This window comes from Leopardus geoffroyi, chromosome C2 (assembly GCF_018350155.1).
Source record: "Leopardus geoffroyi isolate Oge1 chromosome C2, O.geoffroyi_Oge1_pat1.0, whole genome shotgun sequence".
Lineage (NCBI taxonomy): Eukaryota > Metazoa > Chordata > Mammalia > Carnivora > Felidae > Leopardus > Leopardus geoffroyi.
The window spans coordinates 111,456,837-111,601,015 of NC_059333.1; the positions used below are offsets into that span (position 1 = coordinate 111,456,837).

The 144,179-nt window shown below is 37.9% G+C and overlaps 1 long non-coding RNA gene across 1 annotated transcript; it reads left to right on the plus strand.

Moving 5' to 3' along the window:
• Positions 1-54,415: 54,415 nt before the first annotated feature.
• Positions 54,416-77,629, plus strand: LOC123576165. Its single transcript, XR_006701199.1, has 3 exons — positions 54,416-54,505; positions 63,617-63,759; positions 77,579-77,629. It is a non-coding gene; the product is annotated as an uncharacterized LOC123576165 (long non-coding RNA).
• The last annotated feature ends 66,550 nt before the right edge of the window (positions 77,630-144,179 follow it).

A 144,179-nucleotide genomic window follows, 5' to 3' on the forward strand; every position in this document is an offset into this window, starting at 1 on the left:
TGGGAATCAGGGTAGAAATGAAACTGTTTTTAACAGTGACTGTGCAGCTACCCAGCATGAATTCACTAGGCTGCTAAATTTGGGTTACGTGAATTTGTGAAGATGCCAGTTTGGCTTTTTTTTTTCTTTCTTTTTTAAGAAGGATCGTAATAACTCCTCTTAAGTCTGTCCGATCAGGTTCTGTTAAGATTCCTGAGGGCTCTGTATCAATACATACAAATAAACAATTATAAAATCACCAAGTATCTCCCATATGCCAACCTTAGTGAAAATACACACAAAAACCACTGACTTATGTGATTAAATGTTTCATTACTAATGGGAAATTAAATGAACTCAATAAAACTGCCTTACCTACGTAGTCTCTTGAGTTTTTCTTTCTATTGTGTCCTAAATTAAAATCAAACCTTGAGTACCTAAGCTCAGAAAATGATTCATTTTGAGTAGTGGAATATATGTCTAGAAAATGTTATACTTGTATAGGGTGTTCTGTCACAATAAGAAAAACAGTTATTATTTTCATTAGATAAGCGAGATAGATATATATATATAGATAGATAGATGTAGTTCTTATATACATCCTAATACATGTTCTTATATATCTATATCTCTATATCTATATATTCGTATGTAATGAATTTGGAATGTATAAAAGAGCAGAAGGAATAAAGTAAAAATAACAAATTGCTGCCCCCCAAGCCCCTCATGTTTTATTACAGTTTTCTTGTGTTTATTATAGAATTATTTAAAATATGGAAAACGAGTTCTAGTTTTCTCGTGGCTCCTTTAACTTAAAGCTCAATGTAGGCTTCTGGTGTTCTATAGATAAGAAATGAAAAGTTGAATGAGACAAATATCTTAAGTATTTATTTCTCAAAGAATTCTTTTTACTTAGTGGGTTTTGATGGGAATTTTTGTTTCTCATGTGTGAAGTCCCTTTCTTGACAAAGTTCCTGAGGACAGCCTGGATTGGGGTTATTTGCCTGTTTGTCCAGAAGGTGGGATGAAGCATGTTCAGGTTCATGACCTCTGGGCGGCAGAACACAGCAGCCTGTGTGCACAATTAACTAGTGAATCAAGGGCTTCGGCTGTATTCTCCCAAATGGTTTTGTCCCTATCCTGAAATGATCTTCCTCTTTGTGGCAAACAGTGCCCTTTGATGTGTCAGCACCATTCAAAGCCTGCAGTGACTTCTGCATCATTAACACATTTGTGCTGTCTTTGTCACTTTGCACCCAGGCTTCCGTCTCTTTTGCCCTAAGTTTCCCCTGGGGCTTATAAGAGATCTGCCCCTGACTCTTTCCATGTCTCCTACTGTGTTTGGGAAAGGAATTATTCTCAAGGCTGCAAACTCTTTATCAGGAAAAAAAAAAAAAAAGATACTTTTGCTGACATGGTTTTAGGCTAAAATTTTCTCTAAACTCTTCTCAGCATTTGATTGAATAGAATACCAGGCATAAGCAACATTTAAAATTGTATATTCATTGTAATAATGGAATAGGAATTTCTGAAAATTACATGTCTGATAAATCGACTTTCTCATTAAACCTCATATGGAGTAAAAGGCCCTATCTTGAATAACACGTTTTGTATAGGCTGACCCAGGGGCTTAATACTGGGTGGCTGGAAGATAGAAATAATGTCCACAGATACCACTGTATTTCCTCTGGGTAAGCTGAATAATTTTGTAAAACAGAATAGTTTTGTTATCCTTGGTGAGCCTGTGGTTCTGGAAAGATCCTTCATTAAATGTAAATTAAAATGGAGTGAAGAGGTTGGGTTGGACAAGCAAGACTATCTTTGACTTTCCATGTGTTACTTGTGCTCTGTAAGCAACAGGTGACCTCTAGGATGCTTTGGGACTGTGCTATGTACTTACCCAAATATTAAATAGCCTATTTTTATTATGTTTAATTCAGATACACTTTATTAGTGTATAAAGCTACAAGTTAAATGAGGCCAACTTTATGTGACTTTTATTCTTCTTTTTTTCAAGAATTATAGCTTGAACCTAAGGTGTGTGCAAGCCAGGAGAGGAAGGTCCAGGACAGTAAATCAGGCCAGTGAATGCACTTCTCTGAAGTAAGAGAAGAGATGGTTGAGGCTCATAAATACGATTCAAGGACAGCAGAAATCATCAGAAAGGGAGATGTCTGGCCAATAGAATGTCTACCTCTCAGGTTACCTTTTGGGATTGCCCTGATGAGACTCCCTAGGGGAAAGTGACTGCAATAGAATAGCAAAGTCTCTGGACCACTAAGATGGTAAAGTGCCAGCAGCATTTGGCCCACGGCTTCTGCAACATTTGACGCCAGGGCTTGCAGTTTTGGTGGCTACGGCAGCTGCAGAGGGTCCTGGGATGGACCTCTATGGCAGCGTGTATCCTCAGTGGATACCAGCAGAAAAAAGCAGTCACTTTGGGCATCGGCAGCTGCAGCTGCAGCAAAGACTTCAATATAGTGAGCTAACACAGAAGCAAAGGAAATGGTCCAACCCACAGAGCAGTCAGGGAAAGGGCATGAGAGATACCCCTAGAAGTTTACAGCACTATCTGCAAAGAATTAACTTCCCACACTGTTGTTAGAATCTAAGGAAAAATAATAATTATAAGATACATCATTGTGGTTGTCCTACCCCTCGGCTGGTATAATGTAGGAATTTAGGTTACATGGCAAATTGTTTAGAACTAAGTTTTCTTAACAAGCCACAAAACTTTTCTAACCCCCCCTCCTTCCCTCAGGATTTGCTGATTTTATTTTTAATGTCTTCTAAAGTTGCCTCACACTGAAAGAATTAGAAATACTTATGGCTGCACTTAACTGGAAACCCAACTAAGGGATGAAGAGGCTAAACAAATAAAAGTTTATTTCTCACATAACAAGAAGTCTGGAATTGGAGTTCTTCCGGATTTGGTTCAATAGTTCAGTAAGGAGAAATGAGACACAGAGATCAAGTCTGCTTTTGTGGCAGGAAGAAGGTGGAGCTGGGAGGGCGGGGCCAAGGATGTACAAGGAGGACCTTCTGTTTTATTAAGAAACAAAAGCATCAAGAGACTTCCATTTAAATTTCCTTGGCCAGTACTGCATTGAATGCTCTCTTAGCTGCAAAGGAGCCTGGAAAATTTCTCATTTAACTTTTCCACCTTTTACAGTGATGGAGACAAGAGAGAAATAAATAGAGAATGGCGTTGGGTAAGTCAGCCTACAGCGTTTACCCCAAACATCAGATCGGTCTTCAGAAACTGAGGATTTTTCAGGCAATTGAATTTGCACATCATTTTTTCATGCCTGTTCAATAAATACTTGGTGAGAGATAAGTACAATCCCTTATCTTTTCAGTGCAAATCACATTTACAAAGCCTATTGGTTTTCAAGTCTGGTCGTGTATATGATACAACATTTTGGGTAACCCAACTTTACACAAAAATCTGCAAAAACAAAACAAAACAATTAGACTCCTGATGTTCAACAACTCCTATAAAATAGAAAGAGCATTAGAATTTTAGTCTGACATATGTATTTTCACAATCTGGTTCAGTCACTTTCTAGATGTGAAACTGGATAATTAATTTCTGTGGTGGCTGGTCTCCAGAATGGTTCCCACTATTCCCACCTTCTGGCATTCATACCCTTGAATAGTCACTCCCCTTGCCCAGTGTTTCAGTGTTGATCTGTATGACCAATAGACCATGATAGAAGTTCAAAGGTTAAGTTATCTTCTAAGATTAAGTTATAAAAGACTGCAGTTTCTGGCTTGGGTTCTCTTTTGGGTTTCTCAATCTAGAAGAAGTCAGCTGCCACATCTTCGGGACATCCAGACAACCCTATGGAGAGGCCTGTGGGACTAGGAACTGAGGTCCTCACTCCAACTGCTATGAGTAACTGAGGCCTGCCAGTAACTCAGAAAGTGAACTTGGAAGTAAACATCCTCTTCCAGCATTCAGATGACCGCTACCCCAGCCAACAGCTTGACTGCAACCTCAGGACGGACCATGAGCCAGAACCATTCAGCTAAACTGCTCCCAGAGTCCAGACCCTCAGAAACTGTGAGATCATGAAAGTTCCTTATTTTAAGCTGGTAAATTTGGGGGTAATCTCTGGTATAGCAAAAGGTAGCTAATACAACTTCTTTAGACTTTAATGGCATCATCTGTAAACTGGGGATATATCTGCCCAGTGCAGTTCCTGCAGCATAAGAACATAGAAAACTTAACAAATATTATTTGTTTGTAGCCATTTTCACATGGTCACCCTTCTCAGAACTCCTTTTTATTTTTAGATGAGCACAATTTTTAAAAATTCTTCTGCCTTTTGTTTCTCCCTCGTGCCAGCATGGAATACATGTTGTGGAACACAGCAGTGCCCTAGCACTCTACTGCACCGGGGACGGTTTTGTTAGTTAAGTGTTTAATAATGAATGTCTTTTCCAGAATGCTAACCTGTAGTGGCTGATATATCTTCAGTGGCTACCAACTAACTAAAATATTGCTGTAAATAGATCCTGTCTTCCACTAGCAGCCTTCTGGTGATTTTAACATCACTCAGAGAATACACTCTCAACCATGGATATAAGGGTACATGATAAAAGTGCCCACTCACCACACACTCTGCAGAGTCATCCGGCCTTACTTTTCTTTGTCCCCAGTCCTCGCCCCTTTGCCCTCCTCCATCCATTTCTAATCACGGACGCCAGGATCACAGCACAGCTGCTGCCAACTTTGCCACACAGCCTCAGGTCATCTCTGCTGTTTTTCCTCTTCCTTTTAAAAAAATTACTTTCTTGGGGCGCCTGAGTATCTCCGTTGCTTAAGCTGAAGACTCTTGATTTTGGCTCAGGTCATGGTCTCCCAGTTTGTGAGACGGAGCTCCACAGAGGGCTCCATGCTGACAGTGCACAGAGCCTGGTTCTGATTCTCTCTCTCCCTCACTCTCTCTGCCCCTCCATCGCTTGGGCTTACTCTCTCTCAAAATAAATAAACTTAAAAAAATTCTAAAAAATTGCTTTCTTATTTTTTGTCTATGCTACATCTATACCTTAGTTTGTTTATGCCATAAAAAGTATATATGGGAATTATAAAAATGTATATATCACCCATATATGTGTATACATATAAATATGTGTGTGTGTGTGTGTGTGTGTGTGTGTGTGTGTGTGTGTCTGCGTATAATTAGAATACTCTATTTTTTGGCCAACATAGCATGCTGGCAATAATTTTTGTTTTGTCAAAATAACTTCACTGTCATCTGTTGCTAGATGCTCAGGACCTGCTTCTTTACCCCAAAGCAGGGTTTTATTGTTGTTGCTGTTGCTTTGGATTGAAGTTTGCTCTGCCTCTGCAGTAGTTCTGAAAGTCTGAGGGTTCTGGGATGCCTGGGTGGCTCCATTGGTTAAGCATCTGACTTCGGCTCAGGTCCCGATCTCATGGCTCATGAGTTCAAACCCTGTGTTGGGCTCTAGGCGACAGCTCAGAGCCTGGAGCCTGCTTCGGATTTTGTCTCTCTCTCTCTCTCTCTGCCCTTCCCCTGCTCATGCTCTGTCTCTCTCTCAAAAATAAAATAAAAACATTTTTAAAAATTTGTGAAAAAATAAAAAAAAAATAAAAGTCTGAGGGTTCTGAAATACTGGTTTCTAGAGAGCAGAGATTTTCCTGTGGTATTATTTATAGGTCCCAGTCTCTCACCCTGTAATTACCAATACGCCCAGCCTCTCATTTGCTGGTCTCTTTGCTCCCTGTCTTGCTCTTCCCCTCATGCCAAACAATCTTGTGTAATCTAGTAGATAGAGCTCAGTAGAAATGTAACTGAGAAAATGAATGAATCACAATATTACGATTCTTTACCACAAAATGTTGAGTGAAAAAAGCCAGACACAACCAAATACCCAACTATTTACAAAATGTTCATAAAAAATTAAAGTATTTTGTTCATTCTTGTGTAAACAGGAAATAAACTATATAAAGAAAATAAAAACTAATGGTTAGCCCTGGGGGGGGGGGGCGGGAAACCATACATTTGAATGTGTTGCCAAATGAGGGGTTGGGGACAGGAAAGGCTTCTTAAGTTGTGGGACCAAGTGCGAATGCGGACGTGGGGTCTTTTGTTCAAAATTATTAAGAATTTCAAGATACAACAGTAGAGCGTTCAGACAAGCGAGGGACCCTGCTTAGTGCCAAACCTGATGCCACCACTCATTCATGTTGTACCCCCATGAAGCCAGCCCTGACTCTGGAATTTCAGGATTCTGCACTAATGCTTTATTTTTTTCCCCTTGGTAGGAGAAGAGTCACTTATATAAGAATTTGTTTCAGAAAAAGCCAGATGCCAAACATTTATAAGGTATGTACTTTTCTGTAAGTTTATTCCATTTTACAACTTTTTAAGACCGTGAAAAACAAAAACAAATCCGAACTGATGGGAGCACTTCCTGCCCCCAAACCTATAGGTGGTTTCCCGTGGATGGGAATGGCTGTGGCCGGATGCTTTCCCCTGTATCCTCATTGTTGTCAGCCCAGCTCACATGCCAGCTCATCTATGAAACATCCTCAATTTCTTTCTTCAAAATTAACCATTTCCTTCCTTCTGCTCCCTGTACACTTTCTCCCTTTAGTATAGCATTTAACTTCTCTGCTTCAAGGTTGAGCTCTTTGAGACTGTTTTTTGTAATGGACCTGAAATCTCGGGAAAATATTTCATTCGTCCTCATCTTCATATTTCAGACCCTACGGGGAGTAAGACAAGTGATTGTTGAATTTAATTAAAATTATATCTAAAGATTGTCATAATCCATTGTAAAACCTAAAACACTCAAATTCCCACACAATGCCACATCCTTAACTATTCAATGATACAGGTTAACAAAGGTAAAGGTTCTGCAAACTAAGATATGTTTATTCACCTGGTGAAAATTTGAAATAGGTACCAAGTGTTTAATGATCTCATCCAACATTTTTCTATTTCACATCTGAGATGAATCTCTTAGCCATCTTTTTTAGCACTGTTTTAACATCATAAATTTGATATTGTGAAGTACTTTGTATGTAACAGACACCCTAGATACCATTTTCACCAGAAATACATTTTAAAAACTACTGCCCACTAATTTCTTTGATATTTGATGTTGTTGTTCTTGGCATGTTTTAGCTCTCACTAACACTTTGGGCTCTCTTGATAAACATGTGACTTGGAAATTTTCTTACAACAGACAGATGGGTGTGTTCACTTGGTATTATTTCTAAAATGAAGAAAATGTTCCCCTTTACCAGCATCTGGGTAAGATTTGGAGTTCTGTCACGGATTTAAAATATAGACAGAAATAATCATCTCTCTTCCACATAAGGTGTCTCTGCAAGTAATTTTTTCTTTCTTTTCTTTTTCTATGCCAGCTTTGAAATCACAAATGAAATATGGCTTCAGAAAAAAAACACTATATAAAACAGTATTTGGACATTTCTTTTCATCATTCACTTTTATGGATGTTCTCCAATCGTACTATCCAGATGGCCAGGTTACAAGTCTGCGGTAACATAAAAGCCTTTTATATATACGTAAAACACTGATGAATAGACTTCTAAATGCATATACAACTAACTATATTTTATTCATCTTTGTACATAATCTCATTGTACAAAGCCTACCCAACTGAATTATAACATTTGGCTGGCAAACATATGGTTATGAACTCAATGACATAGACGTACAGTAAAAACATTCAATGAAAAATGTCTACCATTTCTACAGGATAATTCAATTTAATTGACATGCAGATTTTGAATGATTCTCCTTTTACTCTGCCAAGTAATCATAAACAAAAGAAAAAAAATCAACTCATCATTCTTTGCCAGAGATGATCACAGAGAATGTGAAATTTCATTAAATTTCATGGTTATTTATGCCATCCCTTTGACAACATTTATCAACAAATGACTGGAGATCAATACCCACAGGTGCAATAAGACATCTATTTTTAGGTTGTTTTTTTTTTGTTGTTGTTGTTGTTGTTGTTGTTGTTGTTGTTGTTGTTGTTTTTTTGCTTAAATGTTTCATTCCTTAATAAACCCCAAAGTACAACATGGGGATTCTGGGCTTTCACTGCTTGGGGTTTTTCATTTGCTATTTCCTCTGCCCAGGATACTCTCCTTCCAGCTCTTCCCACAGCTGGTTTCCTCTCATCCACTGAGATGTCACCTTTTCAGAGAAGCCATACCTAGCTCTACCTAAGTTAATTGTTTCCCTTCTCCCTGAATCACATAGTCAAGAGTTTACACAAAGGGCATGCCAATCCATTTAGGCTACTCTAACAAAGTAGCACAGGCTGGGTGGCTTCTAAAAAACAGAAACTTATCTCTCACATTCTGGAGGCTGGAAGTCCAAGATCAGGGTGCTAACAGGGTTGGGTTCTGGAGAAGACCCTCTTCCAGCTTGTACACTGCTGACTTCTCTCTGTGTCTGCACATGTTGGAATGGGCTAGGGAGATCTGTGTGGGCTAGGGAGCTGTCTTTAATGAGGTACTAATCCCATTCATGAGGGTGGACCTAAGCACCCCCTAAAGACCCTACTTCCGAATACCATCACATTAGGCATTAGGATTTCAATGCATGAGTTTTGGGTGGAAACAAAACATTCAGACCATAGCAAGGCATGTTTACAGGCCAAATCTGACCCTCCAGTTGACGTTGTATACTTCACCAAGCTAAGAAAGGTTTTAACCCTTTTTAAATAGTTCATAGTTCAATAAGTGCTATTTATCATATGTGAAAATTATAAGAAATTCACATTTTAGGGTCTATTAATAAAGTTTTATTGGAACACCGCCAAGCTGTCCATATATAGGGTTTATGGCTATGTTTAGGTTATAAGGGAAGAGTAGAATAGATGCTACAGAGACCATATAGTCCACCCACTGTCTACGTGGCTCTTCACAGGAATAGTTTGTCACCTTTTCAGGTAGGCCGTTTCAACATCCAGCATGTTAATTTAATCAGCCTGTTTATTCAATCTGTAATTATGATTTTTAATTTATTAATTCACTTATTTATTTATAAGCCTATTGAGGACAAAGACATTGTCTATCTCCATTATGCCCAGATCACTAAGCAAGTATACTAAGAGAAGTATAATAAATATTTGTTGACTATAAATCAAAGGGACTATAGCCTCTAGGACAAAGCGCCTTATTTTATTTCCATATTGCTCTATATAGGTGAGGCAGAATGGGGGGGGGCATTTCTTATTATAATCAAAAGAAGCCATTTATAATATTTTAAACACCTTACAAAGGTATCTTCATAGAACAGGAACAGCACTATTTATGGACATTAAATTTTACTTTGAGTTCTCTAATTTCTGGAAGGCTTCCAGAGTATGATGCATGCTAGAACCATATAGAAGGTGGGTGATTCCACTGTGGTTTCAGTTGTGGATCGAATGTAAGCTCCCAGAGAATAGAGATCTTCTCAGTTTCCATGTCCAAGAAAATTCCTTCCCGGCTAGCAGTGCCTTTCACTGAGTATACTCTTTTTGCTCATTTAGAGGCCTGACTCCCACACCTTCCGTATTATTTGGAGCTGATCTGTTTCCTAGCAATGTCAGAGGTCTTGAGTTCTTACTCATTAGCAATTTAACCTTAGAAATTAGCCAGAGTCAGTAGCACAGACATGTGTCTTTTAATCTGGATTAAGAGTCAAGAGATTTCCTGCATAGACCTAAGTTTCCAGAGGCCCTTTTTTCCAACATTAAGTGGGGAATATACTGTCCCATGTGCTAATGAGACTATGCTCAGATGTCTTTCCATTACCCACACTCAGGCTCCACTCTGCCCTGCCCTTTATGAAACCCATAGAGTCTAGGGAGTACAGTGACCTTGATGCCAAGGAAACATTGCTATTTAGGATCACAAAATAGTGTCTCAGCATCATAGTTGGGAGTCACTATTTTGGGAGGCAATTTCATGAAGAGGAAAACTATACTCTCACTTAAATAATGTCATGAATATGGACTTGATCCTATTCCTGTGAAACCTGACTAATGGGTTGTACTCTGTTGTGGAGCTGTGTTGGGAAGCAGGTCATGCTAAAGGAAGGCTAAAGCCTCATCTACCTAGGTGATTTTTATTTATATTCACTTAAACATATGGAATATTAGCTGCTCTACCTGGTGCTGTTAGGTGACTCACCGGCCATGGTTTAATAAAATGTATCCCTGAGGCTTCTGTTGAGCTTTGCTGCATGTTCATAAAACCGTGGGTTGTTTTGTCTGTGCCTAGACCTTTTTAATGCAAAGAGCATGTCTATCTCCAGTGTTCAGTGGGGAAGCAGTGGGGGAAGCTTCACCCAGAGCCTTTGCAAGAAGGTGACTGGCTATAAATTTGAATAATTCTTAGGACCCCTAAAGTGAATTTCATGTATGCATATAATAGAAACCAGACCATCCCACATATACTCTCCAAGTTTCATAAAAGCAATCTGGCCAGTCATTTTTGAATGATGGGTAACTGAGAAAAATCTTTGATTTGTTTACACACATTTCATGGCCTTAGAATTTTAGAAGCTAAAATGCATAAGAAAGACATATATGTGCACTCAGGGGTAGGGTGATTGCCTGTACCCTCACTTCAGATGTTCACACTTCAGCTGAGTGTACAACTTGTGAGATGTACAGTACTGAGAAGTCTGGGTTTGATTTTAGGGAGGAGAAGAGGGTTGGTGACATTGTACACGGTAACTTCTCCTTGAGCAATTGGTACCTTTTCTCCTTGTGGACAGTGTGAATCATGTTTCTCCTTTTTCTTTGGCCTCAAGGAGATAAATTCAAAACTCAACTTTAATTCTGAATTCTTAAATTGTTTAAAACCTGAGGGGCTGTCTCTCTGGGCTCTGACTTTTCCACTTGAATATCCTGGAAAGTGAGCGTATCACTCAGCCTTACTAGATCTCACAGTTCTCCTTTAGTAAAATAAAAGCATCAGGAAACATTAGTGGTTTTCAAGTCATTTTGGAAAAGTGTTCTTCCCATGGCCTCCTCCAAAAGGAGAAGCTTTGGGACCAAGGATGGAACTCGGGTTCTTCCTTTTCAGTTTGAAAGCATTGCCAATGTTGCTAGTTTACACTCTCAGTAAAGACTTTCTTGGAACAAAACATAAGTAGAATTTGAGAAGTCTCGTGCCCCGTAAGTTTTGAGTCCTCTTTCAGCGTTAAAAACTTTGAGTCTGAGATTAGGAATCAAAAGACTGGAATTCTAATTCAGGATCTTCCACTAACTCCCTGTGTCATTTAGGCAAGTTACTCTTCCTCTTTGGGACCTTGATGTTTCTCATCTAGAAATGTAGTGAACCGAATACAGTGATTTTGAAGGTTGCTTCAGCTTTAAGGTGCTTTAACTATTCTCTCTTATCTGATTGCCCCAAGTAACTGCTCCTGTGGAAAGTGGTCTCAGGGAGGGGCGCGTGGTGGCTCAATCAGTTGAGCGTCCCACTTCAGCTCAGGTCACACTCTCAAGGTTCGTGGGTTCTGGCCCCGCGTCAGGCTCTGTGCTGGCAGCTCACAGCCTGGAACCTGCTTCAGATTCTGTGTCTCCCTCTCTCTCTTCCCCTCCCCTGCTCATGCTCTGTCGCTCTCTCTCTCAAAAATAAATAAACATTAAAAAAAAATTAAACAAAAAAAAGAAAGTGGTCTCAGGTAGAGGGATGGGTGGACCTCAATAGAGGAAGACTACACAGTTTCCTCCCTTATTTTCTTTTCTGTCACTTTGTATTATAACTGGATCCATTTCAAGGAAAGTAAATAAAGGAAAGGATAAGAAGAGGATTAGATGAGCAGAGACGTAACATTTAAATATGGCATTATTGTGAAACTATTTTATTTGCTCAATGGGAGATTAATGAAAACGGCCTGTGAGGTTCTGATAGAAGTGAGTCAGACCAGGATTACCTCACAACATTGCAATCTTACTTGTTTATAGCCAAACTGACTGCTGACCTGATGGAACACGTTGGGGTTTTCCTCCCTGCTGGCTTCCGCCTTGGTAAGGCTTGGTCATGGTTTCCCTAACCATCCTGGGTTTCTGTCACACACCACACTGTGTGTCACAGGGAGTGGGCAGGGCAGTTTCACCTGAGCTCTTTGTAAGAATTTCCTTTAACAAGCTTCATACACTGTATCCTTGGGGCAACATTCTAGTAAGTTATGAATGACATGGTACCAGAAGGTTATCCCAAATTATGTGTATCCCTTCCCTCACTTGCCCCTGTGTCAACGGAGGAAGGAGGGAAATATTTTGGCCTGAATGTAGAACTTATGAAGGAAAAGCTATTGCCTCAGGGGATCTCAAGAGAGCTCTAAAAGTGACCCCAAAATAGGTACTGGCTCAGGAAAGGCAGGAAGACCTTTACAGTTGTTCTTATTTGTTATGACATAATCTGCTCACGTGCCCACACCCACTGACTATTGGGGTTAGATTTCAGGACCTCTGAGGTTCTTTCTAAAGGTGTCTAACCCCGACTTTCTCTAATCACTTCCTTTTTGCATCAGGATATGTCCCTTAAAGATTTTTCTCTGACGAAGAGTTAGCTTTATCTACATTTCCTCTCTCTCCTTTAGTACCGTCTGTGCTTTCTCTTTTGCCTAGGACTTTGACCTCCATCTCCTTGCCACCTATGAGATATCAGATCTCGCCACTTTTTCGTTAGTTCTGTGATCATACAAGAGAATCCCTTCCTGATATTGATGAATGTTAGACTACTACAGTCAGATTCATCCCATGGCAAATGGGGAGGGGGTGCTTTTCATAAACATCAGGTATTTACAGGCTGGGCAGTAATTACAGAGGCAAGCATTGGAAGAGAAGTAGTTCAATAGAGCTTGTAAGCATTAATCACTAAGTCAAAGAAATAGAATAATTTCTTCTCCTTCTACACATGTACAGGCTCTGAATGATCATGTTAAGTTTTTGTGACATTTTCTTTCCTTCCAAGTTGTTCTTGAAGATGTTCATTTCACCTATTGTTCGACCAAGTCCAATCTAGCTATTTAACTAAGATGTTCATTGAACCTAAGTTTAATTTAAAAAGAGGAAACTATCAGATTGATTTACTTGCAAACCCTTACTTCATTACATTAGCTTGGGATACTCGTGATTTATTAAAAAATCTAGATTTGGTATTGCGTCTACTTTATGGCATCAATTTGACCTGCACTATTTCTAGACCATCCCAAGAATAAATTTGGAAGTTAGAGAGTTCTGTGTAAAACAATTACAAAGAATCAAGTCTGCTTTAATTTTGTTTTAATAGGGGCAAGTTTTCTACTGAAAAAGTAGTATTTAGAAGAAATGTTATCATTATAAAGAAGAAGCAGTCCAAAGGAGAAACAAAAAATACTTTGTGCTTTTATTTACAAAATATTTTCCCTTAACTGTTTATACAATATGCTAATAGTCTGCTGAAATACTCCATTTTTTTAAAATGTTTATTTATTTTGAAAGAGAGAGAGAGAGAGCGCACACATGTGTGTGATTGGGGGAGGGACAGCGAGAGAAGGAGAGAGAATCCCAAGCAGGCTCTGTGCAGTCAGCACAAAGCCTGATGCAGGGCTTAATCTCACAAACCGTGAGATCATGATCTGAGCTGAAATCAAGAGTCAGATGCTTAAGCAGTGGAGCCACCCAGGTGCCCTGATAGCTGGAATACTCTAATCCATATATATTCAATATGAAAACCACTTAAACCATTATTTTGAAATGGGTCATTGTATTTTTCTATTAGCTTACAAGAAGGGGACCCTAAAGTTTCCTTATTAGGATATCTTTGTCCATAGTAGACCAATCGACATTAACCAGTCCTGCTTTAGCTAGCAGGTTAGCCAGAGGACAGTTTCTAGTAGTACTCCCAAATAGTATGTTTCAGATTGAAAGGCAGAGCTTGCTTAGACAACACACATGGAAGACAGTTCTGAGAAGACAAGATGCTAAATCAACACAATACTATAGCGCTTAAGCAATCCTATGATGCGGTCAACAAAAATTTATTAAGCAGATATTGACCAATATATGAACTGGCTGGCTCACTGGGACTGGTGCGCTCTATGGATCCTTGAATCATTAAATTCTGCCCACAGTAGTTCTCTTTTTACTAATTTGTCTTTCCAATAGATCTTCAACTCCTCTGCCTCCCTAATCCATATTATCACCAATTACTTTCCTAAACAGGTTTCTCTCCCTCATTTCTCTCAACTGTTCTTGATTTTTATCTCTCTCTAGATGTACCCACCAGCCCAATTCTTCCCTCCTCAGATTTTATTATAGCTACAAGGTAAGGGGGTGGGCAAGCAGGTCAGTGGGCATTAAAACCAGGGAAAGATACAGCATTAAAAAGTTGTAAAGGCAGTTTTTAAACATATTAGTTTTTTCTACTTAGATAGACTCCACATAGTCTGGTCAGGGTTATCTTTTACAGGAAAATTTCCTGAAATTAATTTATTATTCAATAAAATTGGTATTTAAATGAGACTAAAACACTTTTGTAGATGAGATCAAGACAAACCAACTAAAATATGATCATCTCAACTATGGGAATAGAGTTCAGGCTAGAAGTTCACATTTGGGGATAGGATTGCCTGAGAGGGGCTCAAGGAAATTTTCTGAGTGTTGGATGTGTCCTGTATCTTGATCTGGGGGTGATAGTTACATATGAATATACCTATGTAAAACCCACCACACTTTACATTTAAGAACAGGGGCTTTGCCATAAAAAAGCTATATCACAATAAAAAGTGTACAAAAATATAATCAATGTAAAATGAGCTATGAAACAGAATCCTAACCCATTGTGACTGTCGTCTGACAGAGCAATGATTGGTATAATAATGACACCAATAACAGGGGGGAAGTATACACCCTAGAATCTTGGAAAAACAGCCTGAGACCCATAATTTGGTAGCATGTCCCAGGCCATTTCTAAGATGGAGAAATGGTCTCTGAGGGTCCCCAAAATCCAGAAGTAGAAAAGAGAGTCAGTCTACCAAGCTCTGTTCAGAGATCTTTTTTTTTTTTTAAATTGCACACCCAACATTTTAACTAATTCTAATTCTAACCCTATTCTAAACTAATAAGTTACTTTCCTAGTAGATATGCCTCTGTTGAGTCTGAATGGCTTCATGAGCAGATTTTTCTGACTCTGCTTCTTACTTCATGTACAACCTTCATAGATGTGGTGTTACCAGGATAAGTATATTTCCTGGACTCATAATGGCCCCACCAACCTGAGGGCTCCATTTTCCTATTAGTTTACCTATCTTAAATGTTACAGGTAGAAATCCTCCAGCTGAGGATTTGGGCAGAATCGGAAGGGGAAGTAGACTATATGGAATGCCGTGTCTTCTAATCTTACAAGGGGGCAAAAAGGATGAAGCTAATTAAATTGGTGTTAAAAATGCAATTCTCTAAATTCACTTTTTCCCTTGTAAAGTAATATTGCTAAAGACACTAAATATGTTCCAAAACACTTATTGTACAACAGTTGGTAGGTTGGTATTGCCCATTAAAAGGAATATAAAGAAAAGCCTCTGGAAACACGTAAGGATGGACTTCATTTCAAATATGTTTAAAATACAATGGTTACCAGATGTCAGTTTTAAGGGAATTTTGAAAGTAGTATCTTTTATAGGACTGTGAGTTCAGTCAATATTTTCTTTTCTAAAATTTTTTCTGATCAATTTTCTGCAATTATTTCATTTATGGAGTTAATGAAGAAATATATTTTAAGCATATATCTAATGCCAAAAAATAATACAAAACCTCCTACAACAAAACAAAACAAAACAAAACAAAAATAAAATAAGAAGCCTCCAATAGGAGGCCTCAAAAAATAATTTAAAGTACAGAATTAGAGGCATCTGGGTGGCTCAGTCAGGCGTCCAACTCTTGATTTTGGCTCAGGTCATGATCTCACTGGTTTGTGAGTTCCAGCCTGTCCCTGTTGCATTCTGTGCACTGACCAGCTGGGAGCCTGCTATGGATTCTCTCTCTCTTTCTCTTTCTGTCTCTCTCTCCCTCTCTCTCTTCCTCCCCTGCTCACACTCTCTGCCTCTCTCAAAATAAATAAATAAACTTAAAAATAAATAAAAGTACAGATTTACATTTACTCCAAATCCCAGTAGACCAAACCTAAACAGAAAGAGAGTGGAAATTACCCAAGGTCCTTCTGCTTAAACATCCCTATATTTTAATTTATTCAATGTGGTAAAATCAATGCAAAATTACACTCTCTCCTGCTGACATGTTTTGTTCATTGCCAGACATGCTTCTTTATTAGCAATGACAATATTTTAGACCTCTTCCGTCTGTGTCTCATAAAATCGCCCCAATTTCATTCATTTTGTTGGTCAATACAGACCTGTAACATTTTTAAGAAAATGTCAAGAGAAAAGTGTTCTAGTCATTTACTTCCTAGGAAATAGTTTATGTATAGATACCCTTACACATTTGCTGACTGGCTGAAAGGGAAATTCATTTCTGAATGATATGCTGACATGCCCAGGAAATGGAAAACACTCAGCCATACGTGGTCTAGGCAGTCATTTATGTGTAAGGAGGTGAAAGGGATTTGGGAGAATAATTCTCTCAAATTTCATAGCCTCTAGAGAAGGCCATATGCCACAACTGTGAAAAACAGATACTTGTCATTTAAACTGTCTTCTTTGCTATTCTCTTTTGGGAAAAAATAATGCTGAAAAATATATGAGAAGCTAATAAAAACTGAGCAAAAAGAAAATAATTTATATTTTATAACTTGCATCTTAAATGTAAAAAAGAAACAAAAGTTAAAAAATATTCTTTCTAGCACATTTCAATAACTTTGTTAAATTGTAATAATGCAGATGTCTTTGTTATCATGCAATCTCAGGAAAATATATGTGAGACAGAAAAAATAGTAAAGAACTTTTCAGTGCTGCCTGCAATCACAGGAAAGCTAGAGCTCAGGTAAAACTGAAATAAAATGGTTTGCTCCGTTTTAACTATGTTACAGCTTTATGTCTGCTAAAATTCACCAGTGATGTCACAGGACAAAAACAGGCTGGTCCAGCCCTGAGGCTCTATTTCTGGACTGTGATTGGGCCTGGAGGTCTCTCTTGGCTCCTTCCCTTATCAGTCTAGGGAACCAAATGAATTTTTCAAGCATTTATTAGCTACAGTTTGGTGCCCCCCAGGACTGTGCAATGGGAACTGCTAAAAAGGAAGTCAAAGCAATGTAAGTCCCAACCACAAGAGGCTTACAGGCAAGGCAAAGACCCCAGGTGCGGAACTAGAAACTTGGCTTCTTGTAACTTCCTTGTAATTGAGGTTTGGGGGAAGCCTCCAAAAAATTTGGTGGGTACTCATTTTGAGGTACATAGCTCTTCCTTATCAAAGAGGCAGAATATACTGTGCCCCCATTTACAGCACACTCCCATTGAAGGTACTAATAGAGAGCTAGGTCATAAGAAGATTGTGAAATCCTGGACTGACACCCATGGTCTAACAAGAGGAGAGCAAACCTTGTCATTCCCAAAGGTTTTTTAACAAAACATTTTTTGCATGTGTCGAAAGAGTCCAAACTTTTCTTCAGAAAACAAAAAATCTAGAGGTCTTCAAAATAAATTGACTATATTTCAGTTGGGCCTGAGGAAGTATTCATTTTAAGACTTTAAGAACAGGCGAGCTTGTTAGAGTTGTTTCCACCCAAACTTCCCAGTGGGAAAATAAAATCGAATCAAGAGCTCCTTATAAACAGGCATTTAACTTTATATAAATGTTTTAAAGGAAGTTTATGACCTAAACTAAATTTTTAGCCCAGACATTTCAATAACTTGTTAAAAAAATTTTCCATCGTTCAACAGCACATCATTTCTTGACACTGAACCCTTGAAAGAATGCTATGTTGGCTGGGTGATCTTATTGTTTTTATACAAACACATGAATATTATACTTGTGTATGATCTATACATGAGATTTATATAATAAACAGTACATTGATATGATAAATATTTTATCTACAAAAGAAATATATTTGTATATTACATAAGCATATATATTTATAACATAACTATAAGTTTTAGAAAGTTCCACAGAGACTGAAGCTCAACACTCAGAAGGTGGAAGTGACTTGGTGAGGCTTTTTTGATTCAAATTTTTTAGATTCTCTTTTGGAATTGAGCACACCATCTCCTAACTAGTGGGTAATTTCCGCTGGAATCTTCTCTACTGTATTTCTAAGATTAGAAAGAAAGCTGTCTCATTCATAGGAATTCAATGATTGAAGACCATATCAAATAAATACTGTGAAAATAGAAATGGTATTCTGGTTCAGGAAGTAAGAAGATAGTAAGTTCTTTGACTAAATACAGAGTAATGGAGCTTCACCTACCATGCTGGTGGTTTGTTACTCTGAACTAGGGTGTGACCAGATAGTCTTGCTAACGAAAAGTCAATATTTGACCAACATTTTGGCTCAATGCCCTGGTAAATTAGCGTGAGTCGCACTTCAGGGAAGGAACATGGCAGAAGACAGGCTGCTGAGAACATTTCCTCCAGCTCCTTTTCTTTATCCACTTCCAGCGTCACTCTATACCACTCCTTAATTATCCATTTTAGGCTCACCAACTACATGCCCTTTATTTCCTCTGGACATGTTTTCTAGTCATTGATTTTCAAATAGGGCAACTGATTATAATAGTCAAGAAGCTAATCCATTTAATGTAAAAACCCTGGCTGAAACTGGAAACAATCAACAGCAAAGGAAGAAAGCTGATGAACTGAGTAATTACTCATATCCTGTGGTTAAAAAGTTACACACAGCTCTTGGAAATGACAGCATCGTATCAATACATATTACAACATCATGGTGTGTTGTGAGGGAGTCAAGGTGCATAGTAAATTGATCTTCTCAGATTGGTGTGGACAAATGAGATATAATACACATCCTATCTCCCATTGGGTTTGATTAAAACTACCCATATTATTTATACTCAAAGTCTGTGGTCTTTTCTGGGCATTTCTTTAACTGCTTTTCATGTTTCCTGGGCTGAAGTAAAGTACATTAAACACTAAGACAGGCCATGTTGCATAGAGAAAAGAATCTGAGCCAGATTCCTGTAGTTTTGACTTTGCAACTAACTAACTCGGGCAAGTTAAAATCCCTCAGTATCTCATTTTATCAGTCAAATGAGGATAATAGTGCCTACCCTGCCCACTGCCTCACAGGGTGATGATGAAAACCAAGAGAGATAAGAGATACCAAAAGATTTTGAAGTTAAAAGTGCTGTGTAAATGCAAGTGATTATTATGAAAAAAAAAAAAAAAAAAAAAGCTGTGGTAGGTAACTCAGCTGGAAAAACTGTAGGCTGGTTAAGTCTGTAAGGAACCTGAGAAATTGAGTCCAGCCCCCTAATTCTGCAAATGGAAAAACTTTGACCCAAAGAATAGTGAAATACACAGATAATTTCCATTATTTTTTATTTTACTTTAATATTTACTTGTTTTTGAGAGAGAGCAAGCGGGGGAGGGGTGGAGAGAGGAGGACAGAGGATCCAAAGCAGGCTCTGTTCTGACAGGCTGACAGCAGCAAGCCGGATGTGTGGCTGGAACTCACGAACCATGAGATCATGACCTGAGCTGAAGTTCAATGCTCAACCGACTGAGCCATCCAGGGGTCCCTCCGTAATTTTATGTAATAAAAATAATAATTAGGGCTTACTCTGGACCAGCCAGTGTGCTAAGTGCTTTACATACATTATTTCATTTCATCTTTTCCATTTCCCCATTAGTGAGGTACATGATTAGTAACTGGTAGGTCCGTGATTCCAAGTTTTTGCTGCCAAAAGCAATGCTCTTAACCAGCTTGCCATATTGTCATAGCTGTGAGCTTTTTCTTCCCGGTGGCTAATAAGCATGATAAAGGAACTTCTCTCAAGAAGCTGTTCAGCCAATAGACAGAAAGCTAGCAGTGCCCACGTATGGTAAATTACACATATAGGACAAGGGATATATTCTATTAATTAAGCATTGGTTATCCTTCCTTTGGCATTCTAAAACTACTGCGTAGGTATCATTAACAGATGCTGTAGCACACAAGCCACACTAGTTTACTTAGTTACAATCTATAAGTCTCTTAACATAAAACATAAGCAACTGAAAATGGTAAGCTTTCATAAGAGTTTTCTATGCTTTGCCATTTGCCAAGGTAGTAGCCAACATCCCACACCAAATAGGTCGAACCTCTGTAACCAACAGGATATTGCAGAAATAATGGAGTGTTCAATGTATGCGGAAATTTCAAATTCAGTGTATATGGAAATTTCCAGTTCCAATATTGGCCTCTTTTCAGAACTATAATGGACCAGTTATCCCTTTTGTGCCTCCAGTTTTCCCCCTTTTCCAAGGGGAGTGTTCTTTGTTCTACCATTGTTTGCTAGGTATGGGAGGGAGGGGGCAGATAACTTGTTTCAGGGCCTTCAGATCGTGGGCTTTAACTTTCGACATTAGATCATGAAAGTCATTGCAGTTTCCGCTTTGCTTCCTATTGGTTTACTTGCTCAGAGGGAAGCCAGCAGTCGTGTCAGGAAGACGCCTCATCCACTCTCTGTGGAGGTCCATATGGGGAGGCACTAAGGCTTCCCACCAACAATAAGCCTTTAATTTGCCAGCAGCCATCTTTGAGAAGGATACTGTAGGTACAGGCAAACCTTCAGATGACCACAGCCTCAGCCAACATTTTATTACAACCTTATGACAAACACTGAGCCAGAACCATCCAGTTAAGCAATTCCTGAATTCCTGACTCTATATGAGATAACAACTTTTTACTGTTGTTTTAAGCAGCTGAGTTTTGGAGGTTACAGAGAAATAGGTCAGAATATTCAAACATGCTTACCTCAACCATTTAACTCATCTTAGAGATTATTTTTCAGCCGTAATTTTAGGACTGAGGAAGTTAAAAGGGCAGGTTGAAATATTCATTTCAAGTGTAGTTGTGTGTGTGTGTGTACGTGTGTATGTAAACTACTATAAATCATTATGGGCCCAGATGCCCTTAGGTTTGCCTTTTTTTAAAAAAAATATATGAAATTTATTGTCAAACTGGTTTCCATACAACACCCAGTGCTCATCCCAAAAGATGCCCTCTGCAATACCCATCACCCACCCTTCCCTCCCTCCCACCCCCCATCAGCCCTCAGTTTGTTCTCAGTTTTTAAAAGTCTCTTATACTTTGAGGTTTGCCTTTATTTTATTGTTACCAATTTTTTCTGAGGTGGCCTTGAGGATGACCAGTTACCTAACTATAAAAACTCACCAATGGTAATTGTAACAAATAGGACCATAACAGTGATGAGATTAAAAATAATTTCTGTAACTAAATTCATTCAGAGGTTTCTGAACAAAAATTACCTCTTTTTACTCTTCTTGATAGAGGTGATTAAGGGAATGTCATCTTCCCTCAGAATTTTTAGAGGCAAAATTAAATATGGTATAGCCAATAATTAAAATGTAGCATGGGCTTTTTCTCTCAGGGCTTGCCTCTCTCCCATCCCTTCATTTTATAAAACTTTGGAACATTATCCTCTCCCTAGAAATCACAAATTTAAAAAATCTCCTGTTTTTGTTTTTTGCTATTCCTTTTTTAAAAGGCCTTATTGTCTCTGTGAACAAGATTCTAAAATCTTTTAGAGAAGATTGTTGACATTGGCATGGCAGGATTCATTTTGTTTTGGGTTAGAAGATCACTCAATTCATAAAATATGCTCAACACATTTCAGAAACTGTAAATTCCCCAAATCCATGTGGAAAAAAAGGAACAAGGTCTATGAATCAAAATAAGAGGTGATGAGAATTGTTTTAAACAACCAGAAATACTTAAAGGGGATTTATGATGATTTTTTTTTCTCAGACATTTCAAAAAATTTCCCATAGGTGATAACTTTTTTCCTAGCTTATGCCTAATTTACTTTCTATATTAAAAAAAAAAAAATAAACAGAAAAGCAAAAAGAAAACAACTCATTGGGCTCTTTCTAAGCCCTAAACCTTTTGATTTACACACAGCCTAGATTCTCCTAATACTCCTAGCTCAGAAAGCAGAGTTAGAGTCCTGAAGGTTTTGCTCTGTGGTTCAGCTTCAGCTTTGTCCTTTTTAAAGAAAGGGCAAATGACCGCCCTTACTGAGAAAAGAGAATAGCTTTTCTGTTGCTGAAGAGTGAGTGTGGACAACAAAAAGGTGGATAGAAGAGGCTAAGAAATGCAGGCTATGATACTGTACAGAATAAATATCTAATTTGTCCCCAAATGAGAGTTGAACAAAAGAAGAAAACTGATTTCACTTTAACAGATATTACTTTACTATCGGTTAATAAATTTCTATCCAAACATAACATAGACTTTCCGTCAATTATTTATTGGTATTAAGTAAGAACTGACTATTGAGTCAGAATAATATGTCCCTGTAATACACTTGTGTCTGATGTTCATCAAAGCTTACAGTTTTTTTGTTAAATTTTGGCCATGATACATCATGACTCACACGTGTGCACACACACACACACTCACACACACACACACACACACACACACACAAAGGCTTGGGCAAAACACTAAGCTGTTACTGAGTATTTTATTTTTAACTTTTCTCATCCCTGGGAATAACACAAAATGGACCTCTTTTGGAAATGTGATAAGGATATAGCTGGTGCATTTTTCTTCTACAATATTCAAAATAGATTTCCTGCATCAGCAGTGACAGTGTTCTCCACACCAAGCAAGTATATATATATATATATATATATATATATATATATATATATATATAAAGGGCACTGGCCCTACCTGTATAGCTAGATGAATTGTACATAGGATTCCACCTATGCAACTACCACCCTGAAGATAGTAAGAATCCCTCGGCTCCTTTCCTGTCAGCAACTAGCCACCTTCACCCCCAGGTAATAACTATTCTTGCTATAATCACCAAAGATTGGGTTTCTGTGGTGACTTTTCAAGATACAATAAATATTAACACCTCATAAATAATGTATTTGTTGTTTCATGGCTAATATTATTGGAAGAGATCACTATAAAGCTTCTGAAGAAACATTTACTGTAACATCTCCTTGTAGGATGATGCTTCCTTGTCATTCTGAGGTTGCAGGGAGAGCAATGGAAACTATTCAAAGTTCATACTTGTCTGTGGGGAGAAGTGAAAATGCACATTTTGTATGGTGTACAAGAAACTTTACCCTTGTCCCGTGGGTGATACTTGGACCTTGTAAGTAGGTAGAATCTTGTTGTTCAAGGTCATGATGAGTAAAAGTAGAGCCACACTGCACATTACCAAGTGGTTGTGCATTTCTTTTTAACAACAACAAGAAATCTAAAACCCAGACATGCAAACTTTCCAGAGAAACAGACAGAGACAGAGAGAGACCAACATTTTTCAAAAAATCTAAACACTATTAAGAATTTTTTGTTGTTTTGAAATCACTTCACATAGCTTACCCTTTATATATTGAGGTTGATTAACCCTGCGTGCGTTATGTTCAGAATGTACTTTGGCTGATACTTGCTTGGTTGAGAGAACACTGTCATTGCTGATGCAGGAAGTCTATTTTGAATATTGCAGAAGAAAAATGCACCAGCTATATCCTTATCACATTTCCAAAAGAGGTCCATTTTGTGTTATTCCTAGGGAAGAGAAAAGTTAAAAATAAAATACCCAGTAAAAGCATAGTGTTTCACCTAAGCCTTTGTAAATAGCCTGCAATTTAGAGACAGTGAATTAAGAATTCCATGTTGAATTAGAAATTAAAAATAGATGCAGTAGTGAGAAATGTATTTAAGGCCCTGCCTACACTGCAGTAAAAATTGTGTTTGCAAAAATTAGGATGATTCTTGCTAGCATGCTGTTAACACAATTTCTCTGGCCAGGGAAGATAAAAATATAAGAGATTTTTTTTGGTATATTATTTAAAAACCTTATCGATTTTCTTACTGTTGTAAATGCTAATGCATGTATTTTTTTTTATCATGCACTTATATTTTTGTCTGTTTTATAATGAATTAGATTGAAGGGAGTATGAATTAGTGACATTTAAAATACATGTGATATTTCATAGAGTATAGCCTTATATCAATAGGTTCGAGTTCAATTCTCATGATCAGTTTTACATGTAGAGTCCTGAAGTGCAACTCCAGTGAAATCATTAATAGAGGCGTGTTGAAATTATGATGCCATTGTCCAGAAAGAACGTGGCATGATCCTTCTGCTCATACACACACATATAAGCAGGTATAAACTTTGGAATATATTATCAAATAATAAAGGAGACTACTTCTATAAGAACACATAACTGAGAATTATATACCCCCTAATATCCTATTTCATAAGAGTAAACAGTGCTCACAAATTAAAGCATGACAGTGTTTTGCCAATAGATCTCAGAAAACTATCACTTGCCTGAATAGATGTAGTTAATATCTCAATATATTCTAGAGTGGGAAATTCCTTGACACCATTGAAAGAAGTTTAAGTAAACACATTTATAATTTTTGTCCCCTAAATTTCAGGAAGGATATTTGAGTCTTTATTAGCTCCAATGGCAATCTCTTGATAATTAATTCACAGCATAAGGTTTTTCTACATTAACAACCCTATCTTCTAAACTTACCATTTATATATTTTATTGGATGGGTCCCCCACCTCTCATCCCCCAAACTGTGAGATGCTCATCATCCAGTCATTTGAAAAGTTGTTGTTTTGTTCTGTTTTGTTTTCACACTGATTCTTTCTTCCCACTTAGGTGGGCCAGGCACATTTTGTGGTCTCCCTCTTTCCTATCTCCCACCTTTCAGAGCTCAGTTAACTCCACTTTAGCTGGTGTTTGCTATGTACACAACATCCTCTTTAATCACATTCCTCTCTCAGCTTTATTCCAGCTCTTTCTCTTTTACCTCAGGAAAAAACCTCTTACCATGTTTTTCTCTCTCAGATTCTCCCCTTCCCTTTGTAATATCAAAGACTATGTTCATCATGGACACTAAACCCCACACTCTTACAGGGGAAAGTCATGAGTTTTAAAGTAAGAGTAAAGATGACTAAGAACTATTCCTTTGCCCTTTCAAGCTCTTGAAAGTATTGAGAAGTTCCCAACAACCATTTTATAAATCTCTACCTAATTCCAAATCTCTTAATGAAGCCAGCTTTTAATAATAAACCGTATTAAGCGGTATTATTTTCTGTTTTATTTCATACTTCATTACCATTATAGAAATAGTGCTTCTTTATTTTTCACTGTAAGTTAAATAGCTCCATATATATACTATATATATTAATATTATATTATATAATATATTATATATTGTATTATATTATATATTATATAATCATATAATATTATATTATATATTTAATATATATTTATATAATATAATATAATATAATATAAATTATAGAACATATATAATATATATTATAGAACATATATAATATATATTATATAATATAATATATATTTATTATATATTATATTATATAATATTATATATTATTGTAATATTATTATATAATATAATATTATATATTATTGTAATATTATTATATATTATAATAATATTATATATTATAATATATAATATTATATTTATATATTATATATAATATATTATATTATTATTATATATTAATATAATATATATTATAACATATAATATATTATATATATTATATATTATATGTTGTATATATATTATATTATATATATTATATATATCATATTATATATACTCTATTATATAATATATGCTATATATTATATAATAGAGTATATATAATATATAATTTATGTATAATATATAGTATATATATTTATATACATTGTATTATAATATATATTATATATGTAATATATATAGTATATATTTATATACATTATATATACTATATATTATACACATAATATAAATATATATATATAAATACATACTTTTTTTTGAGAGAGAGAGAGAGAGAGAGTGCACACAGGTGCACGAGTGGGGGAGGGGCAGAGGGTGAGGAAAAGATAGAATCTTAGGCAGCCTCCATGCCCAGTGGGGAGCCCAGATGAGAGGCTCTATCTCATGACCTTGAGATCATGACCTTGAAATCAAGACTCAGGCACTCAACAGACTGAGCCACCCAGGTTCCCCGTATTATGGTTTAAGAAGGCATTCGTGGGCTGGCCTTGACTCTTACTATGAATTCATTTCTAATCTTTTACCTGGAAGTGTACAATGGCATACAACTTAGCTGTTCTCCCTATACCTGTCTTTGCTTTTCCTGCTATTTTTTTTACCCAGCAAAGTGATTATTTAAAAGTGTCAACAGAATCTGCTGCTCCCATGACCTCAAACCTCCAAAGGTATCGTATTTTGAATAAAATCCAAAGGCTTCATAAAATATATAGCCCATCAGATGCCAAATAATGTGGCCCTGTATTACTGCTCCAATCTTACGCCTTTCCATTCTCCTTTCTCACCACACTTACAACAAATGGAACTATTTGCTGTTCTTCCAAAAACACCAATTTTGTTCACTTTCTCTAGAAGTCTCCCTCTAGATTTCCTATAGATAGCTCATATGTCACTTGAGACTGGCTAAAATTTCAGGTAATTCTTGAATAGCCAGGTAGTGAAGGACTGGATGATGAGATCGGGGCCTGACCAAAGAAAGAAAAATCTGGAAATAACACATAGATAGCTCCAAGACAGAGTTTGTCTCACTGTCTAAGAGAAATCATGTGAGAGAGTGCAGACAGGGAAACTGTCTTGGGAATGGCCTACAGTTAAGGGACTTGGGAGACAGTGAAGGAAAGAAGGAAGCAGAAAGTAGGAAGTAAAAGAATCCAAAATTGCTATGTCGTTGAATATCTATGATGTGGGAATTGGAAAAAAAAAAAACAAGGAAGAAGAATAGTAGATAATAAGTCAAGTATAACAAAGTTTAGGAAGTGTGGAGATCAAGGAAAAAGCCATTGAATTTACTGATTTATTGCATTGTTTGAGTTTGGAAAATATCTTTTGTACTTAAAATATTTGTCTTAACTAGTGAATTTTTTGGCAACTTTTCGAAATGTCCCGTATATTTATGGAGCAAACTTTCTATATGCCTAACACTAATCTTATTTTGAGGATGCTTATTTGTTTTTGATCATATGCACAGTAGTAAGAAAGTCTGTCCATAATCCCATTGTCCCTTGAAGGTTTCTATGAAATTGTTGCTTGTAAAAGATAGGAGCCAAGATATGTAAAGGATTTGGGGTTATCAAGAGATAGTCACAGGATAAGACTCAAATCAGAAAGAAAATATAGTTGTTTATTTTAAGTTCAAAATATCTTGTATGTGTTGGTTGACAAGTCTATAGAGCTAGGATAAAGTCATCTAAAACATTACCACAAAACCCCTCCTGGGATGTCATAGACTAAATCAGCACACCTATTAGTAAAAGAACCATTTTTTTTTATCTACTGTATTATGGAAGTCCTATACTCAAGCAAAGTTATAATTATATGTAATTAACTTTTCCATTTTCAACTAATTAAATTTAAAAAAGACCTGAAAACCCATCATCCCTGTGTAACAGAGTGTACTGAAGCTTGAATGTTTGAACATTTCATCAAAAAAAGCATATCAATTTTGGCTTCTTCTTATCCCTCTTGTTAACAAAAATACTCCACTGGCTCTAGAATAGAAATGCCATGCTTTGAAATTAGCTGGTGTTAGGCTGAGTATAAATTTGCTGTCATACTTTTGACATGCATTTTTAAATTCAGATCTCAAAAGAACTAAGATGGTGTAATTTGTAAATTGAAAACAACATAATTAATACAAAACTATTCAAAGAATCAAAACAAAACAGAAGATAAATCCTCTGTATAATAACATCTAAACAAAGACACGTGAAGAGATATCACATCCTTACTAGTTGACAAATGTACTCTCGTGCGTATAGTCATTTAATTTACTCATTCTTATGTCTACTAAGAACCAGATTGCCTATCAAATGTTACTAATGTTAGAATTTTGGACAACAAATTCTGTGTTACAGATAGGGAAACATGAGAATACCTTATATTTTAACGTGATACAACCCCAAATATATAGAAAGAGCATAACTTTCCCATCAAGATGGACTTTATTTACAAAATATAAATTAAAATTAATCATGCAAGAATACCTAATATGGTAGAAGGGAAGAATTATTGTTGCAGAAAAGGACTTTTTGATATGGAAATATTCTAAGTGAAAAAGTCTACAAATATAATAAAGAATGATATTTTGTGTGTATGGATGCAAAAAAGGGCATATGTTTACTAAAGAATGAAATGATGCATACCAAAATGCAATATATTGGGATTGCAGATTAATTTTTTTCTTATTTGCATTTTATGAATATTCTGCAACTTACCTGTATTACTTTGGCATTCATTTTATAATCTTTTATGAAACTATGTGCCTGGCACTGTGTAAGACAGTGTATTGAAAAGTAAACCCAACAGACACAATCCCTGCCTATATAGTGTTGATATTTATAGCATATGGTTTATTTTAGAATTTTTACTTCCTACTGATTAAGAGGATAGACTTCAGAGACCAATTTCTTGTATTCAAATCCCAGCTTTGCCACTTACTTGGTAGTGACTTCGGACAAGTTTTAACCCATTCCATGCTTCAGAGACCTCATAAATAATAGAGGAATAATAATACAGATCTGACAGAATGTGTTGAGAAATAAGTGAGTTGATACCTGCAAAGCACTTAAATCGGTGTTAGCATCTGGTAAACCTTTTGCAAGTGTAAGCTGTTATTATTATTACCATTACTATTATTACTATTAATTGTACTCTTAAATCCCTGATAATACACGGATGAAGAGTTTCATTTCTCCTTTCTTTAAAAGGAGAAAGATGCACAGGCAAAATCAAAGCATTCATTCTATAAAATCTATAAAGTACAATGGAATATAAGGCGTGGTAGTTTTATTGAGAAAAGAGAACTTTAACCTAATCCAAACCTTATTATGAGGAGTGTGTTAAAGTTTTACGGTTAATCATTGCAGATACGTTATTGCACTGATGTTCCCATTTCTGGTTTACACCAGAGTCAGCACAAATCTGGCCTATCGGGAAAATAAGGAAAATTTTTCCTGCCCATATTCAATAGGGGAGGAATAATTTTACTTAATGGACTTTATATGAAAAGTCCATTGAACAAATGGACAAAATGTGAGGAACTTACAAAATGTGAGGAAGAAAGGATGCTTTGAAGATAAAATGTAATTATTATTTTAAAAATAGGTATAAATTCTGTGTCCCTATTATCAGGTTTAATTGATTACTGTGCTTACCATACTCTCTGATATGCCGTTTAGAGCCGTGAAAATTGCCTGTTACTTTTTTTCAAATTGCTTCTTGGGGTTTTCAAATTTTATCCCAGTGGGAATAAACAGGGTTGGTGGAATGGTATGAAGGATGGGATAATAACCCTAGTGAGTATTTTGCCTTTAAGTTCAAAATAGCACATTTTATTTTTTGAATTAAAAAAAAAAAAAGAAAAGGGGGAAAAAAGAGGACAATTTCTCAGTCATGTGTTTGCAAATGAAAACTAACCTGAAAAACTGAGCCTGAGGGTTACATACTATTTCTTATGGTTATTTATTATTCAATCATTTATCATTAACTACCTATGCTAGAGTGTACACGAGAGTACTATCCAGTGCTTTGTTCGGCCACTCCTTTTTTTTTTTTTTTTTAATGTTTATTCATTTTTGATAGACACAGAGAGAGACAGGGCCTGAGGGGGAAGGGGCAGAGAGGGAGGGAGACACAGAATCCAAAGCAGGCTCCAGGCTCTGAGCTGTCAGCCCAGAGCCCGATGTGGGGCTTGAACTCACAAACCGTGAGATCATGACCTGAGCTGAAGTCAAATGCTTAACCTACTGAGCCACCCAGGTGCCCCCTGTTCAGCCATTCTTATTGGGAACTTCTTTTTGTGTAAGCAGTGTACTAAAGCTAGCTTCTCTGTCAACAAAGATCAATAAAGTCTAGCTCCTGCCCTCAAGAAGTTTACAGTCTAGAAGCAAAGCAGACATGTAAAGAAGTCATTCCTGTTCAGTACATAATTACTAGAGAAGAGTTTAAAAGAAGCCATGCATTTCTTCCTGCAATGAATATGTGAGAGATGTTCACGGCACCATTTGTTATCATAAAACTTCTGGAGAACCTCCACATTTCTATGCATATTAGCACTGGTTTCTATAATGCATGTGTGATCCAGACAAGTAATCAAGGTCTAACACAAGGATTGAATGGGAGGATCATATAATGGGGTCTGTAAAAAGACAGTTATCCCTAGGCAGGGCATTTGTTTGGTAAAACATATAGTACCGGTACTCATATCTTCATGTGCTGTGCTCATTTCTTGATGGATTTTTAGAGCCTTCTCCCCTACTTCCACTGTCCTCTGTGTGACCCCTCCTACCACAGGGTGTAAAACTTACTCTTACTGCAAATGAATCAGTCAAAACAGAAACATTAATTTTTTAAGCAAAACTGTATCAATAAAGATGTAAAGTTGTTGGAACTTCAAAACAGGGTATACGACCTCTACAAAAAGAGACCGTTGTGAATAGGATAATGATCTCTCTTTAAGCCGGTTTATGGGGCACAAACTTCCTAATTACGTCATTGATCAAAGTTTTATCCCACTAAAAATATGATAAACATAGACTTTCATTGTTCACAGTCTAATCACCTCTTCTATACTTAAAAACTGAGTGTTAGCTTTGTGATAAACTATTTCGTATAAACTGACACATGTACCAAGCAATGATTTCTTTTATCCAAATTATCTTATTCAAAAAATCCCACCAGAATATGTAAAAGAACAGTCTATGATAATTTTATTTTGAGCGTAACGTCAATTCTCATTCTTGATTTAAAGAGAAATAAGAGAGTCAATACTTTTGATCTGCGTTTTGATGTCAACTTGGCCATTTCTCCCACTTTATGCAAGTTTAAAGATTAAATACTTTTTAATTAGCAAAATCACAAGCAAAATGAATACAGAACAACAAATGGACCACCCAGAGTTAAGCAAAAATGTCTCACAAATTTCTTCACATGGAAGGAATAAGAAATTGTTAGGAGTTCAATATGTAAATATATATACAAAAAGAGAATGAGTGCTTCTGTTCAAGAATTCTGCTTTATGGTTTTATTACATGAAATGTGAGTTTAAAGAGTTTTTAAATGTTTCTAGTAATTCTAGAGTGAAGACTGCCCAGAAAGAAACTGGAATAAGATCCTTTAATTATATAATGGAAGGAAGAAATATCTATTAATCTTTCCCAAAATGACTGTATTACCTATCTTTCTCCATCATCCCCCCACACACTTCCCACTCATAAAGCTGATAATTCCTGGTTGTATGGGCACAAATATTGGGATCTAGGTAGAACAGTCACATTGAAGAAAATGTTCAAGTCACTATGGTCAGATCAGTCCTGAGAAACATTAGGATATTTGTTATGCATGAGGATGTTTTTCCATAGTATTTTTAATAGAACATGATTGTTTTTGACATTTGCTCCTGTTGTGATGGTCAGTTTTATGTGTCAGCTTGGTTGGGCCAAGGAACCCAGATATGTGGTCAAACATTCTAGATGTTTCTGTGAGGGTGTTTTTGAATGAAATTAACTTTTAAATTGATGGACTTCAAGTAGAGCTTTTTGCCTTCCATAATCTAGATAGGTCCCATTCAATCAGTTGGAGGCCTAAATACAACAAAAAACTGACCTTCCTTGCTCAAAAGGGACTTTAGATGATCTTCCAACCTGAGCTACCACACTGGCTCTTCCCTCGTTTTCCAGCCTCATGGCCCACCCTCCAGATGGTGGACTTGCCAGCCTCCATAATCACGTTAGCCACTTTCTTAAAATAAAATCTCTCTCTGTATACGTATACATCCTATTGTACATATCCTCATCTGTTTCTCTGGAGAATCTTAATACCATTGTCTAGATAAAATTCTGATATTGAATGCTGGAAAATGAGAGACTTGACATATATAGTGGCACCAGAGTGAGACAATGTCAGAAATTCCTTTAAAGTGTATCAGAGAAGTAGGTGAACAAATTACTGTTTGGTCAATCCCCTTTTAGTATGGAGTATAGTGAGTGCAGAGGCTGGGAAACTCAAACACCTTCAGGTGGCATGACCAGCATGGAGCAGGTAGAAGGTCCCCACTTAAGACAATAGTGTGTCCTGTGGTGTGTGGTAAGCATCTACTGGATCTAGTCTCGCTTCCCTTTTCTTCCTCTTCATTCTCATTTTTGTTCTTCATAAGTTAATACTGTACTAGTCAAATATGCAAAAAAGACATTTGGAGACCACATTAGGTTATTAAATTTTTGACTCCAAATAAAGTTGAACTTGAAATGTCAAAGGAGCTGGATCTCACAGATATTGACATAAGACTGATACAGGACGGGGGTGCCTGGGTGGCTCAGTCGGTTAAGTGTCTGACTTCGGCTCAGGTCATGATCTCACGGTCCGTGAGTTCGAGCCCCGCGATGGGCTCTGTGCTGACAGCTCAAAGCCTGGAGCCTGCTTTGGATTCTGGATCTCCCTCTCCCTCTGACCTCCCCCATTCATGCTCTGTCTCTCTCTGTCTCAAAAATAAATAAACGTTAAAAAAAAAAAAAAGACTGATACAGGACAATATAAGGGCATACTTTGTGAAGAAGTAGCAAATCTAATAAACTGCAGGGAAAATAGCATTGTAGATGGGTCTGTGAGGGCAGAGGCATTAGAAAGACCAGAAAGAATGAGGGGGAGACACAAAAAAAGTTACACAGAAGTGATATTATTAGAACCCCAGTGCTTGAATTGGAAGGTTCTATAAATCCAAATCCTCCAAAAGCTAGTGACTTTCCAAAGTTCACAGCCAGCTCTGTGTAAGGATATTAGGAAATAGGAGAGTCAACAAGGACAGATGCAGAGTTTAGTTTGCTCTAAGGAAAGAATTAGGTAAAAGTTCAGCCCTATTAAACCATAAGTCCCCTGAGAGCTTGTGTATGTACAAGTAACAGCTTTATCGCAGTGCCTTGTACAAAGTAGATGCTTGATAAACACCAGTTGTTTAAAATAGAGCTTAATAATAAATAAGTAGTCAGCTTGCTTGCAAAGGCCTTGTCAGTCTAAGAGTAGAGGAAGGGAACTTCCTGTAAGACACAGGGATAGCTTTGGGGCAGTGAGCCCAGAGGCATATGACTGCACGTGGCTCCAGGCCAGGACTTGTCTCAAAAATATCCCTCCTTTAGCACTCTGAGCTTTTTGTTTTTTTTATTTTTATACAACATTCCAAATTGCCCCACCTGGAGCTTCCACATTGTTAGGGCAACCCCCCCCCTTAAAAATCAATCCACATTTTTAGGGGTAATGTGACATGAGTCAGATGAAGATAAAGAGATTGAAATTAGGTAGCTATCTCTTACACATTAGCTGAAATCTTTATTTGTAGAGATGGGGGATTTTTGGTTAATTTGGGAGTAGGAAATATTTTAAGAGGAGAGACAACAGGATGTCACAGTAAATTGGGAGAACGATCAATAAGGGGGGGGGGTTGGGCAGAGGGATTGCAAGTACAGATGTCTCATGACTCATTATGGTAATCTAAGATCTTGTCATTCAAAGTATGGTTTGAGGACCCCACTCTGGCATCACCCAGAAGCTTGTTAGAAAAGCCGAATCTCAGGCTCCACCCTGGGCCTCCTAAAGCAGAGGGTGTGTTTTAACAAAACCCTCAGGTGCTTTTATGCTCATTAAAGTTGGAGAACCCCTGCTCTAAAAAACTGTTTTTTATTATTTCCAAATATTACCTAAGGGAGTCTCTGTGACTAGGAAAGTCAGAATTTGCTTCTAATCTTCCTTCTGTTCCAAATGACTTCCTTCCAGAAGCCAGGACTCATGCCTGTGCTGTTACTAATGTATTTGAATTACCTTGTGGGTTAGGTAGGTTTTGAAACTGGCCTAAGAGTGACACTAAGGCATGCAATATAGCACCCCTAGGGAAATGTGTTCTGATTTGGATAGCTAACTACAGTAGGCTATCAGAACATGACTCCTTTATACACTTGAGTTGCCTTTGTCACCCACAGGAAAGTCATATTAGTTCAGGGACAAAACTAAATTTTCATGCACCAGTTCATAAATAGCAGAAATAGCAACATTAAAATTTCCATATTCAGATGTCTGTGACAGTGAGACAAAATCAAATATCTAAACAAAAAAAATCCCTCAATAGCATAAATTTATGTATGATATGTATTATAAATCATGCTAAAAAACTTAAAAATCTCCATTGAATGAAGAAATAAAAGAAAGAAAACAACAACCAATGAGTGAGGAGGTAAGATTTTTTTTCTAGATGGCTCCTGTCTTAGAGACAGAGCGAAATCTTATCTATCCCTAATATCCAGAAATGTGCGTGGAACAAAGAAAAGTCTCATTAGTTGTGAATGAATTAATAAATGAGTAAACCAATACCTAGTACAATGCCATATTCAAGTAGATTCTGGGGTGCCTGGATGGCTCAGTGGGTTAAGCGTCTGACTCTTGATTTCTGCTCAGGTTATGATCTCATGGTTTGTGAGTTTGAACCCTGCATAGGGCTCTCTACTGTCAGCACAGAGAAGGCTTAGGATCCTCTGTTTCCCTCCCTCTCTGCCCCTCCTCTGTTTGCACTCCATCTCTCTAAATAAATAAATAAAAATAAATATTTTAAAAAATAAAGTAGATTCTAAGAAAATGTTTGTGAAATCAACAAAAATGTACAAGAGTACACTAAATCAAAAGAATTTTCCAGTAAAGAGAAGAAGGTGAGTCAGGGTGACTAGCACATATATACTAAATCAGAATGGCATGTTTTATGCCAGGAGGATAGAAAGTGGAAAAATAAGATTTTTTTTTTAAACTGCACATTTTTGTTTAGACGTAATGAAATAGTCTCTCAGCAATGGAGGCAAAATTTGTAAAGGATTACCAAATGCATTGATTTTCTTTGCAGATAATCTCTCTTGTGGAGTGCTGCCATCCATGTTCATTGTCAAATTTTTAACATCTAAAAATATAGAAGAATAAAAACCAACTTGCTGATTAATGTGCATTTTGAATATTTTGTTCTAAGTTGTATCTTCCAATATGTAAGTGTGGAATTAAAGAATTATAACAAAGTTAACCCAGGAGTTCTAGATCCTAACCTAGTCTTTTTAAGACTTCTACCACATTAGTCTCCCATGGCAAATCAATTAAATACCTGAAATGTGAAAATTTTCATAAGCCTTTACCTTTAATCCAATTCAGATCAACTCAGAAATTTGACAAACTAGTCAGTTTTATGAATGGAGTGAAAACTTAATAGACTATCACTGTCACCAGTAGCCAAGGACGAGGCTGCTCTTCATGTTGATTTTTCCCAAAACTGAATTCAGGATTGGAGTTTGCCTCTCGCTGGTCTGTGTACAGTAAGCATTTCTTTCCAAACAGGAATCCAGCACCTAAATCATTCTGGTGTTTACCCTCAACAGCAGCACAGTTGATCACAAGGGCTCTATCTCCAAGAAACTAAGCACTTGAATCTATGTACTTGGACTGTCTTTTGAGTAGAAGTAGTCATCGCTTTTGTTTATTGGTCGTTATTTTTGTCTTAAAACTACCTCTGTTAAGAAGTGCCCCTCTTAAGCCTAATGCACTGCAATTGTGTGAACGGTGTCCAGAGTCCATGTTCACACTAAGCACACTTTATTTTTTTATTATTATTTTTTTGTTTATTTATTCTTCAGGGAAAGAGAGAGAGAGAGAGAGAGAGACAGAGTGTGAGTGGGGGAGGGGCAGAGAGAGAGGGAGCCACAGAATCTGAAGCAGACTCCAGGCTCTGAGCTGTCAGCGCAGAGCCTGACTCGGGTCTCGAACTCACAAACCACGAGATCATGACCTGAGCTGAAGTTGGACACTTAACAGACTAAACCACCCAGGCTGCCCCTCACACTAAGCACACTTTAAATATGCAAAGTGTCCTTTCTGCCACTGAATGCCTTTTACCTTTCCAGAATAGATTGCCATACATTTGTGTCTACATCAATACCCTGACTAAAAGATGTTGGATGAGTGTCCACTGTGAGGTGGGCACTTTGGGACCTGGGATATAGCCATGAACAAGACAGGCTAGGTCCTGGCTCTCAGGGAACACACCTTCTAGAGGGGCTAGAGTGGGCAGAAAAGAGACACAAGAAAACCCAAGCAAATAAACTCTTCAGCAAAACCAAAACAAAACACAAATAAGGAAATACTAGTTAAGGAGAAGTGCTATGATAACAATAAAATAGACTGATATATGGTACCAGGTGGGTAACTTTAGACTGTGTTCTCAGAAGAGGTTCATCTCAGGAGATTACATTTAAACTGAAATGCAGAGAAGATGTCAGGCAGGCAAGCCTCTGGGGAAAGGAAGTTCCAGGCAGAGGGAGAATATCTAATGAAAAAGCCTTGCAATGAAGGGACAGAAGCTGGTCTTGCTTACAAAAGACAAGGAAGTGGGTGTGGAAGACAGTGATTGGAAAATGAGGTCTGCGGGGTAGGCAGGAGTGAGATCGCAGGGGGCTTTACAGACAAGGTAAAGGACCTGATTTTTTTTTTTTTTTTCTAATTGAAAATAGGAAATCTTTGCTCTAGTTTAAATACAGGAATGATATGATCAGACTTAGGACTTAAAAAGATGACCCCGCTATTCTGTGAAGGATGGACTGTAGAAGGGCAAGGTTGTCCAGACAGGAGACAATAGGGCTTTGGACAGGGTGGTGGGAGTAGACAGGGAGTGACGTGGGTGTATTTTAAAAAAGGATTTGGAGGTAGAGACAATAGAGGCCTCTACAAAATGCAAAGATTTTGTAGCTTTTCACAAGAGTATGTTGTTCTATTCCTAATACCACGATTAATATTATTAGAATTCTGTTGACATTTGTGGACCAGGCTGGTTCATAGCATCAATGCCTTCATAGAAAAGTCTATGTAGACTTCTAAGTTTCCTTCCCCTTATAGCTCTGGGCAATGAGAAACCTCATAACTCACCACCTTTTTGAGCAGTTTGGGATAATTTTACAAAAATGCATGATTTACTGTTTACCTCTGAGCTCTTTGAGAGCAGGGACTGTGAAAAGTTTATTTATCACCTAGGCTCAGCACAGAATGCACTATAGATGCCTCATAAATACATATGCAGTAAATGAATAAATGCTGACATATTAAATTTCATTCAAAATTTCATTTCATTTCTACTTATATAAACTTTACATGGGCTCCTTAAAATGTATCCCATTTGCTGTTCTGTCACTCAGGTAAGATTCCTTTTTTTTTTTTTTTTCCCCAGGAGAATTCATGTTTATGTCTACTTTGGGATTGTTTGATAATGCAGTATTTTATTTTTAAAATATTGAATTAAATTGATGTCCAATATATGGATAACTGTGTTTTCAGTTTCTATCTCTTTGCTAGAGCTGCCATAACAAATACTACAAACTGAGTGGCCCAAACAACAGAAATTTATTTCCTCACATTTCTGGAGGCTGGAAGTTGAAGATCGGTGTCGGCAGGTTGGGTTTCCACTGAGGCCTCTCTTTTTGGCTTGTGGGTGGCCACATTCTCACTGTGTCCTCACACGGCCTTTCCTCTGTGTGCACGTATGCCCCTGGTATCTCTCTGTGGGTCCAGATTTCCTCTTTGTTTAAGGACACCAATCAGTTTGGATTAGGGTCCACCCCAAAGGCCTCACTTTAATCTAATCACCTCTTTAAAGGCCCTATCTCTAAACTCAGTCACCTTCTGGGGTCCTGGGGTTAAAGCTTCTACACAATTTGGGAGGAACACAACTTAACCTATATTTCTTTGTTACAAATGCTAATTCATTAACAATAAGAAACTAGACACATTTTTCAGTGATGACTATATGCCTGTCATTAGAATACACACGTGTGTGCATACACATATGCGTGTGCACTAGCCCCATAAGGTAAATAGTATTATTTACTAATGAAGAATCTGAGGCCCAGAGAAAACAAATTGGTAAAGATCCCAGAGAGATAATATGGGGGCTGGGATTTAAACCCAGATCTTCGTGATTCCAAGGCCTGTTTTTTTAACAACTGTAGAGTGCTGCCATCCCTAATAGAATGATTGGGAATGTATCCAATAAAATAGTGCATGTAAAGTACTTGGCACATGGCCTGACACATAATGACTGGACGAATGTCAGGTTACTGCCCCTAACACTACAGGCTTAAAGGACAATAGCATTTAAATCGCCTCTTTCTGGCTCTCCTAGCTTTTCTGAAATGCGAATTTGGAATACACTTTTTTAAAAAGACTGGCCGTAATGGTTATTTCTCTCGACTCAGTGTCAAAGCCTGTTCGCTATTTCAGTAGATGCCTCTGTGTACATAGGAATTCATAGGAGCTAGATAATGAAAATGCTTTTAAATATAAAAATAGTTTTCACAATTCTAATGCTTAGCAACTAGCATTAAAAAGGGAAAGAAAAGCACAGTAACATTCCTTTTCCTTTAAAGACCATTCTGTTTATAAAACCATCTCTAGCTGTGAGTGCTTTAAATCAGCAGGAATTAAGGCAAAATATAATAAACTCCAAGTTTAACATATAAGTAAATTAACTATTCAAGCCCCTACCATGCATATATACACCAATTTATAGAGGTAAAGGTTGATGGTAAAATGAAATGTATATGCTGAAAAGAAAATCAACTCAGAACTAGAAAACACCCAACAGCTTTAGAAATGCAAAGAGAATTCGAAACAGAATTTCTCCTTTTGTGATTTCACTGGTTACTGCTTTCCCTGCGATCTCAAAATGCCTAATAATAATAATCAAGGCTTGTTTATGAAATCTGTAATCTATTTTAAAATGTTCCAGCATAGATGCTATAATAGCATATATGTGTCCATTGGTTTCAGCTTTAACCCGAAGGGCAGTCAGTTGCCTTAATAGAGATTCCAGAGACAGGAGGCAAGCGATTTATCAGAAAATGCCACTTTTCAGAGCGAACTGGTACAAGTGCTTTAGCTATCTGCATCTCAACACCTGAGACTTGGCTAATTAGCATACTAAATGTCAGAAGTGGTTTTTATCTGGGAAATTCATGGTTTATTTATAGGTATCATGAATGTTAGAAATGGGCCATCATTGGTGATGTTAAAGGTATTTATGGATCGCTGAAGAATTTTAGAAACACTTTTCTACTTTTGTATGAATCTGGTGAATCCCAAAAATTGTTCCAGAATGAAGGGGCCCAAGGCTGGACTCCTAGATGATCTTGTGTCCATTCAGGGTTCTGCAGTTTACTGGCTGTCCCTAGCTAGGACAGAATCCTGCCCGTGCGTTTTTGGTATTGTTTTTGTTTTTTATCTATCCAGAGTAAACTTCCAAGCCGAATACCTAAAGAATTCCGCTGGCACATCCTCAAGCTTTAGAAGCTGCTAGTTATTAAGTATTTGTTAAATGATTGTCTACATGTATGGTAAAACTGGGTCTGAGATTTATTTTTCATTATAAAGTGGTAGCCAGTTTGTTGGGGAGGGGTCAGCCCTTTCCCACTCAAAGTCTTTTGGGGTCAAATAGAATTCAAGATATATATGGGTATAATCCAAATGGCTTGGGTCACTCAGAGCAGCATGTTAGGTGGTACTTTTTATTTCATTAAAAAAAAAAAAGTTTACTTTGGTGTTATTTATTTTTGAGAGAGAGAGAGACAGAGCAAAAACAAGGGAGTGGGGTCAGAGAGAGAGGGGGACATAGAATCTGAAGTAGGCTCTGTGAGCACAGAGCCTGATGTGGGGTTCAAACCCATGAACTGCTAGATCATGACCTGAGCCAAAATCAGACACTTAACTGACTGAGTCACCCAGGCGCCCCTTTTTATTTGATTTTAATCTTTAATTTTCTCTGGGAATGTTGAGATGACTCATAAAAAATAAACTATATTAATCTTATTAAGTATGTGATTCTAAATAGACCCTTAATGATACTAAACATGAAACCACTTGAATGAATATTTTCCTTATTTCTTAGTTTTCAATTAACATTCTTTTACATCTTTCCAGATAATAGGGAAAAAAAACAACAAAAAGTTGCTTTGAGAATTTAGATATTATACACCAAGAAAAGCTTTGTCCTCAAGGCAAAGAATTGAGAGAGAAAAAAGCAGGAACTAGTGCTTTAACCTTAGTTAAATTTCATAAACCATTTTGTCCTGGATTTGGCAGAACACAAAATGCTTTTGCCAAAATTTTCCCTCATTATTTAAAGCCACATGTTCTACGAAGGGAATTTAATGCATATGTTACAAATGTTTTTATAAATATGTTTTACTAGTAGAGATTACTAAGCTTAGGTAACCATGCCTAAACATTAGCCCATTATAACACAAGCCATGGGATTGTTTTAATTAATCAATCCCTTTCCTAAAGTATGATGGAATGGAGTTTACATACAGAGGAAATGGGTTTTAGTTGAACCATGAGGAACTGAGGTTGAATATACTTATCACCAGTGAGATTTATTAAGCCTTACAATATATAGAAGGCTTAGGAATGTAGATTCACTAGACAAATAAAAATTCAGAGTTGGAAGGGAATTTTGGCAACTTGCAACCTCATTTGGCCTCAGTTTCTGCTTCTGTAAAATTTAAGAGTTGCTGTATGCTGTTGAATCCCAACCTATTAATATTAAGGACCACCTTTATTATTCACTCGCTCGCCATGGGCCCTATATTTTGAAAATTTTGCTAACCAAGTTGCATCTAATGACTAATAAATCCTTTCTCAGATTTTTATTAATGAAACATATTAATCACTGGTTCTGATCAGTAGAAGATATCCAGGATTACCACACTGGGTGGGTATACTGTTGGCCAAAGGCAAAGAAATTTGATACTTTAGTTAACCTGTGCAGGTTGACTGTGGTAAAATTTATTGTTTCCGTTAGACATTTTAAAACATAGGCAGTGCTGATTATACAAGGATAATTGATTCCAGAAAAAGGCCATTTACAGTGAGTCCATGTAAATCAGAGGTCATTCTACCTTGAAAGTTGAAGTTTATAATTATGAAAATGAGTTTATTTATTTCAGTTATACTTGTAGTTAAGGGTATATGTGTACTTGCATACATCAAAGAATAATAGAGTGACAAGAATGTTGTTTTATTTTGATGTTCCGACAAGCCTTCACCTCACATTTAATTTTGAAGTTTGCAAGAAGGGTCATTTTGAATGGGGGAGGGGTGGTGTGAGGCATAGTGGGTGCAAAATAATCAAGGCCCAAAGACTTCCTTAATCCTTTGGTCCTTAATCAAATTGTTCTCTTTAGTTCCCCCTGATCATCTTTGTCCCCAGTCTTTGACTTCAGTTTGCACTTGATCTTTGCATTGTATTTGCATTGTGTGGTTGAAAGATTACAAGCATCAAGTAACTGTCAAAGAGAACAGAGACAGTGAAGCCAAAGGCAAGGCTAGATCTAGTGGTAGCATGGGAATAGAGGGAGCTATATATATATATATATATATATATATATATATATATATATTTAAGTTGTTCATTATGAGTGATGTTTTCCTTGTTACATCTACTTTCTTTCCTTTGCAAATTTGTAACCTTGTACCCCTTCCAGGGGTCTCTGGAGGAACTCCTATAAGGGAAATATCTCATTGTCATCTATTGAAAAGCATCATTCACCTGGCTGGCCCAGGAACCCTAGATTGGGGATCAATCAATCTTTATTGTAGTCCTCTGGTCTCTGATATTCTACACATTTGGTTATACATTCTTTTTTCCTGGTGTGGAAATTGAGAGGCTGAGGGGTTATTATTTGCTATAGGTCACATGGCTACCAGTGGTCAAAGCAGGTCTAGAATCTGGGCTCCTGACTTTTTTTTTTTGGACACTTAAACATAATAGTTGTGGTTGCAAGTGTTTGTGATTTTATTAATTCAAATCATGCCTTGTCTTTAAACTCTAAGATATTATAATTCAGTTAACTAGAAATGCTGAATGTCAAGAACAATAACTATCTCTTCTTCAAGAAACCTCATGGGTTGTAAAAGAATATCTCTAAAAAATACATTATATTATGTTAATTTTAATCTTTTAATCACATTTTTCTTGTCTGGAGATCAAAATTAAGCTACAATTTCAGACATTGGCACTCCAGCACAGCATATTTGATACAACTCAGCCAAGGGAATTTCATTTGTTAAAATGTTTTGAAGAGATAGTGTCATGTGGTCTAGGTGGTAACAACACCCTACATGCTGAACCTTCAAGATGGGTACCTGGAGTGGGAGGGAAGGAGACAGTCTTCAGGCTCCCACAGTGGAACCAGGGGAAAAGGGATGAGTTTGAGTATTAAAATCTGGGGTGAAATTCAGTATTATTGGTCTTCAACCTTTTAAAACTTACCCAGAGTTTGGATTCACCTTAAATTAAATTATGGAACATGTCCTGTATAAGTTGATTGATGTGACATGTTTTTTTCATGGATATCTTCAATGGAAAATCCCAAATAGCAAACACATTATTATTTTTACTAATCTTCCTCTCTGAGGAACTATACTTATTTATTTATTTTTAGAGAGGAAGAGAAACGTGTGGTAGGGAGAGAGGCAGAGGGAGAGAGAGAGAGAATCTTAAGCAGGTTCCCCACACTCAGTGTGGAGCCCAACACGGGACTTGATCCCATGACCCTGGGATCATGATCTGAGCCTAAATCAAGAGTCAGATGCTCAATCAATTGAGACACCCAGGTGCCCTAGAGCTTTTTTTTTTTTTTTTTTTAACAGAAAAATGGAAGAACAAAACCTTATTCTGCCATAAGTCATATCTGAATAATATCACAGGAGAGTTGTATACATGTTCTAATTAGCCTTGGTCAAGTTTTGATAACCTCACTTGAAGAGTATTAGGATTTTTTTCTTTCCTTTTGTTTCCCTAAATTCATGGAGACCTTAGCTTTTCACTAGCCATTAATCCATCTATCTATCATATGATAAATGGAAGTGGAGCCCTTCTTGATTTACAGTGGTGGAATGGGTAGTCAGGAAGAGTCAGGAGATTTAAAAATATTTGAGTTACTTCTTGCTTCATGGTGAGACTGTTTAAATTTAGAATATACTTATAGTGTAATTGTTGAACATCTCTGGAAATTCAGAAAGGTTTTAAAATTCAAAAATATCACTAATAGGTACACTAAGAGCTTCAACCTTTCCAGGTCCCAGTAGAAAAGAGAGTGGTTAGGTGCCTGGATTTGAAACTGGACAGGCTGGACCCCATCACTCACCAGCTGGGTGACCTGAGGCAAGCTTCTTAACCTCAGTGGGCCTCAGTTTCTCTCTTTTTAGGATGGGGATGATAATAGTACTTACTTCAGTGGGTTGTTGAGAGGATATAAATGAGCTAACATATATGGAGCTCTTAGAACCATGTAAACATGGCACATGTTAACTTCCATAGTAGTGTTCATGTTACTGTTACCATTTTCTCTGCCTAAATCCCTGATAGACACATAGATGAATAACTTCACAGATGCTATTTTAGAATTACACTAAGAAATAACTAATAGTATGTAAAGGATCAAGGCTAATCTGTAGCTTTGTATCTGCAGAAACTGGTGTCATTAAAAAAAAAAAAAAAAGAAGAAGAAGAAAAGACATGACCAGACACTTTTCATGTGAGAAATATAAACACCAAATGTGAAAAAGGATTTGGTGAGATTGGTGGAGAAAAGTTCAGAGTTGATTAATGGTTAAGAAATCAGTGTCACAGTAATTTGGGAGATTTCATAAAATGCATCCACTTTCTTGATAGTCTAATGGGAAAGAGCAGTGGTTCTTAAAGCTGGGTCTCCAGTCCAGCAGCATCAGCATCACTGGGAGCTAGTTCGGAATGCATTTTCTTAGGCCCGACCCCAAACCTAGTGAACCAGAAACTCTGAGGGGTGGGCCCAGCAATCTATCTTTTTAGAGAGAGCACACTGAAGTCAGTGAGCACTGGAATAGAGAGATCACATAAAGATTGAAAAACCGCCTCTTGTGATTCTCATTCTGACATATATTTGCATCAACTGCCCTAAGTCAAGAACCACTGCATGGATGGAAATCACCTGTAAATTAAAGAAAAAGAAAATTCATTTTGAAAAGAAATTTTATCAGTGAGGCAAGAGGGTTTTAAAATTATTTATGTACTTATTTATGTATGGACAAAAGGCCCTTATTGTACTAATAAATTAAATCTGAATTCAAAGGCACCCAGTTCTGCCTTAGAAGAGACCAAAGTGGTTGAAAAATCTCTGAAGGGTTTTTGTCTCTATAATTCTACTTTCTGAGCTGAATTGGATGTGTTTGCTTAACTACCAGCCTGCAAGGTCCATAGCAGTTTCCATGTCTTAGACATCTCTCTATATATATTTTTAAAGTATTTATTTTTGAGAGAGAGAGAGAGACAAAGATGGGGAGGGGTAGAGAGAGAGGGAGACACAGTATCTGAAGTAGGCTCCAGGCTCTGAGCTGTTAACGCAGAGCCTGATGCAGGGCTTGAACTCATGAACTGTGAGATCATGACCTGAGCCAAAGTTGGATGCTTAACTGACTGAGCCACCCAGGCACCCCAGACATCTCTATACTTTTGATGCTGACCTAATGTAAGCACTGATAAATGTTTCTCAAAATAACTAATTAATTAATTGAACCAGATGCCTGTTACTTAAGGAAGATTCGTGGCTGAATTAATAAAGAGATGGCAGAAATGGCATTTTAATTTTCATGTACAATTTAAAAAGCAATTGTATAAAGCTGCAAAAGGAATTATGTTTTTTTTTTAGCAGGCACATTGTTTTAAAATAGGTGAAGAAATTAAAGTGTCTGATTAAAGCAATATTATCAGATTTTTGTTTTTAAAGTGACAGTTGAAATTGACTACTTTCCAAGTATAAATATCATAATTCTTAGCAGAACTTGTTGATATTTCCATCATGTGACATAGCAAATCACATGGAAAAAAATATGTATGTATATATATTTTACCTTCAATCTGCTGGTAAGACAAATTGAAAATGTTTTCTATAATTAAAAGGAAATTTTGTGTTTGTATTGATAGGTGGAACTATAATTGTAAAGGCTAGGTGAAAGAACAGTGAGGAAAAAATAAGTTTAGATTCAGTTGAGTCACTGGGCAAGAATCTGCGAGATATGCTGAGCTCACAGCCTTCCAGGGAAAAGACTGGTGTGCGCATGTGCATGCGTGGGTTCTCAGCCGTGCGCACAGCCGATGGCCAGATGGTGACAGTTTGGGGAGAGGCAGGGCTGTCAGCACTGAGAACGTTCAGGTTGCATACAGATGTTCTATGTGGGCTGCGACAGAGGGAAGCCTTGCCTGAACAAAGATAGACCCTTGGTTAAATAATTGTTTAGGAGCAAGCAATTCAACCTAAATTATGGAGAAAATAGAAAAAATGTTTTATAATATTTAATGTATTAGTAGCTATAATATACAGGAAACCACATCTGAGATCTTTGAGGTCATAATTCTTGAATTTGAGTCAATGAAGTTAAGGAAGATGTTGCTTTTAGTCAGCTGACTGGAATGTAGCAGAGTGCCTGGGGAATCTTACAGGTTAAAACACAACAAAACAAAACACCGGATCTATATACTGTATTCCCAGCTTCACCGGATTCCAGCCTATAAGTTTGCCAATAGGCTTTTCATGCACCAGCTAATGATACAATCACTCTGAGGAACAAGTACACTTGGTGCAATGGCAGTTTCCAGAGTCCAGAGAATCCTATTTGGTGCTACATGGTTAACTTTGCCCTTGTCCTTAAACCTTGCTCTTGGCACAGAGGCTAAAACGTCTATTACCAAGTTGAAGTGTGCTGAAGAAAAGAAGGGAGCTGAGTGAGAGAAAGAGGGCGATGAGAGCAAATGGCAGGGTACTGGTAATTGAATCATAAAAAAATAAAGCTAGAAGGAACCACTGGCTGGAAGGAAATTCCAGGAAAATCTCTGTTAAGTTGGCTTGTCTTGGCTCATTGGAATGATTTTCCCTTTAGATAGTTAAATGAGTAGGAACTCTGTGGGCCTAAAATGATCATGAATTCCATCATGATGTGTATGTGTGGATGTCAATTTTAGCCAAATTACATGGCAGAATAAGGTCTATGCTATCAAAACTATGTTGAGCACCCCAACTACACCCACCGAACTTCAAAAAAGAGGGTGACTTTCAGTCTTCTTTTGAGGTAGACTCAGAGATCTGGTCTTTGTAATTCTGCAGCCATTGACAACATGGCTTCATTCATTGGACCAACCTTGAAAGTGCTATGTCCCTTCAGAGGACTGTGAGATGGTGACATTGTGGGACATGCTCTTTAGCTAGCAATCCCCCCTTTCCTCCCTGTCATGCCTGAGGATGGTGATTGGAAAATGTGGTTGCCTGAAAGTATGTCCACGTTCTCCTTGTTTTTGGACACAACCTACATGTAAACAACATTATATAGACCTGTAATTTTGTTGACTCTTGGCCATCAGTGAAACAGAAACTTGGGGGGGCTGCTCTAGTTGAGAAAGCTGAGGCCAAGCAGCTGTCTCATGACAGACTTCAGGAGGCAAAGCAAAGGCTTCTGATTGTAGTGTTTTCTAAGGCTAGGCATTTCCAAGACTTTGGAGTTTGGAGGGTGTTGGGATTTGACTTTGGCTCGCCACTACTTTTGGCCCAGAACAGGTGTATAACCAGCTTTCAGTATGTTCATGCTTGGAGGCAGGAGTAGAACCATTCCTACCTAATGTACGGAGAGACAGAGTGTAAAGGAAAGAAATGAACATGCTCTTTATCCAAGGAAGGGGAAAGACCGCTAAGTAAATAAGCAGGACACTACAGATGTTAGCTGATTTCCTCCAACAGAGTTTTGGATTTAAAAGTCTTTAAAAATTACTTTTTGGGGGCACCTGGGTGGCTCCGTCGGTTTAGCATCCAGCTTCAGCTCAAGTCATGATCTCAAGGTTCATGAGTTCAAGCCCCACGTAAGGCTCTGTTGCTGACAGCTCAGAGCCTAGAGCCTGCTTCAGATTCTGTATCTCCCTCTCTCTCTGTCCCTCCCCCACTTGCGCTCCGTCTCTCTCTCAAAAATAAACATTAAAAAAGATTTGTTTTTAATTAAACTTTTTCTTTCATATGCTTAAACTTTTTAAAACCCTTTCCCATATATATTCTCATTTTAACCTTACTGTTAATGCTCTGAAGAGGCTGTATATATCACTGATTAAGAGCACAGATGCTGTGGCCAGTGTTCAAAACTTGTCAAGCTGTATGATCTTTGGTGAATTATTTAGCCTATTGGTACCACAATTTTCTCATCTGTAAAATAAGGATTATATTAGCAAGCTCTTCATGGGTTGGTTGTGCAGGCTGTATAAATTAATACATGTAAAACACATAAGGTACCTAACTCATACTAAACCATCAGTAAGTGTGAGCTCTTATGAAGAAACTGGGGCCCTGAGAAGTGAAATGGTTTAGAGGCTAAATTCCACCAAAATCTCAAGGTCACAAGACCAGGAAGTGGTGGTGTCAGGACTTGAATGCTAGTTTAATCATATCAGCTCTAGCATTACATTTCAACAATAGAACACAGTATGAAAATTTAAATGCACACAAGAGAGAGAGAAGGGAGAGGCCCAACACATTTATAGAAAATCATAATGTATGTCATTGTCTTATAATTATGTGTGAACATTTTGTCTGTGATTCTGAGCTTTTGAGAAGATTGGAACTCTGTCATTTTCTTTCATTTTACTGGAACCAAGTACATAAAGTGCCTACCTGTATGTATAGATGTTATAGAACAAAAGAATGGAAGAATGAATGAATGAATGAATGAACATACATGATTAGCTAGTAAAGTAACACTCTGTGTCATAAATTGAAGCAAATTGTTTGGAGAGATTGGTGTAATAACAAACCCCAAACCATGTCACCAGGAAAGCACTTGATGCAAGAAATGTCTACCATCAACACAGCCTCAAGTGGTGTTCTAAGAGCACTTAGTCTTAGAAAATGATAATGAAGGGGACTAAAATGATCAGGTGCCTTAAAACATTGGGATTCAGTGTTTCTTCAGCATAGCGCCCCCACCCACCTCATAGCTGTAAAAACTCAGATTTCTTTTTCTCAGCTAAGATTTTCCTTTTAGTCTGAAGTCTTCAGTGGGAGGATGAAGGGCTGTAACATTATTCTTTAGCGGTCATCTAGCTCTGCAGCCTATTTTCGGTCTCCTTGGTCACTCAGATCCCTGTTGCAGCCTGCTTCAGATCCCTGTTGCAGCCTGCTAACACACAATGAAGGCTTCTATGATCTGTCCTCCCACCCCCCCCTCCCCTCAAATGAAACCATTATTTCCTATCTTTCCATGGCTGGCTACTTGGTGAGCAAATAACTAGCAGCAAATAATGATCTGAACTCTGTAAATGAACAATCTAAAAACAAAAGTCTAGGGGCACCTGGGTGGCTCAGTCGGCTGAGCGTCTGACTTCAGCTCAGGTCATGATCTCACAGTTTGTGAGTTCAAGCCCCACCTTGGCTTCCTGCTGTCAGCACAGTGCCCACTTCAGATCCTCTGTTTCTCTCTCTCTCTACCTCTCCCTCGCCCTCTCTCAAAATAAAAATTTTAAAAATTAAAAAAAAAATAAAAATAAATAAAAATACATAAAAGTCTATAAGCACCTTCTGGAATTCCCTAAGCCATCCATCCTTTATTTCAACTTTTTGTTGAAATTATACCCTATCCTAAATGGCATTTCATTATCAGAGCGATAGATGGCATGGAGCCCTGCCGCATCCCACTTGTTAAGATGTATGTTACTTTACTATGATTTGTGGATCTGCCTGATTTCTCCCAATTTTACTTTTCCAAATTAAGTTCATTAGTTCTCCCTATAAAACCATGATAACTAAATTTCTGCAGCAATCTGCTTCAGAAACACATAGTAAATTTCCCCTCCACTCTCTGCTTCTTTCCCAACTCCTCAGGGGCTTAATTTTTGCCCCCTGCTTCAGCGTTTAACAATTGAGAAAGTCAGATTTTAAGTTATTGTCAGGACCTTCATTTTCACTCCCATATTTAAGTAGTTTAGTCTATAGGATACATTTGTAAGATTTATAGTGATGAGCATGTGAGTGAACTTCTTAAGGCTAAATGTAAAAACTTGGGTCAAAATATGCCACCAACAGTCTGGAGTTATTTATTTATCATAGGTAGGAGAAGCTATTCATTATAGGTACAGCTATTTATTATAGGACAACTCCAGCATGGACCTACTGAAGATCTTCGGATTTCCTCTGGTTTACAATAATTCCAAAAATCAATCTGCCTTTTTTTTTTTCATTGTAAACATCATTTAGGAGGGTGCATGAATTAGTTTGATGGCAAGAACTCAGGATAAAGAGTTGGGAGATATAACTTTAATTTCTCGTCTTATTGTTGACTCATATTTTGGCTTAAGGCAACAAGGTCATCACGATTTGTACAGAGAGGGTAGATGTTTACAAAATGTAATTTGGGAGGGTACTAGTTCTGTTTTCATACAAGTGCAAAAGTGCCTGTTGTTCTATTTTGAAAGGTCAATTTACTTGTGTTGTCTTTCTTTCTCTTTTAAAAAGCGAAAGGAAGTAATGCATTAAGACCCTGATAACATGCTATGATTTACTATACAATATATTCTATTGCTGGGCTTTTAGCCATATGACATCAGTGTGGTATACATCCAGGGGAGGGAGTGTTAGGGTTAGGTGTCTAAGAGGGCAAAAGGGGAAAAAAAGATTGTTTTACAACATTAAGGGCAAATCACCTTTTTCAGTTTCTTAAACTATAAAACAGAGAAGAGCCCTGAATCTATACAGTCATTTGAAGATTTGTCTGCTAATGGTTGATCATGTATTTAGAAATGAATGGGAGACATATACAAGGTATCAGTTATCCAGCTGAGAACATCTGACATTCCCAGTGACTCTTGACCTTTCATGCCTGATAGTGAAGAGAGCTGTTAGTGCTGTCAGGAAGCACACACACGCACACAGGCACACACATGCACACACCTAATGCTGTTATATAATACCTTTCATAGCGAGCCATTTAAGCTACCAGGTAATCATGGCAGTTAAAATAACATATTTTTTTAAAAGACCAGAAGTTGTGTCTCCTCCTTAGATTTATAGTTTTGATAAAATGCTATTTTGTTTTTTAGTCCTTCCAGTACAACTTGTGGAAGATAATGATAGGTTGCAGTTTTGAATCCATTTAGTTTTCTTTCCTCTGAATAATCCTATTTGACAGGCTCCCCTCTGCCCCTTTTTCTTGTCATTAAGAACAGCCTCAGTGTGGTCTGAGTAAAAAGTAGATTAATTGTATAGCTGTAGGAACATGACTGCTGTGTTCTGAGAGGTAAAGAAGGAAATTTCGGAAAGGGATCTGTCTTTAGCAGGAGTAAGTACACCTAAAACACGTCTGCGCTATAAGGTAAGAGTCATCCATTTGTATCATATTAGTGGAATATTACATGCCATGACTTCGTTTGTAGTTTGAAATACAGACAGATATTGTTCAAACCTTTTGGTCAGGATCTCAGTCTTCCCAGAATTCTGTTTTGCCTTATCTTTTGGAAAGCGACAAGAGCAGTAAATACTTATCATCTTGATAAGTTGTCATTCTTTTAATGTTTGTTTGTTTGTTTATTTATTTATTTAGTGCAAGCAGGGGAGGGGCAGAGAGAGAGAGAGAGAGAGAGGGAGAGAGAGAGAGAATTTTAACCAGGCTTAGCACTGTCAGCACAGAGCTGGACCCTGGGTTCGATCTCATGAACCGTGAGATCATGACCTGAGCCAAAATCAAGAATCTGATGCTTAACCAACTGAGCCACCCAGGCACCCCCCAAAATTGCCATTTTTAATGCAGTTTTTAATTTGGAATTGACAAATATTTTAACACCTTACACAATTATGGTGTATTCATTCCCAAAAGTTATCCAAAAAGACCATTTCTCATAGGAAATATATGTTTTTTTCCATTTCAAAAGAAAATTTAAAAGAACAATTTTGAGATGAATTAGTTGATTACAACGGGTGTATGCATTTTCACTATTTTCTCCACAAAGCTCCATTTGGGTTTATCTAACATTTCAGAGGGTTTGGAAGAGGCATGTGTTACTTCTGGTGAAAAAAAGCTATTATGGCATCTAGACGTTAAGTGGCTTGCCAAGATCACTAAGTCAAGCAGCGGGACTGAGGCTAAAATGAGAGGTTTCCTGCCTTCCAGATGGAAACAGAATGAGATGAAACCTATATATCAGGTGTTTCTACACAGGAGGAGGGGAGAGACAATCCTTCAAGAGCAAGGGCCTCACCCTCTTTCCACAAGGCAGCTGAAATTTGACGTTCTTATTTGAGCCCAAGAAGGCAGGGAAAATTGCACTTTAAACAATAAGACTGCCTGTGAGAGAATAGCCTGGGATTTACGTCTTGAACAGGTGTTGCCCTCAGTAGCTTCTACCACCTCTTCAGCACTGTCTGCAAAGGAGGAACTATCTCCAGGTGGAGGAACTTGAGACCTGTTGCTTTCCTCCCTCTTCCTTGAGGGTTGAATACTACTAGCACACCGGAACATGTCACCAACTTTTTTTTTTGAGGGGGTGGGTGGGTAGTGGTACTTTAGGGTGCAACGGAGTTTAACACAAATGTCCAGACAGAGTCAGTTTTCCCAAGGCAGCCCTGGAGGGGGGTGGAGGGAGTGGTCCCAGTGATTTGAAAAGTGCTTACAGCTTGCCTGGCCCTCACTTACTCCCCGCCAGAGTCCCTGAGTCTGGAGGGAGCCATCACTCTGAAACCTGTGGTAAGAGACCACCCGGGGCAAGTGGTTGTTCAACAACTGAAAGAGAATAGAGAAGGATGAGGAGGGAGGGAGGTGCTGAAAGGGTCAAACAACAGAATCCCAGTGCTTGCGTAGCTGATCCGATCCCCCCACCCCCCTTGCTGAAATTGCATATCTACCTAGAAGGGCAATGACTAGATTCCTTTTGACCACACCTGGTTTCCAAAGATTAGAAAGGTAATTTAGGAGATAGGAAGTGTCTCTCTAAGGTTTGCTGGAAAATTCGATTCTGGGTAAGCAGCTTTCATTCAGTAGCTTCCTGTTACCCATGCTGTAAGAGATTGGAGGAGGAAGCTACCAGGAGAAAGTGTAAAGCCTTTAACGCAATTTATAAAGCCCATCCCCCTCCTTACTTAGGTATTTCTCTAATTAACTCTGTCACCCTCAGTCATCCTTCCTTGCACACTCAGACACACTCACCGCTCCAAATTATTTGCAGTTTCCCAAACCTACTATGCTCCCTTACTTACACCCCCCCCCCCCTTCCTGGGGGTTATCTTCCCCAATCTGTCCTTGTTGGCCTGCAAATATCAACAAGTTTATCTTTCAAGATTTAGCTCAAACTTCACTTCCTCTGCAAAGCTGAAGCTGGTCCCCACCACACCAATAAGACTAACCATTTTACTTTTACACCCCCATGTAGCTCAATTGATTATGCCTATTTCTTTACAAGTCCATCTTCCCTGGCTAGCTTGAGAGTGCCCCTGGGGTGGAGCCTAAGTCTTATCTTTCAGTCTCTTGAAACAACACTAGTGTCCCAGTACGTAAATATGTTTGTTGAATGAGTGGTGGTCAATATTCTCTGCTGTGTTCTGTCTTCCTAGAGAGAATAATTCATAGTTGCAGATTTTTAAGCAGTGGAGAATTTGGGAGAATGGCATGGAAGGATTGTGGAAACTCCCAAGTCCAACTCTGATTTTCAGGCAAGTTTTTGTCAGGGTGGAACAAATTCACTGCGTGAGAAACATTCTGCTGATTATAATGAACTACATTTAAGTCAAGTCCTAGCTGTTTGGACTTGTTAGCTGAGTACTAACTGTTTGGAAGCAATTTATTCTTTCTTTTTCTCCCTCTTTTTTTTTTTTTTTTTTTTTTTTTATAATTCAGGGAAGTTTTAAGACAATATTGATGCCTGGATCCTACACTGTATATTCTGGTTAAATTGGCCTGGAGTAGGGCCTGGATTTGGGATTTTTAAGTTTACCAGGTGATTCTAATGTACAAACAGGCTTGAGAACCACTACTTTAAGAGAACTTATCCAGGACTAGGGCTTACATAGCCTATGCGTATTGACAATTACCAACTTTTTAGGTCCAACTTAAACCTAACGGATATCTTCACCTCTCCATGTCCAAAAGCAAACACTTTCATGCATTAAAATAAATGGCATCTCCATTCTTCCAATGGCTCACACCAAAATCCTTGCAGCTGACAAGATGAAAGAGTAAATTGAATGGTGGGGGAGGAAGCCAGATACATTTTAATGAGGACGAGGAAATCGCTGATGTAGTAGAATAAGGTAAATGCCGTAAGATTATACAAAGACCTAAAAGTGTTCAAAGAATGAGAATTGTTCATGTGAGATAAGAGTCAGCAAAGACTTCAAGGAAGAGGTGATGTTTGAGGTTAGTTCTGAAGAACTAATAGCATCCCTACAGCCAGTAGGACTGAGGAAAACATTCCAGATAGAAAAACTATCTTGGCAACAGCACAGAACTGTGACAGGACCAGGAATGTTCACCAGTCTAGCACTGTAGGCTCATGGTAACATGGTAACATAGGCTATGTGTGTCCCAGGGGTCGGAAACAAATCTAGAAAGTCTGGTCTTTGTAGTTAGACAGGCCTGAGTTTGGACACTGGTGCTACGCCTCAATCACTGTCCAATTCAGGGTGAGTTACCTGACCACCCTCAGCCTCAGTTTACCCATTTCTAAACTTGATCTAATCATGCATTTCCTGGGATTGTTTTGAGATTATCTGTTCTGTAATAGTTGTTTAATAAATGGTAGGTATTATTATTTTGCAGAGATCTTGAATAACAGGATAAAAAGTTTGTGTGTTTTTTTGTTTTCTGGGTTTTTTTAGTGAGCTAAAGGAAGATTTGGAAAAGGTAACTACAATTGGAACAATCTGCCAGCCATATAAAGTGGGGAGAGAATGGGGAGAGGGAAGAAGCAGGAGAGAAGTTAGGAAGCTGTTTGGTAGTTAGTTGGGCAATCTGCAAACCTCAGGGTGATGCCTCTTCATGGTCAGTTAATGATTTCAAAGTTTTATCTTTGAGTGTTCAGCATATACAGATCTTGTTTATTTTATTCCCATTGGGTTTTTCTACCAGCAGGTAAAAGGAAAATCAGCTGGAACTTCAATCAACCAATGTTACCATAAGCAAAAGAAGAACTTACATATTTGGGGTTAATATGTGAAGGTAAGCATCTTTGAAAGATTTGGATGTAGCAGGCTAAAACTAACAACTTGAATTTAATATTTTACAGAGAGTATACGTTCCAATAATTCTTAACTTCCTTGCGTTCCAAACAATACAGCTGAGTCATTACAGTGTTCTAAGAACTTCTATGTAAACACTTTTCTATCAGTTAATTTAAAAAGGCAGTAGGGCAGGGCTCATTTAGAATCAGAAGATTTGCCACTGACTTGCCCCATTGGACCTTGGGCAAGTCATGTGATTTCCCTGAATAACAGACTCCACATCTGTCATTTTGGAAAGGTAACTTATTTCCTGCCTCGTTCTCAGTGTTGTTGTAAGGATGAAATGAAGTAACTGATATAAGAATGCTTATGTTTTATAAGCCACAAGTGCAAAGAATTATTATTAAGACAAATCTGCATCCATTTCAATTAGACACAATCATCGTAAACTTCATTTGAAATGTTCCCGCTTTGTTTTCTTCCCTGTCCTTTGAAGATCTGCTTAGTTTGTCTTTAGGTTGGTGAACATTTTTACTTCCCTATGTTGACCACAGTTAATGTCGCATTTTTGGTGAAATGTCCAAAGTATAATTTCAAACTAAGTAGCCATTTCATCCTTTTGAATTTGTGTTGTCTGTCCTCCCCTGTGTTTTGGGATAAGTATGGGAGGGTTTGGTTTCAGACTTTGGTTATTTCTCTAAGGGCAATTTTGCAAGAGGAGAGGTTATTTTTCAGTCATTTAATAAAACAACTTCTTGTACAGCAAATTCTCTCTCATTAGGGGCTATGCTGTAGACTCCAGGGATGATTTAAGAGACTGAGTCAGCATCTTTATCTTGTGATGCATTGGAAGATGTGTTAGTTCCCCCTCGGGAGAAAGAAGGGAAATTGAAAATAAAATCTTATTGCCCCCTTTTTGGTTAATTTCCTGTTTTTGCCAACAAAATGAAGCAGTTACTTCTGAAACATAGACACACAGATGAGAAAATGTGCGTAATTACTTAATAAGAGGGGAGACTTGCATAATTAAATGGAAATTCAATGCATTTTAAGGAAAGAGAAAGCATTCCAACTAAGTTTCTGGCAGATAATAATGAGGGAGAAAAATTAAAAACATTTGAGGCTCTGAAGTCACACTTCTGTTGATACATATGGCGTTAATGGATTTTGAGCTCCTCTGCCTCCTGGTAAGCAGATGGTTTGATACTTGTTCTAAAACTAGAGGTTAGATGGCTTGGTGGAAAAAAGCAATGACCTTTCAGCTCAAGTTTAGTTTTGGACCTAATGATTTGTGGATTTAACTGAGCCAAAGGATGAAGACAACAAACTTTTCAAACACATATTCTCATGCTTAGTACTCTTTGAGATACCTAAACACGGACTGGGCTTGGTAAATAAGTCACACACAGTTGATCCTCTCCTCCTGGGTGAAGCTAAGTTTTGTAACAGTTACTTTCCTTATCTTATCCTGGGCAAAAGTTTAAATCAGGGAATTGTTATCTCTCCTGGGATTACCTGCTCAAGTGTGTAAGATGCAAACAATAATAAGACCCTAAAAATATACACTGGTTCCTTGATAGGTTAACTAGAAAGTAATATTCCTGTAAGTAATTATGCTGTCATGGAAGTATAGTAATAGGCTTCCCCCTTGCCTCCCACCACGCATACATATTTTATTAGAACATTACTGGGCTCATTCCAAATCCTAACTAACTTAATTTAAAACTGTATGTTCTATACAGTGATCACATATATACATATATATATTTTTAAGTTAACTAACATCGGACCATCAGCTCATACGTTTTATGAATGGAAACAGCACTTCTCATTGATAAGCATAGCATGCTTGTAAAAGAAGCTTAAACAACATTGACCCTCTGGGAAACAAATGTAGCCATTTTACTACTTTCCAGAAGTAGCCTGTTTAGAAAAGATCTAAGAAAATTAAATATCTCTGCATTCAAGACTGGTGGCTGGAAGCTGAAATGTACATGGAAGACCAGAAAAGAAGGAGGAGCTGATCCTTTCCTTTTGGTCTGGCAGAGGCGCTAGGAGCCAACTAAGGGGACAGGATGCCCTAGATAGAGCCAAGAGAATTACATCAGGAAACACATTCTCACTCGGGCTCCCTGGGTGCCAGGATGCCAGGACTCTTTCAACACCAAACACAATAACTAAGAGACAACTCCATCTAAAGAAGGAACTCTCACCTTCTTTACTGTTTAGTGTTTGCAGAACACCCTGGAGAAAATATATAATACCCTAATTGATTGAATAAAATTATTTGAGTCAAGAGAAGATTGGATAGATAAAATGTATTATGAGGGAAACAGCATGTGCAGTAAGTGTAATTCATTTTTTTGTGTGTGTGAACAATAGTTCTCTAAGTGTACATAAGAAAGACTACAACGAGGCATTCAAACAAACAATAAGGAGGAGGGAATACAGACGATTTTCATTTTCTTTTGAATTAATATGCATTTTCAAATAATCATATATTACTTTTAGAATAAGAAAAAAGTTCTTAAAAATGACTTATGGGAAGAAAACTTCAAGTTATGAAAGCATGGGGCAATAATTATTACTTAGACTAGTAAATAAATCTCTAGATTTAAGGGAATAGAAAGCAATTAAAATGTAGACATAAAGAACACAGTATTTATATTTCCTTTCATTCCCTGGAACAATACATATTTGACAAATGAAATATTTAGCTAGGTTAGGCTGTATATATTCAAAGAATCCTGTAATATAGAATGATTAACTGAAGAGTATTACACTAAACAAAAAACCCAATTCATATGCATATCATCGTATATAAGTTAGTTTTGAAAAATAAAAACTGGTCCTTATCTCTCTGAAATAACTCAGCACTTGAACTGAGAAGTATTGTCATTAATAGCTAGCATATGCTGAGACCAAAAACCCTCAGAAACCACAAGGATGAAAGAAAATTGTAATGTGCAGTGATGGAGAGGATATTGGGAAACAGGCTCTCACACATATTACTGTTGGAAATATATTTTTACCACACTAAAGGGCTGCCTGGCAATACTCTTCAAAAATCTTAACATTGTGATATCTTTACAACCAGCATTTCTGTTTCTAGGAACTTATCCCACAGATTGTATAAGAATATGAACAAGCCAATAGGGATGCTGATAACAACCTTGTCTATGACAGAGAGGAGTTAGAATTAGCTTAAATGTCTCATAGATGACTTTTTTTTTTTTTTTTTTTTTTTTTTTTGCTTTCATCCTTGGTCAAGTCATAGTAAGCCATCCGATAGTATACCATACAGCCATTAATAAGAGTTGGTGCACGATTGTATCTAATAAACACAATGCTGGACAAAATAAGCCAGATGCAAAAGAGCATATATATCATTTATATCTAGCTCAAATGAGGCAAAAATAACTACTGCTTAACTTTTACAGTGCGTCATGACTGCAGGTGAGCGCAGGAGTTCTATCAATGCTGGTTTCTTGGTCTCAGACTGATACGTAAGGATGTTGACTTCGTGAATATTCATCAAACCTCATGATTCTTTACTTTTATGCATGTCTTTCAGTCTTATCAGAAGAAAGTTCGTAAGAAGTACTAATGGCATAGAAAGAAGTTCAGCTTATAGGACTGATATAAAAAATATTAGAGGGGCGCCTGGGTGGCGCAGTCGGTTAAGCGTCCGGCTTCAGCCAAGTCACGATCTCGCGGTCCGTGAGTTCGAGCCCCGCGTCAGGCTCTGGGCTGATGGCTCAGAACCTGGAGCCTGTTTCCGATTCTGTGTCTCCCTCTCTCTCTGCCTCTTCGCCGTTCATGCTCTGTCTCTCTCTGTCCCCCCCCCAAAAAAATAAACGTTGAAAAAAAAATTTTTAAAAAATATTAGAAAAATCCTTTTCTGTCATAAAGGATTTTATAGACAAATAAATGGATGGATGTTTACCAGGTAGCATTGGTGGATATCTCTGAGTGATGGGTTTAAGAGATGATTTTAATTTCAATGTTTTAAGTTTTAATATATTCTTAAATTGTTAAATTAAATGCCTATTTTGTACAAGAGAAAAGTCATAAAAATATCAGTATAAAAACCAGGAAAGTATGTGTAAGTTTGTTGAAACAGAGAACAGAATTAACAAGAATATGTGAATAGTAGGACCTAGAGAAAGAGTTGCTATAGATCAGTTACAATTTAGTAACCTGGCATTTTACAAAGCCTTTATTCAGAAAGAGAATACTTTCATTCTGAAAACACATAACATGTAGCTTCAAACTGAAGGTAGGATATTAAAATTCTAACACAAGTATATAATAACTAACTCTGCCCCACTAATTTGTTAGGTGATACAAAGCAGTCTGGACTTCAGTTGTCCTCTCTGTAAAACGGGTTTAATGATACCTTGTCTGCATCCTCCCAAGGGTATTTTCAGAATAAGTGATATAAAGATATATCAAGAGCTTTGAACTTTTCAGAGATGTTGGTTCAAGGCATTATTACAAGGGGAGTTTATGAAAAAATATGGGGTTTGATGCACTTGAAAACTTTGTGAACTGTGTGAAACTATATATTAGAAAGATCTTAGGATAACACCATATTGAGACTTCTTTTTTTTTTTAACATTTATTTATTTATGAGAGACAGAGAGAGACAAAGCATGAGCAGGGGAGGGGCAGAGAGAGAGGGAGACACAGAAGCTGAAGCAGGATCCAGGCTCTGAGCTGTCAGCACAGAGTCTGGCACGGGGCTTGAACCCACGAGCCATGTGATCACGACCTGAGCCAAAGTCAGGTCACTTAACGGACTGAGCCACCCAGGCACCCCACCATATTGAGACTTCTGTACAAGAACATTTTTATCAAGAAAAAAATGAACATAAATTAACCTATTTTCAGCTTGAGAAAAGTAGAGCCCTTTTACAGATCCAAATTATTTAAAAAATTGGATGATAACACTAATTCTATGATTCTTGTAATCAACTGGCTATTTCCTACTAGACAGAGATAAAGACGAATCCTTTACCCCAGAAAACACATTTGCCTCAGTTCCTGTTGGAATCTTATATATCTCTTTATTGCCTGTTGTCTTTAATTTCAGACGCATGGTCTTCTAGGATTGATTAGATAAATACTAAAGAGCTGACAAATAAAATAGTCTGAAGCCTAGAAACTTCCCTCTCTACCCTGACTCCTAACCCACCTCCATTCGATGGTCTTTATTTCATTACCTAAGGGGCTTGGTGTTGATATGCACTTAATATTTTACAATGAAATCTCTTTTGAGCTGCCACTTTTATTTAGCAAATAGTGTCTCTATTGTTTGCCCATATCCACTTTGTGCAGAGGGCAAAGCCATGTCTATGGCATTCATTCGATCTAGTGGCTCATTGAAATGGATTTCGTCAAATGGTTGTAATAACCCCAGCAAATATATCTCTGCAGCATTCTCTAGAGCAGTGACTCCAAAGTGTGGTCCTTGGACCAGCAGCAGCCGCATCTGGGAACTTGGTAGAAATGGAAATTATTGGGCCCCGCTTCAGACCTACTGAATCATAAACTTGAGAGGTGCTGTCCAGCAATCTGTACTTTAACAAACTCTCCAAGGTAATTTTGATGCATGAAAAGTTTGAGAACAGCTGCCCTACAGGAATTATAGGTGCCTATAATTATATATAATCATATAATTATAATAGAGGCGCCTAGAGGCAAAGTATGCTCCCTCCAGGGATGTGATGAAAATTACCAGTATACACCGGCTTACTTTGAAAACAACATTGAAATCTCAGGATAGCTTCTTATCATAAAAACACGTGGTAGTACCAGCAGACTCACTTTGCAGCCGTTTGACCATTTTTCAGCTCACCACTATGGTAGATCAGAACTATTCCCAATTTACAGACAAAATAAAATCAGGGCAGGGAAAAGACTCTTAGAAGTTTGGCACAGCTTAGCATCCTCTGAGTTTTTCTGTGAATTGCAATAGAGATGGCTGTTACATCGCCTTTTCAAACCCTTCTCCATGGCAAAACAGAGACTGAAAGCCTGAATACTGGCCTTATTTCCACCAGTAAGTCATCCTGGTCTTTGAAGTGTGATTCAAATATATGAAATTCCTGAAGAATGGAAGATCTGTACTACGGAATTGTCTGTCGCCCATTCAGTGTCTTAACCTAACCACCTCCATCTGTATCAATGAGATTTGGTTTGCCTAGAACTTCCTGGAAACCAGTCACAGAAAAAGGCCTCTTCTCTCTAAAGTAAACTCAGTTTACACATTATATGATTGCTCCTTGCCTTACAAAGGACGTATAAGGTAAAACCAGAAGAGACATGACATGAGAAACATTACTATTCCTACTGAAAAAACTTTTGCATTGAAAGAATACCATCTAACTGACTCATCTCTTTACTAACTTTAACTTACTTTTCCTGTCATATAAAGATTTTGATGTACTAGAGGCCCTACCCAATACCCTGGATTTGATCATCTGCCTCTTATTTAAATAGAATTGTGTAAACTGAATAACAGTGGGGGATATAAAAGGATTAATCTACTGCTCTGAATTTGTAAACAACTTCTAAACGAAATCTCTATCTTGACTCTGGTGAAGAATCAGAATAGTAACTGTTTTCCTAACAAAGATATACCTAGATGATAGCTTAAAATTTTTAATAATGGATTAATTCTAGAAAGTCATAAAAACAGTGGTAAGGCTCTGCAACAGTTACTTAATTGTCTGAGCCTTGGTTGTCTCATCTGTAAAAGGGAATAACAGGATAGTTGTTAGCATAAATGAGATAATTCACGTAAGTTGCTTAGGACAGTGCCTATCATGTAGTAAGCGCTCGAAACGTTAGGTGCAATTGTTATTGCTGTAACTGTCAATGCTATTCTATTCTGATTTCAGATTAAATTAACTAAAAAATGCTGGAGTCAGTACAAACAGATCAACTAAGATTGGGCAGTTAGTAATCGAAAATTTTTCATAATAACGGATAGGGTTGCCTTATCCCAAGGTACTACCATTTACCTAAAGAATTCATATAATAAAATACATTTTCTCTTAATAATCATACTTTGAAAACATCTAGCTGAGTTTCTGATACACAATATCTTATTGAAATTTGATTTATCTATTTTAAAAACAAAAACTATTCTTAAGCCCTTGGAATAATCACTTTTAAATTCATGGACATATATAGGTCATATTTAAAACAGAAAAGCTGGGAAAGGGTTACTCCATAAGGTATTTGGCATTTATCCAGTTGGCCCCTGATGTGAAGAACTCTTATTTGGTCTGGGAAATCTATAGCAAGAGGACAATGGTCCTAGGATAGAGTAGCATGACAAAATCTCTTTTTCCTAATTCAGTATCATTCTGTAATGAGGTCCCTGTTATCAAAATAATGCACAGATACATTTTAGTTTTTTAAAAAAAATTTTTTTAACGTTTATTTATTTTTGAGACAGAGAGAGACAGAGCATGAACGGGGGAGGGTCAGAGAGAGGGAGACACAGAATGCGAAACAGGCTCCAGGCTCTGAGCTGTCAGCACAGAGCCTGACGCGGGGCTCGAACTCACAGGCGGAGAGATCATGACCTGAGCCGAAGTTGGCCGCTTAACTGACTGAGCCACCCAGGTGCCCCCATTTTAGTTTGAATAGAATGAAAATGCACACATTAGAAAGGAAACTAAAGGAAGAAAAGAAGCCCCTTTTTATAGCTTGTCTCAGTTAATCCATATAAGAATATTGAAATATGTTTTGTGTGTGGGTGTGCACGTGTATGTATGCACACACACACATACAGTTTTATAGATGAGAAAACTGGAGCTCTGAGAGATTAAGGACAGGAGGGGCAGAAACCATACAGAGAACTCACTAGACATCTGGGAAACAAGCATGCCTTTTAGAAGGAAACCTGTCCTGTGCTTGGAACAATTTCACATTTCACAACCAAAGAAAAGCTCTTTTTTTTCCCCTTTCTTTCCTTCTTTCTTCTACCCACCCCCTACCTCTCTCTTTCTTTCCTTAATTTTTTGTGATGTTTGAGAGAGAGAGAGAGAGAGAGAGAGAGATCGAGAATGAGCGGGGGAGGGGCAGAGAGAGAGGGAAGCACAGAATCTGAAGCAGGCTCCAGGCTCTGAGCCGTCAGCACAGAGCCTGGCATGGGGCTTGAACTCGAGAACCATGAGATCATAACCTGAGCCCAAGTCAGATGCTTAATCGAATGAGCCACCCAGGTGCCCCTCTTACTTTCTTTTTTAAATAGATGATAAGTTGGGAGGCTGGGGGGCTCAGTCAGTTAAGCATGGGACCCTTGATTTCCTTCGGGTCATATCATGGTTCGTGGGTTTGAGCCCCTTGTTGGGGCTCTGTGCTGACAGTGCAGACCCTGTTTGGGATTCTCTCCTTCTCTGTCCCTGCCCCGTACAAAATAAATAAACGTTAAAAAAATAGGTGATAAGTAAGACTTTAAAACCTACCATTCAGACCTCCCTGCCAGCATATCACAAACTGATCTCCAGGATTTACTGATCTTGAATTCTAGAAAGGTTTTAAGGCAATGCACATTTCCTAACTTTGAAGTCTGAGGATAAACAGCTTGGCTCAGGCATATTCTAATTTGGCACTCAGAGTGCACATTCCTGGGTCCAAGTCTTGGCTTTTCTGTACTCCTGACTGGGCACTGAAATATTTAACGTATTAACGTAGGATGCAGATAATTGGGTGGGTAGGAAAACGCGCCGAATTAGAAGGTATTACCTAACTGTTATTTCTTGTTATATTTTACAACCTGAAAATCTTAGTAAGTGGTACTGGTTGATTTCTGAAAGAGGAATCTTCGAAAGATGTTATTATATAGACCTTTGGTCCGTCCGATGTTATAGTTTTAGTGATCTCTGTTTTTCAGACAATAAGCATTCAGTAAGAGTACCACATGTGTATCCTATAGTCTAAGTACCAAACAGATATGTACTCAGCCAGTCAGAAGCCTAATACAGAGTTTTAGCCTTAGTTATGGACTAAAATTAATGGTAGTAACTATAAACAGTGACAGATTGGATGGCAAACCATCTACAGTCTCAATTTGCAATTTTATTTTTGGCAGAACTCATAGGTTTTATGACCAACAATATATTGCAATCCAAGGGAAAAAATGGAAGCATTATGAGCCATTTTCAAAGGCTGTCTCACAAAATGCACGCTGTAATTACTGGACTGAAGAGAATGATTCCTTCCTGATATGACAAGGTAGGGGCTGTTTATAATGTTGCTGTTATTGTTTGAAAAACAGGAAATATATATAATATTGCATCTTCCAAAAGGGAGCAGTGTGAAAGCTGTGTGTTTGGATATAGCCAAAAGTTTGCCTAGTACCATTCAGAATTAACAACAGACACCCCAAAAAGGAAATTCTGTTTCAGGGAGTGGCTCAAACATCAAATGTTTAACAAAGGTGTAGTTTTGATTCATAAACACGGTTTGGGGGAATACTGATATAAAACAACTGAAGATAAGACAGATCACAGCAGATTTATTTTCAATTCTTCAAGCTTAAACTCCGGGATAGTACATTGAAAATTTTACATTGAGCTACAGACACGTACAAATTTACTCTTCCATATTTTAATCATATAAGCTGTGAATTCATGAGTTATTGAAATGAAACACCACTGGTTTCACTCTTATTTACTGTTTGCTGGTAGGATTACAGTGATATTCAAGGATTAGCTCAGATCTGTAAATAAAATTAAGCAATATCTACACACAGATCCCCATTCTCTTGTTTTACTTCACTTAATTATTCTTAGGTCCCAGTTAGATTGGCAATGTGGGAAGTACTTCTATTCAGAAACATTTCCATGAAAAACTCACAGACAGCAAATATCTCAGAGATAAATTTCCCACAAATTGCAAATCTGATTGTATTTGGAGGGTAAAAACAAAAACAAAACAAAATAAAAAAAGTCTGATTGACATTTTTGTATGACAAGTGTAGAATATGAAAAGCAGAAAGAATTTTCAAGTTTGGTGAAAAGTTAATTTCATGTAAAACTTAAAAGGCAACACAGAAAGTGAGATATGCTTTTATTTGTAACCAAACCCTTAACTAATCTCTACTCCAAATGATTCATTTCACATCTCACTTTTTTTTTTACTGTCTATCAAATCACCTTGTTTTATTTTCTTCTCGGCACTTATCACCATCTAAAATTATCTCTGTGATATCTTTACTTGTTAATTAGCAATTGACCTTGCCAGCTTTATTCACAAATGAATCCCTAGCATCCCGCACAGTAACTGATACACAGGGCCTCAAAAATATCATAACATTAAACTTATAATTAAAGGAAACATCAGTGGGGCATTCTCTTTAGATGTCTAGTCTCCGAAAGTTTTACAGATTCCATTCTAAACTTTTTTTTTTTTCTTTTTTTAACTTCTTTCTTTTTCTCACTGTCTCTTTCTGGCTAGGAAGAAGAAGAAACATTTTGTTGTGAATGTTGAATGAAAAGTGTTCCTTGATCTGAAAATTTAAGAATAGGCCACAGAAACATGGGCTTTTATTTACAGATCATAGAGCCTGTGAAAAGTTACGTATTGTTACATTATTTCCACAAAACAAAACCGAAACAGACAATAGCCAGGCTTCTATTTAGGAAAGCCACTGAAAAGTTTGACTTCTTCAAAAATCTGAAATCCAACTGCAGGTATGGATTCTGATTAAATACACATGTTATAAAATAAGCAGATTGTAACCGTACTTCTGTCTTTTGAATAGCAGTCCAGGAGAGGGGCTAAAACATGGGCTCATTTGACTCCTGGCCTTTCTGTTCGGTAGCTATGTAATTTTAGGGAAGTTAAACAACCTCTTTGTGCTTCGGTTTCCTTATCTGTGTTATGGAGATAATAATGGAAGTTTCTTTTTAGGGTTGTAAAGATTAAAGGCGTTAATACGTGTTGAATCTTTGGAAAAGTGCATGGCATACGGAGTGTGCTTAAAGTTTTCTGTTATTATCTATTCCAAGATAAAGTATCCAGAGTGGTATCAGTAGTACAAAATTATTTACCCTAACAAATATCAAATTGTCTTCTTAGAGAAACTTCAGACCAAGAGTAGTTAAGAGCTTTTAACACGCATTACCTGGTCACCATCTACAGACCAAACAGACCCACATTTCTCAGACTGAGACTCATTTCAGGGAATAACTAATATTGGATAACTAATGTTAGTTGGGTGACAAATGACAGTATTTCTAACTTTTTCAGTTGCTAGGAAGATTTAATAGCGTCTTCCAAGGCAAAGTCATAGAAAGATAGTAAAAAGGGAGGTTTGAACACTAAACCAAGATTTGTGGAGTCTCCCTTTCTGGCTACTGTCTTCTAAGGTAGACCAGAGCAAACAGAAAAAAAAATCGCATCTACCCTATCAAGTCTCCATGTCGAGGTATCATATGAGGTATCATACGTCCTTCCTAGTAAAGGATCGTTAAACTCTGATGTCATCTGAATATGCTAACATGCAGATCTGAATCCTTGCTTATTCAACAAAGACTTATTAAGTGGCTACTTAATGTGCCAGGTTTAGTGCCCAGCTCTGGTTCTAGCCCTGGAAACAAAACAAACCCCAAATATCAAGCCTCTCTACTACTGTTTAACAGCTTAGAATGTAGTCAGATAGAGATGAGCAGTGGGCACATATGAGGCAAAACGAATCCAGTTCGGGGAGGAGTAGGGGATTTTGATTTCAGAAATAAGAAATGGCAGTTAAGTAAGCTTAGTAAGGAGGCAGGAGGGGAAAACTATTGTCAGCAGAAGGAAGAACACAGAAAAAGCTCAGAGGCCAGATGCAGCAAGGTGGGTTCTGGAACTGCAAGTAATTCAGTAATTCAGATATTCAGGACTCCAGTAGAGACTCCTGATTCTCGTTACATAACTGAGTCTCCTGAGGAGTTGGGTTTTTCTCCCTCTGGTCTTTCTTTCTTTCCCTTTCTTCCTCCCTCCCTCCCCACTTGCTTGCTTGCTTGCTTGCTTTCTCTCTCTCTCTCTCTTTCCCTTCTCTCTCTCCCTTCCTCCCTCCCTCCTCCCTTCCTTCCTTTCTTTCTTCCTTCCTACCTTTCTCTCCCTCCCTCTCTGCCTTCCTCCCTCACTTCTTTACTTTTCTCTCTTTTTCCTTCCTTCCTTCCTTCCTTCCTTCCTTCCTTCCTTCCTTCCTTCCTTCCTTCCCTCCTTTCATACTAAAACCCTCTTTGGATTCTTTCCCCTTTGCTCTCAAAGATTTTAAAGTAATAGGTCAAGGGGTAGTGCACATTCATTGGTATTTTTAAATGCATCCTAGGTGATGCTGCAGTACAAGCAAATGAAAACAACGGAAGGTTGTATCAGGCAGAAGGCTGACTTTGACTAGTACAGAGTGTACCTTGAACCATCTCTAGAGCAATAGGATGACCTTGAAGAGTTTCATGCATGGGCGGGATATACTCAGAAATTCACTTTGACAAAATTACTCCTGCAGACCTGTGGGCTGAAGAGGAATGAAGCAGAGGCAGAGGCCACTTAAGAGGCTCATGTGGTAATCCAGATTACTGCCTATGGCTTTCCTGGTTATTTCTTAACCCTGGCCTCAGAAGTGGAGCAGCGTCCTTTCAAAAAACACATAGGCTATCCTTAAGTGCTCAAACGTGAGGGGAAGCCACTGAACTATGAACCCTCACAAATCACAGGGGCAATCATTCAAACAGGGGGTCGTAGCTCTAATGGGTTTCAGCCGTCTACTGACTCCCAAAAATTGTGTGCAAACTTTTGACTTTTCTGGGCATGTGTGTTTTTCTAAGAGTGCCGGTCCACACTGTTCATCAGCTCTGCACAGGTATATGATCCCACAAGTCAACAGCACATGAGGAAGGAGCATGTAGAGCCCTGCTGTGGATGAGATGGGCTCATATAGAAATTAGAAATTCTCTTTCCAATACAGCCGATCTAATATATGGGTATTTTAAAAACTGTGTGTTAACTTGAATTCTCCTGTGGTTTCTAAACTGAAAAAGCATCAGAATCATCTAGGGAGATCATGAGAAGTATAGAGTTACAAAATTCATCTAAGAATTATTGAATAAGGACCTATAGGGGAGGACTGGAGTGATTTGAATAGGTAGCCAGGTTTGGGAACTGCTGAGATGCTTTTGTACCTACAGAAATAGTTACTTATAGTCTCTATTATCTTGCCTTTGTTGTTATACATCTTCATTATTTATGCACAGAAACTGAACCAGGAGCTTTTTAAAAGAATAATACAACATCAGTAGTAATAGTAATAATAATAATAATAATAATAATAATAATAATAAATAAAAATACTATCACATTACTAATTCTATAACTCTCCATATATGGGAGCATATTGATAACCCGCTTTATAATTCTGAAGAAGTTTTTGAGTTGGAAGGTTTTTATTGTTTTGTCTGCATCTCTGTCCCCCCTCTCTCTAGCAAGAATTGCCATCCAATCCTTTTCTATTAGTACTGTTTTCTACTTAAGATTTTGGTGCCAAGGTGAAAATCATTCTAAATTGCCTTATCTCAGCACTTGAAATAAATGGATACTGTTTTTAAGAAAGAGGCTTCCTGGTTTGAGGAAATTATTTTTGCTCTCCTATGAATCTGGCCCTCCCATGAATAGCCTTCTTATTTTCCTCTCCTTATGCTAACTGCTCCACATCTGGTATCCAGTACAAGGCAGAAACAGCATGTTATCAACCACAAGAAGAAAGAAACATAAGGCTCTTAGAAATCTTGGATCTCATTTATGGCACTATTGAAGGCGGACTCTGGAGTCTCTGAAAAGCTTTAGATGATTAAAAATGAAATGTAAGAATGCGTTGTCCTGGACAATTATGAAGGCAGAAAGGAAACCTTTTGTATGTGGTGGGGCTACTGCTATCTCCAAGGACAGCTTGGAATAGCAGCAGGAACGTTATGATATTCAGAAGGGCTGATTATGTAGGATTGATACAGTTTGTGGTATTATTTCTTGTTCTACCAGATTTACTAATATAAATTTGACATAGTTAAGTATTCTAAATCACAGCAACACACTTGCTGTTTTGACGCACAACTTTCTAAAAGAAATACTTTGAATAAGTTCCACAAAAATCATCCAATCTGGAAAAATCTACGTTTTTGAAAATTGGGTTTTTTTTTTTTTTAAAAAGATGTCGAAATTTTTAAGTCATCTCTACAGCCAGTGTGAGGCTCCACATAACAACCCTGAGATCAAGAGTTGCTTACTCTTCTGCCCGAGCCAGCCGGGCGCCCCTAACGATGGTTTTATTGGGACTTAGGTTAGAATCTTCTGGCAAGTTTTGCTTTATACCTACTTCCCATTTTGTATTTTTTCTCCGGCTTCCTCTCAGGTTGCTTTTCCCCATATTTCTATATCTGACTGTAATCCTTCTTCTCTTCTGTGGCTTATCCCACTTTCTGTCTGAGTTCAGCACCCATAGCTCTATGGAGCTTGGCAGAAGCTCTTGGGAGAAAGAATGCTGTGTGCTCCTTCTGTAAGAACAGCCACGAGAAAGGAAGGACCAGGACTTTGAAGGGAGATAGTCTGTATGTGCACTTTTCAATGTTTTACTTCCTGTGCACTCCCTATTGTCATTCCCTTGCATTATAGGACTTATCTTCCTATTATTTTTTTTCTTATTTAATGTGTAATTTCTTATTGTTGTGGTAGTCACAAAGTATCAGACTCTTTTAGGTTTAGTCTTTGCTCTCAACCTAAAATACTATCAGGTAAGGAAATAAAGTCTGGCTCTAGAAGCCTGACAATTTGGTAATTTGCCTGAAAAAAATGTATTCCACATCCCAAGTGTACTTCACGTCTGTGTGCAAATCTTTCCTCTTCCTGCATTTAGGATCACCCTGTGAGAGAAGGACCTAAACCCTGTGGTTTAAGGACTGCCCAGTGCAAAAAGCCTTTTCTCAAAGCAGTGGTTCTCAGTGGGTTGGTTTTGTCCTTACCTCTTGCCCTGAGACATTTGACAATATCTGGAGACATGTTTAGCCGTCAAAACTGAAGGAGTGCTACTGGCAGGGAACAGGTGGAAGCCAGGAATGCTGCTGAACACCCCACAACACACCCCAGGATCTCCCCCCTTAACCCTCTGCCACTGAACAAAAAACGGCCAAGCCAAAATGTCAATAGCAATGAGGTTGAGAAACCAACTCTGTTCTCGACTTTGACCAAGAACAGGCCCTGTTAACAAGCCTTGCTTGATCCATGGGCAGCAATAGGAAAATGTGTTCATGAGACCTGATGCTGAGTCACTGGTGATACTTGTGTGAACTTTGGGAAAACTGGCTGCGCTTGTTAGACTTGATGGGTGTGTATGTGTCTGCCAGACACTTGGTTTGTGTGTAATGGAAAGTGAAATGGAGGCTCTTAAGCAGGGGTTGGGGCGGTTGGAGCACAATCTATTTAAAGACAGTAGACATGTCTACGGCCATACCACCCTGAACGCACCCGATCTCGTCTAAAGACAGTAGACATACTGCCCTTCCATTGGTCTGCTTTCGGTTGGTCAGGGGCTTGAGCAAATCACCCCTTGGGGCCTCCATTCTCTTATCTATCAACTAAGGATTTGAACTAGCTTGTTGCTCTCTGTTCCACAATTGTAGAATGAATGAAAAAATTATCTCACAATTAAATGGAACTATTTAATATAATTTAGACTGGACATCTCCTTAATCTGTAGTTCCCTAATTTTTTTTGTCCTCAAAAATGAGGGTCATCTTTAAATATCTGTACTCAAGATTTATTGTGTCAAATCTGTACTCAAGATTTATTTTATATTCTAGGAAGACAGAGTATCCATTGGTGTTTAAAGGTTGCCCGTCTGTGATGTGCTTCTTATAGAAAAGTCTAGTTTGTCTAGCTACTTGTTCTGCCACTTACCTCGAAGAACTGTCAGTGTTGCTCCACCAGAACTACACCAACCTGGCTGACCACTAAAGCTCCCTGGAAAAGATAGTACCATAGAATCAGGCCTGAGGAGAGAGCTGTTGGGAATTGTGGCCTGTAATGACCTCAGTCTTTATGCAGTACCACACCCTTTTCTGAAAACTCCCTGGATCAATGGTGCATTGGTCTGACTCATCATTGCCCAGAAGTATGTAAGATGGGAAGAGGAAATGAAAAGGAAACGGGCTCAAATAGTTGCTGCATGGTCAGCACATAGCATACTTTACAAAAGTTATGTGATTTAATCACCACGAATACCTGACAAAGGGGATTATATTAACATCCCTTTACCTGATACGAAACTAAAGCTCAAGAAAAGCTGATCTATTTACAAGCTATAGAAAACTGACTCAAGGGGACATAAGTAATAAAATTAATTCAGAGGTAGAAGTGGAGCTTGTTCCAAAGCCTTAAGATACATCACCGTTGTCCCAGTTTCTGCTTCTCCTTTGTGTTTTCTCAAGTCTTGGTTTTGGCTTTAGGCAATTCTGTGCCTCCCAGATGCCCTAGGTTCTCCCAGCAGGACCTCATACCTCATTGCTGGAGTAGACTGGAGTGCCTGCACAAGCCCTGGATTCACTCTTTCTCAATGGCTCTTGTCAAGTCACACATTTTTCCCAGAACTAAACACTCGGTTGAGGAGGGTGAGTTAGTACTGGGAAATGATGCCTGGAGTTTCTCATACAAAAATTATTTTATTTTATTTTATTTTATTTTATTTTATTTTATTTATTATTTTCAGAGAGAGAGAGTCAGGAAAGGGCAGAGAGAGAGAGAGAGAGAGAGAGAGAGAATCTCAAGCAGGCTCCACACTGTCAGCACAGAGCCCTATGTGGGGCTGAAACTCATGAACCATGAAATCATGACATGACGTAAGCCAAAATCAAGAGTTGGATGCTTAACTGACTGAGCCACCCAGGTGCCCTACAAAAATAATTTTTAAAACAAATCTAAAATCCAAGTTGGAATTCAAGTATCAAACAAACAAATTATTGTCAGAATCTGGGCGGCTAAGCTTTAATTCCCAATCACGCTCTAGAACCTCTTGAGATTTTTATTAGTAATTTAGAGTTTATTATTTAGTGATATTTTGAAGTTGGTCTAGATAAGGTATAGAGACTAAACAACCTTTCCACTAGTGTAATTTTTGTTCACTGCTTATATTACTGGATATATTTCTCTCCCTGATTGGTGAGGGAATCATGAAAAGATAAGCAAGACAGATTAATTCCCTGTATCCAACACTCTGATCATCTTGGAAAGGGGTTATAAGAAAGAATTGGAAAGATCTCTAGATCCATCCTGGTATCTTTTGCTACTACACATCTTCCCAGTTTCCAAAGATGACTCCCTTTGTTTTCAGCTATGAGTTATTTCATCATTATTCATATGACGATTTCTAAAGCAGTTTGAGTCAATTGCATATGATTTAAAAATAATGAAGCTAACAATTTTAACAGGAAGACTACATTACTCTTCCTATTGCAGAGATTTTTCTCTCCATAATATAAAATGTAAACATCTTCAATTAAGAGAATTCATATGGGCTGAGGAAAATTGTCTGAGCAGCAGCCACTTATTCGGTAGAAACAAAGACCATGGAATGTGGATGTGAAACTTGTTTGTCCTCAAGAAGTGAAGAGAAATCAATAAAATTTATTCTGAAATGGAAGGAGTTATATTAGTTGGATGTTTCAGCCTTTACTTGTGCAGATGCATATCAGGCAAAAACAGGTTTCTCATCCGTCACATAACTATCAGTATGCCAAAACCATCTTTGATTATCCACAGCCCACCCAGATGGAAAATGCATTCCACCTTTTTAAAAATTACTTGTTTTGCTAGGTCAGAAAACTAACGTTGAACAAAACAGTGCTTGTGAAGAAATTAGCTCAAAAATGTCAAATATTAATTTTTTGGTTTACCTCAGGCTACCTTTAGACCACAGAGTAGAAATGATTTAAAAAACAAAACAAGACCTCCTTTATAACATTAGATTTGAAAACAGAAAACAGACCACAATACTGAAACGATGGTGAATTGTCTTTATGGACTTATTTAGAATCACTTATTGTCTCTGGGCAGAAGTCAGAGTTGGCCTCCTGCAGATCCGTCTTTTCTTGGGCGCAGCTCAGGACATCACAGCTTGAGTGACCAAGAGGTAGATGGCATATTCAGAGAAGAGGGACTTTGGTAGCGAAAGGCCTCAAAATGAGGTCATGACCAGTCTGGATTTGTTGAAGGAACTTGAATGTTTAACCTAGGAAATGGCAAGACGTTGTTTCTTTCTCCAAATAACCCAGAGGTTTAACTTGACATAGAGAACTAAGTGCCCTATTCTGTGGATCCTCAGGGAAAACCAGAAGCAGTGAAAGGAGGCTCAAGAAAGTGGCTAAGTACACAAATGATAGAGTCCAAAGTCAGGGTTCAAATACCTGTTCCACCACATACCAGTTATCTAAGCTTGGCAAGATATTTGCCACTCTGAACCTCAATTTCCCTGTCTGATAAGTAGGGAAAATAACAACTAACTTGGGGGGTTGTTATGATAATCAAATGAGTCAACAGTGTATGCATAGTGCGACGTGTAGCAACTGGTATTACTAAGGGTTTAACAAATGGTGGCTGAATAGTTGCTTCATAAATCATCATCACACTGTTACTATTACTTGTCAGAAGTATCCAATGATAAAAATTCTTGCCTTTGGAAGCAGTAATTTCAGCTATCACTAGAAATATTCCTTACCTGGCAAATGGGCTTCAAGACTTGAAGTCACCTGATCTGGATTTATTTTATTTTTTATTTTTTCAATATATGAAATTTATTGTCAAATTGGTTTCCATACAACACCCAGTGCTCATCCCAAAAGGTGCTCTCCTCAATACCCATCACCCACCCTCCCATCCCTCCCATCTCCCGTCAACCCTCAGTTTGTTCTCAGTTTTTAACAGTCTCTTATGCTTTGGCTCTCTCCCACTCTAACCTCTTTTTTTTTTTTTCCTTCCCCTCCCCCATGGGTTTCTGTTAAGTTTCTCAGGATCCACATAAGAGTGAAAACATATGGTATCTGTCTTTCTCTGTATGGCTTATTTCACTTAGCATCACACTCTCCAATGGAGTACTACATGGCAATGAGAAAGAACAAAATATGGCCCTTTGTAGCAACGTGGACGGACCTGATCTGGATTTAAATTGCAGTTCTAACATTTACTAGCTCTGTTACCTTGGATAAGGTATTTAATTTGCATGAGCCTCAGTTTTCTTGTCTTATATGATGATAATAACACCTCTTTCACAAATTTGCTTTTTTCCTGAGCGATAACTATAATAGTCAAAACAAGAGTATAATTTTAGCATGTTCTTAGTTCCAGACACCATTCTAAATGCCTTATATGCATTCATTTAGGTAATCCTTTCAACAAAACTGGAGGAGCTTATGACTGTCATTCCCATTGTATAGATGAGGAAACTGAGGCACACAAAACTAAATCATTTCCCCAAGGTCACACAGCTAATAATAAAGGGTAGAACAGGAATCATGAGTCCAAGATGTCTGGCTCCTGGGACCATGTTCATGAGCATACCCAACACAGTGCTTTACACTGAACATGTTTGTTAATTCCTTCCCCATGCACTGGAAGATCACTTAGCTGCCATAGCCATACAAAGGGTCAAACTTCCCAAAGGTGGTAATTCAAGAATCCAGACCTACCTTTCTTGAATGCCAATACATGAACTAGGGTCTGATTGCCAGTTCGTGAAAGATCACTTTGAAAATTACTAACGGGAAGATTAAATCTAATGAATATGTTCAAAACCCGAGTGTAAGCCAATCCCACAGTCTCCAGATATTTTGGATAGCATAAATAAACAAACAGAAGCAGTGGCGTGTGGGTGGCTCAGTCAGTTAAGTATCTGACTTCAGCTCAGAGCATGAGCTCATGGTCGGTGAGTTTGAGCCCCTCGTTGGGCTCTCTGATGTCAGCACAGAGTCCACTTCAGATCCTCTGTCCCCTTCTGTCTCCCCCCCCCCCCACTCACTCTCTCTCTCAAAAACAAATAAACATTTAAAAGAAGCAAAGATGTAGGGCATATTGAGTGTAAAATAAATGGGTATGGAAACTCTACCTCTGCCTCAGGCATGCAAGGCTGCGCAATTTAGAAGGAGTAGGAGAATCAACATCTGGGTCCAGGGCAGATTTTGTCTGTGAAGAACATCCTTAATTACAGCATGTATACAATAGGAAAAAGGTGAGCTTTCAGCTCAGGGCATAATACTTAGGAAAGAAAACTAACTGGTTGGGAATGGGGATCAAAGACCCTGATTCAAGTCCTGTAAAGGTGGGCCCCCTCAAGGGCTCTTTTCCTATAGTTGAGTGACTGTGACACTGTGTGGAGTTGACAAAGAGCAAGATTGTGTGTGTGTGTGTGTGTGTGTGTGTGTACTCTCACACACACATAAATGCACATTAATTCCTGCACATACATATATATTTCAAGATCATACCCATAAAAAATAATTTTAATAGATCATCTGTCAGTTATTCCTTAACTAATTATTTAGGCAAAAGATTTTCCTCCAAGTTTTAGTACAGAATACAGAAGGGGGAAAAAAACTTTTGTGATCCTTCAGTTGGAATTTGATTCACAGCCAAATTAATTTCTCTTTCCAGTGTTTTGTTTTTCCCCCCTTCCCTGAACAGTGCTTGGGAAATGATGAATATTTTTTCGTGAGAGCAAACACACATATTTTGGTTCCCTAGATTCCAGCATGGCGTAAATACCTAAAGGAGATATCAGTTTTGTGAAAACTCCAAAGTAGCTGGAAGGCAGACGTGCAATGGGGAATTTTCCAGAATGCTCTTTGACAGCAAGTTGTGGTGGAATGTTCAGCAGGGAGTAGAAGATGACATTTGGTAATTCTTTAATTCCCGAGAGAAGAAAATGACTCAAGTGTTTCTAAAGAAGCAGTACAGTGTATGTATCAGAATAAGAGAAGGGCAAAATAAATAACTGCTGTTGTATAAGATAAAGGAATAGAAATGACTTATTGTGAAGGAAAGGCCTTTACAAAATTGTAGTGGACTTGAAAGACTATTTTTAAAATTTACTGTGAGTGCCAGATAATAATGAAAAACATCTGTGCATCTTTCCCCAAATAACAGATAAATAAAATAAAAAGTGAGCAGAGAGCAGAGATTTTGTCCCTTTTACACTGGGAAGAGTTACTGTTTTACTTGTGCATTTTCTCCTGCCAATTGGAAGGAAATAGATTCTTTGGGTGCCATCTAGTGGCTAAGTGAAGGATGGCAACTAAAAGAGTTGGAATTTGTTTTATTTCCCACACAGGAAAAAATAAATGAGTATAATGAAACAGGGATAAGGCATTAATTTGAAACTTATTAAAGAAATCAACACTCATTCGTATAATCAAGAATTTGGAGGTGATTTGGAGAAGGCAGGGACTTTTGCCTGTCAGTTTTTGCTCAATTCCCAGCACCTAGAAAGACATCCAGCACCCTGTATAAACATTATGTTAGCCTGTTTGAAACAAAATGAATAAATGGAGACAAACATTATAGGATTTGAGAGACCATGTATATCTTGTTCTGCATAGATATTTCACCTCCCCAGATTTTTTAAAGGTATGGTGCAACTTTTACAAATGATTTTAAATAACAAAATTAGAATTCTTTGCATTAAAGGATTGTTATTGTAGATTCTTCAAAATCATGTCAGGAATTCTTTGCAAAGTTTGAAATGGGATACAGCAAATCTAGACTATTAATCCCTAAAATTCATATTACTTGGCATTATCTGCTAATTTCTTTCTTTCTTTCTTTCTTTCTTTCTTTCTTTCTTTCTTTCTTTCTTTCTTTCATTGTGCACATTTTCAGGAATAGAAGGAGATTAATACACATTGTATCTCTCTGATGAGCTAGTTGTCTTGTTTATACATTAATTAATGTAATCTTCACAAAGAAGACAATTGGGTAGCTTAAAAACCTGAGGCTCAGAGGTTCAGTCAGAGTCCACCCAAGGTTTTTGGCTTGAAAGCTTGTCATTTTTGTACCTTTGCCTGCATCCAAGAAGTTGGTTTAGAGTTGGACATGTAACCAGTTTATGGCCAATGACACAGAGAAGAGGTCTTCCAGAAAAGTTTCTTATCCATCCATCCATCCATCCATCCATCCATCCAGAAAAACGCTTTCTTTTCTGCTTCTTGACATTGGTTTCTGAAAATGTGATGTCTGGAGCTGCTGCAGTCATCTAGTGGCCATGAGGGGAATGACTTCACATATCAAGGGTGACAAAGTAAATAGATGAAAAAATGGGCATTTTTTACATTACAGGAGCAACTAAGCTAACCAACTCAGAGGCTGCTCTACCTTGAACTTCTTGTTACATGGATAATAAAGAACCTCCTTTCAAAAGCCATTGAGAGGTTATTTTTCTGTTACTTGCAGCTGAAAACATCTTCATTCAAACAGGCAAATGGAATAGAAGAGATAAATAATCAGAAATTGTTTAAACACTGTTAGAAAGGAGAATTAATACAAGTCTTATCTTAATAAATCAGAGAGATAATCCTGCATTTAAAAAAAGTCAACAAATGACACATTGAAAAAAGTCCAACAGAATGTACTTGGTGAACTTTCAATTGTGGAGGAGCTACATTCCATACAGAGAACAATAAAAAGACAAGAAAACAGAAACCCTGAAACAGGCTCCAGGCTCTGAGCTGTCAGCACAGAGCCCGGGTGGGGCTCGATCTCACAAACCGCAAGATCATGACCTGAGCTGAAGTCGGACGCTTAACCGACTGAGCCATCCAGGTGCCCCAAGAATGCCCCTAATAGACTGTTCAAAACTAAGCTTTAATAACTTTCTCAAATGCTCTTTCATGCAAGCAGAAAAATAAGTAAGCCAAACGTCAGCACACAGGATCCATATTGCAATAAGCATGCGGTTAATTGTAAGTGGTGCTCACATATTTTTATACAGTGATATAAATGTTAATCCAAATTCACTTTGTTTTTCCCATCTCAGGTTCCTGATTCCAGGAGATGATTCCAAAAGTGAATTTTCCACACTGAATGGTGAGTTCCAATTACTACATGTATTTCCCACATAATTAAATGAAACGACTTTTTAGCTGTCTACCTTCATTTTCTGGAAAACAAATCTAAGTATGAAACCACCCCCACCCCCGCCAAAAAAATAAAAACAAACACTTCTAATTGAAGTGAAAATTAAAAATAGGGGCACATGGGTGGCTCAGTCAGTTGAGCGTTCGACTCGTGAATTCGGGTCAGGTCATGATCCCAGGGTTGTGGGATCGAGCCCCATGCCAGGCTCTGCACTGAGCATGAAGCCTGCTTAAGATTCTCTCTCTCCCTCTCTTTCTCTCTCCCCCTCACTCCCTCCCTCTGCCCCTCTCCCCCATTGGTGTGCGGTCTCTTGGAAGTAAAAAAAAAAAAAGTTTATTAAAAGAAATTCAGATAAAAGATGAAAATAAGTGAAATAGGGGGCACCTGGATGGCTCAGTCAGTTAAGCCTCAGACTCTTGATTTCAGCTCAGGTCATGATCTCCCAGTTTTGTGAGATTGAGCCCCATGTCATTCTCTTCCCACTGCTTGGGCTTCTCCCGCCTCTCTCTTTCTGTCCCTCGCCCACTCCACTATCTCTCTCTCTCTGAAAATAAATAAATAAACCTTTAAGAAAGAAAATAAGATAAATATTTTCAAAGTTAGCTGAGGTGTTGATTTTAGTAAATATACAATTACTTGGATTACATCTAAATAGCAAGACTTGAAAGTTATAGCTTTTTGCACTGTGTTGTGTCTCAGCAAACACACACACTCAAACACACAGACACGAAAACAAAAGTAGCACAAAACAAACTGAAATGATCATCTCTTTTAGGATAAGATCTGAATCATTTCCTTTGAAATGACTTTTTTGGGGTAAAAGATTAAAAGTAAACACTTTAGAGACACCTGGGTGGCTCGGTTGGTTAAGCATCCAACTCTTGGTTTCAGCTCAGGTCATGATCTCATGGTTTGTGGGTTCAAGCTCCACATCGGGCTCTGTGCTGTCAGCACAGAGCCCGCTTGGGATTCTGTTACCTGATCTCTCTCTGCCCCTCCCCTGCTTTCTCTCTATCTCTCTCAAAATTAAGCAAATAAACATTAAAAATTAAAAAAAAAGTAAACACTTTATTCTTCTCTTTGCCTTTCTCAAGAAGTAGTTAACTGGAAAGGGTTAGCAGGGGGAAACAGAGGCTCCTCCCTCATCCTGCTCCTTTTCTTGGTTCTATTTGGTCAGTAGAGCCATCTTGTCCATCCAACCAACTTTCAATAAAATTTAATTTCTTCTTACCTCGGGCTTAGGAAAGTATGGTTTACAATTTGGTATGACTTTGAAGAGGTTATTCTGTTACCGTCCTACATTTCAAAACATATTTTGCCATTATTTCACTGTGACCAGTAATGTAATAAATTCCAAGTCTGAAAGAAAGAATTTATGTGTAAAACCATCATTAAATCACAGCTTAGAGACATTCTCAGAATATTTTTCTTATACATTGTTAGACTATCACAATAAAGTGTGTGGTATTTTTCATTAACCTCATATATACGTCTTTGCAATTATGTCATAAATAATAATAAATCAAACAATAATTGTACCTTCAGAACATGCCTATGAGATAGGTATATTATTATTCCCATTCTGCAGATAGAGAAACTGAGGCTGAGTGGAAGAATAACTCATTTGAGATCACACAGCTATCAAGTGGCAGAGCCAGGATTTGAACCCAGGCAGACTGAACATAAAACCTCTGGCAACAGCAAACAGTCTTAATTCCCTTGCTCTGGTGAGACGATAGTTATTTTAATTAGCTTGTTAAAATTGTGTCATAAAGGATCACTCATGCATGCATGGCTGGTGGGAATGTAAAATGGCAAACCCTCTTGCCAACAGTTTAGTCATTTCTTATAAAACTCAACATGCAACTACATATGGCCTGGCAATTGCACTCTTGGGCATTTAGCCCAGAGAAATGAAAACTTGTATTGATGCAAAAATCTGTGTACAAGTGTTCATAGTGGTTTTATTTCTAATAGCCCCAGCCTGGGAACAACCCAGATATCCTTCAGTGGGTAAATCGTAAACAATTCAGCCATACCCTGGAATACTACTCAGCAGTAAAAATGAATGAACTGTTGATACACACAGCCACTTGCATGCATCTCCAGGGAATGATGCTGAGTGGAGAAAAGCCAACCCTAAAAGGTTAGATACGGATTTTACTTGCATAACATCTTTGAAATGGCAAAAATCATGGAGAGCTGACTTGTGGTTGTCAGTGGTGAGGGATAGGGTGACAGGTAGGAAGACCGTAGATGTGGTCACAAATGGGCAATGCCAGGGATCTTTGTGGTGATAGAATTCATTTGTGTCCCTACTACACTGGTAGACCCAAAGATCTACACAAGTGATAAAATTACATAAAACTAAATACACACACATACACACAATGTAAGTGAAACTGGGGAGATTTGGATAAGATCTGTGGATTGCATCACGGTCCATGTCCAGTTTTGATATTGTAGTATGTTTTTGTAGGTTATCATTGGAGGAAAACTGAGTCAAAGGTACATGGGATCTCTGTGTTATTTCTTTACATCTACATGTGAATATATAATTATCTCAAAATAAAAAGTATACTTAAAAAGTATTGTAGATAATCCTGTTATCTTCATTCAAATTATTTTGCCACGTCCCTAAGAAAAGTGAACTAAAAATTTTATAGTACCTATTTTTAGCCGCAAAGTAAGCTGAGCTGTAAAAATAAGGTTCCATTCATCAAGTAAAGCAGCCATCCTTCACTGATGCACTGCCTTTATTGTTAGTAATGCATCCACTAACAAGTGATTCAGTAATACCACATCTTTCTGCTCCACGGACATGCATTATACAGTGTGTTTGTGTGTGTGTGTGTGTGTGTGTGTGTGTGTGTGTTTAAGTGTGAAAAGAAATCCCTTAACAGTACAGCTTTCCTCTTGCATTAATTCATTATCTGAGCTTGGGCATAGATGTCTGGTTTTCGTTTTCTTTGTGTGTGGCCAATGTCAAAGTCATCAATTTTTAAATTTAAATCCACTTTATTTGTCAATGCCCACTGATTTTAAAAATATACAGAATTTGAACCACTTATTTTTCTTTAAAAAAATGGCATGATAGTTTCTTTCACCTTTGATTTGAACGGGATGGAGGGGAAGTATCTTTGAAAAAAATAGCTTTTAAAGTCTGCTTTCTTCAAGCACAGTACTAATGAATCAAGGCGGTCTGAAGTTACAAGCTTCTGGTTTTGAGCTGTCATTTTCTTCACTCACTCTGGCTCCAAATTCCCCAGCTTCTGCTCCCCTGCCACTTTTGTTCAACCTGTGCCTGTTGTTATTGGTGTTGATATAATATACACAAAGCGAGATTTGCCTTTATGGTTGCCATGGAAACACTGCTTATTAATAAAAGTCTTTCTTCTGAAAGGAATTGTGATGTGATGCATTCACCCAGTTCTGTAAGCAAGTTTTCTACATTCTGCAATTACATATTTAATAAAGACCTAGCTCTGAAAAATTGACCTCTGGCATTTACTGTCCCCTTTAGTGACCTTGTACTGTTTCATAAGATACGCACTATTTTTCCAAAGTTGTGACCACATCCTTCTGGCCACAGGCAACTAAATATAATAAGTAAAGCAGGGAATAATTCTCTTCTTCCCTACAGCACCCTCCTTCCAATTTGAAAACTTGTGACAATTATTTACATGTCTCCCTGCTCTATGCTCCAATCAAAATTATGGCTGAAAATACTTTGTAAATTTATCCAATAGCATGGTGCTTACAGCTGGCATGATCCAGTTGAGAAATTTATTGCAGATTTTCTTATATCGTGTGTTGTGTCCTATATATTTACATTGTCACTTCCACTGACTATGAGTCAAAGGCAACAGCACCCTGTCCTGTGCTAATTATATATTCCTCTCTTTCTTCCCTCTTGCTTGCCTTACTAGCTTAGGGATGGACAGTAAATCACTCAGTTGACAAATGTTTATTAAGCTCCTACTGTGTGCCTAGCACATTCTAAGAGCTAGAGATACAGCAGTGAATAAGATATGTTTCTAGATTTTAATTATATCTGGAGAAAACTTTATTTGCTTTGGGTATAAATAATCTTTTCCTTTTGCCCCTTTTGATTAAAAAAAAAATGCCACCCAAACTGTTTTGTTGGTGCTGTTCATCACTGAGACCCTTTTGTTCCTCATTTAAACACATAAAAGTGACAGTTGTAAATGGAAAAGTTAAAAAGATGCAGCATTGCTCAAAAGCAGTATCAGTAACTTTGATGGAAAAGTAGTGGGGCAGAAGCTCTGGAAATAAAAGCTAGAGAATGGCTGGAATTTTAACTCCTGCAGTGTGAGATGATCAGGAGACCAGAGTCTGCCCATTGCTTGAATTAGAGGCCTGGGGTAAGGAGCACCCCAGCCCATGAAAGGAAGAGAAAAACAGCTTTTGACCAACATCTGGGGTTACAGCTTATGTAAAATTACTTAACCAAGATGATCCGGCACCCAGGTCTCATGCTCACCTGCCTACTGACACAGTGCCTTCATCTATATTTGTTCCAATACAAATACAGATGAGCTCAGAGTAAGCTCGGAATCTGGACTGGGGTTCCCAGTCATCTAGGCAGTGTATTAGTGGGAAAGGTAAATATACAGAGAGCATATGGGATGCCTGGGTGGCTCAGTGGATTAAGCCCCTGACTTCAGCTCAGGTCATGATCTCATAGTTCATGAGTTCAAGCTCCACATCAGGCTTTGTGCTGACAGCTCAGAGCTGGAGGCTGCTTCAGATTCTGTGTCTCCCTCTCTGCCCCCCCCCCCCCCCCCCAGCTTGCACTCTGGCTATCTCTCACAAAAATAAATAAACATTAAAAAAATTGTTAAATATACAGACAGCATAAGAAAACAAGTAAAGAACATGGGAGGAAAAAAAATTCCCTAAAAATGAGCTTGAAAACCAAAATTCCAAAGTACACCAGAAATATAACTGAAAAGATAACCAAGAAAGTTAAAGATTGGGGTAAATAATTACTCTGAATAAAGTGAAAATAAGAGAGCAATCTGAAAAATTAAAGCAAGTATGTTTAAGATTTTAACAAGATATTTCAGAGAGAAAAAATATAACAGTCTTAATATAAAGATTATGAAACCAAAAGCAATAACATATGTAAAGGAATCAAGTAAAAACTTTGGAAGGGAAAAATATTATTATAGACAAAATAACAAACAGAATGAACTCAAGACTAAATGCAGTTGGAAAGAAAATTTTAAGACATTAGGAAAGGGGCACCTGGGTGGCTCCATTGGTTAAGTGTCTGACTCTTGATTTCAGCTCAGGTCATGATCTTATGGTCCATAAGATCTAACCCCTCCCATTGGGCTCCATGCTGACAGTGGAGAGCCTGCTTGGGATTCTCTCTCTCTCCCTCTCTTCCTCTCTCTCTCTCTGTCTCAAAATAAATACAAACATTTTAAAAATTAAAAAAATAAAACATTAGGAAAAGTGTGCTTAGAAATATACACAGAATGCAGCCCCGGGAGGTAAGACATTGAAAATACGTATATTAAATAGCAGTCATGGTATTATACAGAACTGAAAAGAATAAAATTTCATTTTGAAATACCACATAATACATAGCAGGGTGTATTTAAAAATAGACATTTATTTCAATGAGAAGATTCCCCCAAATAAGCCTTTGTCCATTATGACAATGTAAACTTCAAAGGATGTTGGCGAACAGTGAATTGTCTACTTACAGAATTTATTACTTTATTCACACATGTATTTAAATTACATATTATTAAAATACAGTAATTTAGAAATGTTGTTTTTTCTTCCCCACTCACACTTTAAAAAAAATTCAACCTTTTCAAATGCATCTTTGACATCAGCATCTTTGTTAGTAGAGTATTTTTTTAAAGTTTTTAAAATGTTTGCTTATTTGTGAGAGAGAGAGAGAGAGAGAGAGAGCAAGTGGGGGAGGAACAGAGAGAAAGGGAGACACAGAATCTGAAGCAGGCTCTAGGCTGTCAGCACTTACCGACCAGCAGACCATGACCTACCTGAAGTCAGATGCTTAGCCAGTTGAGCCACCCAGGTGGCCCTGTCAGTAGAATACTTTTCAAGCATCATAGCAGCATCACCTGTGCCTCAGTTGCTCTGAGATAGTCTTTTATGACTGTATGTGCAATGTTGGCACTAGACGTTCCCATTCACATACATTAGTATAGTTTTATTTTAATTTTTATTCTTCTTCTGGGTTTATATTCCTCATCCTCATAATGCAAGAACCACTTCTGATTTTTTTTGTAAAAGATGTATTCATTTATTTTGAGAGAGAGAGGGAGAAAGGGTGTGTGTGCATGTGTGTGCGTGGGGGAGGGGCAGAGAGCGAGGGAGACAGAGGATCCAAAGCAGGGCTCCGCACTGTCAGCACAGACCCCGATCCATGGGCTCCAATTCAAGGTGCGAGATCGTGACCTGAGTTGAAACAGAGTTGGACCCTTAACCAACTGAGCCACCCACGTGCCCCGAACCACTCTTGCTTTTTAAAGTAATCTTTAACAGCCTTATATCTGATGGCCTCCAAACCTTGCAAACATAAACTCAATTCCAGAAATAAATATTGAAATTGTTCATCTTCCTAAATACTAATTTTAGCATATGATCTTTGTAAACATCAAAACTGACATTAATTGTAGAAAAGACACCGTAGGGTAGTTTCTGGCTGACATGTTGTCCTAGACAGTATTTTATGGCTTATGGAAGTGATCCATAACATTAGAGATTGTGTAGGGACCCATATCTATATGGTCATTCCTTTTCTATAATTGTGGGGGGAAATTTTACCTTATATTTGAGTTACGTCATCACAAGCCTGGCAGGCATGTCTCTCATATACACCACACACACACTTACACTCACCCCCTCATGCTCGCACACGCACACACACCTGTTGTGTGCTGCCTGGAACAGGTCCCAGCAGCTGCTGGGGTGGGTGGAATAAGACAGCTGAGGTTGCCTTTCTGTCTCGTAGAACAGCTGGTGGTGGAAGGAGACATGTTGGCAAAGATGCAGGTGAAGAGTCCAGTTTTTCCTGCCAAGCTTTTGCCTGAAAACAGTGGCAACAACACCAAATAGGCCCCACTTGAACTTCATGAAAAAGGCAAATGTGTGGAGAGAACCTATAAAGCTCAAACTAGGACAAGTCAGGTGAGGCAAATGCAACATTTAAGGTGGCCCTCAGTGAAGGTGCTGACTCTGCCCCTGCAGGACCTTGAGGGTGAGTGCCACCTTAAATTTTGTGCCGCTCCTCTCATCCTATCCCTGCCAACTTTGCTCTTTGATGTGTAGCCTCTCTAGGCTGTCAGCCACCCATGACCAAGAATAACGTGACAAGAAAATCTCAGTGAGGTAGCAGGTGTAGTTTTCTCCCATTGATGCATCTGGGAGGTATTTGATAATGGACTTAAAAGAAGGACTGCCTTGAGAATTCTGAATATCAGTGTTCTTCTAGGTTAATTAAGGTGTGTTTTAGGGGCACCTGGATAGGTCAGTTGGTTAAGTGCCTGACTTCAGCTCAGGTCATTATTTCGTGGTTCCTGAGTTCTAGCCTGCGTTGGGCTCTGTGCTGACAGCTCAGAGCCTGCAGCCTGCTTCAGACTCTGTGTCTCCCTCTCTCTGCCCCTCCCCTACTCACACTCTATTTTTCTCAAATATGAATAAATGTTAAAAAAATTTTTTTAAAGTATGTTTTAAAACTGTATTTTATCTGCACACATACTCATCCACGTGAACAACAGAGAAACACTTAAGTTGATCAAACTATCTATTCTAGCCTCTTGTTTGTTCTTTGTTCTGGGTTGGTATCCTTAACTGATCCCAGCTAGGCTGCTTTTTTTTATATCATTGACTTAATCACCAGTTACAGAGAATGTTCTCTTCATCAGCAATTACTACAAGTTAGTGTCTAAGTAATGTTTGTCTAAGGCTACAGTTACCTGTACTCAGAATTTCACAGGGCTTAATGACATTCTTTTGCTCCCAGCTATATTAACAAAATGCTTGCCCTAACTATTTATTCTCCAGGAATGATATCTCTGTATTTGTGTAGCATTCCACATCTCTGATTGGTCCCCCATTGAGAAAGTCTCATCCATTTCTGGATTTTAGCCCAACAACTTCCAGGTTTGTTGCAACCTGAGCAACTCGTCCAGTGCATGAAAAAACTTGACTCTCTGTTGCCCTCTGAGTTGTCTACAGAGAACACTATCGCTGGGTTCTAATATTTAACCATTTCATGTTCATTATCATGCTGGTTTTCCATATGACATATGCCTGTTTCTGTTCTAAGTTCTGTGAAAAATGAGAGTCACCAAAGCACAGGTGGAAAGTCTTTTAGCTCATTTATGCTTCTGACCATGAGATCCTAAAGTCCTATTTAATGCCCTTAGGGCCAAGCTGGCCTCCAATGTATGAATTAATCATCCATTCATAAGACAAACTCTTTCCTGTCTGCCTTTTCGCCTGTGTGCCCCTGTCCTTCCTGGCCTGATTCAGAATCCCTAAGGCAGGAATCACAACGTCAAATGCATGGGGTCTGGTCAGAATATATGGATGAATGAAGCTGACCGTTGGAAGAGAAGGGTTACAGCTGTGGCAAACTGGCTTACAGGGCTTCTCTACAGGTCCTGCATGGACTCCAAGTTCAAACCCAGACGTAAATAAGATAGCACAATCCATAGATATAAAATAAAAACGTCACATAAAAGGTGCTTATGCACGTAAGTGTGCACGCACACGTGTGTCTGTGTTGCATTCCGATCACCCCACTTGGAAGGGGGCATTTGTTAATGTAAAGTATTGTATATTATTAAACTTGTGGGCATAAGATACACCTCTTTTTTTTAATGTTTATTTATATTTGAGACAATGCATGAGACAGAGTGCAAGCGGCAGAAGGGCAGACAGAGGGACACACAGAATCTGAAGCGGGCTCCAGGCTCCGAGCTGTCAGCACAGAGCCTGACGCAGGGCTGGAACCCACGAACTGTGAGATCATGACCTTAGTCCAAGTCGGATGCTTGACTGACTGAGCCACTCAGGTGCCCTTGATATACATCTCTTAATAGAGCCAATAAAAGTGAAAATTTGGGGTCAGAAACATTTCACAGTTGATCCAGAAGTCCTGGAGGTAAGCTGAGTATAAGCCAGTAGTGTCTCCAGGAAGGAGAAGCCACAAAACTCAATTTCTAGATGAAACAAAATGCTAAAAATAAACTCGGAGCGGTGAGCCTGCGAGGAGGATTTAACAGCAGTGTCAGTGTCTCACTCACGCTACCGGGGAGATCAATGAGAAAACATCTTTCCCTACAATTAATGGTTGTAGGATTTCAACTTGAAAAAAATTCCAGAGCAAGCAAAAGCACCCCTGAGGCAGTACTAAGAGCAAATACAGTGATGATTCTGCTGCACTTGTAACTTTCCATACTAATTCTTAAATAAATATACCCGATTCACTTGGAATCTTGAACTATGAAAGCAAATACCACACACACAAAAACATTATTCAAAGCCCCATACATTTTATTTACTTTGAAAAGCAAAGCTCAAAAATTGGGGTGTCCTGAAATCAATCTTCTAAGTGAAAACTTAAAAAAAAAGTTACTTGTACTAATATTCCCTAATAATTAACTAAATTTTTGGTATTATTCATAAAAAAATAGCATACAAGCTTAAATGACCAAGGACCAAAAATTTAATTTCAGACAGTAATATCAATATAGCAAGATGATTTGATTAAGTAAGCATCAACCATGATTAAATTATATGTAGGGCCGGGTCTGAACAACTATTCTTAAATTGAAAATGTATCTACCTTTAACGAGGACATGGGAAGAAAAACAGAAAATAATGAAAGAGAGTTTGTTTTATAATGCCATATTTCTTGGTAAAACAAACAAAAACACAGTTGTTCTTACAGTTTTTCTTGAAAAACAACTCTTTCAGACAGGTGAATTAATACTTGGTACATAACAGAAATGATCTGGAGCCACCTTGTGGTAGTCACCTGTAACTGGCTGTGGTTTTGAAAACCATCCTAGAACTGTATTCTAGAATAAAGGTTTTTTTACAGCTAAAAAATTATCTAATTTCTTTCAGAATGCTAATGTTTCAAACGTAGACAACATATTTATATGGCATAAGTGCCAAACAAAAATATTTTTGTAATGGAAAGTGGTAATAATAATTACAGTAGCTGGCAATCATTTTTTCAGTGCCTTCTGAGTGCCAAGCACTGAGCTGTGGGGTCTTGTGTATCTTCACGCGCCGGATGGAAAGTAGTTTTTAGGGAAAAGCAAGGTAGACTAAATCACTCTCTTACCCATGGCCACACAGATTTAGTAACAGGCGTAGCTGAGATTTGGAGGTCAAGTCCTTAGTAACTACCACCCCTTTAAAAATGCCTGCTGTATATCAGCCATCATGTTAAGCATTTTCTATTTGTTATATAATCATGATAATATTCTTACGGGATAAATATTATTACATACATTATATAAATGAAGAGATTCAGGCAGATTATATAAACCTGCCTTAAGTTTTAGCCCAAACTGACAAAGCTGGAATTTGAACCCAGGAAAGTTTAATCCTAAAAATCGCTCTCTTATACTGTTCTATGTTCATCTACATCATCTACATCATAATACTTTAATTAATTGTTTATATATGGATTTATTCATTCATCACTCAGTCAGTCATACACACACACACACACACACACACACACACAAATGGAGGGTGTGGGGTAAGGAGAAAGAGAGAAATATTAAGACATAAGCTGCTGGGTTTGAGGCTCCAGGGTCCATCTGACAAGGTCTAGGAAGAATCTATTTTCTGCAAAGCTGGTAAATATGTTTAATGTGGCTTCATTTATAAAGGAGAAAGGTTGAGGGAAAAAACACACAGATATAGATACATCTGGTTATTATGGAGGACATGTTGAGTTGTTCTCTCATTTACGCACAGACACACACACACACACACGCACGCACGCACACACATGCTATGGTGCATCTTTCTTTAGCTGGCATACTCTCTCCTCCTTCCCTTGGGTAAATATTCCTTTCCAAGTTGATACTTAGACATTGGTTCCCAGAGAAGCTTCCCTGGCCTGCTTCCCCAGTCTACGTGTCTCTGTAGCTTCCACACACCCTACCTTCTGCTTTTCCTAGCACTTTGCACACTTCACTGTGATTGTATTTTCCTATCCACCATCAGACTCCAAACTCCGGGGGTCTTCATGCCATTTCCTCCCTTGGTGGACCACCAGCGTTCAATAAAAGCTTGTTGGCAACTGAATTAAGATGCTCAAGGAAATCAAAGTATAGGTCACAAAAATAAAAGCAATAAATACCAGAAAATGCTGGGTACAAGTGTAACTAGGGTAAAGTGGAGGCACGGAAGAGGCAAAGGGTCCATTTTATTTGAGGAAAGAGAACGTTAAAAATATTTTTCTTAAGGAGATGATATTTGATCCGTGGAAGGGGCAGATGGAAAGGACAGAGGTGTCACCATAAGGATTGAGATGTGGCTTGCAAATATTAATGTACGTGAAAAATAAATTGCCTGGAGAATTTGTTAAAATGTAGATTCCTTGGCTAAATGCCCAGGAATTAGATTTCAGTAGAACCTCGGAGTCAACATTTCTAAAAATACCCCCAACTGATTGTAGTGCTGATGATCTTTGGACCTCATTATGAGGAAACCAGAGGCATGAAAAGCACGATGTGTCTGAGGCCATATGCAAGAAGTTCATTGTGGCTGGGGTTTGTGATACAAGAGAAGAATGTCGGAAGGTGTGGTTAGGAAATAGTTGAGGCCAGATTATGAAGAACCTTGTGGGTCATGCCAAGGAATTTAAGTTTTATTCTGTGGTACTATGGAGCCATTAGTCACCTAAAAGAAGAGAGGAGATAAGAGCGAATTACATTTGAGTTCACTGTTGAGTGTGGAATTCATGGGAGAGACCTTAGATGCTGTGCTCACCAGACACCCCCCCCCCCATTGCCTCAATGGGTGTTTTTTCTTTTTTTATTATTTATTTATTTTTTAAATTTACATTCAAGTTAGCGTATAGTGCAATAATGATTTCAGGAGTAGAATCCAGTGATTCATCCCCTATGTCTAACACCCAGTGCTCATCCCAGTGTGTCTTCCCTAATGCCTCTTGCCCATTTAGCCCATCCCCCCACCCACAAACCCTGTAGCAACCCTCAGTTTTTTCTCTATATTTAAGTCTCTTATGTGTTGTCCCCCTCTCTGTTTTAATATTTTTGCTTCCCTTCCCTTATGTTCATCTGTTTTGTATCTTAAATTCTACATATGAGTGAAGTCATATGATATTGGTCTTTCTCTAATTTCGCTTAGCATAATACCCTCTAGTTCCATTCACGTAATCGCAAATGGCAAGATTTCATTCATTTTGGCGTAATACTCCTTTGTGTATGTGTGTGTGTGTGTGTGTGTGTGTGTGTACATACCACATCTTCTTTATCCATTCATGTGTCGATAGACATCTGGGCTCTTTCCATACTTTGGCCATTGTCAATAGCACCGCTATAAACATTGCCAATGGGTGTTTTTTCAAAAGCCTCCAACTTCCCAGGCATATTCCTGGGATCCATAAAGTTTCTATGATCATCTCTTTTGCTGTGTCAATGATAGTTTAAAAAATATTTTTATGTTTATTGTTGACAGAGAGAGAGAGAGAGAAAGAGAGACAGAGTGTGAGCAGGGGAGGGGCAGAGAGAGAAAGGGAGACACGGTATTGGAAGAAGGCTCCAGGCTCTGAGCTGTCACCACAGAGCCCAACATGAGGCTTGAACTTACAAACCACGAGTTCATGACCTGAGCCAAAGTTGGACGCTTAAATGACGGAGCCACCCAGGCGCCCAAGTAATTTTCGATGAAGGTAATCTTCCCCAAAGTCATCTCACTGGTCGTTTTATGACCGATACCTGTAGAAAATTCTAGTGGCTGTTTGCATTTGTGCTTCTCTCTGCATCAGGCCTGTGAACCAGTAAGACAGTTCAGTGTGGCGGATATAAGTGTGCACAGTAGTTCCAGGCTACATAGGTTTAAATCCCGACTTGGTCACACTCACTGGTCGTGTGCCCTTGAGCAAGTTATACACCTCCTGTACCTCAGTTTCCTCACCTTTATAATGGCGATAATAATAGTGCTACCACACAGAAGTGTTGAGACGATTAAATGTGTCAATAGCACACATGTGAAGTGTTGGAATAATGCCTGGGACAGACTAAGGACTACTTGAGTTTTCACTGTTTTTGTTATTGCTTTTTGTTATTGTTTTGTTATTGCTCCTATTGTTTTGTTTTTGTTATTGTTTTGTTATTGCTCCTAAGCTGTGGGACTTTGTTTTACTGCCATAATTGCAGTTACTTCAGCAGCTGCCTGACGCAGCCACAAACCCCTTCCAAAGCCTGAGAGATATGTTCTGACTTGGCCTTACTCACATTTACTTTATTATTACCTCACTGTTAAGGAAGGAGCCTCTTGACTTTGTAGCTGAGATCCCTATGCAGAGAACATACATCTCTATCGTGACCTCGCTTATATGATTAATTACCCAGGGTCATAGTGTCAAGCTTGAGATAGTAGGGAGCTTGTTTGGGCCCTAAATTTTATTGTCTTCTTTCCGATATCTGAGGACTCCAAATGGTTACCATACGTGTCCCTTATTGCTTCTCCTCTATCTGGGTTGCCGGAAGTTTATAGGAATAAGGCATTTCGGAATGTGGGATTTTATAAGGTTGAGCATGTGAGGGTAAGTATCATGAACTCCAGACTCTCCTCCTAAAAGAAGTTCTTACCCTGGGACACCTGGGTGGCTCAGTTGGTTATGCTTCTGACTCTCGATCTCGACTCAGGTTATGATCTCATAGTTCGTGAGTTCAAGCCCTGCATCGAGCTCTGCACTGACAGTGCAGAGCCTGCTTGGGATTCTCTCTCCCTCTCCCTTTCTCTCTCCCTGTCTCTCAAAATAAATAAATAAAACATTTTTTTAAAAAGGCAGTTCTTATCGCTCATGTCCACTCTATTGAGGCCAACACCTTAATGTTCATGGACTAATTAGAAAGCAACAGAAGCACATGTGTTATGTGTAACTCTCATACTTATGTGGAATGATAACAAAAGGGTCTTATCACTAGCAAGTTACACACACACATAGAACCCTGGTGAAGGTTCTACTAGTGTGTTACTTCAGAATCAAGGGATCTACAATAACTCATCCAGGGTTCTCCAAAGAATTAGGACTGGTTTTTCTGTTCTATCCAGCTTGCCCTGGGCACCGGACTTTAGCCCTGGATTTTTGGCACATCTCTCCCTCTTTTTTTAATATTTATTTTGTTATCTTTGAGAGAGAGACAGACAGAAGGCAAGTGGGGGAGGGGCAGAGAGAGAGGGAGACACAGAATCTGAAACAGGCTCCAGGCTCTGAGCCGTCAGCACAGAGCCTGACATGGGGCTCCATCTGGGGAACAGGGAGATCATGACCCGAGCCGAAGTCAGATGCTTAACTGACTGTATCACCCAGGTGCCCTACTTAGCACATCTCTCTTGGACTACTTGTCACCTACAGTCCCCAGGCCCATCTCTGCTGGAAACCTCTCCCTCAACATTTGTTTCCCTTTTTTCATCCTGCCCTGACTCCTGCCCTTGGTTTTGTTGACCGCTTTCCCCATACCTAGAGTTGCCTCTCCTCATTCTGATTCTGCCTGGATTGAGCAGGACTCACCAGGGCCCTACTTGAAGAGCCATTTGTTACTCAGACCTCTGCGTATTGGTGTCAGTGTCCAGGAGTCGGGTATACTGCTTACACAAATAACGCTTCTCTCCGGCCACACTTCACACACAAGAAAGCGGCTAAAATCTTCCTCGGTCCACCAGCAAATGCTGGCCCTCATCGCCCTTCTTATGACGTTGCATTATACTTACGTTCTGTAGGAAGGCCTAATGGCTGATCCTACATGTGTAGTTCATCACTGTTTTTCTGTGTCAAGGTATTATGCCAAAGGCATGTAGTAGCCAGAAGGAAAACCCACTCTGAGTTTCTTCTTCAACTTACATAAATAAAGGGTGGCCATTTTTGCCCCTGTAACTGCAATGGAGAAAAGTAGTTGAAGCTCCTACCTAAATGACAAGAAATGGGAGTGAGGGGGGGGTTATCCGATCGTAATGCAATCTATCTGTTCTTTGGTGCCATTGTCTCTCACCTTGGGCATAGAGTTCCTAGAGAGTTCCACTCTTTGTTAGGAGGTCTCCTGGGAATAATAGGATATTTGATTCTCTAATTGAAACATACTTCAGAGAAAACCAGGTCCCAGAATTCCTCCCTTGGTGGGAATGGGCTCAAGCTGGGAGCCCTAGGATTTCTGGGCCACCAGGAACAGGCTTTGAAGTAGCACCTGAAGGGAGCCGTCACCATAGACAAGTCATTTAGATCAAAGCTGCCTGGTTTTATTCTCCTTCAGGATAGAGTCAAAATCAGATCAGAATCGAGTTTGCTGGTTTTTATCAACTTCTGCCAGTCCACCACTGGAGGCAAGGTTTGCCCCTCAGCACCCTAGTCATAGGCAGATGATGTGGAAGGGGTGAGGGTGGGGAGTTCTCACTCCTTAAATTTGACCCTGAACCTATTGGCTGCTCTTTCCTAGGCCAAGGCATCCTGACTTTAAATCACATGGACTGTTCAGTGTATAATAATTTATATACTTGTAATTTTTCTAGATTTTTTTCTCTACCATCGTGATTAGTTATCTGAAATGCAAATGTATTGCCAACGACAAAAAGTGCTTTATGGTCACTTGAATCATTAAGCTCTCTGAAAGTGCCGTCCTTGTGGAATGCTTCTGTAAAGGCCACAGTCCCTCAAGCTCCATTCAGTACCACCCTTCTTTTTTTCCAGGCTTTGTCCCTTCTTTTGGAGGGAAGAACAAGCACTTCCAAACTTGCAGCTTTTGGTTTTATCTTTCCTTCCACACCCCACATGCTCCAGCTAAGGTAAGTCTGCCACCACCCCATTTTCACTATGGGATCTGTCCTGAGAGCCTGCGGTGGACCAGGATCTTAGAAGGGACTGAGGTGATACCGACTGATATTGCTACTTTGGCTCAGATCTGGGGTCTGGGCCAACTCCCTGCACGGTGCCCACAACCTCTTACCCCACAGCTCCCTCCAAAAATCCCAGATTTATATGATGCATTGCACCTTCAGGGCACTCCCAGCAGCTCAAGACCAAGAGGCCTAAGATCTGAGGCCTTGCAAAGGGCGTATGGCCAAATGTCTTTCATAGATTTGAAAATAAGTGACCTTTTGCCCCCTCCTGGCCTGGCCCTCCATCTATCTGTACTCATATCTTTGCCTGTGGAATTAGTGGCTTCAGAAGAAGTAACCCGGTGCTAAAGAGTGGCAATTCTGAGGGAGAGGGAATCTGATGAGGTTATGGAAGATTTAGCCTAATAACAGGCCCAGGCCTATAGCCCAGAGGACTTTCTTTCTCTGACATTCAGCATGTTTTGTCCTATAATAAGAATATTAATAACTAACGGCTTATAGTGCTTGCCCTGTGCCAGGCGATCTTCTAAATTCTTCACATACATTAACTCAGTCCTGTTAACCCCAACACTACTGAGAGATTTATGAGGGAGCAAAACCCCAATTCTGTAATCTCACCCATGAGTCACTTCGCAAGCAATCCGTCTGTTTCTGATTCTGTGTCGAAGTATAAGACTACTGTAACAATCTCTACTGGTTGTTCTCCTTGGCCTTTCTGTAGGACAACTCCCATCCAAACTGGCCCCAGAGTTAGCCTGGTCCTGACTCTCTATTGAATGTTGACTCAGCTACAGCCCTGAATGCCCCCCTGCCACTGCCCTCCCCACTTAGAGGGCACCCTATACACCTTTAGTGGTCACATCATGCCCACACTCAGCTATGTTTGGCCATTAGAGTAGAATGTCCATTACCTCTGATCTATATGATGATGCATTTCTGATAAAGCAGAACACTATAAAAAATTTCTGACAATTCCACACGGTAACTTTTCAAAATGTAACTTCAGCATATTGCCCCTGTACTTCATTGCTAGAAAAAATAAATACATTAAAAACATCTATTTCCTTTATTATCCTTGACAGATATTTCAAAAGTCCTCTTCTATTGCTTTAGAACTCCTCTTTGGAGCCCTTCTTCATTCAATTCAAATAAAGTCATGACAGTATACCCCAGGAGGTCATCTGTCTCACGTAACTAGCAACCTGGATGTAATTTTAAGCTCAGCTGGGAATCTCCATGTACATAAATATTTATTAGTTGGCTGACTGGAAATAGTGATGTGTTACATAAATGAAGCGTCCATTTCTTTCCTCTGAGTGGACAGCCTATAGCTTACTTAAACATAGCACTTCTGTTCTGTCTCCTTTGTCCTTTCTAACATAAGCTGCTTCTCTGTTATGCATACAGTTTTAGTTTTCCACACACAGAGATACATTCCCTCTTCATAAACAGTACTTATTTGCCTCTGTTTCTTTTGAGAAGACAATACTATTACATTATTGTATTAGTTAGGATGCTTTTGGTACCAACTACAGAGACCCTAACTCAAATTAGGTTAAACATTAAAAACAACTTATTGATTTATGTAAAATAAAATCAAGAATTAGTCTAGGTTCTAGAAAAGGCTTGATCCAGTAGCTTAGCAAAGAACCTGTGACTGGACTGCTTAGTTATCCTAAAGTGTTACAAATGGCTTTCAACTGGTTCCAGTGGCCATATTCACACCTAACAGTAAGGATTCTTCTGTGGATTTCTAGTAAAAGCAAAAAAGTTATTGTTTTCAAAATCCCCAGTGCACGTTTTCTTGTGTCTCAGTGTCCGAGTGGGTCACATGCCCAACTCTAGGCAATCGGTTTTAGCTGGCAAATGGCACATGCTGACTGGCTTATACTATGCAGTGCTCACCTTTGATAATGAAAGTGGGATCAGCTTTTGCCAGGCACAGAGGCTGTATTGCGGAATGTATTTTCATAGGAGGAAGTAGAGCTTGGATAGAGCAAACTACCCTACCATAACCACAATTGTACCATAAATCTAATCCCGCTAATCTTCAAGGAAGCCTACGAAGTGTTACTTATCAACTCTTGATAGCGTGTGTTCCAAACATGCTTTGTATATTTCCCATGTTCTTTGCTTTGGTATGCGCAGATATCTGAGGCCGTAAGCACTCTTAGTGGAACCCTTCTCAACTATTCTCTTTGTGAATGGCTAGGTCCCGAGCCAAGTGCTTTATATGTCTACACATTAGAATTTCACAAAAGCCTTGTGCAACAGATGCCATCAACTTCTTTTTACAGATGAGGAAACAAAGTTAATTAATTTGCTTGGTGTCACATAATTAGTAAGTGAGGGACTCAGGATTCAAATGGAGGTAGACTCCAAAACCTGTAGGCTTAATTCAGGACAGTCCATACCAACTACCGTGTCTCTAACGACCTGATATTACCAAAAGTGCTAGAAGAGCAACATGCACTATTTAGTTATATTCAGAAAAAATCAAGAGAATAAGTAAGTTATAATCTGTTAGTTGGGGCTAATAATTTAGCATTAAAATTATTAATTTTAATGAAAATGACAAAGAGTAAGTAGAGCTCTTTTATTTCTACATTGCTTTTCATCTTTTCTGTTAGGGGAGTCATTTTTGGTCTGAAATAGTAGCTCAGTGGGGTGCCAGCGTGGCTCAGTGGGTTAAGCATCCACTTGGGCTCCAGTCACAGTCTCACAGTTCCTGAGTTCCAGCCCTGCATTGGGCTCTGTGCTGACAGCTCAGAGCCTGGAGCCTGGTTCACATTCTGTGTCTCCCTCTCTCTCTGCCCCTCTGTGCTCTCTCTCTCAAAGATAAATAAACATTAAAAAAATGGAAATAGCAGCTCCAATACTGGCAATAGGGAATAGATTTTGAAGCTGGGTGAAGACATTACAGGAGAATATGCAACCACTTCTGTGAGTTCTTGTCCTCATGCCTAGACAAATTCAATCCCAGGACCTGAGAGAAGCTGTGCCTGAGGCAGAATGCTGAATCAATGGCTGATCTATGGCAATGGAACCTACTCCTGAAGGCTAGAGACTGACAAATGTAAAAAAAAAAAAAATCCTAAATAAATAAACAAATGAACAACAAACGAACAAATAAAATTTTATACTAAAGGTTGAAGAGGTGTTGATTGTGGCCAAGTGCTAAAGTAGCTACCAAAAACATAATTTATTAGCGCTTAGAAAAGAACCAGCTCTTCTAAATAAAAATGGCAGACTGATGATGGATGTTTACTTCCACTTCTTTCTTAAGGCTTAAAAATCACCATAAATTTTAAAATGCATACATCTGAGTATATGTAGTAGCAGATGAGAGGGCCTCATGTTTTTGAAGCTAAAAATGAAATGCATGCACTATTACTAACCTAGACGTCTATAGAAAATGAAACCTAAGGTTCTGATAAGGCCGAAAAATCAATGAGAAGTAGGTCTATCCACTACAGACCTAAAATGACTTGTGGAAAGGAGACAGAAGTGGGGATAGCCATCGTGCATAAATGGGGGATTAATTATAAGTTATGAGGACTCCTTTTTCCTGCTTGGATCATATAGTCTGGGGTCCAACTATACGCCATGGGAACCTCTACCATGCCCACAGTTGGAGTATTTCTCTCTAGGAAAAATGACATATTCAAAAGAAAACCCTAATAGTTGCATAATGAAACCACATTGCTTTCATTATTTGGATTCAGGTGTGTCCCCCTTCTCATTAGGCCATGGGTTTCTCAAAGATAGAGACCATATTCTCTTCCAGTCTGTATTCCCGCCTCTAGCCCGATATCTAGAAAAAAGAAGAAATGTATCATAAAATATTTTTATTGTTAGTTGGATACAATGGGAATTTATACCAGCTGACTCAAAAGAGTTCTCTTTTGAATCCTGAGATACAATGACTATAAAACAAAATTAGTCTCCCAGGAAATTATCAAGATTGTGTGTAAATGGAATGTGACATTTAAACTGTATAATTGAGAAAGTGGGAATCCATTGTAAATATATGGTATAATATTTCACACAGGAAGTAGTGAAGAAAATTCAATCATTTCCTCAAAATATTAGTGTTTTTCATTCTCCATTCATATATAGGTTACTTTTTCCCTTCTCTTCAATCTGTTCACTACACTCTTCACATTTAGAGAGCATGTAATTTTGTTCTGTGTGTATGGTGGATATCATGTATATCAGTGACTCTCAGTCTTTCAGAAACCAGATAGTGCCTGGTGTCCCCTGGTTAGTCATTCCTTGTGTTTAGAGTTGAGGACTTTGAGGACACAATCTTAGGAACCAGTTTCTATTGGAAAACTTTTGTGATTAACTCTGGGGAGATTTTGGGATTTATGAGCCATGAGCCATGTGTCTATAGCATGTTTTCTTACAGATAGGCCTCATGGAGTTGTAGGAATAGAGTTAATGGGCTTTTATTTTCTTATTATGACTGGCAAGGCTACAAAATGTCTCTTCCTAGCTACATAACCCCACTGATTTATCTGGATCATCATTCTTGTTTTGGAGATAATTCAGTTCCATAAAATTAAATAGACATATTAGAAAAAAGTAGGTATAATACAAGTAAATGAGCCATATTTCATTTAACTGAAAGGTTCATGAGGGCAGGAATCATATGTGTTGTGTTTCCCACTGTATCTCTAACATCTAATACAATACAGAGTACATATAATACAAAGTAATAAAGAGTAGACACTCAGTAAAATTTGGTAAATAAATGAAACACATAATTATAGTGAGCCTTTAAATTATCTCCTTAGATATAAATTTACAATGCTATTATAAATTCTGAACCAATTCGATGTTTTTGATTATTGTATGCATATAAACAAAAATCTCTTCCATAATCAGGACAGTGTGCTATTGGCACAGATTAAGCAAAATGATCAATGAAACAGAACAGAGAGTTCAGAAACAGACCCACACAAATAGAGTCAACTGATTTTTAAGAAAGCAACAGAAACAATACAATAAAGATAGTATTTTCAACAAATGGTGCTAGAACATCTACATGCACATATATATATATCTCATTCAAAAATCATCAAGAATTAAAAGGTATACACACAAAAAAATCTTCCTTCCTTTCATTGACTCCATACACTTCTTATGTATCCTTCTAGAGAGCTTCTATACAGCACATAAAAATAAACATTCCTTTATTCCCAATTTTACACAAAAAGGAACACGCCATGTATAATGATTTGCACCTTGCTTTTTGGTTTGTTTGTTTATTGCTGTAATAATATACCTTGGAGCCCCTTCCCTCCAGTGTATAGAATGTCTTCATTCTTTTTACAGCTGCCTAGAGTTCTTTGTGTGAATATGTAGTTTATGTAACTGTAGGAGCGCTGACGACACCGACTCCGTCTTTGGCTCTCCATCTGTTCCCCTCTCTGACCAAAAGGTGGAGCCAGTTGAGATGACTAGTAGAGATCCTTTCCTGCCAGATGGTGCTACTTTAGATAACTAACTACCCCGTGACCTCATTACCATACCTCTCCCTATATAAAAGCTGTGGGTTGAGGTCCAGGCTTTGTAGAGACTATGGGGGCAGAGTATAGGCGTGGAGAATGTCCAAGTACTGCCTTGATCATCTACCTGCCCACTCACCCGCTGGATACCTTCTGTGAGTAAGTTACTCTGTATAAACCTGTGTAAATGGTATGGAGTGGCTTGCTTTGTTTTTTAAAGTGTCTTTTCTTTCTGGAGGATACATTACTGACCCTCCTCCATTTTCTAACATTAAGGAGCCTCCTATTGGCGGGCGCTTGTTTATAGCCTTCCTGACTTTACAAACAATACCGCAATAAAGAACTTGGCATGTATGTGGTTTTACAAATACTCGAGTATTTAGAATCTTATGAAACTATCTGACTTTTGCCAAACTAATGGATAAAAATGGTTATCTCAGTGAGTTTCAATTTGCATTTATTTTATTATCATTGAGTTTAAGAGCCAGTTGTACTTTCTTTCCTATGGTTTTCAATCTTCCCTTAATAGTTTGTATTTTATATGTTGGAAAAGTCATCTTTTAAAATGTAATAAATGTTTTTTGACTAATGCATAACACCAGGGTCAAATTTTAATGAATTAATTGCACCTAAGGTTATATTAATTTTACCTGTGGCTATATTAATGAGGTTCCATTGTGCTAAGTGGCTTAGGGTCACAAATATAAAATGTAGCATGCCTTCATTCTTGATCTCATAATTTACTAGGGATGATAAACATATTTAGAGATAACTTGGATAAAAGGTGGAGGTGGGTAAGGGAGAAGTTAACCCTGACTAGGGAATCAGAGAAGACTTGTGTTGGAAATGTGGACAGGGGTGGGTAGATTTTGTAGAGCAGACTTAAAGGAGGAAAGATCTTAAGTGACCCTTGAATTGGGGGTCTACTGGGGGTTATGTGAGCACAAATTGGTGGAGAACAGGTCTTGAGGTGATGTTCTGTAGCATGAAAGACAGCTTGATAAGGAAACTCAGTTTTTGAACTTTAAAGGATCATAATGCTCATTAAAATCATTTTGCAAATGAAGAAACTGAGGCCAGAGAAATAAATGGCTTCTCCTAATATCTGAGTTATGAAGAGACTGTGCTGGGACTCAAAGTATGGATTCCTGCCCCATATTTTTTCTCTACTTATACTCCCTCTAGAAGACAGTGGTCACATGGAAGGAGGCTCTGAATGCCCTCAAGGAATATGGAAAGGACCTGGGTTGATTAGATTTATAGTTAGGGTATATTAGAGGGAAGAGAAGGTAAATGTAGGAATTAGGTGAAATCTGCGTTATCAGAAAAGCCAACCTCCGTTCCATTTTGAGGTCCCACAATGTCCTGCATAGGAAGCATTTTGTTACATTTCTTTCTACCCTTCTGGTTGGAGGAATTGTATGGGCATGCAGGAAAATCTAAGTGTCTGTGTCTGTATTTCCTGTGCGGGGTCATTAGCATGAATAACAGAATGAAGACTATTTAATATGAACGTCCAGCTTTGCCCTTTTGAGTCACCCTGGCCATGTCCCATGTATTACCATCACTCTAAGGACACTCATCCGAAAGTTCGCTCCTCCCCAAGATTGACCCACAGGAAGGAAATAGTAATCTAAAGCAAATGACTACTTCATGCGGGCATAAAGTCAACACATGTAATTTAATACTAAGTCTGAAACTCATTTCTATGAGCTTCATTCAATATCAGCACATAAGTACAGGCTTTCATACTTTATCACTTTTTTCTCCATCAACAGCCAAATGTTTCAAGTTCATCTTTTGTACAAGCAATCAATTCTCAGGAAAACTGGCTGTCAAGCCTAGAGCTTGAAGGAAATAAAAAGGGAAGAATATCAATAAGCTTCCTGCTGCTTTGTCCTTTATAAATGGTCAGATTTATGCCTTGTATGCTACCTATTTTCTGAAGCTAAAGCAGTTGGCTTCCAAAGGTGGAAAAAAAAGCCCATGAACTATCCACTTGAAAGATCTTGCCATTTACCTCTGGGACTAGTTAATTAGCTTTTTGGCTCTTTGCATTTAGATGAAAGACAAATTAGAATCAAGAGGAATAATTACATTCACTGGCATTATAGATCTGATTTTATTATTACTTTAGGCTTGCTCATTGTTGTGGTTGGCTGTTAGGTCTAACAGCCAGAAAACAGGATTCACAGTTGAGACGATTGAGTGACCATAGGAAGTATAATTACTTCATAATTGGGTTTTTATATTCATGACTAATGACCATAATTGTTCAGTTTAAAAGTAAGGAAAATAATGTCCATAGTTGGGAGCTTTACGATGAAATACATAAGTAATTTGCTAATAGTGGGAGCTCTGTGGTGATTTCAGCCACAGAGAATTTAGCAATAATTAAAATAACCTTGCATTACAATCAAACAATTACCTCTGGGGACTGATGCAAGCCCATAATCCATTTGATTGTTGCCACAATCATGCTCTAAGAGAAAGCTTTTCAGATGGTACCAAGAAATTTACTCTCATTGAGAACTCAAAATTTGGAGGCTTATAGAACATTCAGTTTAGTCAGCACCCAATCTGAAAGTAAATGGAATCCTTTCAACTTCAAAGTTTGATAAGCTTGCAGACGGGAACTCCACTAAGCTATTGATTTGCCAGTAAATTGAATAAAGGAAAAACAAGAGATGTTGTGACTGCATTATCTTCATCCAGACAGATTAAGGCTTCAGTACATAAATCAGATTGTTCTCTAGCAGCTGCTTACTTAGTGGATCAATCCTTGAAAAAAGTTTCGGAAATATGCGTCATAATAAGTTGAAAGTTCAAGAAAACGTGATCTTGGAAATCTTTAGAAAATCAAACACGCTTTTCGCAAATATTCATATTTACTAGGAAAGTGATATACTACTCTAAGAAGGTAGGTTCTGAGTTAGGAAACATAGAAAGGCCAGATGATTATGTCTTTTTAGTTCTCTAATGTATTACCCATTTGCTTAAAATGTATCTCACCTTGAGTAAGTAGCTTAATTTTCCAAGTCTGAATCTATCTTTATGCGTAACAGGAGAATACTGTTTATGTATAGGTGTAAATCCAGGCAAGAGTGGATGATTCACAAGAGCAGCTGCTATGTTTGCACTGGGATGTGAGTTAAAGGGGTCCAGTATTGCACCCCAATAATGCAGAAGGAAGCCTTCTTTTGGAGCCCTTCATGTCAATATTATGGTTCATATATTATCTTTACCACTTGGGAGTTAGATGGAAGTTTAGTTTTCTTCTCAACCTCCTCTCCACTAAAGCATTTGATTTTTTGCAGTTACTTTGAATGCAAGAATAATTACTTCTCTATGCAGGAATTGGCAGATTACAGCCAAGGGGGGTCTGTATGGCCTGAATCTGTTTTATATTTTTAAATATTGCAAATAAAACAAACAAAAAAACAAAAAACAAAACAGAATATGTGCATGGTCAAAACTGTACAGGCCTACAAACTCCAAAATACATACTATCTGGCACTTTACAAATATAGTGTGTTAACCCCTGCTCTATGGGCTTATATAACTTTCCAGGATCCTTAAATGAGAAATACTAGATAATGTATTTTTATTCTTGATTGTTTCAAGCCCCTGTGGTAAAAGTGCTTTCCTCTCTTTCAACCTGTCAATATTTGCATTCAGGGTTGTGGCCACTCACGTCAAAGATGCTGTGTTTGTTACATGAGTTCATTGCATATCAAATGTTTTAAGACTTCGGACATTCATATTTTATTTTATAGTTTGAATCTATTAGGTTTATATGTGTATCTCTTCTTCAGATGCTCAACATTAGAATCAGTTAATTATTGGAGTGGCAGTTTGGCCAAGGGCTAAAAAAGTACATGATGTTAGGGAGTCTGATTTGAATTTGAGCTTTACTACTTGTCCAATGTGTGACCTTGGCCAATGTAGCCAAGTTCTCAGCTGTATTTCTACACTAGCTACACAGTCTAATAGCACCTTCCAGAGTTGTCTGCCTTAAAAAAAAAATTTTTTTTTTTTTATTTTTGAGAGAGAGAGACAGAATGGGAGCAAGGGAGGGAGGGCAGAGAAAGGGAGACACAGAATCCAAAGCAGGCTCCAGGCTCTGAGCTGTCAGCATTGACCCCGATGTGGGGCTCAAACCCACAAACTGTGAGATCATGACCTGAGCTGAAGTCAGACGCTTAACTGACTGAGCCAACCAGATGCCCCAAGAATTGTGTGACTTTTAATGAGAAATCATAATTGAAAGCATCTTGCTCAGTTTCTAATGCATAGATTCCCCCAAAATATTAGTGAACTCTGAATTTGAGGTCAGAACAATGAATGAACATTCACAGATTTAACTCCATCTTGGACCAAAAAAATAATACAATTTCTTACAAGTAAGAAATTGATTCATGATCTTTTTATCTGGTTGATCTTTATCATTTTTCTTGTAGTCTGAATTTATTATGCATGACAAGTTTTATGACCTATGTTGTTTTCTATATTCTTTACTATGAGAATCTGCCTTAAAATGTTGTTTAATACATAAAATGATTTTATTATCAGGCATATTATTTTTAACTGGGAAATAAATTTATAAAGTGAATATTTAACGGGCATATGCATGAATATTTGTGTAAATGTAATGAGTGATGCAGGGTCACTGAGTGCCTTCAGGGAGATCTATTTCTTCCCACATGTGTGTTTATTTTTTAACATCGATTCGTTTGGAAACATGCTTAAAAGCACAGTACCAGCAATTGCTAGTGGCTTCCCAATATCTATTATCTCTGTTTCTTTTTAGTAAAAGAGCCCTTATTTTTAACTTTACATATTAGTACCTAGGAAAAGTCTACAGTATTTGATCATGGATGATTGCTGAAAAGTTGGTGGTAACTTCTAGGTAATTTCCTACAAGAGAATGGTTATACCTTTCTCTCTCCTCCGTCTTGCTGTCTGGAATGAAAATCTAGATGGCTGGAGCTCTAGCAGTTAAATGGGAACAGGAACATGAGGACAAGCATCGCCCTTGTAGGGAGGGCAAAGTAGGGAGGGCAGAGAATGGCAAAGTGCCTGGATTTCTGAATTTTTCAAAGTCTTCATTGTCTTCCTCCAGAGGTACTTTATGTGAGATGGAAAATAATCTCTATCTTGTTTCAGTTACTATTTTCTTTTCTGCCATAGGTGGTAAAATCCAGTTCTATCTGGTATAGATATCAACAAATTTAATTTATTCATAGTAAAAATGAAACATCAATGTATTTAAAAAGTGGGACCACACTGATGCTATAGCAAGGGTCATGAAAAGAAAATGTATTTAAATTTGCATCTTGACATTGTCTTTAAACCCATCATTCATACCACTTAATAATTGTGTGTGTGTGTGTGTGTGTGTGTGTGTGTGTGTGTGTGTAATGACTAGAATACAAAAAACTTCTGTAGACCACTGTATTAAGTTACTTGAAGTTCTGTTGTTGTACCTATTCTTGGGAAGAACGGATTAGTCAGAGACCTTACATCCATGAAGCAAGAATAAATATTATCCAGGTCCATTTCTTTAGCACTAGTCAACTTTATCATAGAAAGAGTTAAGAAATTCTGCCAAAAATGTGTGGGTTATATTACTTTGAAAGAAAAGTTATGCGTTCCATTTTACTTGCATTTTGTTCCTTCATTTACAACACTTGTCAGGTGATACTAATTCATTAATTGTTACCAGTGAATAAAACTGCTATTTTTGTGAATAAAACTGCTAACAATCACATAAGATGTCTTCAACAAATAGATGGTATAGGTGTACCTCCGCAAATAATACACACTGACCATATCATAATTTTAAGTATTTGTTATCTATGAATTTTAATAAACAGGCAGTGTGGAAAGGTGTTAGATCCAATTGTGAAATAAGAAAAAATACACATGTGTAATCATTCCCAGAAATTTCTTTTTGAATTTTTATTAGGAATAATGGATTCAAAGATGAAGTACAAATGACTTATAAAATACTAAAATAACCAACTGCCTTGTAATTTACTCAAAGTATAAGCATGAATCTCCTAAAAGTAGGAAGCATCTCCTTTTTAAATATCAGAAAACTGAAGCATAGTAAGACTTAAAAGTCAAATTAAGTAAACACTAAAAGTAGATGAGAATTCATATTTCTTCATTTCCAAACCGGTGCTCTCTTGGATATGTTACACAAAGTTTTAGAAATGAATTATTGATAGATGTCACACTGTTGTTGACTCTTCTGAGCATGAGATTTAAAATTCAATTCTAGCTTGTACAAAAGCTTTGGAATTAATTGTAGACACCTGCCAATTTCTTTGCTCTGTCCTTCACCTGAGGAGATTATCACTAGACCTCTGCCATTCCTGTCATCACATTCTGCCCCCAGCTGGGTTCCACTACTTACTCATCAGAGAAGCCACGGAATCCCTTTACAACTCAGAGGCTGAAAATTATAGGGAATCAAATCATACTCAGGGAAATAGGAACCCTGAAGTTTTAATGAAACAACTAGTTTTGGTGTTTCAAATTCTCTGCTTCATTAATAAAAACCTTACATTTGCTGCTACTATCCCAAAGCCTATAAATATTGTAAAAGATCAAATACTTCTCAAAAATATCAACATTGCTAAATTATTTACAAAGTAACCAATGATATTAAACTACAGAAAATGGAAAGAGGGAAGCTACTGGACAAAAGTAAGTCACATGGGAAATATTCTGGCCAGTTGGCTTGGGATAAACTCAGAGAAAAGCACTAAGGAGGTAGTTTCATAAAGAGGAATGAGGGTCTAGATAATTCCTGGATGTTTGTTGTCACCAGTAGTACCTTCTAGAATAAAGTCACAGATAGATGGGTGCCCAATGGGAGACTGTAGGCATAAAGGGGGAGGGGCAGAAGGCCACGTTCGGGATCTCTCTTGACAGCCTTCCCCTACATTACTTGATGACAGCCTTCTAGTCCTTCCTTGACTCCACTGTCAACTATTTCTGTGTCTCTAGGCAATAAATTTTCTTTTCACAATGAGAAATAAAACCATATCAGCTGCTTTGTTATCAGATGGTCAAAGTTGTTAACCACTTCTTTCTCTTCACTATTTAAGGCAAAGATGTTGTGTGAGTTATTGTTTAGTGAAGGAAATGATAATATGAGCTAACTGGATGATACTGAGGAAGTCTGCTGGTATCTGCCTCCATGCAGTGGTACAAAAGGCCAAAGGCTGGTAAAAGTTCTAGAGCAGGGGCACCTGGGGGGCTTAGTCAGTTGAGCATCAGACTCTTGACTTCAGCTTAGGTTGTGATCTCATGGTTTGTGACATCAGATGGATCCCCAGAGGGGCTCTGTGCTGACAGTGCTGAGCCTGGTTGGGATTCTCTCTCTCCTTCTCTCTCTTTCTCTCTCTCTCTCTCTCTCTCCCTGCCCCTCCCCCACTCACTCTTGCATGCATGCATGCTCTCTATCTCTCAAAAATATTTTTTTAAAAAGTTTATAAGTAAACACAAGTCCAGGAATAATTTGACATACATGATGTCAGTGGGTGGAAGAGAGAGAAACAAAAAGAGTAAGCCAAGAGGAAAAGTAATGTTACTGTTATATATTGATCATACACAGATAACTGTTGACAATAACTATATATCATGCACAGGAAGAACTGTTCACCTGTACAGTGCATAGTTACTTCAAGTGTGTCTTTGTGCATTCACATCATTCTTAGGAAGAATGGATGAGCCTACTGTCAGGGGGAATATGAGCCAAGTTTTGTGACAAGGTTCCAGAAAAGGAAACTTGTTAATGCCTTTGCGGAAGGTGGAGGGTGGAATGGAAAGTGTTTCTTACAGGAGAAAGGGGAGAACAACAGAAGGAATTGAGTGACAATTCCACCTCTCTGGTCTACAGAAATGACTTGCAGCTGTGACCTCAGGGTATCCAGGAATCAAGACTCAGAAATGGGAGGAACAAGTGTGAGGCTCAGAATGTTTAGAAGGAGAGTTACTGGCCGAAGAGTCTGGATACCTGAGAGAATAAGGATGTTGGCACTGTGTGCAGGTTGCATAGAGTAAAGCCTGGCCCCAGCACTCAAATATTTCAGAGTTAAAGAGAGTTTCTGGTTTTCTGTGCCATTCACATAACTAATACTTGTTGCATCTTTAGTCTCCATTACTCCAGTTAAATGTCTAATGAACAGAAGTGTCAAGTAGCCCCTGTAACACCTCTTTGGAGATTGCTTGGAAGTGAAGGGTCTCCAAATTCCGTGAAGCACTTGACTTTCCACCACATAACTCAGACTTGAGCGATTTCAACACAGTGGTGTCTATTAGGTATGAATAACTCTTACTCTTAAGGGAATGGTCTTAAATTCTCAAATTGAGAATGGTCTTAGATTCTCAAATTGAGAGGTGGGGGCTGTTTCTCTGCCTTTGATCCTGGGCTCTGTGGCTAATAACATGCAGCATAGGTGACATAGTGCCAGTGTCAGTCTCCAAGATGAAGAAACTGGCAGCTCCCTCTACCTGTCTCTTGGGCTAGTGGCTCTTGATACCCAGCCATTGTTCGATGAAGAAGCCAGTCAGTCACAGGGGAGATGACATGTGCATACATTCTAGCCAACAACCCCAGCGGAAGTCCTGGCCAAGAGTTAGCATCAACCCCCAGATACTGAATGGATGAGACTTCAGATAATCTTACCCCAGCCCTTGAGTCACTCTGGTCTTCCAGCCATTAGAGCTGGCAATGCATGAGCTCTGTCCAAAAGGCAGATTCATAAGCAGCATAAATAACTGTATTTTGGTCCAATAAGTTTGGTGTGCTCTGTCCTACAGCAGTAAATAATGAACACTAACTATCCTAGATTCTTAGTGGCTAAAGAAATCTATCTAGGTACATCTCTCACTGTGGATACTGGATTTTTCTGAGAAAAATTTTGGTCTGTGTCTTTCAGGAAACAAGGTGGGAGACATTGTAGATTTCTTCGTAGATGATTAAAATTTAGGTTTGGCTAATGGATGCATTTTGTGAATCAACATGCTTCATATAAAATGAGAGCAAACTTATGTAAAATGTATTCCTAGAGCATTGAATAGGTCTGAGAAGAAATGTAAGGACTTTTTAGTCCAGATTTTCAACCATCTTATAATTGTCTACCTCTGTCCTTCTCAGAAACTTTATGCTCTCTCATCAGCTCCCTTCACACCCACCGTGGTCTATTGCCTGTATCACTATGTTAGGCAGACTGCTACTTTGATAAGCCTTCTGTTTTTCTTCAAGTAGCACTGCCACATTTTCCCTATCCTTCATGTCCCACCTCTGAAAAGTATGCTTGACTTGAATCCATGCAGATTTATCTGTTTTGTTAGCTTCCAAATAGTACTTAATTCTGGCTGGATGTCAAAGTTGACATGCTAAAATTGCGAATTTAGTAAAAACTGCACATTATCAGGAAGATTTAGGTCTTATCAGCATCTGGAGCTCTAGAATATTGGGTATTTATTTGGATTAAGTATTACCTATCCAGCTTTAACGGATTTACTTCATTTTCTTCTTTGTTTATAGTTTTCCTGGACTTTTAGAAACCAAAGAAATTAGCGGCCTAATTAATGGAAGCAGATTAAAGCACTGAGCTATATAATTTGTAGTAACAAGTTCAAAACTGTGCACAAACTTCTAAAAAAAAAAAAAACAACAAACTGTCAGACATTTCAGTTTTCAGATAAATACTTACCGTGACTGGAAGAAAAAAATGAATATGTGATTCCATGCAGAGTTATTTTTACTCTTGGCATTTATATTTTTAAATGTTTGTAACATTACTTAATTTAAAAACATTTATATAAGTAAATTGTGTGAATAATTTACATGCTATATTCTTTGTTAAAATTTGTTTCTCTTTGGAAAATTACAAAATACGTATTGTAGAGAGTCCAAGCAATATATAAAAATATGATATTAACAGAAAAAATCTGTTGTAATAACTCCGACCTTCCCTATGAAACCTTTTCTAATTTGTTATTCCTATTCCTACCTGGTGCCCAAACACACCTGCCAAATTAAGTCTTCACTGTGGGAAAATTCATGAATCCTTTTTACATCATGCTTTTGACATTCACTAACAATGTAAACATGACAAACCATTAGAATCAATTTGAAAAAGTTTATTTTAGAATGACATACTTTGTAATCCATAAAGTTAACTGTCATGTCTGAAGATGGAACTGAATCTTGTCTCTTTCCTAATCTAAATGTCAACAGATGAACTTTTCAGATTTGTTTTGCAGTAAGCATGAGAATATTTTAAAATACGTTGTGCCTTTATATTCATTATCTTAAGTTGTCTAAGGAATTTATTTCAAAGAAATGAGCACTGTCACTTTACATGATAAATTGGGGGCTCAAAAAGTTAAGCAAATCTTCCACATATATAAATAAAAAGCAGAAATGGCAGTAACCCAGAGCTTCCTTGCTCTCCCAAGTCTGCATTGCTGAGCTGACAGCAATTAAGTAGAAGTTATCATTGGAGAATTCAGGTAACTGCAGTATAAATAACGTTGTTCCCATTCTGTCTGTTGTCATTAAATGCTGCTTGTTATTCATAGAGTAAAACCTGTCCCCTATTGAGTTTTTTTCCCAAAGAGATGGGACAAATTGAAGGAACACCTAAATTTACACTTTGTCACAAAAAACTTCTGTTGTAATTTAAGCCATGGACTTATATTTCAGGATTTCCCACAGGTGATATAGAAAAAAATTACCAGGATGACATTTTTATCACAACTGAAACTTGATGATATTGCCATAATCTTATCAGATATTAGAGCATCTCTTAAGGGAGCAGTGGCCTTATGCTAGTTAAGAGTATATGTCATCTGGGGAAGGAAAACACCTGATCACAGTGTATTGTACTTCATTCAGCAAACTTTTACTGAGTACCTATTACGTGCCAGACACTGTTATAGGAAAGGAGGATAGAGCAAGGAACAAATCAGATTTAGTCTTAGCTCTCACGGGGCTTATAACCTAGCGAAGGGAAGCAACAGACAACCAAACAACAAACATGATAATTATGATCTGAATAAATTCAGTCAACAAATAAAGTGGTGAAATGGGGAGAGGAGGACTAGAATGCAGATGGATTGGGGAAGGCCTCTTGGAGGTAAGAACAGAGCAATGTCCTTGAGGAGGATGAGTTTCAGCCCTGACAAGCGTAGCAGGGGACACTGAGGCAGAGCTAATCCAGGTATGATTCTAGACACATGAATGTTTCATAATCATCACATGCCTAAATTTGAACACATTGTTTTCTATTTTCCAGAAACTAGCTTTCTTTACCAACTATCTCATTTTCTGTCGCTGATCCTATAATGCATTTATCATGAGCAGAAATGGCTGCTTTATACATCTGTGGCAGCTAAGTTGCCCTCTCTTGCTGGTTGGTTCAGGAGTAAATTTGGTTATTGAACATTAATGTTCCCTAGTGAAAAAGCAGAAAATCTAATGCAGGATAGACAGTTCTGGCTCCTGTTAAAGAAGGAACAAATCAGATTGAGACTCAAAAGAAAAATAATCTAAATCAGAGAAAGAATTAGGATGTCAAAAGAAGATTATCTAGCCCATTAACAGACCAAGACCATGCTCTAAAATAGGTTTAGAATAAGTTAGATCCATAATATAAATTAAGCTATCCTATATCCCATTTATAGTGATAGTTATATGTACCATGTGAAATAATTGTTGAATTAGTATACAAATTATCCATTTAAAAACCTGTGGACAGTTCATACATGGTGTTGATTTAGGTTTTCCCCCCTTTTCACAAGTAATCTTTTTCATGATCTGTTTCCAGAATTATAAAGCAGCATTATTCCTTCCAACCACCAATTGGGCTAAATATTCCATATCTGAGCTCTTAAAGTTCTCTGCACAAAGCCCTTTGCCTCTTGCCAAAGCAGAACAAGATGAGGCTATAGCTACTTCAAAGACTGGGCCGGAGTCTTATCAGTCATTGTATGTAAATGGTGCTTGATACCTTCTCTGTCAGTGCTCAGTACATGTTAATTGGAAATGATGACTCTGACTCAACTGGCCTTGCAATCGCTATTTCTATGTTCTGAAAAGGACTCGTAGTTAATCGAGACTTTTCATAAGAAAACATGGGAGAATTCGTTTACATTGATCGAGTAAGGAAGACCTGTCTCAATTATGGCTCAACATTCATAAACCACAAAAGAAAAGATTGGACACACATGCATGCACACACACACTTTCATGTTGCAAGAAAACCTCACAAGCAAAAGCAATATTCCAAGCAAAAGCAAAATGTATATTCCAAGCAAAAGCAAAATGTTTATTACAAGCAAAAGCAAAATATATATTAAAACCCCAGGGAAGATATTTGCATCTTGTACTCTGGATGTAAAGACAAATTTCCCTAATTTATGAAGCAATCCTAGAAAGTGAGAAGAAAGCGACCATTGAATACAATAGAAAAGAGGTAAGAGGCAAGGATGGCCAATTCACAGAAGTAAATGAAGAAAACAGAACACTTACTAATAAGAGAAATAGGAAGTCCACACTGAAACCTCACTTCTCAGATTGCCAAAAATTTACAAGGTCGAGAACATACTCCATTATCAAGGTTTTGGAGAAAGAGGCCCTAAAGAATAGAACCTGGCAATGTCCTCTAGGTTTGAAGATGTATTTACCTTTGACCCAGACATATCACTTCTGGAATTCTATTCCACAATTATGCCTATACTTGTATGAAATCATATATTTATAAGGTTGCTTATTGTGACATTATTTTTAATAGCCAAAGATCAGAACAAAACCCAACTGTATATCGAGGGAGCACCAGTTACGTGAGTTATAGCCTATCCACACAGTGAACTATTAGGCAAATGTAAGAATGCAGAGGACATCTAGTTACTGATACAGGCTGAGCTCCAGCATAGATTGCCAACAAAAAGACCAAGATGCAGACCAGGATAGAGAGCGTAAGAGGGAGGAAAAGGCTACATATTCATATTCTCTTGTGTTAAAGAGTCATGGAGGCCAAACAGCAAACTAATAAAATCATTACCTAGAATGGGTAGAGGAAAGAATGAGGAGAAAAGGCAGGGGTGGGGATAAGACTCTGCTTTCTAGAAGCTCCCTTCCTTGCATATAATCATATACTATGACAATTCTGACAGCAGGCATAGTATTTTCTTGCTTTCTGGTCACCCTAACAACTCTAAAAATGTAGCTGAAATCCTACTTCCAGCATGAAGACTTCTTTCATAGGGATTCGATTCCATTTATATTTAGGTATACAAAATTTATGAGGTTTTCAATTTTACATATTATTTGTCTCTTAAAAACCATAAGATTTTTTTCTTTTCCACATTTAAAAAAATAAGCACATAAAAATGCTCAATAAATTTTTGTTGTCTATTTTTTGTGTCTATATAAGACAGCCTAAATATTAAGTAGTGAAGCCTAACTTAAGTCTACACTACCAATTATTTTATTTTTTGATCTGTGCATCCTTTAAATAATGACTCTTTGTGGTCTGCTAAATGTAAATTTTTCTCTGTATCTAATACTTGCAATTATTAAGATTACTTTCAATGAAAAAGTAGTGTGCCCAGGAATTACTAAAAAGCTTGTATTTGGGGCATAATAGCATTCAAATATTTTCCATTGTTGCATCCACACGACTCCTGAAACAGAATGCTACGGGCACCAGTGACAGTCACAACAGAGTTTATTACAATGAGAGGCAAGGCCGACCGATCGGGACCAACACTCTTGATAAGAGTGCGGCCCCGAACAGCCGGGGTACAGAGTTTTTATAACCGATCACATCGTTTTATCATCACCTGGGAACAGAACAAAGAAACAGGTTCCAGATGAGTTAGAAACAGTTGCCTAATGAGGTGTTTACTTTAGACTTTCTGCCTCTAAGTTGCAACCAGTGGATCTCCTTGACCCCGCCTCTGATTCTCTTTTCTTTGAACTTTTGTTTCCTTAATTGGTGAAGCCTAATTTACAAGGGTATGAGGCGTAGTTTACCAGAGCAAAGCAAGGCTGTTATCTCTTAACCTTCAGTGTCAACACAGAGCTGTTATTTTTCAAGCTAAGCATTAGCCCTACACTACAATTTAACCCTTACACCATGCTAGTGTTTTATATCATTATAAGTAAGGTTTTAGCACCATAGACACTGACATTTAATTGTAAAAATGGCTGGGAGCCTGGGTGACTCAGTCAGTTAAGCATCCAACCTCAGTTCAGGTCATGATCTTATGGTCCATGAGTTTGAGCCTGGCTTTAGGCTCTGTGCCTATAGCTCTGAACCTGGAGTTCCACCTCTTCATCTCCCTCTGCCCCTCCCCTACCCGCATTCTGTCTCTCTATCAAAAATAAACAGGAATTGTAAAAATGGCAATCATCATAATTTTTTACTTGGTGACTTTTTAAACATTTATTTTTCCTTGTATTTTTGAATAAACTTTATTTTTTTAGAGTAGTTGTAGATTCACAGCAAAATTGGGCAGAAGGTAGAGTTGCCATATATCCCCTGCCCCATTCATTCATAGCCTCCCAACATCCACCACAAAGTCGTCCATTTGTTATAACTGATGAAACTACATTGATAGACTCACCCACAGTCTATAGTTTACATATGGATTCGTTTTTGGTTTTGTACACTTTATGGATTTGGACACATTTATAATGACCTGTATCTACCTTGATAGCATCGTACAGGGTATTTTCATGGTCCTAATTCACGGTCATAAAAATTCTGTGCTCTTTTTATTGATCTTTCCCATTCCCTGAATCTTCGGAAACCACTGGTATTTTTGTTGTCCCCTAGTTTGGCTCCTCCAGAATGTCCTCTAGTTGAAATCATATAGTATGTAATCTTTTCATCTTGGTTTCTTTCAGTTAGTAATCTGCATTTAAGTTTCCTCTCTGCATGACAGCTTGTTTATTTTTAGGGCTGAATAATGTTCTACTGCCTGGATGTACCACAGCTTTTTTTTTTTTTTTTTTTTTTTTACCCACTTATCTACTGAAGTACATCTTGGTTGCCTCCAAATATTGGCAATTATGAATAAAGCTGCTATAAACATCCATGTGCAGATTTTTGTGTGAACTTAAGCTTTCACTTCGTTTGGGTAGGTCCCAAGAAGTGCAATTGCTGGATCATATGGTAAGAGTATGTTTAGTTTTGTAAGAAAGCATCAAACTGCTTTCGAAAGTAGCTTTATCATTTTGCATTCCCACCAGCAATGAATGAGAGTTCTTCTTATGCCATGCTCCTTCCTCTCATTCTCCTCACCACCATTTGGTGGTGTTAATGTCTGAATTTTGATCTTTCTAGTAGGTGTGTATCTCATTGTTGTAATTTGCAATTCTTTGATGACACATAATGCAGAACATCTTTTCAAATGCTTATTTGCCATCTGTGTGTCTTCTTTGGTGAGGTGTCCAAGTCTTTGGCCCATTTTTTAATTGGACCGTTTGTTTTCTTACTGTTGAATTTTAAAAGTTCTTTCCATATTTTGGATAACAGTCCTTGATCAGATGTGTCTTTTGCAAAAAATTTTTTCCAGTCTGTGGCTTGTCTTTTCATTCTCTTGACATTTTTTTTTTCCCCACAGAGCAGAATTTTTAAATTTTAATTAAGTCCAGCTCATCAATTCTTTCTTTATCAGATTGTAACTTTGGTGTTCAATCTAAAAAGTCACTGCTAAACCTGGGATCCTCTAGGTTTTCTCTTAGAAAACATCTTCTGAAGTTTTATAGTTTTGCGTTTTATATTTAGGCTTGTGACCCATTTTGAGTTAATTTTGTGAAGGGTGTTAGACCTGTGTCTCTGTTCGTTTATTTTGCCTGTGAATTTTGTTCCAGCACCATTTGCTGAAAGGACTATCTACTCCATTGTATTGCGTTTGCTCCCTTGTCAAAGATGAGTTGATTGTATTTATGTGGGTCTATTTCTGGACTCTGTATCTGTTCCATTGGTTTGTCTGTTCTTTTGCCAATACCACCCTGTCTTGATAACGGCATTTGATTACCCTTTAACATGCACTTACTATGTTTTAGCATTTGTCATTCTAAGTCACCTACACAAATATTTAGCAATCCTGCAGAAAATGGCATATTATTAAAACTAAGTCAGAGGAGTGGGCCTATCCCTTCTTAAGAAATTTTCACATCTTACATGTAGTTCTCAGTTTCACTGTTTCATATTTCTTGAATGTCAATTCAGTGTTATTTTTTGTTCCTTTTTGTTTTTTATTTAAGCGTTTATTTTGAGAGAAAGAAAGAAAAAGTGCACGAGCTAGGGGAGGGGCAGAGAGAGAAAGAGAGAGAGAGAGAGAATCCCCAGCGGAGTTTGTGCTGAAAACACAGCTGAGATTGACAGGGGCTTTGAGATAGTGACCTGAGCTGAAATCGAGTTGGACGCTTAACTGACTGAGCCCCCAGTTTCTCTGGCAGTTCAGTATTATTATAACTTTTTCCATCTTAACTTGGCAAAATTGAATTTTTGTTTTTGTTTCTGTTAGCATAAAATTATAGTTGAATTGAAAGAACACCCAAGAAACAACTTAAAACATAAAATTAATACCGATTTTATATAGACGGGCATGTATTTATTTCTGCTTGCTAGAGTACAAATTGGGGTGAAAATTGGCAAATGACCATGGGATACAGACTTAATGCTACTCGTCAAAAACCCTTTATTTTCTTCTTTTTAAGCATACTCTCATATTGCAGGCATACAAGTGTGTGCCCTTAGACGCTGAGAACTGACAAAATCTAGTTTGTCTTTGATGTTAGAAGCTACTTCTTTATATATACTTCTTTGGGTTAAAGAACTTGGTGAGGTTGGAAGGTCAGGAAAGAGCACACGTGGGGGAAAATCAAGAGTTTGCTTTGCTATGTTACTTTCTTTTTTGTTTGTTTGTTTTGTTTTTTGTTTTTGTTTGTTTTTGCCCTGTTACTTTTGGAGATAACAGACAGCTAGAAATATGAGCCTGAGTTTGTGGAGTGTTTCAGGGCTGGTGGTAAGAAGCTGATAGTCATTGGTACAGAGATAGTACTTAGAGCTTGAGGATTGAATGAACTCACCCGGTGATAGTACATAATGGAGAGGAGAAAATGTCTTGTCTCTCTCACCAGGGGGCAGTCATCTGGAATGGTCACTGTGGATAAAACTCAGTATAGGCTTACTATATTTTTTCAAAATAAATGGTGCAGTTTGGGCTTGTGTGAACAGCAAGTCTGATTGAGGTAGAAGGTGAGTGTCTGGTACAGGATGGTCTACTCCCAGAACCCTCACTGAGATAGAGCAAAACACCATTAAAAAAATCAACTTCGGATACTTCTTGTTTCTCTTCATACATATTTTTATTCCAAACCCACTTAATAAACTCCGAATGTTCTCCTTAATGCTTTCCTGTTACTTCTTGTGCCCATTACTCCTATGAAATTTGAAGAGACCTTTGAGGAAAATAAAAATCAGACCTTTTAAGTTAACAAATTACATACTGCCTCTTGCCAGTATCAAGTAGCTCAGTCCAGCCTCCTCCCTTCTGGAAGAGGATAAACAAGGGCTGATATAAAATGGAGTTAGTTATAATGACCCACTGAATTGAGACAGAAAAAAAAATGATTTATGATTCACATTAGCCCTTTGAAAGTGTGACAAAATCAAATGCAATTCAGAATGTGGTCTTGGCAACTAGAAGTGGCTCAAGCAGAAGATATTTTTATGATTACAAATCCAATAACTTCATTCATTCACTCATTCAATATTTCTTTGTTTCTATTTTTCTTTTTGTAAACAGCTTTATTGAGATAGAGCTTTATTCATATACCATACAATTTACCCATTTAAAGGGTACAATACAATGTCTTTTAGTATAATCACAGAATTGTATATCCATCATCACAACCAAATTTATCATAATTTTATTATCTCAGAAACTCCCCACGTTAGCTCCCACCCACCAATCCATCACTGCCCAAGTCCTAGGCAACTAATAGTCTACCTCCTGTCTCTAAAGATGTGTCTATTTTGGATATGTCATAGAAAGAGAATCATAAAATATGTGACTATGTGTGAATATGTGTCTATTTTGGATATGTCATAGAAAGAGAATCATAAAATATGTGACTGTTTTTTTTTTCACTTAGTATATATACTATGTTTTCAAGGTTTATCTATGTTTTTATTATTTTTTTATTTTTTAATTTACATCCAAGTTAGCATATAGTGCAATAATGATTCCAGGAGTAGATTCCAGTAATTCATCCCCTATGTATAATACCCAGTGTTCATCCCAACAAGTGTCTTCCTTAATGCTCATCCTTAGCCCATCCCCCTACCCGCAACCACTCCAGCAACCCTCAGTTTGTTCTCTGTATTTAGGTCTCTTATGCTTTGTCCGCCTCCCTATTTTTATATTATTTTTGCTTCCCTTCCCTTACATTCATCTGTTTTGTATCTTAAATTCCACACAACTAATTCAAAATTTATTAAGAAGCAACTATGTTTTAAGCATTTCCCTGCCATCCAAAGTGATAAGGGAACATGACAAGCTGAAGTCTAATCAAGTGTTTCTACCTGGAACATCGAATCTGGAGCATATGAAGCTTGTAGCTTCCTGTTAAGACAGTTCCAACAAACAGACGGTATTTTACTTGTTCTTTATGATTCTCTGATACTATCCTAGCTCTTATTTAGTTCCCAAACTTTGGTCTCCAGCTTTCCATTAACTCTGTGAAATTTGTTAAAAGTCTTATAAAAATCTTTTCTGCTTAAGAGAGCAGGGTCCCTTTCTGTCATTTGAAAACATGAGTTCCGGTTGCCAAATGTCAGAATTGGAGAACTACAAGGGGTTAAATGAGACTTTCAAAGACTAAATGTATAGACACAGCAAATGGCTTTATATCAAGAATTAACTATCCAAGACTCAAAATTTTCTCCAGGAAACCATTTACTGATTCAAGAATAGGCAGAAGACAAACTCTGCTTACTACCCAATTATTTCTTGCATTAGCTCTCTTTTACTGAATCCTAACAGAAAATGATTTCTTGATGTTCGTCTTGCCATAGTTGAAGACTGGAAATTTGGGCTAAAGGATGGAGACAAGTATAACTAATTGCTAAGTCAAGCAATGTAAATTAGATGCAATGTCTAAGGGCTATTAATAGAAACTCTCCCCAGAACCTTGGGGTTATAGAGCTAAGTGCCACAGAGAATAAAACATTGAATTGGTCTAGCCAATCATTTCCAATTTGATGATCAAGAAATGAAAACACTTGGGGGAGTCTATTCACAAGCTCAAAATATTTCTAGTTCTCTTTGTCAGATCTTTAGGGTAGACTTCGGGCTTTAAAAGCCAGGAGTGATAGCAAGTCATTCTAAAATGTGCAGAAATGGAAGCATGATGAAGCATGAGCACCCAGTTTTCTCGTTAGCCTTCTGGGTGGAAAAGATAAAGAAAACCAGAAAAAAAAATGACCATATCTTTTTTCCGGCAGCCATAGGCACCTTCGTTTTTTTGCTCTTAAAAGAAATGCCACCAGAAGGCATTTATTTAAAAGGGGAAAAGTGTTCTTTGTAACTTTGGGAAGTTAGAAATAAAAGGAAAGAGGTCTACTTTCCAACTTGACCTGCATGTTAGAAATAATTCTGTTGCACACATTTACACCAATAGAAACCATATATTTATGCATCATTTTACAGCTTTTAACACTTTTTTATATCCATAATCAAATCTGAAATATGAGGTAATTCTCCAGGGATTTCAGTAAAGTTAATATCTCCATTTTGTAGATAAAAACTCTCAGCTCAGAAAAATCAACTTTCCCTAAATAATACAACTAAGGAATTCTGGAGTCCAGATCAGAAGATGAGTTAGGATCATAATGATTTCATAAAGCAATACTTTAGTTTGCATTAGCATAGATAAAACATTTTTATTACATATATAAATTTATAGTAGTAACTCCAGAAGAGACACGTGCGACATTGTCAACATCAAGTCACCATTTCTGGCCTAATTGACCACATGGGTTTATTACTATGCATAACACAGAGTCATGATAAAATAGTATGCCATAGTCAAAATAGTTGTGGTGCCTAACAACAATTCCTCAAAGGCCTATTGTTAGGAGATAATTAGAATGAAGATTCTAGAAAGAGAGATTTGACAAAATTGGACATATCCTTACTGGGCTGCCACTATGCGTTTGGTTTCAAAATATGAAATTGCCTCTTTGTTTTATAGGGATAGATGATTTTTTTAATTAAAATTTTAAAATGGACTTGTAAATTATTGTATTCTATATTATAGGTTAATATACATCAGTCAAATTATCAATGGACTCTACTTGACATTGTCATGGGGTTGGATCTACCAAGAGACTTACATATTGAGTGCTAATGTTTCGAGAAAGCTTACAGAAGATATACTACCAGCTCTTGCAATAATAACAATGACAGCTAGTATTTATTATTTAATATGAATCATATCATTTAATCCCTAAAGCAGTCTGTGAGACTGGTGCTATTGTTCCCATTTTACAGTTGAGATAACCAAGTCCCAGAAAAGATAATTGTCTAAATTATCCAAAGTTATGCAGCTGGGAAGTAGATGAGTGGAGAATTTGAACCCAGGTAGCTTGGTTCCATCATCTCTCCTCTTGATAATTACTGCCTTCATCAGATAGAACACAGGTCAATAAAGGCGGATTCCATTTACTAGACAAGAGATGGATTTTAATGCGTTACCTTATATTTAAGATAGTGTGACCTGAGAGATGTATAAATAGCTAGCGCACCACCATGTGCTATTGGAGTGAAAATAATCCCAAGCTCTCATCTTAAAAGGTTGGGATTTCATTTCTTAACCCGCTACTTAGGTGGACTGCCAAGGGCAAGTCATACAGGTTCACAAGTTGCTGCTGTGGGAAATAGATGTAGTTAATTATTGTCATTGTCTTCACCATCATCATCCATATCTCTTAGGAGATAATATATGAGAAAATATTTTCAAAACTATAAAATACCGTATGATTTAGAAATTATTTACTTAAATGATAAGAAAAACTGAGCCTAAGAAAAATAATGTGGGAAGTAATAAGGCTCAAAAATATGTTTAGGACTATTTGTTCTTAGGGATTCCAACTTGCCTTCTGACAACCTTATTTTCTCACTGTCAGTAAGATTAACAAGAGTTATTTACAGTAGAGTTGGCATTCATTGAGCCATTTGTTATCTGTGCCCTGAAACCAGCCAAAATATGTCAGATGGGGAGGGTACCGGGACTTACAGTCTGGTCAGTGGTCTCTTTAAAGAATGGTTACCCAGGGGCGCCTGGGTGGCGCAGTCGGTTAAGCGTCCGACTTCAGCCAGGTCACGATCTCGCGGTCCGTGAGTTCGAGCCCCGCGTCAGGCTCTGGGCTGATGGCTCAGAGCCTGGAGCCTGTTTCTGATTCTGTGTCTCCCTCTCTCTCTGCCCCTCCCCCGTTCATGCTCTGTCTCTCTCTGTCCCAAAAATAAATAAACGTTGAGAAAAAAAAATTAAAAAAAAAAAATAAATAAAGAATGGTTACCCAGTTGCATTATTCTGATAATGCATATCTTCAGGAGAATGAACTGCCATTTTCATATTAGGCATTGGAAAATCTGGAGGTAAAAACAGAAGAAGAGATGAGAAAGATGAGAAGTGATTTTATAGCAATCAGGAGTAGAGAGCCAATGAAAAGGGTTGATGATACAGATAGAAAAGGAGCTCCATGTGGTTTAGAAACAGAGAAAGGGGGCAAATGAGATGGCAGATGAAGAGAAGTGGTAAGGTAGAGCTGACGTTTAAATCTGAAAACTCAAATAGCAATTATATGATGAGTGAAGAACCTGAAACTGACATACCATCCTAAATTATGGGAGTGGTGCTTCAACTAGTAGGTCCTTCTCATAAAGAAATGAAATCCAAGCCTTCTAAGATGAGAGCTTGAGGTTACTTTCGCTCCAATATCACATGGTTACTTACACATCATTAACTATTGTGCTGAGAGAAAGTGTTGGGTTTCTGGTTTGAGAGGCTTGGGGAGGGGGATGGAATTTCGAGGTGGGGGGAAACTATAGTGACTCAATAACTTTTATTGCCACTGTAAATCCCTAAGGGAATATTTTCTATATGTGAGAACTGATAACCCCCTTCTCCCCTCCCACTTTATCCTAAAATACACTTGATCTCAGCTTCAGAAAGCATAGAATACATTTATGTGTGCACACATACATTCATATATTTGTATACACACATAAATACACACCTACTCATCCAAGGCTTCAGAGAGTTCATTTGGTTACACATTCATTTGGGATTATATTTTTTATAGTGGAGAATGTAAGCTCTGTGAATACCGAAACTAATTGTCTTATTCATTGATACATGCCCAGTGTCAGGCAAAGAATCCGATAAATAAAGATGCTCTGTAGATAATAGCTGAGTGAGTGAATGCCATTCATTCTTGGTCTTGTAACAAATCCTCTAACTTTCTGAGGCGGACATTAAAATCCCAATGTTACCATGGAATTACTATGGAAGACCTAATTTTGAATGGTAACCTTCTTTGGAAATAGTTAAAAATAAATGCACACTTTAATTTATGAAGAAAATCTTAATACTTAATAGTACTCTTTAGTCCTATAAGTAGGGCATGGTATTATTAGGATCCATATGATAAAATGTCCAAGAATTCAACAATTAGGAAAATGTTTACATCTGTCCAGAATATACAGAAATTGATGTGTTAATTTGCAAACATATTTCTTTGTGAGCTAAAGTATTACTGAAAGCCATTGTTTTTTACAAATTGGAAGTATGCAAAGCAAGGTTAAATAAAGATATAAATGAAAACTAACTTTTAGGAACTAATATTGAAATGTCATTGATGTCAGTTGAGCAGTGGTGGAAGGTATTAAAAGCTTCTCAAAACTGACATTTTTAATCAAAGTAATATTTTTCATAATAGCTCCTCCGTGATCATGGCAATCACTTGTGTTATTCAAAGTCTATTTTTTGACACACGTACATAGGTGCAGCTCTAAATGTGGGTGGTGTAGGCAGCACATAGTGTGATGTGAAGGTCACCAAAAGGGCTGCACCCTCAAATCCATCCATAGAGTCAATAATATGATGTTAGGTTTGTAAAGAACTCTATAATATTATTTGAATATGTTATTATATTAGTCTCAACTCCAGCACATCAAATAGGGTAAATAGTAACAGATGCTTGAACAGTTTAAGTGACTTGCTGAGGCCACATGGCTAATAAGTAATGGCACTGGGACTGGAGCCCAGGTCTTCTTACTCCTAATCTAATGTTCCTTTCACTGTAACACATCAATTCTTGGCACCTAAATCCCCTGTGCTAGGATTCTTCCTTTAGGTTAGGCCCAGTTGTGTCTCCAGAAGATCCTTGTCAAAGTTCAAGTTGATTGACAGATATAATGCACTGAACCAAAAAAAAGCATTCTTTCTAACCCCTAGAAAGAAAAATGAGTAGTTAAACCAGATTAGATGCAAAAAAAAAAAAAAAAAAAAAGTCAGTTTGGAAAAATTCGAAGCTCCACAAATGGAGCACTGCTGTTGCTGGAGACTCTGGACCAGCCAGGTAACACCACGGGAGGCCATGCATCCTGGGATGTAGGTCTGGAAAGCATACAAGTTCTGGAGATTCCCACAGGAGCACAAGGAACCGGCGTATTTGGGAAGTGGGTCTGAGGAAGGTCTGAAGCCAGAGAGCAATACTTACTTGTTTTCAATGAGAAGTTACCCACATGTATTTTTATCAAAACAAGTAATTTGCTTTGAAGAGATACCCCTTTTTTCCCCCAAAGAAAAGTTTTCTAAAGGTCTAATTTTCAAATGTTAGACATTTTAAACTCAAATGATTATGATTTTCTAGATGGTTGGACACTTTCACCAAAGTTATTCCACAGGGAATAAAAAGGAAAGACCACCATAAATATGTATATCACCGCCACCCAGCTGTTCCCCACTCAGCAAGGCACACACATATCTAGACACTAAGGGTGAAGATATTCTGTGGGAAAAACCCGGACTCTATTCATCAACTCACTCTATTCATCCCCTAGGACTTCCAGAACCCCACAGGGATTTCCATGCTAAAGCGCCATGTTTACTGATCTAGACATCCATGGAAAGTATTGTAGTCCATGCGCAGGGGTGCCTGAAAAAGAGATTTGAGCCCCAGAGTTGGCACATGAAGTTTTCAGGTCCAGTCACCGTAGGTGACCAAGTATTTGTTCAGAAAAGCCAAATAAAGAGCTAACCATTTAGTGCCTTCTGCAGAGCCTTTTAACCTTCATTTCATGGCCTGATATTAAAACATCTTCCATTAAGATACTAACAGTTGATAAAAAAAAAAAAACAACTCAGATTAGGTTTTGGTAAGAGAAAATCTAAGTTAATGTCAAACTCTGTTTGTCTTTTTTCTTTATTTTCTTTCTTCTTCTTTTTTTTTTTTTTTTTTTTTTTTTTTTTTTTTTTTTGCATTATCATTTTGAGGAAACTCTCTTGAGACAGAAAGTGTAAGGCTGTGAGTGGGCTGTTTCCTGAGGAGAGGCCAGGACTGTTAATGGTATGGCTTTACGTATGTAAAGTATTTTGAAGGCTGATTTTAGAAGCAGCATTTGTAGTTTAGTTTCCATTGTATATTTTATTATTTTTCTTTTAAATCAGTTTTCAGTGTGGCTCACCAAATTTCCAGCAATAACTTGGCATTTTATAAGATGTTATAAAGACAGAGGCTTATTTTCCTAAATCTGACCCTGTTTTTCCCCACATATTTTCTTGAACAGCTAGTAGATAAATTTATGAGGGAAAAATGAGATAAAGAACTTTCATTAACATGGAATCACCATTCATTTAACAAGTATTTATTGAGCACCTGCAGTATGTCAGGTTGTTCTAAGAGGTAAGGATACATCAATGAAAAAAAAATCAAAACAGAAATCTCCACCTTTGGGGTTCTTTTTTTCTAGCTGGGGGAAGACAGAGAGTTAAAAAGGAAGTAATTTACACAGGATGCTAGAAGGTGGTAAATGCTATGGAGAAAAATAAAACTTGAAAAGGAATAGGGAGTGTCAAAATCTGGTGTGGGTTGCAGTTATGAACAGGACCACTGGGACAAGCCATGCTGAAAAAGGGATATTTGAGCAAAGACTTAAAAGAGGCAAGAGAGCAATTACATGGGTATCTAGGGGAGGAGGTTTCCAAAGAGAGAAAATAGCAAGTGCCCAAGAAAGGAGGCAAGTGAATGCCTGGCAAGTCCCAGGAAGAGCAAGGCAGCCTGTGCAGCTGAAGTAGAATGATCCAGGGGGAGAGCAATAGGATATAAAATCAAAGAGGTAATGGATGGCCCAAACCACATTGGGTCGTGAATGCTAATGCAAGGTTTGAAGGCTGAACAAAGTGGGGAGCCATTATAAGGTTTTGAAAGAGAACTGACAGACTTACAGTTTAACTGCCTCCTCCTGGCTGCTGTGTGGAGAACAGACTGTAGAGGGAACAGGGTGGGAGCAGGAGACCAACTCCGAAGTCATTGGAATAATCCAGGGGAGCGATGATGCTGGTTTGAAAACAGCGTGAAGTGGTCAGATTCTGGATATATTCTGACCAAAGCGCCAACAACATTTGCCCAGGATTTGAATGTGATGACTAGGGTAAAGAGAGCAATCCAGGAAGACCCTGAGGTTTGGGTCTGAGCAACTAGAAATATATTGTTGCCATTTATTGACATGGGAAGGACAGTTTGGTAGAGAGACCAAGTTCTCACTCAATTTGGACACAGGAGGTTGAGATGCGTGTTAGCTGTCCGAATGCAGATCTCAAGCAGGAGGTGGTTAAGAGTCTGAAGTTCCAGGGAGAGGTCAGTGCTAGAGATTGGCGATACGTTTGGGGATTGCCAGTCTGTGGGAAAGTATTTAAGGCAACAGAACTGGATAAGATAACAGAGAACGAGCGAGAGAAGACACAGGACCAAGTGCTGAGCCCTAAGACACATGGATATTAAGAAGTTCAGGACAAGAGCAGAAATCAGCACTTTCTCCTGAGATAAAACAGCCAGTGACCAATGAAAGAGAAAAAAAAAATAAGAGGGAGGGTTATCTTCCAGGCCAAGTGGAGAGAGTGTTTCAAGGAGGATGGAGGGATCGGCTTTGGAAATACTGCCCATAGGTTCAGTAAAATGGCCATTGGCCATTGTATTTACCACTGTAAACTTACTTTTGGGGTTAGACTTACAGTTTCTTCTACTTTGGCTTTTGCTTGGCATACTTTGTGACAGGTAGCCTTGTTTTCTGAAGCTAGGTTTGATTCGTCCTAGAAATAGAGCTTGCAAATTCTGGCCTGGTGCAAGGTCATGTGCCAATTTTCTCTGCCTCTTAAACTTCTAAAGCAGCTGATCTCTCTGACAGGGTTAGGCCAAAACCTCTCCTATGTCTGGTGGGCGGTAGCACAGAAAAGGCCAAGAAGAATTGTATCCCATTCTCCTGGTGTTTTTCTATTGTGGCTTACTTAGGTGCAAGCTCTGGAAGATATAAAGGACGTGAGTCATTACACTTCAAGAGCAACAGGGTAGGTGACCCTATGATGTTGTATTAAAAAATATGGAAAACTGAAAAATATGGGGGAAATACAGGTGTTACAAACTCGGAATTTAAACAGTAATGTTGTACATCATTTATTATGTCATAAGTTGCTCAACATCTAGTCTAGTCACCCAGCTCGTAAATCGGGCATTGTAAACTATATAAAACTATATATAAACTATACACAAAATATGAGCAAAAAGCACCTAATATGAAGCAATTTAGAACTTCTTTATAAGTAAAATTTCCTCAGGAAAATAAATTTTTGTTTTCAGCACAGTGAAAACAACAGATAACTAAATTCTAATAGTTTGTAGGCTGGCGTAAAGAGAGCTTATATATATTTTGACTGAAGAATGAAGTTAGGGAGATGCAGGTCACAAGTAATTCTATTATATGATTTTATTATATTTGTACTTTTATGCTAATTTTTATAATTACGGTTTGGCTTTGTATAGGATTTTAATAATGGAAAATGAATACATAAGTCTCAATAAACATGTTTGAATTTTGCAAATCTATTATAGACTAAAGATCCAATTTCAGAATACAATTTCTTTTTCATTTATCTATTGTTACATAATAAATCACCCTAACACTTAAAGGCCTAAACCTACAATTTTTTAAAAATGTATTTATTTATTCTAAGAGAGAAAGAGAGAAAGAGAGACACAGGAGGGGCAGAGAGAGAGGGAGAGAGAGAGAATCTCAAGCAGGTTCCGCACCATCTGCACAGAGCCCAGTGTGGGGCCTGAACCCAGGAACCATGAAATCATGACCTGAGCTGAAACCAAGAGTCGGTTGCTTAACTGACTGAGCCACCCGAGTACCCCTAATTCTTTTTGTTTAATCTTTGGGATTCTTTTGTTTAACTGGGTTCAGCTTAATTGTTCTTCTGTTTCATGGAATGGTGTCTAGGGCCACAGCCCTGGGATACTTGGTTGAGGTTAGAACATAAGTCTGCTCACTCACATGGCTGGCAGCAGTGCAGGCTCTTCTGAGGAACTCATCTGAGGCCATAGAATACCTTGTTTCTTCTTAATGACCTCTCCATGTGTTGGGGGATTCCAAGAGGCAGAAAGTAAAAGCTGTCAGTGATCTTAAGGACTGGGCTTGGAAGGTTAAGAATGGCATTTCTGCTTCATGCTCTTGGTCAAAACCTGATACAGGATTAGCCCAGATTCAAGGGGATAGAAAATTAGCTCTACCTCTTGTTATAAAGAGTGGTACATGCATTCAAAAAGGGAAGAAATGGTTGAGGACCATCTTTGGAAAGTAGCTGCCACAGTTTGTCCTCTGACCCCAACAGTCCATGACCCTACATGAAAAATACCCTCTTCCCTAAAACCCCCAAAGACTCATACCGTTATGACAGAGCTCAAAGTCCAGGATGATGTAGTCTGGTCATCTAAATCTGGTGCATGTGTGGATGGGGCTCTTAGGGACAGATCCTGGGTTGCAGAGACCTTTATTAGACAAAGTATCTGTGGTCCACACTCCTAACTTAAAAATGATAGTAAGCGCAGAACAACTGCAATAGATACCCCAGTTGAAAAAGGGAGATAGCTAGGTGGCCCTTAGAAGTCACCAGTCCATAGCAATTTTCAAATCCAGCTGGGCACATGTTGCCATTTCCTCTGACTCCAGGGAGGTTCTGCTCCCTACAAGTGAATTCTATTGTTCTATGGTTCTTGGGTTCCCCCTGGTCCTTGGACTCTTCACTGTATCCTCTGAAGCATCCTTCTCTTTCCATAATAAATTGCCTACATTTACAGTGGAGTAGCTTCTCAGTCTGCTTCTAGTCCATAGGAGGGTATTGGTGGGGGTTCCAGAGACCCCTCAATTTTCAATTCTGTACCATTTGACTCAAGTTTGTATAATTCTTTTAAGAAACGTAGGTCTTCTGTGCATCAAATTAAATCTTCATTAGACAAAAACAATACCTGTATACTCCTTTCAGCAGGCTCTTCTATCCCTTAAGCTATGGGAAAGCACCTTCAAGAGTCTTAAAAGCCCCCCTCCCCGCTTTTTTGTAACAGAAGAAATATAAGAATCGCATCTTTATGATTCCCGAAGGGCCAATTTTTTAATTGAAGGGGTCTGTAAGACATGTTCTTAGCTTCTTAGAAGTTCTGTAGTCTAGCTCAGATGGTATACAAAGTACTCCATTACATTTTTCTGAAGTCCCAACAAAGGGTCTTACAACCATACCCCCAAACTGATCTTGACCCTGGGGCCATGTTTTACAGGCTGGGCTCTGGCATTCCCTTCAGGTTTTAATTTTCTTTGAGTATATTTTGTGAACTGGGATTTGGGGAATGACAACAAATTTTATTTTCTAAACTAGTAATTCTGAGATTGGAAATTTTTCTTCCATATTCTACTTGAAAACCTAACAAGTCTTTCTTCAGTTCATCTATTTTTATCTTACCAAACACAGTTAAAAGGAAAACATTTGGCACTTTAAAAATAGTGCCTAGAAATGTTCCTAGCCACATTTGCAGTTTTATGAACAATATACTCCTATTCAGGGCGCCTGGGTGACTCAGTTGGTTGAGCATCTGACTCTTGATTTCGGCTCAGGTCATGATCTCAGGTTTCGTGAGATTGAGCCCCACGTTAGGCTCTGTGCTGACAGTGAGGAGTCTGCTTGGGATTCTCTCTCTCTCCTTCCCTCTCTGCCCCTCCTCCTCTCTGTCTTTCAAAATAACCATTAAAAAAAGAATATACTCATCTTCTTTGTTATTATAGGTAAGAATGTTGCCGAACTTTGTCATTACATAATGTGGGTAATACTTTCATCAGTCTTTAATAATAGTGTCCTTTGTCTTCCCGGGGAACAATTTGCAATCTCCTTGAGGCCGTTCTAGCCTATGCTAGCTACTAGTCATAAAGCCAATGTCACATGTTTAAGGATTTTGTTACAGCAACCTACTTTTAGGTATCCATTTTAATTTCAGTTACAATGGTACTGCTAAAAAAAATTAAGGGTATTTAGAAAAAAAACCTTATCCTTAGGAATAGTAATGCTAAGAGAATGAAAATTCACAAATTTGCTAATCATTTTCCATGCCTCTTGATATCAGAGTTAGTCTTTTACCAATAATATACACATGAGTTACATAGCCCAGCTGTGAATTTTTGTCCAGTGATGAATTGGCCTGTAAAAATTATTAAGCCAAAATCAGGGCATCAAAATTATGGTTTTAGGGACTTGTCTAAGATTATTTTCTGTTAAAGATACTATATTCTCCTCTATTCTCTGAGTTACCTTTAGGCTCAAAAATGTGAAACTTTCTTGACTTTTTTTGTCCTCAAGCTAATCATCTATTAGGTTCTCTAGATGCAACCTTTACAGTATCTCTCATAGCTATCCCATCCACATCATCTTTCACCTCAGTTCAAATTCAGCCCTCCTTGTCCGTCTAGTTCAATAGCCTCCTCATTTCCACCCCTTGCTGTATCTATTTCCCCTTCTCACCATTCATTCAATAAATATTGAGAAGTGATATGAAGCATGTGCACTCTAATGGGCTGTAGACATTAAGTGAACTAACTATGGTCCTTTATCTTGAGGAACTCAACCCTACTGACAAAGGAATTTTCTTTAGTGGTGTCTGGGTGGCTCAATTGGTTAAGTGTATGACTCTTGATGTCCTCTCAGGTCACAATTTCACTGTTTGTGAGATTGAGCCCCATGTCAGGCTCTATGCCGACAGCGTAGAGCCTGCTTGGGATTCTCTCTCCCTCATTCTCTGCCCCTCCCCACCCATGCTTCCTCACTCTCAAAATAAATACATAATTTTTTAAAATGAATTTTCCTTAACCACAAATTGAATCTCTTTACTCACAATTCAAAAACAGTAGAAGAAAATCAGATTCTGTTCCAGGATCCACATTTCATTCACTTGAATAGCTCCTTAGTCTACTCCAATCTGTGACCATTCCTCAGTCTTTCCTTATCTTTCATAATCTTGACACTTTTAATCAGTACTCATCAGTTATTTCATAAAATTTCCCCCAATTTTTTCCATATAATGTTTTTTTCATGATAAAATTTTTGTATCTTTGGCAAGAATACCACAAATGCCATGTTGTGTCCTTTCCAATGCATCATATCAGGGGGTACATGATGTTGATATGTCTTAACTACAAGAGATGTCAACCTTGATCACTTAGAGTGGTGTCTTCAAGGTCCTCCAGTTACTATTTCTCCTTTTATTATATATCTTGGAAGAGACTATAATAGTATGCTATTTCTCCTCAAATCTTCACCCACTGATTTTAACATCCTCAGTGGATTTTGCTTACAACAGTTGTTACTGTGATGTTTGCTGATTTTGTATATTCCCCATTCCCTCTATATTTATTAATCAGAATTAGTCTGTAAGGAAGAGCTACCTCATTTATTTATGTATTCAAATATATCTTGGCATAAGTATGGACTCCAGCATATTTATTTGTTGGGGAAAAAATCAAATGCTATATTTATTTTGTTGCTCATAGTTCAATAGTCACCTTTTTAAATGAAGGTTTTTTTCTCGAATTACTCCAATTGGATGTTATCGTGCTCTGCTCTGAACCTGAAGAGCATCTCATCTGCGGTGTTCTTATGTTTTCCCCTACGTTTAGCGTTATATTGTAGAAATTTCTGCATATGGCCATTCTCCTAACCCCCCCTCCACTTCCTGCACTAGATTATTGAGGTTAGAGATGACATATTACTAACTTTCTATTTCCTCCATGGTTGATGCACATTGTAGGAAATCAGTAAATATGTGTTGAATTAAATTCAATTGGCTAAAATATTCTTGGACAGAACATAATTTAGCAACACCCCTAAGAGCCTGACACTGATGTCTCACTCATTTTTACACCTGCTTTTATCTCAAGGTTTCATTGTCTTTGAATTCTTAAATGTTTTTACTTATGTCCCCATCTCTCAGTGTTCTATAATATTTGTGTTTAAAAAAGAAAAAAAAAAACCTTTCTTTCAAATACTTAAAACTGTTAATAGAAAGATGGGAAGTTAAGCAGGAACATCACAATTCAAAACAAAGTAAACATAAGACATAATTAGGTCCAGATAAAGACAAGGGATGAGCGGAAAAAAGCAACTAAAACACAGACCCTAAAAAGAATCAGACACTGAATCAGACACAATAACTAGAGAGCTAACTTCTATTCAGCTAGAACAATGTGGGTCTGAAATGTGGAATTTGGATTTTCACAGTTTTGATCTGATTCTCCTGACTGATTTACTTATCTATTGGCTATATCACACAAAATGTGAGGATTGTGTCCAGGTAATATTATAGTGCAATGTGTGTGTGTGTGTGTGTGTGTGTGTGTGTGTATGAGTGAGAGAGGTGTGTGTGTGTGTATGTATATACACACATATGTATGCTGAGATTATTGTTTATATCTGTGTAATTAGTCTTATGGAACACTCTTAATTAATTTATTCAAAAGTATGTGCTATATACTTATTAAGAGAATACTATGAGCTATTGATGTTCGGAAAATACAGATACCTTGCCTTCCACATAGCTCTCCAATTAATCATGTTTGTACCATTTTAAAAATACAGAGTGAAGTTACTACTGGTAATCTGGGATTTGAACACAGTCTGATCCCAAAGCCTAACCACTGATTCTAAACTGCCTCTTACTAGGTATTTATTAAAATGTTAGGAGCACCTGGGTGGCTCAGTGAGTTAAGTGTCTGACTTCGGCTCAGGTCATGATCTCAGGGTTGGTTCATTGGAGTCCCACATGGGGCTCTCTGTTGTCAGCACAGAGCCCACTTTGGATCCTCTGTCTCCCTCTCTCTGGCCCTCCCCCAGTTGCACTCTGTCTTTCCTGTTTTCTCTCTTTCACAACTAATTTACAAAAAACAATAAAAAATAAAATGCTCTGTTCTTTGTGAACTACAAAAATAATTGTATATAATATTAGGGGGCAATTCTATATTTTGTGATCTCCTAAAAGCTGGGTGAAGTATGTGAACAACTGTAACCCAGTGTAAGTGTGACCTACTGTGAGGACGGGCACTACAGTGAATTGCTACAGGAAATCAGAGAAGAGAGTATGTTCTGTCTGATAAAGTGTAAATATTTTGTGGAGGAGTTGACATGAGAACATTTGATTTGTACATACAGAGGTGGGCATGAAAGAACATTGCTAGCTGGGGGTTGAGGGGGGCAGACTGAAAAGCAGCAGGTAGATAATTTTGCTGGAGCACGCATGGTGTGAATGAAAACAAGGGGAAATAAGGTTGGTTAATACTACACAAAAACATTAAAGGATCTTCCATGTGATAATGATTTACTGTGTTAAGGAAAGTAAATGAAACATCTGGAAATATGCTTAAAAAATGAGATCTCCCACAGCGTTTTGAGTTAGCAACACGTTTTAGATTTACAGATTGAGAGTTGAATTGATCAGGTGTTTATTTAAATACAGGAATATTACAGCTCGTATTTGGGTAAACTACCACCAGGTGGTAGCAGATAGGCTGATTTTTCAGTCCAGATGATTTAAGCTACAAACATATGTGCATGAGAGTCCGTTCAGAATTCTGTCATCCAGGCTCTTATGTGTTTGAAGGTTTGTTTGTATAGCATATAATTATATCAAGGCCCAGATTTGTATAAAATAATTTACTTTTAACAGTATAGTAGCAGCCCTATTTCAAGAAACAATACATGTTTCTTTGCCAGACATTTTTATTCTTAGAAGTAGAATGTACAGGGATGTACACTAATCCAATGGGGTGGTTGGAAATTACTATCCTAAATATCATTTCAAAGAAATTAGAAAATATAATATGTTTATCTGGAAGTCTTGTGTTTAAAGGAGTGAGGCTGGAAATTGGGTTAAGATTGAGAGAGAGAGAGAGAGAGAGAGAGAGAGGAAAGGCCCTTGGCTTATTCACAGATGGTGGGTGGAATCTACAATGCTTCAGACTGTAGGCAGATCTGCCTTGAAGACACAGCTATCATCTTCTCCTTTTATCATCTAATTTAATCCTCCCAATAGCCCTATGAAGTAGAAAGTATTATCTTTATATGAACAGAAGGAGACTGTCGCCCAAAGAACTTAAGCAATTGCTTAATTTATTTATACAAGTGCATAACATCTGCAATTTGAGCCCCCATCTGCTTTCGCTTTCTGAGCCCTCTCTTCTCAGTACCCAAGACCTACATACTCTACCTATTTCAGAAAACCACTGGTCTTTGTCTTCATCAAAGCAGGAGAGGAAGTGATAATATTTTATAGAGGGTAATTAATCTCTGCATTTGCTCCACATTTCCTTAAGAGAAACTTCAAACAAAAAATGTTTAAAGAATTTTATATCGCACCCTTCATATATCCACAACCTAGATTCTACAATTTGCATTTTACCTTACTTGATTTATTACATACCTATCCACCTTTTCATCCCCCTGTCTAATCATTGACCCAATTTTCTATGCATTTTACAGTAAATTGAAGACATCAGTACACTTCACCCCTAATCACTTTGGCATGCATATCATTAACCAGCACTCAAAATTAACTTAGAGGCTTTTTAAATTTTTGAGATAAACTTTGCATATAATGAAATGCACCAATCTTAAGAGTATCCTTCAATAAATTTCAGAAAAACGCATGCAGTTATACAACCCAGATTTCTCTCCAGATACACAACATTGCTCTCAGACTATACATTTTTTTTATGTCCCTTCTCAGTCAAGCTCCATTTCCTCCATCTCTCCCAGGACATGGCCATTCTGTTTTTTTAGTTGGCTGTTTAATTATAGGTTAATATTGCCTGTTTTAGGATTTTTAATAAATTAAATGAAAGAGTATGACAGTATGTATTTTCTTTTCTATAAGGCTTTTGTCATTCAGCATGTTTTTTTAGAGTCATTCATTTTGTTCTATGTGTAAGTGGTTTATTTTTATTCCCGTTGATGGACAGCTGGACTGTTCTGGTTTTTGTCTACTGTGAAACAAAACAGATGTGAATATTCTGGTACCAATATTTTATTTCCTTTGGTAACTACTTTGAGGTGTAACTTCTGGGTTGTAGGCTAAGTATAGGTTTAGTTTTATAAGCAACTGCAAGAACTTTTTCCAGAATGTTATACCACTTTACACTCCCACTAACAGTGTATCAGAGTTATGGTTGCTCCATATTCTCATCAACACTTGATATTGTCAGTCTCCTTAATTTTGTTCTTCTGGAGAGTTTGTATTATTTTCTCATTGGTGAAGAGAGCCATGCACACTCAGCTTTGGCTGGACCATTTATTCCATTGGAGTCACTTCCATTGTGAGCTTTTCCTACATTTTTTTGTCCTACCATGTAACTATTCCCCAACTTCCCATTCATATTTTTTCTGCTTCCTCACAACATTTTGTTTTGGGGGAATTCTCTGACTTCAACATATTCTATTTCTAAAAACTAGCTCTGTTAATGCCTCTTCTTTCAATGCAATAGCTTATTCCTTTTGTTTAATATGACTTGTAATTTTCATGTTTCTTATTGTTAGCAGTCAGGTGAAATAATTTATCTATGCAAGCTCTTTGTAGTCCAAGTTGTACAGTAGTTAAGTAAAGAATTCTATTAGACATTTGAATAGGATTTCAGGCTCAACATTTTAAGTTATATAGGAAGGAACTGCTTTCATTTTCAATGAACTTCTAGGGCTTGAGTAGAAGTAGAATTGTTTTATGGCAAAGTTGTGATTGGAAGTTGCTTGATCAGCTCAATAATGGTTTATGTGAAAAACTGGTAAATGAAAGAGTAAAAGGTGATGAGCATCAGGTTTTGTTTGTTCTAATTTGGCAAGACTCAAATGAGCAAAAAAGCAAAATCTAGGGATTGTCTATGTTAAACTTTGTTCATTTGATTGTATTGGTAACATGTTGTGAGTGACAGAGGTTCTTTGTTTCTTACCTGCTTCGGACTTAGGAAAATCTACTGGAAGCCTTCTTGAGAGAGTATGTTGAAGTCTGAATATTACTTTTAAAAAAGTTGCTACTTTGTAATTTGTAGTATTGTGTACTTTATCAATAATTAAAATAGTTTTATCTGATTCCTAAAAGGCACATACCCCTGCTAGAATCCACATTTCAAAATGACATTTAAAAATTTCATGACAGTATGCTTTACATTGAGTAATGCTCAAAGACGCTGGTAGCATAAATTTATATTTTCATTAGGGAAACGTTTCACAACAAGTTATACATGTGTCTACATTCATCAAGAAAAAGTAAAAAGAAACATGAAAACTTCCTGGTCTGAAAACCTGGCTTGAAATCAAGAGAAAATCTTACTAGTAACAGAAAAAAGAAACAAACTTGAATTGGATGACTGGATAATATAAGTAACAAAGCATGGAGATAAAAGTAAATGGGTTCACAAAATAATACTTTGGATATCAGAGCAATCTCTTCCACTTTTTAGCTGTGTGATCTTGGACAAGATTTTTAAATTCTCTGAACCTCGTAAGGACTTTTAAAATGAAATAAAATAACAACCTACTTTCAAAAATGCAATACATAATGATTATAGTCACAATACTGTACATTATAACCTCATGACTTTTTTTTATTTTATAACTGGAAGTTGTGCCTTTTGACCCCTCTCACCCATTTTGCTCATGCCCAGCTCCCCCTCTTCTCTGGCAATCACCAATCTGTTCTTGATATTTATCGGCTCAGTTTTTTGTTTGTTTGGTTTGGTTAGATTCCACACATAAGTGAAACCATATGATACTTATATTTCTCTGACTTGTTTCATTTAGCATAATGCCCTCAAGGTTCTACTGATGTTGCAAATGAAAAGTTTCCATTCTTTTTTTTCTTGCTAAGTAATACTCCATTGTATTTATATACTGCATTTTCTTTATCCATTCATCTATCAGTGAACACTTGGGTTGCTTCCATAGCTTAGCTATTGTAAATAATGCTGCAATAAACATAGGGGGGCATTTCTCCTTGAATTTTGCTTTCATTTTTAGGGGCTAAATACTCAGTAGTGGAATTGCTGGATCATAGGGTAGTTTTATTTTTAATTTTTTGAGAAACCTCCATACTCTTTTCCATAGTGGATGCCCCAATTTACGTTGCCACCTTTTCTCCACATTCTCGCTGACACTTATTATTTCTCCCCATTTCTCCCTGATGCTCCCCTCACAAGTGTGAGGTTATGTCTCATTGTGGTTTTGATTTGCATGTCCCTGATGAGTGATGCTAAGCATCTTTGATATGTGTCTGTTGGACATCTGTACATCTTCTTTGGAAAAATGTCTATTCAGGTTCTCGGCCCATTTTTGAATTGGATTCTTTGTTTTTGTTTTGTGTTTTTTGTTTTTTGTTTTTTTTTTTTTTTTTTTTTTTTTTGGTATTGAGTTTATAAGTTCGTTATATGCTTTGGATGTTAACCCCTTATTGGATATATCAGTTACAAATATCTTCTCCCATTCAATAACTTGCCTGTCATTTTGTGGAGGATTTCATTCACCGTATCGAAGCTTTTTATTGTGGTGTAACCCCAATAGTTTAGTTTTTGCCTTTGTTTCCCTTGCCTCGGGAGACATTCTAGATAAATGTTTCGGTGGCCAATGTCAAAGAAATTACTGCCCATGTTTTTTTCTAGGAGCTTTATGGTTTCAGGACTCACATTTAGGTTTTGAATCCATCTTGAGTTTATTTTTGTGGATGGTATAAGAATGCAATCCAGCTTCATTCTTGTGCATAGGAAACTGTCTAGTTTTCCAGCACCATCTGTTAAAGAGACTGCATGTTCCCCTTTGTATATTCTCGCTCCTTTGAGGATGTGTACTTACAGTGAAATGCAATTGGCATAATCATGAATAGGAAATAATAAGGTGATATTGTGAAAAACAATGCAAAAGAAATGAAGAGTCAAATGTTTATTTTACCAAAAACAGAACTATCATGACATTTACATTTTCCCTCAAATAATGTATTTTGGAGTAATGTAAGTGATAACAATCATCTATTTCTCAGGACACATTAAGTATGAATTGTGCGTACATCAATAAGTTTTGTGAGAAGAGATATTTTAGGTGCACTTTGACCAACTGTTTCATTGATGAAATAACTGGGCATAGTCTCCAAATACAGCTAGTGGTTCGTGATTTTAGAACTGAGATTTCAGGACTTCATTTTCCCTAATCACTTTTTTTTTCACTATTCTACATTTCCCCTCATATCATTTGCTCAGCTTTTTGTGTACTTTACATACATTTTTAATTTAACCTGACCTATGCTTTAATCAGTTGTCAGAACTTCCTTCTCCTAATACCAAAGATTCTTCCTAATTGTCCATAATTGGAGATAAACCTACATTGGCTGACATACTAAATTTTTCTCTATTCAGATTGAAAGCATTTTTCCACTGTTACAAAATACCCCAGATTGCTTATTTAGAATCAAGAGAGGCATGGTTCAGTGTAATAATGTGCTTCAACTCAATTAAATGTAATTACATTCCCCAACTGGAAATGACACTGTAGAAAGGCAGTCTGCACTATCATTAACTTTACTTAGTACATGTTTAGCTGTAGGCACTGAGGCATGAAATGGCTAACGATGTTCATTATTGTTTTGGGTTTTGTAGGATTCTGTTGACAATTTCCACCAAAGCTACGTTACCAGAATAAATAAAAAATGTACTACTAATCACCATCTTATTATATTCCCTATACAGTAAGGAATACCTCACAAAATACAAATTTAGAGTTCGAAGTGTGTGTGTGTGTGTATTACATGAAATATAGGTTTATTTTAGTATACAAACTCTGACTATCTGAATATTCCTATACATTATAACAATACCACACCAAGCTACAAAACTTACAAACTACTCACCGTGCAAACCAAACCCTGCTATAATGAGTTTGCTAATGCAAGCCAGCAAAAACATTTAAGTTGTGCTAGAGTTCAGTGAGGGAAGTGAGTGCCCGGTGTCTCCGTTTTTCTCCTGATGAGATCCAGTTCATTATCTTCATCAGCTTCTGTGCCCTTTCCTTGACAGATCTCCTAGGTACTAGCTTGTTGCAGCCAGTAATTCTAAAATGCATAGGGAGGGGCACCTGGATGGCTCAGTCTTTTAAGCATCTGACTTCAGCTCAGGTCATGATCTCATGGTTTGTGAGTTTGAGCCCTGCTTCAGGCTCTGTGCGGACACCTCGGATCCTGGAGCCTGCTTCACATTCGGGGTCTCCCTCTCTCTCACTGCCCTCCCCCACTCACATTCTGTCTCTCTCAGAAGTAAACATTAAAAAAATTAAAATGCATTGGGAGATGTAAAAAAATGTTTAATAGCCAAGGTAATGTTGAAGTGTAAACCTGTACATTTAAACTGTCATAAATCAAGACCTGTTGTAAAGCTAGAATCATGGAATGTAATATAACGCAGCAAAAATATGGTAATATATTACCAAGATGTGCTGCCAAGATCCAGGTTATCAAATGTTTCTTATATACAGAGGAACTTGAAAAAGAGACTTTCACTTACCCCAATGTAGTGTGATATTAATCCCACTTTCAGATAATTTGTTTTCAGGCTTTTTTTTTTCTTTTTTAAATCCTGCCCTAGGATTGACTGATGAGTCACAAACAATGCAGTCCGCAGGCAGCTTCCACCTGTTCACCTCTTTCAGCATCTGCCTCAATTGCAAGTAGTTGCTTTGCCTGGGGCTTGCCCTTCGCACAGCACCCTTATCTGGGAACTGAATAAGGGAGAGGAGTAAATGCTTAGTCATTTCAGCTCAACGCAGGCCACTCTATGGGCAATTTTCACTTGAGCCTTTGTCAGGTCTGCTTCACAGTTCAACTGCTTTCTCTGCCCAATCTTCTTTCCTCCTTATGGAGCAGTAACTAGCATGTTGCAATCCATACAGCTTCTCCGCATTGGTCTTTGGAGAACCCAGCCTTCAATGGAAAAATAGTGAATGAATTGTTCATGCCTAAATTTGCATAGGAGAGGGGCACCTGGGTGGCTCAGTCAGTTGAGTGACCAACTCTTGGTTTCAGCTCAGGTCCTCATCTCATGGTTTGTGGGTTTGAGCCCCATGCACTCTGTGCTGACAGTGCAGGAACTGCTTGGGATTCTTTCTCTCTCTCTCTCTCTCTCTGCCCCTCCCCCACTCACTCAAACTCTTTCAAAATAAACAATAAATAAATAAATACATTGCACAAAAGAAACCAGACACTAAAAGGAATATATTATATAATGTATAAAAATTCATTTCAAAAACACATACATTAAAAGAATCATACAGCATGATTAAGTGGGATTTATTCCAGGGATGCAGGATGGCTCTACATCTGCAAACCAAGGTGAAATACAACATTAACAAAATGAAGGATAAAAATCATATGATCATCTCGATAGATGCAGAAAAAGCATTTGGCAAAATTCAACATCCATTTATGATAAAAACTCTCAACCTAGTGAGTATAGAAAGAATGTACCTCAACATAATAAAAGCCATATATGACAATACCACAGCTGACATCATACTCAATGGTGAAAAGCTGAAAGCTTTTCTTTAAAGATCAGAACAAGACAAGGATACCCACTCTCACCACTTTTATTCAACCTAGTATTAGAAGTCCTAGCCAGAGCAATAAGGCAATAAAGAAATAAAAGGCATCCAGAGAAACAAAACAAATGAGCTAAAGGGGGGAAAAAGAGAGCGGGCAAACCACAAAACAGACTCTTAACTATAGAGAACAAACTAATGGTTACTGGAAGGGAGGTGGGTAGGGATGGGTTAAATAGGTGATGGGGATTAAGGAGTACCCTTGTGGTGAGCAGTGCGTGTCATATGGAAGTGCCGAATCACTATACTGTATACCTGAAACTAATACTACACTATGTATTAACTAACTGGAATTTAAATAAAAACTAAAAAATTTTTAGAGTCAATATACACAAAAATGTGTTGCATTTCTATGCACTAACAAACTATCAGAGAAACTAAGGAAACAATTCTATTTATAATACGTCAAAAAAATACCTAGGACTAAATTTAACCAAGGAGGATAAACCATCTGTACACTGAAAGAAATAGAAGACTACACCAATAAATGGAAAGATATTTCATGCTCATGGATTGGAAGAATTAACATTGTTAAAATGTCCGTATTAGCCATAGCAATCTACAGATGCAGTGCAATTCCTATCAAAATTCTGATGCTATTTAAGAAATAGAACAATCCTAAAATGCGTATGGAACCACACAAGACCCCAAATAGCCAAAGCAATCTTGAGAAAGAAGAAAAAAGATAAAAGCATCATGCTCCCTGATTTCAAACAACATTACAAAACCATAGTAATCCAAACAATATGCATTGGCATAAAAAGACATATAAATCAATGGAATAGAGCCCAGAAATAAACCCAGACACATATGGCCTAGGGGATCTACAACAAAAGTGGCTGAAATACATAATGAGGAAAGGACAATATATTCAATAATGTCAGAAAAACTGGACAGTCACATGCAAAAGAGTGAAACTAGACTGCTATCCTATACCGTATATAAAAATTAACTCAAAATGGATTAAAGATCTGAATATAAGACCTGTAACCATAAAACCTAGAAGTAAAATGGGCAGAGAACCTGAATAGACATTTTTCCAAAGATTATATACAATGTCCAATAGATACATAAGAAGATGTTCAGTATCACTCATCATCGGGGAAATGCAAATTAAAACCACGATGAGATATAATTTCATTGTGAGAATGGCTATTATCAAAATGATGAGAAATAACAGGTGTCAGCAAGAATGTGGATAAAAGGGAATCTTCACACGCTGTTGGTGGGAATGTAAACTGGTATATCCACTATGGAAAATAGTATGGAAGTCCCTCAAAAAATTAAAAATAGAACTACCCTATGATCTGGTAATTCTACTGGGCATTTACTCCTCAAAAATGAAAACATGAATTTAAAAAGATATATGCACCCCTATGTTTATTGCAGCATTTTTATTTACAATAGCTAAGATATGGAAGCAACCCAAGTGTTCATTGATAGATGAATGGATAGAGAAGATCTGGTATCTATACAATGAAATATTGCGCAGCCATAAAAAAGAATGAGATCTTGGGGTTTGTGACATCTTGAATAGATCTAGAGGGTATAATGCTAAGAGAAGTAAGTCAGAAAGACAAATACCATATGATTGACTTTTCTCATTTAAATGGAACCTAAATGAGCTAAGAAAAATAGATACAAACAAAAAACACACCTTAACTTTGGAGAACAAACTGATATTTACCAGCAGGCAGGCGGCTGGGGGGGATGGGTGAAATAGGTGATGGGGATTAAACAGTATGTCTATGTGATGAGTACTAAATAATGTATGGAGTTGTTGAATCACTATTTTATACACCTGAAATAACACTGTATGTTAATTATACTTCATTATACTTCAGTGTATACACATACACATACATTGGTATACAGAATCCATGCCCTACATAAACTCACCAGTTTTGACTTTTTCATATGAGGAACAGGATATAAGTGACTAAACGAGAGTTTCAAACCGTTAGCATTTGTATTAGTTTCCCAGGCTTAAGAGTACTCAGCACACCATCAACTTTGATAACCACAGAGCATGAGGAGAGGTATTAACAGATGAATTGCTTCATTTTGCTAACTGATTGTATCTGCCTATGTTTAACAATGCTCTCCCACCTCCCGTTTGCAACTAATAATTCTATAGTTCTGGGTTGACCTTTGGTGCCAACACTAAATTTGGAAGTGACTGGCTTTAAGACCATGTTGAAAAGAATTCTGAGGCCCCCTTTGGGCTTGGAAGAAAAATGCAATGTAATCAATAAATGACAACTGCTCTAGGCATGGAAGGAAGCCATGGCCACACATGTGCTACAGATTGGCCAGCCCTCCTGCCTTTACTACTTCATGAATCACAGTGAGTGTAATGATTTCTGAAGTGGAAAATACGTCATTATCATTTGTTGGATACATTATATATCACATAAATTATATTAACAGTCTTTGGTCCCTCCTCCTGCCTTTCTGCCATCCAGCTGGAGTGGGACATAGGTTTATAGTCATGGTAACACTGTATCTACCACTCTCATGGGAGAGCCCTGAATGCCTTAATTTATAGTAAGCATTGTAGCCTGATGCGATTCAAATATTCCATTTTCTTCTCAACAGGGTTAATGTCTCAAGAGTCTCATTCTTTTCTATACACAAAAAGAACCCGAACCCACAAAACCTTAAATAGCATTTAACATCTCTTTAATGTCTCTCTAAGCACCAATTGTTCTGAGTGCGCTGAACGATGCTTCAGAAGCAAAGTTGCCAAAATACACAGGTACTGAAGAGTTAGGATTCTATCTGTTGAAGTAAAAAGACCCAATTTCATGAGGCTCAGTAAATACACATATGCTCTGAGACACAAAATCCACATGTTCAGACTCCCCATTTCTTAATTCAAAGATCATCTTTGTTTTCTAACAGCTAGAGTAGAACATAGCAAGAGATCATTTTCCCTCAAGACTGAAGAAGCTTGGGAAAAATTACTAAGAAGTCACAGCAACATGCTAGCAAAGCACAATAATAAAAGGCTGAATATAAGGTACTTCAACAAACATTATTCCTAATGGCTTGCTCCAAGCCTGGTGTGGGTTATACAAAAGACTCATCTTATCTTCAAAACATTTATGGTATTATTGAGTGTACAAAAAGTATTCCCCAAATTATTGGAGAATTAAAGACAGAATTATAAGCCAGTAAACAAGGAAGAAGAGAAATGGGCCATGATAGAAGTTGCTAAGAATATCCGCAAATAAGTTGTAAATAATGATGTGTTAAAAATCTAATGTAGCTTTCAGGGATCTATTAATTGAGACTTTTCCGTGTGTGGTGATATACCATTGCACGGAAGTTAATAGTATATGCTTGGGAAACAAAACCTGTGTTCAAAGCATGACTCTATCAACTAATGTTTTTTGACCTTGATTAAGTTACTTAACTACTGAGCCTATTCATTTATAAAATGGACATAATATCAGTATTCAAAGTCTTAGAGTTTTATACATAGTAAATGAGATATTTAATACTACATTAACTAAATGTGTACCATATAGACACTCAAGACCTATGTAAAATAACAACAAGACAAAAATCCTGTCCTCCTGGAGAGACCATTCCAGAGAGTTTCATTAACTTACCCATTCATTTAGCGAACATTCATTAAATGTGTGTCACTAATGAAGGGGATCATATTTGGCAACAAAAACAATTAAGAGGTTATTGTGGAGGTCCAGGTGAAGATTTAAGATTTATATTTGGGTGGAAGTGGTATATATATATATATTTTTTTAATATTTACTTTTGAGAGACAGTGAGTGAGCAGGGGAGAGGCACAGACGGAGGGAGACAGGAGATCCTAAGCAGGCTCTGTGCTGACAGCAGAGAGCCAGCTGCAGGGCTCGAACTCGAGCACTGTGAGATTTTGATCTCACGTATGAACTGATCGAGCCACCCAGGCGCCCTGGTGGTAGATTGTTAAAAGGATGGGTTGAAATATGTTTTGGAAGTAGAATTAAATAGTGGATAGTACATGAGACTTGACGGATGGTCAAGAGTCCACTAAAGAATGGTACGCAGGCGTCTGGCTTAAACAACAGGGTTAATGGTTTATTTGAAGTGTACACAAAATGCTTGGCACAGTATCTGATATATGTTAAGTGTGCGATAAATGTTAGCTTTGGAAAGGTGATTGATAAAATGTGACTTAAGAAATCAATTCTTCTTAAGAACCTTGCTTTACCTGGAAGTGTAGCACCATGATCCAGAAACTTGCTACTCAAAGGTCAATAAATTAGCAGTGCCAGCATCACCTGGGGATGTGTAAACAAATCAGTCCCAGGTCCTTTCCCAGATGTAACGAATTAGTCTGTGCTTTAAAAAGATGGTCAGATGATTCTTAGGACACTCAGGGACGAGAAGAATTGGCCTGGTGTGAGTAACAGAAAACTGTGGTCTGAGGGTCTTACCTCTCTGCCTGTTTCTGCAAACAAAGTTTTCCTGGAAGACGGCCATCCCTGTTCGCAGCGGTTACTGTGCTCTGTTGACTGAGGTGAGCAAACATGACCTGC